The following is a 121896-nucleotide window of genomic DNA, read 5'->3' on the forward strand; positions in this document are numbered from 1 at the left end:
CTTGGGAAAGCCCACCACCCTTCCCAGGCCTGCTGTCCGGCCGGGCATGGGGACCCAGCCTAGGGAGGTCGTAGGTCGGTGATCTGGCCCAGGTCTCCCCTCCTCTCCCCTCCCCAGTCTATTCCCACTCAGCCAGCCGCTGCCGGGCTCTGGAAAGGACTTCCAACCTGGGCTCAACTATCTCCCACAGAGCTGGGACGGCGGCAACACAAATGTCATTTAATTTACATGACAAAGTGGCGCCATTATTGCAAGCTGACAGAATGCCGCTCAGGGCAATTTCCGAAAATTATTTAAACAATGTAATGAGTTAAATGTCAGAGCTAGCTAATTATGTTTATGCTAATTGTTAATTAGCCCTATAATGGAGACAGTCTTAATTAACAATAGTTATGAGTGTGGGAGGTGGGCTCAGTGTGGGTGACACAGGGCGGCCGCAGTCCCACTCTGTGAAGCCTAGACTGTCAGCTGCCTCTGGCCACAGCCCCGCGGTCCCTCAGGCCCAGGGCAGGGCCCTGCCAGCCGGCTCCGGGGTGGGAGCCCAGCCCTCTTCCTGCCACTGCTGGAAGGTCCCCGAAGCCTTGTTCCGCCACCTGCCTCACGGTAAAGCTTTAAAGCGTAGCCCTCGTCCTCCCTTGGTCTGTCCACTGCAAGTGGCCAGGAGGGCCAGGTGGCCAGGCTCCCGCCCCATCCCTTGGAGCCACCACATCCAGACCACTAATGGCAGCAGGGGTCATACAAGGCAGCACGGGGTGCTGGGGTGATAGGGGTCCTGCATGAGCCCCTCCTCTGGGAATGAGAATGAGGTGCACCCACACCTGTGTCCAGGCCCATTGGGGTGGGTGCCGCCCAGCTCCCTTCCTTCTTTCCCTCCAAAGGCCTGAGGCGATGGAGCCGGGCGGGTGCAGGGGCAGGTTGGAAAGGAGGTGCTGCCCAAGGGCACCCCCTTATCGCCAAATCCTATTCTGCTTGGGAAAGGGGGTCTACACACAGTGCTACTCTCTGGGGAGCTCATCCAGGCAGGAACTGGGCTGGGCTCCCTACCAGGCTGGGCTGTCCCAATACACAGCTGGCCCAGGGCCCAGGTCCAGCTCTGCTCCTGGGCCGCCAAGCCTGAGACTGGACCTGAAGCGCACGATAAAGCAGAGGCTGGGGGCCTGTGTCCCCCACCCCCAGCTGCTCAGCTGGGCACCCGCCACAGGGTGCCAGGCTTGGAAAGGAGTGCAGTGGGAGGAGTGAGGGCAGTCGGGAAGGTGGGGGTGTGGGGAGGGTCAGCTAGGTGTGGGGGGACTGTGGGAGGGTGGAGGGGACTGTGGGAGGGGGGAGGGGCGGCGAGAGCAGGGAAGGGGGGAGGAGAGGAGAGGGCAGGGGCGGAGAGGGCGGCGCAGGGGTGGGGGGAGACGCAAGGAAAGGAAGGGAGAGAAGGGGCTGGGGGGGTGGAGAGGGCAGGGCAGGGGCGGGTGAGATGAGGGGAAGGGAGGAGAGCGGGGCGGGGGGGCGCAGAGACGGCAGAGGTGGAGACAATGGGGGGCGCGGAGAGCGAACCCCGGGAGCAGCCCTAGTCCCGGGAGCCGCACGGGTCCCGCGGAGAAGCCTGTAGAGTGAGCGTCGGAAGCAGCGGTTTGAGCTGCCCTCACCAGGGCTGCTCCCCAGCCCCCCACCCCGCCCCAGAGTTGCCCCCTGGGTGTCCTGCAGTGACGTTTTCATTCTGGGGAAACTGCGGGCTTGAACTTCTGCCCCGGCGAGTGTCAGGGACCGCGCGGGCTCAGCGCGCAGGCGGCCGGCCAGCGGCGGCTCAGGGAGGGGCGCACCTCCCGCGGACCCCTCCCCGCGATGGCTGGGCGCACCCCCCCCCCCCCCCGGCGGCCCCGGCGCCTCCACCCGGGGGTCTCCGCTCGGCAACTCCGAAGGGGTCCGAGCCCGGTCTCCTCCCGACGCCCGCGGTGGCCAGTGGGTTGGGGTCATCGCTGGCGCGTGCCGCCCTCCCTCCGCGAAGTCCGTTGGACCTGTCATCTCCCCGGACTCTAGGCTGTGGCCACAGGCTCCCCAGAGAGCAAGACCCCGCCTCCTCCGTGCGCAGAACCCCACCCTCCGCGAGTCTTCCTCTCCCCGCCTCTCCCTCCTCTCCCCTGCCTCTCCTGCTCTCCCCTCCTCTCCCTGCCTCTCCCTCCTCTCCTCTGCCTCTCTCTCCTCTCTCCTCCTCTCCCTGCCTCTCCCTTGCCTCTCCCTCCTCTCCCTGCCTCTCCTCCTCTCCCTGCCTCTCCCTCCTCGCCTCCCTGCATCTCTCTCCTCTCCCTCCTCTCTCTCCTCTCCCTGCCTCTCCCTGCCTCTCCCTCCTCTCCCTCCTCTCCCTGCCTCTCCCTGCCTCTCTCTCCTCTCCCTGCCTCTCCCCCCTCTCTCCTCTCCCTCCTCTCTCTCCTCTCCCTGCCTCTCCCTCTTCTCCCTGCCTCTCTCCTCTCCCTCCTCTCCCTGCCTCTCCCTCCTCTCCCTGCCTCTCCCTCCTCTCCCTCCTCTCCCTCCTCTCCCTGCATCTCCCAGAGCCTGGAGGAGCTCCGGGCCTCCTCCAACCTGGAGCTCCTTCTCCTGGCCCTCCCCCTCCTCCTCCCCTCCCCCTCCTCCTCCCCTCCCCCACCCTGGGGCAGGGCCTCTGTGGGGAAGGGAGTCTCTGCGGAGCCAGAGCCGCTGCAGCCAGGGAGGGGGCCTGGCAAGTCCTAGGAGCCTCCTGGGTCTGGAGCCTCAGCCCAAGTGTCAGATTCCTTCCAAGACCCAAGGCCAGCGTTATCACCTATGTCCCGTGACCGCCACTGCATCAATCTATGCTGAGCCTGGGAATGCCTATGTCCATATGGACCGACATGGCTCAGGCCACAGGCTAGGGACAGCGGGCCTTGAACATAGCTTCCTAGAGCGCCAGGAACTCTGTCCACTGTCAGTAGCAGTATCTGCACCAGATGGGCCAGCCCGCAGGGCAGCAGCCAAGGGTCATTGGCCTCCTCCTGCATGGGGCTGGGGCCCGTCGTGGCTATGGCCTTGGTGAGAGCCAAATCCCAGGTAAGCAGCATCTCCTTGCTCCGTAAATGAACACACTTACTGCAGATGCACATACGCGTGTTTCCTCACATGCCTTGCTTCACATCCCTAACCCCATACACACCCTGCAGCATGCACACCCACACATGCGCGTGTGCGCACACACACACACACATCCCTGCGGCATCGGAGCTTCACTCAGGGTCAGGGAGGTCTCCTGCCTCCAGAACTGGAGCCACACCACGGGAAGAGGTTCCTGGGGGCTCCATGGAGGACAGATTGGACCTCTCCGGCAGGTGCCTCGAGCCTCAGCCCCCAGCCCACTACCTCCAGATACTGGGGGAAGTGGTCACTCAGAGCTGAGTGGCAATAACTTAGGTGTGTAAGGCTGTAGCCTGGACTGCTGCGAGCCAGCATGAGGCAGAGACAGAGAGAGGAGAGAAGAAAGAAAAGTAAAAGCATACTTACCAGGGACGTTTTGCCGTAGAAGAGGAAAAATTTGACCACACACTTTTCTATGAAAAGGAATGGACTTACAGATGATATGACCTTTGTGAGATGAATCAAGAGTTCAAAACAGAAATACAGCAGCCCAGGAAAGAAGATAATGGAAAGAAATGACAAATGAACAGACAAATCTCAGGAAAGAAGAGAAAGATGAAAATACAACTGTCACAGGTGCCCTCCGCCCCTGACCTGTAGATTCAGACCAGGGCACAGGGGAAGGAGCAGGAAGCGACAGGCACTGCCAAGAACAGTCAGGGATCCACACAGGCACTGAGAAAACCACTCGCAATGCAATGGAAGAAAGCAAAGAGATTCTTGGGGGCTGGGGAGTGGGGACTGGCAGCTAGGGAAGGCAGGCTAAGCACCCCCAACATGTGTCCAACCGGCCCCGCTGAGGGCGGGCACAAGACACCACACGATATTTATATATATATATGATTTTGTTTATTCATTTGAGAGAGAAAAGTGAGAGAGAGAGAGCAAGAGCAGAAGGAGAAGCAGGCCCCCTGCTGAGCAGGGAGCCCAACAAGGGACTGGATCCCAGGACCCTGAGATCATGACTTGAGCTGAAGGCAGATGCTTCACCTGCTGAGCCACTCAAGAGCCCTCTGATATATTTTTTAAATGAGAGAAAATGTTACTGAATAGAGAAAAATTTGAAAGGACAGACTGTTTTCCCAGGGGAGAAAATCGACACAGACCAATCAATGCTGAAATGTGAAAACTCAGGTCCTGCAGACATCCAAGCCAAGAAGAAACATAAAGTGATCAAATCGCTTCTATGGGAGAAAAGAGGAGGCTGGATCTGAGGAACTATCCAGTGATGCAAACAATGGAGGAACTAAAAACTCTTCAGGGAAAAAAGTATAACCAGAAGTGACCCCTTCTGCAGATCAAACGCTTTCACACATGCGGTCAGGAGCTCGTGGAGCAAGGGCCCCAGGAGTCCTTCGTGAAGGGACCACTAAAAACCAAACCGGAACCAAGAGGGAAATGGAGAGACCATGGGGTAAGGACTGATGGAAAGCACTGGTGTCATTTCAGTGGAAGAAGAAAATAGTAAAACCAGCACAATGTGATGGTTACGCAAGAGAGCAGATGGTATAAATCACAGCAGCATCGAGCAAGGGAGCAGAAGAGAGGATAAGCGTGAGTAGGTAGGTGGCCGGCCAGCCATCGCCTATGGCCAGGAATGGGGGCAACAGGCTCCAGTGAGTGCAGGCCTGACGTCCCCACCCCCCCACAGCCACACAGGCAGGGAAGGAGAAGAGAAAGCACTCACCCATAGTCATGGCTTCCCAATCACAGCAACTGCACCTTCTGGTAAACAAGGCCCAGAGACACCTTACATTGCTGTCTGGCCTCTATTTCTCCCACAGGGAAGGGTCAGAGATCCAAGGTGCTCCTCCCCTTTCTGTCTGTCCCCAGGGAGTGACTCTCCCCTGCTGGAGTACTCCATAGTCTGTTGAGGGTTGACAGGCCATGGCACACGGCGATGACTGCAGGATGGAAGGATGGGAAGGGGACGGCGGGGGCACCTGCCTCAGACTGAGCCAGAGAGCCAAAGAAGCTGTGCCCTTTGGTCATGGGAAAAGGCTCTGAAATCAGATAGATATGAATGCAAGTCTTAATCCCTCCACTTAAAAGCTCTGCAACCTTGGGGTGCCTGGGTGGCTCAGTCAGTTAAGCGACTGACTCTTGATTTCGGCTCAAGTCTCGATCTCAGAGTCGTGAGTTCAAGCCCTGCATTGGATCCACACTAGCATGCAGTCTGTTTTAAAAAAAAAGCTCTGTGACCTTGAGCAATTTCTTTATCCACCTAAAGACAATGGGGATAGTTTCAAGTGAGACTGATAACACCTCTTTGGCTGGATTGTTTTATGGTGAGGAATAAAATATACAAAGCATCTAACATGCAGTAGACATTTGAGAAACATCATAACAGAGATACAGAAAATGGTGACAATAATGGTGCTGGTGGTGATGGTAGTGGTGATGGTGATGGTGGAGATGGTGGTGGTGGTGATGGTGGTAGTGATAATGGAGGTGATGGTGGTGGTGGTGGTGGTGATGATGGTGATGGAGGTGATGGTGGTAATGATGGTGATGATGATGGCGATGAGGTGGTGGTAATGGTGGTGATGGTGATGATGTTGGTCTTGATGGAGGTGATGGTGGTGTGGAGATGGTGAAGATGATGGTGGTGCTGGTGGTGGTAAGTGCAAAGCCACAGGGATGGTGGGTGAAGCACCAGCAAGGGTGTACCATGGGACACACAATTCCAAGCTATGGGTCAACCTGGCACCCAGTGCCAGACAAACCAAAGTCAAATGTGGGCAGTGGTGTAAAAGAAAATGTGAGGCAATGAACTGCAGATGCCCAGAGCCCAAACCACGACATTGACTTAGCACCATTTATACTGAAACAGTAGTTTGACACTCACGTATACAGCGAATATTTCTTGAGCAACTACTGTGCTGGCACATCCCTGTCACTGCCTAAGCTGTGGAAGCAAGATGTGCCCAAAACTCATGGAGGAAACAAAGCAGCTCTGGTTTCCTGAGCACCACTGTACTTACACACCTGCCCAGTGTTCTACACCTGCTTGTGTTCACACTCGACTGTGTTCACGCCTGCTCTGTATTCACTAGCACCTGTGTTCACACCCACTCTGTGTTCATGCCTGCTGTGTATGCACCCCTGCCCTCTGTTCACCCCCAGCCTGTATTCACCCCTGCCCTCTGTTCACACTGGCCCTGTATTCACCCCCACCTGTGTTCACACTCAACTGTGTTCACACCTGCTGCTTCATCTGGTCCTTGATGGAAATTGCTGTCTCTTAGGAGCCTCTTTCTCCCTGCCCTGAGCTCTGAGGAGGAATCACAGGCAACAATAATACTGTGTCATGTCCCCTGTTGGCCGGCACCCCCTTTTCCAATGAGAAGGTATATGGGGTTGACTGAATGAGCGCAGGTTTCAGAGTGAGGGGCAGGAGGGGATGGACACATGCCATTCAGGCTCCTAAACTTGCCCTCGTGCCCATCAGCTGCAGGGAGCCCACAAAGCTTGAACTATCCCAGGAGCCTAAGCCAAGTAGTCAGTGATGCCCGGAAACTTCTGTCTGTCCCCACCTCAGCCAGTGGAGGCCTGGTCCACACCCAGGCTCACCTGCAATATGGGCACGGGACAGCTTGGTAGAGAAACAGCCCAGGAGATTAGCGGAGCCCAGGTCTACACAGAGGCATACAGAGCTGTCTTTACAAAGGGCATCTGGGGACATCCAGAATGAGGCTGGAACTCTCCAGAGCCCTGGGGCAGAAACTCAGACTGGTGAGACCAACAGGAATGTTGGGGTGAGGCTGGGCTTAGGAAGACCAGGTACCCTGCTCTCTGGTGTCTCTGCTCCCCACCCACCCCCACCTCCCTGCCTCTCAGTCTCACCTCACCCTACCCCATCCCTGCCTCTTTCTGACTCTCCCCTCCCCACCTTATCCCTGCACCTCATCCCTCATCCCATCTCTGTCTCTGTCTCTCCCCACCTTCCTGCCTCTCTCTAGCTCTCCCTTCCCCCCCATCCCTGCCTCTCTCTGTCTCTGTCTCTCCCCACCCCATCCCTCCTTTTCTATCTCTGTCTCTCCCCACCCCATCCCTGCCTCTCTCTACTCTGGCTGTTTCTTCATCTGTTGCCAACCCAGCCAGCAACCACTGTTGGTCAATCACAGAGAATCTGCACCGTAAGAGGACCTCTCCCGTTGGTGTCACTGTGGCACGTCTAGCAAGGACTCAAACTATGACCACCCAAACTCTGGAGCCCTCTCTAGCTTTGCCCTCCTGTCTGTTTGCTTACCAATGATCTGGGCACCCAGGGGTTGCACAGGGCTGTGCCCAGCCATGGAGACGACAGCAGGGTCAGGGCCGGTCCTGCCTCACAGGCTCTCCTTGCTGCTGCATTTTCTTCCCCTGGGTGGCCTACCCCGTCACACCCGAAATCCCTGCAGTCCTGGGATGAGAACCCCACATTGAGATGCTGTGGCCTCCAAACCCTTCTGTGGCCCCAATCTTCAAAGGCAGGTTTGGGGGAGGGTGTGATTTCAGCTCAGATCACCACGGCCCAGAAAGTGAGTGGTCATGGGTCCCCCCTTCCTGGGTGCATAGAGGCATGCTTCCAGAGGTGAGCTTGGGTCCTATGCCCACATCCTGCTCCTGGTCAGGTGGGCTATACATCTGCAGGCAAGTCTGTGGCCTTGGGTGGCAGGTTCCAAATCTGTCAAACACATCAAATGCACCCATCCCGGGGGCCGGTGGGAAGAAGGAGCCCACGGCAGGCGGAGAGCCAGTGGGACCCCTGCCTCCTGACCATCCCACTACCCAGGTGGGAAGCTGGAGCATAGCCTTAGGGCCAGACCCACCTGAGTCCCCCCCCACCCCCCAGCAGAGAGGGAAGCCTGAGACAGGCCTAGAGATCTGTGGAGCTGAGGCCTGCTCACCTCAGCCTGCAAGAGGTGGCAGCAAGCTGTATTTTTCCCTTAATGTGACAGACACTTAAAGTAGAGAAGGGGACTCACGGCCCCTATAAAACAGCGGCCCCATCTCCCAGGTCTTATTTTATTCATGGCAACAGAAATAAAAGTGCTTTTTATGGGGCCTCTGTTTCTTGCTCCCCAACTGCACAAAGATATCGTTTACAAGGAATCTAACCAACCCCCTTATTAAGCTCCAGAGGGGGGGATGCCCACACGGGCCCTGGCTCCACCCCAACCACGGTGTGGGGCTTCCAGGCATAGGCAGAGCAGGTTCTCAGGACCCGATACAACCAAAGGACAGTGACACAAGATCCCAGCAGCCACCTCCCTGGCCAGGGCAGCCCTGGCCACCTCAATCACACCCACCATGCAGAAATGACCTCTGTCCTGTCCTCAGCCCTGACCGAGAGTGTGGGGGTTCACTGGGCCATGCTGGGTGAGGCCATCTCGCTGGCCCCCTGGGGTCATATTTCCAGGTGGGTAGAATAGGGGTACAGTGGGCTCTCCCCACCCGACCAGGACACAGAATGGCCAAGTTCTGCTGTTTGTCAGCTCATCTGCTCTGCACAGTTACTGACCTGGGTGCTGGGGCGCTGGCTCCTGGGACAGATACCGCCCTCCCCCACCAGTGCCTGGTCCTGAGTGTCCTTGCAAGGGGAGGTGCCATCTCCTCTGGTCAGACATGGAGGTGAGGAGGGGTGGGCTAAAGCCCATCCAGGGGTGCGTAGGGGCCACAGGACACCCAGGAGATCCTCTGGACGTGCTGCTGGAAAAGGGGTTCTGAGCTGAGGAAGGACACCTTAAGTGGGCAGTGGGTTGGCAGGACTGGAGCCCAGGAAAGAGATATGCCCTGGACGGGATGTAGGTAGAGACAAGAGAGGGATGTGGGGCCTGGGGCTCTGGGGCAAGAGGACAAAAGCCACACAGCCAGCAGTCAGGGTCCAGAAGCAGGAGGATAGTCCAAAGAGTGTGGTGTCGGTGAGGAAGGGGCCTTGTCCCCCAGACACTGGCCCTTCTAGAACCCAGTCCTGGATCTGGAGCCATGCCAGCATAGACACCCCAAACCCTAGAAGCCCACTGTGCTAGCCCATTGAGTGTGAGGCCGAGTGTGAGCATGTCAAGTATGAGTCTGAGTGTGAGCCCAAGTGTGAGCCCATCAAGTGTACAGGCCCATCTGAGTGGGCATCCTCAGGCCTGGCCTGCAGCAGGGCAACATGTTAGGGCCCAGACACCTTGGCTTTGGTACAGAACCCCCATTCTGGTATGAAGGAAGGAAATGCTAACTCACTGCAGAGAATTGAGGAATCAGAATCGACTCATGGTAGCTTATCCATCAATTGGAGGCTTGGCCCCGACTCTGCTGTCCCATTTTTTGTCCTTTTGTGTAACTGCAACATCAAACGGTGCTGTTCAGCATCAATGCAGACACGAGCTCCTGCAAGCACCCCTTCCCTGTCCCACGCCTCTCACCAGTTCCCGAGACAAGGGCCATGTGCTCTTCAAACGCCCGTGACAGACTCAAGATGGTGGGCTCCTGCCAGGGATGGGGGTTGCCCAGGAGGATCCTGTGGTCCCTGGGCCTCTTGAGCCGAGGTCCTCTGGACTGTCTGGGCGGATCCTCCAGCACCCATGGGTTTTACCACCACATGCCCTGGACCACGCGTCAGCCAGGCTCTCCAGAGAGACCAGCGGGAAGGATCCGTGTTTCATTTTACAGAACTGGCTTGCATGCTGCGGGGTCATCTGGACCAGCTGGGGACCCACAGGGCAGGCTGTGGGCTGGTGTCTCCGCCTGGAGCCCCTTCCCCCTGGGGGCCTCAGTTCTACTCTGTAGACCTTTTACTGCTTAGATGAAGCCCCACTTTGCTGGGGGCCACCTCCTTTACTTCAAGCTCACTGATGGTAGATGTGACCTTCACTCGCCAAAGACCTGCCCAGCAAAACCTAGGCAGGTGTGTGATCGCATTCCAGGGGATTGTGCCTCATGAAGTCCAACTGTGTCATAGACAGAGGCTGCACAGGCCAGGGTCTGGCCCACCTGCTCTGTGCTGGGTAGGATAGCCCAGATGGCCATCCCGGGAGAGAACAGGCCCAATAGGGGGTTCCCTGGGGCCCAGACGCAGGCTGCAAACAACAGCCACCAGTGGTAGCTGCGGGAGGGCCCGGGGCAGGGACCAGGAGAATGCTCAAGGCCACTGGGTGCCCTTCCCAGCAGAGCCCCCAAGCCATCAGCGTACTTTCTCCTTCCTTTCTGGTCAGCAAAGTAGGCTTTGGTGTCCCCCACCATCCACCAGGACTTTCCAAGGTCATCAGTGCCTCTCCTCCCCAGACCCAGGGGTCAACCTGCAGGTGTCACTTATGTCACCTCTCAGCAAACTGTGGCCCAGACAGACACCTAGCCTGAGACACCTTCTTCCCTGGATTTCAGAACCTCCACCTCCTGGTAGTCCTCCAAGCTCAGCAGCTGCCACATTAATCTGGGCTGGAGCATGAAGACAGAGAGGGAGCATGTAGCAAGTATATGGTGAGCATGTATGTCACCGGGGTAGTCAGGACCTTGCCCAGAAGCTGGCAGGACCCACACTTCCTTGGCCCCTCCACCTGCCATGCAGGGTTCATCACTCGCATGGCCATAGCACTCTGATGCCCCATTGCTATCTTAGCCTGTACCCTTCCTGACCTGGACCCCTAAGTCCAGCTGCCTGCTCAGCTGTGGAAAGAAGTACCTGTGACAAAATTGAACTGTCAACATGTGATAAAACCCTCGTCCCCTCCTCCTTGTCTTGACCCCAAGAAAAGGCCTGGGCCAGCATAGGCTCTTCCCTAAGCTCAGACAGGGACCATCCCCTGGGCCAAGCCCTGTAGAGAGCTTTACTTCCTAATGAAAGGGAGACAAGGGGAGAGGCCAGATACACCCTTACTCCCATGCTCCTCCCTGGCAGGCCCGCCTGCTCCCAGGCCACAAGATGCACCAGCCCCTACCACACATGGCCGTCCAGACTGTCTGCCTTCCCAGACATGTCCCCCAGGCTCAGGCTGCTGGCTCCAAGGCCAGTAGATGGACACTGTGGATGGCCCTTGGCCAGAGATCCCACCGCATGTGTACATACGTGACCAGGGTGGTCCCACAGATGGACAGACCAGGACTTGCCAGGGCCCTGGCTCCCCAGCAGGGCAACAAGCCCCCCAATCACAGCCATTAACACCTACTCTGTAGCCAGATTCACACTCTCCTCCTGTGACTGTCTGCTGGGGCTCCAGCCCAATGCCTGTGGGCATCCTGGTCTTGACCTCACCAAAATGTGCTCCTTGCCTTCTAAAGCACTATGGTTAGCCTGACAGAGCTGAGAAGAGGCCACAGGCCCATTTGAAATGAAGGTCATGAACACTTCCAGAAAACCTGTCAGAGCTGAGCTTTTAATTCTGCAACAGCTCAGCAGAGAGATTACATCGTCCCAATTTCCAGATGGGCAAATTGATGATCACAGGTTCCACTCAATGGCCAACTCCACAAGAAGAAACACCTCAAAGACCAGGCAGAAACATCCAAATGGATACAGAACTGTCACCACCCTGTAGGTGGCCAACCATCCTACAGCCAAATGGCTTGGTCTGAGCAAAATATCCAGAGATGGGCACTCCTTCCTTTCCAGGCCTCTACCCAGAAATCCCGCACAGCTTCAAGGCTCTAGGGCTGAGAGACAAGACCTGGAGGAGGGAGTGTGATGGCAGGGGGCTGCTGGACCACCATCTCATGTCTCCCTCATGGTGTCCCCCTCCGCTGCCTCCCTTTGAGTCCCTCAGCTTTCTAGCTGAAGCCTGACTGGCTGAGACCAATCCCAGGATAGCTAATCATCTGTGTACCCAGGCCCAGCGGAGTCCAGAACCGTTTTTTAAGTGGATGAATGAGTGACATGAAAGCAGTGCCTTGAGGATGAACCTCTGACACAGGAAACTTTCCGAGAGCTACACAGTGATGTGCATAGAAGGAATAGGCACTGCTCGTGCAGAGTGGCAGCCCACAGCCAGGCAGTGCTGATGCTTACTACAGCGGTGTCATCATCATCCTCATTACTTTCTAGTGGCTTACCTACTGAAGGACCAAGATAGTAGCCTTCAAATGCAGGCCTGTTACAGGAGGAATGGTGGGGGGGTCGTTTGATGAACCCATGAGGGCACTCTCCCACTGGCCCTGGGAGACCCTGCTAAGCAGGTGCCAGGAGCAGGAAGGGAGGCTGTGGGGAGGCAGAGGGCATGAGGGTGAACAACCACGCATGACACAGGTCGATGCAGAACAGGAGAGGGGATGAGATAGGAGGCAGACATCTGTGAAAGTACTTGATCATGTAACTGCAGCATTGGAGCTATGCAAAAGCTTTACACAATATAAAAAAGTTTATCTAAAAAAAGGAGAAAATCAACCCGCAAAAATTTAAAGCAAACTGGAACTAATGAACTTATCACACAGAAAAAGAATTATTTTAAGTGCCTGTAATGCACAGTATTTTTATGCGTGTGCCCAGTGAAACTTACTCTAAGGACCAAACAAACAAAAAACCCAACTGCATAAAGAAATCTTAAACTGGGATCCCTGGGTGGCGCAGCGGTTTGGCGCCTGCCTTTGGCCCAGGGCGCGATCCTGGAGACCTGGGATCGAATCCCACGTCAGGCTCCCGGTGCATGGAGCCTGCTTCTCCCTCTGCCTGTGTCTCTGCCTCTCTCTCTCTGTCTCTCTCTCTCTCTGTGACTATCATAAATAATAAATTTAAAAAAAAGAAATCTTAAACTGCACTTGGAGATCCTCTTGCCAATAGAAACATTGGCATTACTATTTTGAAATTATTATAGATATATCATAGGATGAAGCATGTAGGTAATTATGTTAAGGTCATTAGGAAACAAGATTTTTAGCAGGGAGAGAAAAAAAGAAATGAAATTGCAAATCAAAGAAATGAAGTTTACAACTGTAGTCTGAGTAAACCATCTGAAAATAAAATTAAGAAAACAATTCCATTTACAATAGCATCAAAAAGAATAAAATACTTAGGAATAAACTTAACCAAAGAGGTTAACACTGCTATACTGAACACCACAAAACATTTGCTGAAATTAAAGAAGACATAAATAAATACTAAGATATCCTTTGTTCATGGAGTCAAAGACCAAATATTGTTTTAAGATGATAATACTCCCCAAATTGGTCTTCAGATTCAATGCAATCCCTCTCAGAATCCAAGCTGGCCTCTTTTTACAAATTGACAAGCTGATTCTAAAATTCTTTTGGAATTACAAGAGACCCAGAATAGCCAAAACAATCCTGAAAAAAAGAATAAAATTTCAAAACCTACTACAAAGCAATGGTGAAGAAGACAATGCTGTCATGGCACAAGGATAGACAGAGGTCGATGGACTAGGACAGAACCCAGAAAAAGAACACATGTTTGTGGGAGGCCTGGGTGGTTCAGCGTTGAGCTTCTGCCTCCGGCTCAGGGTGTGATCCCGGAATCCGGGATCAAGTCCCACATCTGGCTCCTTGCAGGGAGCCTGCTTCTCCCTCTGCCTATGTCTCTGCCTCTCATGAATAAATAAATAAAATCTTAAAAAAAAAAGAGAGAGAACACACATTTATGGTCAACTGATTTTTAACAAGGGTATGAACACCATTCAATGGGTAAAATCTTTTGAACAAATGATGCTGAGAAAACTGAATATCCAGATGCAAAAGAATGTAGCTTGACCCTTCCTCCATACCACATACAAAAATTAACTCAAAATGGATCAAAGACCATTTGATCTTTGATCTAAGACCCAAAACTATAAAACTCTTAGGAAAAAACATAAGGGTAAATTTTCATGGTCTCAGATTTGGCAGTGACTTCTAGTATGATACTGAAAACACCAGCAACAAAAGAAAAAACAAGCAAATTGGACTTCATCAAAGTTAATAACATTTGTGCTTCATTTTTTAAAAGATTTTCTTTATTTATTCATGAGAGACAGAGAGAGAGAGAGAGAGAGAGGCAGAGACACAGGCAGAGGGAGAAGCAGGTTCCATGCAGGGAGCCCGACATGGGATTTGATCCCGGGACTCCAGGATCATGCCTTGAGCCAAAGGAAGGCACTTAACCACTGAGCCACCCAGGTATCTCAACATTTGTGCTTCAAAGGATACTACTAAATAAGTGGAAAGACAACCCAGAGAATGAACGAAAATATTTTCAAATCCTATACTAATAAGGACTTTGTATCTTAAATATACAAAGAATCCTTAAAATTCAATAATAAAAAACCAAATAACTTTATTTAAAAATGGGCAAATGATCCGAATAGACTCTCTAAGGAGCATATACAAATGGCCAGAAAACACATGAAAAGAAGCTCAACAGCATTAATCATCAGGGAAATAAAATTAAAACCCACGATGAGATATTGCACACCCACTAGGATGGTTAGATCAAAAAGCCAGATAACAAATGTTTACAAGGATATGAAGTATTTGAAATCCTTATACAGTACTGGTGGGAATGTAAAATGATGGAGCCATTTTCATAAACAATTTGGCAGTTTCTTAAATGATTAAACATAGTTACTGCATGATCCAGCACTTATTCACTTCTAAATATATACCCAAGAGAAATGAAAACATCTGTCCACACAAAACTGTACACAGATGTTTATCATAGCATTAGTTATAATAGCAAAAGGTAGAAACAACCTAAATGTCTGCCAACAGACAAAGTGTTGTGTATTCACACAATGGAATATTATTGGGCAATAAAAAGGAATGAAGTCCTGAGATGTGCACCACATGGAGTCCCAGAAGGAAAGAAGAAAGGGCAGAAAAAAATATTTGAAGAAATAGTGGCCTCAAACTTCCAAAATCTGATAAAAGGCCTGAGGTGAGATCAAGAGTCTGACAGTGAGCCACCCAGGTGCCCCAGGAATAATATTTTTTTTTAAAGTACTGACAGAAACAAACTGTCAACCCAAAATTCTATATCCAGCAAAAATACTTCAGAATTTAAGGCAAAAAAAAAAACAAAAAACAAAAAACAAAACAAAAAAAAAAAAAAAGAATTTAAGGCAAAATAAAGACACTCTCTGATGAAGGGAAACTAAGAATTTGTCACTTGCAGACCTTCCCTAAAAGAAATGTTAAAAGAGGTTCTCCAGGTAGAATGAAAATGGCACCAGAAGAGAACTTGAAACTTTAGGGACAAAGTAAAAGAAGTAATAAATCTCTATGTGAAACTGGTTTTTCTTCATACTTCTTTAACATACATATGGAGGCTGAAAACAAAAGTTATAGCATTGTCTGGGGATTTTGAATGTATGCAAGTGTAATAACAAGACAACTTCAACTACAAAAGGGAGGACAAATGTGGTTTGAGGACTAAGTTTTCTGCATTCCACTGCAAGTGGCAAAATAGTCAGTTGAAACAGGCTATGACAAGCTCAGCGTCTATATTGTAATCCCCAGAGCAATTGCTAAAAACATAATTATACAAGAAGACATAGAGGAAAAAAAACAACCCACCCAGTGAAGTGGGATACTAAAAGGGAAAGAAGGAAGGAAGGAAGGAAGGAAGGAAGGAAGGAAGGAAGGAAGGAAGAATGAATGAAGAGAAGGCATGAAAGAGAAAGGAGAAGGAGAGGTATGAGATGAACAGGTAAAAACAGTACAGTGTTAGACTTGAATCCAAACACATAAGTAATTATATTAAGTGTCAATGGTCTAAACCACCAATTAAAAGGCAGAGATTGTTACACAGGATTGAGAAAAATCCAACATACTGTCTACACAAATTCACTTTAAATGCAACTATATAGGTAAATTAAAAGTTAAAGGATGCAGAAGGATAAACTGTGGAAATACTATTCAAAAGAGTGGGATGCCTGCATGGCTCAGTGGTTGGGCATCTGCCTTCAGTCCAAGTCATGATCCTGGAGTCCTGGGATCGAGTCCCACATCGGGCTCCTTGTGGGGAGCCTGCTTCACCCTCTGCCTATGTCTCTGTCTCTCTCTCTCGTTTCTCATGAATAAATAAATAAAATCTTTTTTTAAAAAAAAGCACTGTACTCATATACTATATGAGCATATATACGCTAATATCAGATGAAGGAAAATTACTGGGAGTAAATGGAGACATCACATAACCATAAAGTGTGCATTCACCAAACAATAGACCTTCACAAAAACTGATAGGACTGTAAGTTGAAATAACAAATTCATAGGGCAGCCCTGGTGCCTTAGAGGTTTGGCGCCGCCTTCGGCCCAGGGCATGATCCTGGAGACCCAGGATCAAGTCCGATGTCGGGCTCCCTGCATGGAGACTGCTTCTCTCTCTGCCTGTGTCTCTGCCTCTCTTTCTCTCTGTGTCTCTCATGAATAAATAAATAAAATCTTTTAAAAAAAATCATAATGATGGCTATGACCTCAGTCATTCTCCCTCTGTGTCAGCAGAACAAGCCCTAACCAGCACGAGGGTAGAAGTAGCACCACCATCAGTTGGTCTTAAAAGGCATTATCGAACATTCAATCCAACAGGAGCAGAATACACATCCTTCTCAGGTGCCCAAGGAACATTCTCCAGAAAGATCAGATCCTGGGTTATAAAGCCAACCCAACAGATTTAAAAGGATTCAACGTACACAAAGTATGTGCTTGACCACAATGGAATTAAGGTAGTAATCAATATAGAGAACCCTAGAAGCTCAGAAATTAACTGCATTTGTAAATAATCCACAAGTCAAGAAAACACCTCAGGGGAAACTGGAAAACATTTGAACTAAATGAAAGAAAGTTTTCAGTATCAAAATTATTTGTGGGGTGCAGTTAAGGCAGAGCTTAGAGGGAAATTTATAGTAGGAAATGTCTATATGGGAAAAGAAGAATCCAAGCTTCTCCTTAGTAAACTAGAAAAAGAAGAGCAGAAGAAAGCCAGAACAAAGAAGAAAGGAAAAAATAAAGATGAAGGCTAAATCAGTAAATTAAAAACAGAAAATTTTTTGATAAAATCAATGAAGTAAGAGCTAATTCTTTGGAAAAGACTATTACATTAATAAACTCCAGCCAGACTGACAGAGACATAAGAGAAGACACAAATTACCAAGAGCAGGACTAGAGGTTATTACCATGGAACCCACAGACACGAAAAGGAAGAGTTGGGTCTGCTCCACGCACACAGATTCAGATTCAGCATCTCAATGGATGGACCAAGTGCCTGAAATTCACAAACTATTAAAACTCACCCACGAAACACCAACAGCCTGAATACCCTCTATCTACTAAAGCAGTTGATTTCATAGTTCATAACCTTTCAAAGAAGAAAACTAAACCCAGATGGTTTTACTGGTAAATTCTACAAAATAGGGGGTCCCTGGGTGGCTCAGTGGTTTAGCGCCTGCCTTCAGGCCAGGGCTTGATCCTGGAGTCCCGTGATCAAGTCCCACATCAGGCTCCTGCATGGAGCCTGCTTCTCCCTCTGCCTGTGTCTCTGCCTCTCTCTTTCTGTGTGTGTGTGTGTGTGTGTCTCATGAATAAATGAATAAAATCTTTTAAAAATTCTACAAAATAGTTTCAAATTAAAAAAACACAACCCCCCCCAAAACCTCTTCATAATCTCTTCAAGAAAATAGAGGAAATAATACTTTCCCATCTTATGAGTGCAGCATCCCCCAATTCCAACAGGAGACAAGGACAGGACAAGAAGCTACAGAACCATGGACATCTTTGCAAAATCTTCAGACAAATATTAGCAAGTCAAAAAAATATATATTAGCAAGTCGAATCCAGAGACATGTAGAAAGAATGAAAACATCACGACCACATGGGATTCATCCCCAGAATGCAAGAGTGTCTCAGCATAGATCACTGATCACCATGACCACTATAAGAACAGAGCCATGGGACACTCTGTACCTGCAGAGAAAACATTTGATAAACTCATGTGTTCATGATAAAAACTCAGAAAACTAGGATTAGGAAAGAACTTCCTGAACCTGGAGATATTGTAAAAAAAAAAAATTAGTTTCAAGTTATTGATTGCTAGTATGTAGGAATTTGGCCTTTTATAGGTTGTACCCTCTGACCTCTCCAACTGGTCCTGGGAATGCGTGCTGGTCAGTTGGGGTTTCCAGGTGGGTACACGTGTTGTTTGCACAGTTTGGGGTTTGCCTTTCATCTCCTTTTCTCCACTGAAATATTTGTAGGTGAAGGGAGGTGGTGTGTGGAGATGGCCTAAGAACACCCCAGACAGAGAAGTGTGGCTGTGAGGAGAGATGGGGTCACAGCATGTGCGGATGCCTACTAAGCCCCAGTGGCAGGGCTCTTCTCTGCATTCTTGTGTATGTTTGACATATTTTATAATAAAGGGTTTTTATTTTAAGATTTATTTATTATAGACATAGACAGAGAGAGAGGGAGAGAGAGAGAGAGGCAGAGACACAGGAGGAGGGAGAAGCAGGCTCCATGCTGGGAGCCCAACGAGGGACTTGATCCCGGGACTCCAGGATTGTGCCCTCCGCCAAAGGCAGGCGCTAAACCACTGAGCCACCCAGGGATCCCCAATAAAGGGTTTTTAAAAATCTGTTACAAAAAAAAAAATCTGTTACAACACCAACAGTTGGGCAATCCAGGTGGCTCAGTGGTTTAGTGCCGCCTTCAGCCCAGGGCCAGGTCCTGGAGACCTGGGATCGAGTCCCACATCGGGCTCCCTGCTTCTCCCTCTGCCTATGTCTCTGCCTCTCTCTCTGTGTCTCTCATGAATCAATCAATCAATCAATCAATCTATCTATCTTTAAAAAAAAAAAAAGTAAAAACAGTTGAACAAATGGAAAAGAGACAAAAGTGGGTCACAAAAAATTAAAAGCACACACATTGGTATTCACTGAGGTGAACGTGCATCCTCACCAGTAAACTCCAGCGAGAGAGGAGTTGCCCACCTTGTGCGTGGAAGTGCTGGCAGCAGGTGATGTGCTGCTGGGGTCATTTACTCAGGGCCTCACCACTAGCCCAGGGACTCCTAAAGAGAGGATGAAAATCTCAGTAAGAGTCTACACAGCAATGTGTTTAGAGTAACCTGAAGCTGAGTGGTAATTAGCTCTGGAGGAGCGCAACCTCAGGAGGTACCGGTGATGCAACAACGCGAGGGGAGGAGCAGAAACCCAAGTGCACACACAGCACCAACGTGCACGTCTTTAGAAAGCAGAAAACATGGGACAAGGGAACAGGCAAGGTGCACACGGAGGTCTGGCTGTGCAGCGGGATTACAGAGGTTTTGGCTTCCTTGCACTTCTCCATGAGCATGGAAAAGTGCATAAAAAATCATTTTTATCATCAGAAAAGATACAGATTGTCTAAGAACACTGAGATAGCAGGATCCTTCCCATGGCCCTACAGCAGGGCTTGGTCAGGTAAATAGGGAGCTTACGTGGCACCCCCACCCCTGCAGCCTACACCCCGGGGCTCCTGCCCATTTCACCCCCAGTTGGCCTCTGCCTGGTGCTGCCTGGGCTTCTCTGCTAACCATGCCCTGGGTTGTCTGCCTCAGGGGAGGCAGGATCTCTAAAATTCCTGGGGTCCATGAGCCCTCAGACCCTGTGCCCAGCACAGTGGGCAATCTAGACAATGAGCAGTTGGGGATGGCAACAGGGCCACCTGGGCATAGTCTAGGTGCCAAATGATTGGGAATGGAGACTCACGGAGGGGGACAACCCAGCAGAGGTCAGGAAGTTCACAGAGGGTCAAGGTCCCCGGACTTTGTCTGCTGGGCAGAGGCAGAGAGACTTATCTCTAAGCCACAGCCTGACTCTGCTTCCAGGACCCTTCTGGGCACCAAGCCCTACTCACCTCCTGGGGCCACTGCCCCAAAGACTGACCCCTGAGAACCACAGTCCACATTCCACGGTTTTGGTGGAGTGCCCCAGGGAGGGAGGGGGCTGCATTCCCCGGTCTGAGTGCCCAGAGCAAGGCTTCCTGCAGCGCCAGAAGGAGGGACCAGAGCTCACTGCAGACGACTGTTTCTGTCCTGGTTTTACACACAGGACAGCTGTGTTCACTGAAGGTCACTCTCAGGAGCCGCAGAACCCACCTCTGTCAGCCCTCCATTCCACCAACAAATAAATAAAGCAAGCCTTTGGGGAGTAGAGTTGAGCCAGGGCCTTTAGGGGGTGCTGCTGGAGTGGAGAAAGGAGTGTCAGTGAGAAGTTGGCCTCAGGACAAGGAATGGCCAGTGCAGAGGCCCTGGGGCCGCAGTGAGCTTGGCTGAGGGCACAGCAGCAGGCAGGCATCCTGACAGGGGTGTGGTGAGCCCAGGGATAAGGGGGGTGCAGGTGGAGGCCTCTCTGACCAAGGCCACAGGCTCAGATTTTGTTGTCTGGGTATCAGCTAGAAGACATTGGGGAGGGGCACAGGTGAGCCCTGGCACCCATGGCCTAGGCACCGAGAAGTGGGGAACCCTCTGCTCCACGCCCCCACTGCAGAGACAGATGGGAAAGCGGGTGGGGGTCCAGGGACGGGGGTACCTGCCTCCCAGGGGGACATGCAAAGCGCCCCTCTGCTACTCAGAGCTGGGGTCAGAGGCCCACCCTACAGCAGCCCCACTGCCCGTGACCCCAAAGACCCCTGGCTGGGAGGGAGCCCAGCAGCAGGGATGAGGCCAGCACGGAGGGCAGCAGCGCCAGGATCCCGCCGCCGGCCCTCCCAGCACCTGTCCCCAGATTAGATTTCTCCTTTCTCATTACCACCGTAATAGGTCCTTCAGACCTCATTCCAGCCCTAGATATTATCTGACCCGTATAATTAATTAATTATAGCCCAAATATTATAGATTATTAAAAATAGCATAACTAATAGTGTAATATCTCAAGCTGTCGACTTTAATAGTCAACATTGTCTTGGCTGCGCTTATCAGCCCGGGACACCCGGTGAGAATATTGATTCCGGGGTAATTTTAGCCGTCATCTGCCATCCTGACGGGGATTGTCAGGTCCTCACCCACGCCGGGGCTCATTTGAAATCGTTAAACCGCCGCGCGGCTCACACTGGATCTTAATGTTGGCTTTTTCTCCCCTTCAATATGTTTCAGCAACAGAGAGGAAAATAAATAGAGAAGAGGAAGGGGAAAGCGAGAGAGAACGAGGGGGAGGGAGTCCGCTCTCGAGGGGAGGGAGGGGCGGCAGATTGGTGCCTGTCCCCAGGGACCCTGCACTCCCCGCCCCGCCGCCCCGCGCCCCGCGTCTTCCCGAGGTCCTCCGCGGAGCCGGAGCCGCGCAGGGGGAGGGGGGCAGAGCCGTGCAGGGGGAGGCTGGGGAAGGACCCGGAAGGACGGGCCAGCGACCCGCAGCCAGGCTCCCAGACCGACTCAGTGCGCTGCGCCGCCGGCTCCAGGGACCTGACCCGCAGAGAGAGTCCTGGCTCCAGCCCGTGCACCCCGACGACCCCCAGGCCACGCTGGGCACACGCCCCGCACAGGGCCACGTGGACACCCGGGCACACACGCGCAGGCACGTGGACACCTCCGCACGGAGCAGACGTAGGAGAGCCACACGTGTGCATGGACAACAGATATGCACATCCTCGACCTGCGTGTCCTGGGTCAGAGACAGGTCCCCGAGGGGTTCCAGAGGAGCGATCTTGGGGAGGGCGCCCCGGGATGTGGCCGTGCCAAAAGGCGTCAGCAGGGAGCCTGAGCCCGAGAAGGAGAGGACGACCTGGAGCCCCTCCCGCCGGGGCGCTCACCGCGGCCCCATCCCCAGACCCTGGCTCGCTTGGGGTCGGAGAGCAGCTGCCAGCAGGCAGGCCGCAGGGGACCCTCAGCACACACAAACGATCCCCCAAGGGAGGGGCCCCGGTAGTGGGGGGGCAGGTTCCTCGGGTGGGGGTCCCGCGCGTTCACCTCCCACCCCAGCCGCACCCACACCCGGCACACGACCCCTCCGCGGGCGCGCACACCCCACACGCCCCTCCTCCATTCCCCCTGGCCCCTCACGCGCGCGCTCACCCCCACCTCAGTCCCCAGCCCCACAGTCCCCGCCCCCACTCCTCTGCAGCCCCTCAGAGGGCCCAGGACAGCAATGTTCCAGAATCGCTCCTCCAAGGTTTCCCTTGGAGTGTTACTCAAACTTCTAATTATGATGCGCGCGTGTGATAATAATTTAATAATCAGGGAACTGTGCAAGAGGCATTAACCTCAATTAAGTCCATTACCCGGCCTGACGCCCGCCCCCGCACACGCCCTCCAGACCCTGAGTGAGTTCTGCTGTAGAATGTGCGTGCTGTGCAGGAACAGTTTCACTGAATGCATTTATTGAACACCTTCTGTGTACCTGGCGGGAGCCCCTCCTCGCACCCTGCGCCTGCTCCGCGTGCCCCGTCCCCTTTTCCTCCCTGGGTGGAGCAGCTTCCCAGGACACGGTCCACATGTCCATTCTTCCTGACTAGGGAAGGGCCATCCCCTCCATGCCTAACCTAACCATCTGTCCTCATGACCGCTCTCCCTCCCTCAGGGTACCTTCGGTGGAAACTGAAGGACCACTGGGGACAGCCTACTCTCCCTGGTAACTGTGTAACTGCCCACCCTCCCTAATGGCAGACCTGCCTGCCTTTCTCATTTATGCCCCCGTGCCCACCACAGGGTCCACCCTGTCAGAGGTGTGCCATGGAGAGTAGCTGAATGCCTGGTGGATGAAGGAATGAGCCCTCTGTGGGATGTGCAGTGGGGGAAAACACCGGTACCTGAGACTAGGTGCTTGTAGAGATGTCTGGGAAAGAGTCTTGTGACTGTGTAATGGGTAAGCAGTGAAGGGGTCAACTGGTGGACACACAGAGTCTGGTCACAGAAACTGAGGCAGGAGAGCCAGGAAAGAGGGATGTGAACAGGGAAATGGGTGGGTACTGCTAAGGCTGCATCTTCTTAACTCTAGGATGCCATGGGCGGTAAGGTGCCCCACTTATATCAGCCAGGTTTCTGCTACAACACTGATGTGTAACAAACAGCCCCAAAGCTCTCGGGGGTCCATGGCCATTATCACCCATTTCCTGTTTGTGACCCATGATCAGCTGCCATTGGCTGACCCCCACTGGGCTCATCAGGTGGGCTCCAGAACTTTATTCCGAGTCCCAGCTGAGGGAACCAGAGTGTCTGGAATATGTTCTCTTCACAGAGAAGAAGGAAAGCTGTAAGGGCCAGAAATGCAGATGCTTTTAAGGTCTGAGCTCTGAACTGGCTCCTGGTCACTTCTGCCCACTGCAGGTCATGTGGCCAAAGCATACTTTCAATGGCTGGGAAGTCTACTTTCCCCATTAGAAGGCCATGGCTGAGTAAGAGGATGAAGGGAAAGAAAAACTGTGGTTAAATTATCCAATCTATGACATTTCTGATTTAATTAGAGTTTTTCCAGTTGGATGGGGCTGGAGGAGCAGGGGAGTGAGGGACAAGAAGCATCACTGTAAATATCCATATGTCCACAGACACATCCAGACTCCTGAATTAAGCTGTGCACTGAGACACTCTGCACTGCAGGGGGATAATCCCTCTCTTGGACAAGGGACTTCCTAGGTCAACCTCCACCCCATCCCAACCTGTCACCCCCTGGTGGGACCCAGGCAGAGTCACAGGCACACCTTCAGGGACCTGAGTTCACTGTGGTAGGAGAAATCCAAGCGGCCAGGCAGGAAAAGTAGGGACAGGGCGGAGCAAGGATGCCTTCTGATGAAGTCCTGCCTTGGCCTGATCTGCAGGGAGCCCTGGAGCATAAATCCTGACAGCTATCTACCCCTCAAGGAGGGGCGCCCCCTCCCCAGGTGTCTCTGGGAATGAGTCTCCCATCAGCCAGGGACAGTTCCCCTGAGTAGCTTATGGGTGTGAACTTGAGCCCCTCCGCTCTTAGCAGTAGGGGTAGGAATCTGGACAAGGATCTGGATGGCTGTCTGGTAAAGGATCTGGGCAGGGATCTGAGTAGGGTGCTGGGCAGGGTTCCGGGCAGGACACCATCTGCATCCACTACACCAAGGAGAAAAATTGATCAGTGCTAGACTCCCTGTTGGTGGAAGACAGAGCCAAGGTGACCAGGGCCCTGACTCCCCAGCCAGGGACATTTCCCTATTCAGAGAATAGGATGAGTCAGAGAGCTAGAGCAGAAAGTCAGACCAGTCTGCTACTGGGGTGAAAGTAGAGTGGGTGGGCTGAAATTCTTCTCCACCCCCTCAGCACTTTGCCTTCCAATTTTCCTTGTCAGTGTAAACATGTTTTTGCATTTTATATTCTGCTTTTACTTTGATGGGGGACACAGAGCTAAAGTGAGACACACACAATGTCCAGGAGTCCACAGTCTGGAGCCAGAACCATAAGTGAACAGATAAATGTAGCATGGTGTGTTAAAACATGACAGGATGAAGCTCAAGGTTTGGATGGACACTCAGGATGGCACCTACCTTTCTGTGGGAAAATCAGATGCCTCCTGGGTGCTGTTGCCACTAAGGTAAGTAGGAATGATTTGTGTGAACAAATGGCCAAGGGCATGGCTGAAAGAAGCAACTGCAGGTGTAGGCACACAGCAGGTTGACCATCAGGCTCAGGAACTACAGGGTGCAGGTGTAGGGACTGTGCAGGACAGCCTACAGGATCCAGTCAGGAAGTCCTTGATGCTGGTCTGCAGAGCCCAGATGCTGGCCCTGGACCATGGGAACCTTCTGATGTTTCTGGATGTGGAGTGTGATCTGATTTGTGCTTTAGAATGATGAAGAGTACACTGGAGGGCTAGGCTGTGGCAGACGCAGTGCGAAGTGGAGGCAGTCAACAGCAGGAAACTCTGACACTCTGTGCTCAGGGCATCCCCAGATGCCCCGACACCAGGAGTCTTCTGACCATTCACCTCCAAGCAGGGCTTAGAGCATTCCCCTGGGTAAAAAATCCATAGAAAGCCCAGATGACTATGGTGATTACTGAGGGCAAGAATGCCTGCACTTGAAACCTTGGGTACTGACAGGACTGTGGGATCACAGGGATGGAAGGTGGCCATCCTGGGTATGATTGAACCTGGACATCCTTGTTGCCCCTGTAAGAAGGACGAGCAAAGCAGCTGAAAGACCAAAGGCAACAGGGGGCATTCTGAAGAGGGAGAGCCTGCAGCGGCCAGGACCCTTCCAGGCACCCCACCTGGACTGCCTTCCCTTTGGCACCTGGTGGTTGATTATCTGTCGCTTTGCACATTAAGAATGCTGGCATCAGTAGGACACAGCATTCACATCAGAGTTCCACCACATCCTGGCTGGATGACATTGAGCATGAGATCAATCCTCTTCATCCCCCATTCACCATCTGTGAGGTGGTAATCCTCACCTCTGTCCTACCCTCTGGTCAGAAAACCCTTTGGAGCTAGGATGTCCTCCGAGGCCAAGAGAGGAAGCTGGCCGCCTCCTTCCCAGTGCTGACATGGGAGCTGGGTGCCCTACTCTTTGCACATAGCACCCCTGATTCCACAGCCCGACTCTCCGTTTTGATGATTTGGGATTTTGTTTTTAAGTTGAAAGGATTTAAACCTCACCTTTGCATTTGACTGACCCCTTGCCAGAAACCAGGCCCAGCGCTACAGTGCTTATCATCTTTGAACTCTCATCGAAGCTTACAAATAGAAGCATTCAAATCCAGGCAGTGAAAACCTCGTAAAAATCTGGCCTTTTGGTTGGCCATGGTGAATGAACTGGGGCATAGCATACACTGTGCCATGACGCCACACCACACACAATCTGCCGCCGTCTTCCTCCTTTGGGGTGTCCCAGAGTATGAGGAAGACAGCCAAGGACGGGCGCAGATGTCACAGCGGGGTGATAACCAGGGAGAGCGGAGACGCCAGGACGCTGTTGCGCTGTCCGCGGTGCTGACCGCGGGCGCAGGCGCAGCCTGGGTGCGCTGTCCGTGGTGCTGACGTGCTTTGGCGCTCTCCATGGATCCGAGGATGGCCCTGGTGCCGTGGCTGTGCGGTCCGCAGGCGCAGCCAGCCGCCGGTATTTCCTTTCTTCTCTGTTGTTCTGAGTGTGGGATACCTTTGTTTGAGAAATCAAAAGACCTCAGGAGAGTTATATTTTAAGAAGATAAATAAAGAAGTCAATAAGCAGAGAAAGTCCCCCTCTTGTTTTCCAAACTCTGGGTGAGCAAAAGAGTTCACCATGGAGTCCAGCGGGTGGAGAGTCAAAGGGAGCAAAAGGAGAAGCCTTCTGTTCTCCTTCTCCGCCTCTACCTCCTGTATCCTTCCCACAGGTGCACAGGAGGTTGGCCCGTTCAGAGCCAGCACTATACCATCAGCAGGACCCAATATGGACGCAAGGAGTCAGAACTAATTGTAGATGGGGGTGACAGTCCCTTCCCTGCATCTTTGACAGCGATGTTGGGAGGCCCCTGGGCAGTCTGCGGTGGGGTGTGCTTTGTATGAAGCAAACATTATACAAAGTGAGGGTTATCCATCCACATGCCCCGAAGACTCCAGAACATGCTGCCTCTCCACCCCGTCCAGTAAAGCTCTCCAGGTGCAAAAGAAAGGAGGCCCCCTAAACACATAAGTTAGTGGCAGTGGCAGGACACCCTTCCTGCTCTTTTGCACTCCAAAATTCCAAAAAGTTGATGCTGAGGAGAGCATATGGCCATGGATTGAAAGGGCTGGATGCTCAGCATTCCACAATCCCTCTCCCAAACACCTCCCCTTCCTCTTCTGCATAATCACAGCCCTCACCCACTACTCCCCTCCGCCCCCCCCATCACTTCTCAGACTTTTTACAACCAAACCCTCCTTCAGATTTCTACACTTGTTCCATTTGTTTCCTGCTTTTGTGCAGCCCCTCCCCCAGCCTGCCGAAGACCCCATCTGGTCTTGCTGATGTACAGTGAGTGGAGGCTTAGCAATGAAGGGGTGTCTCCTGTCCACTGGGTAGGCAGAGGCATCCCTATCTCAGGCACTGATTTCACCTGTCAGTGCCCACCTGGGGCCCAGCAAGTGAGGCTGGTGGCTTGGAGATAACCCGATATGGCAGATGGGCAAAGATTGCACAAATGAGGGTCTAATTGACAATCAATTGTGATTAGGAGCGAAAGGACGTCTTTATAGCCCTGGATGCTCTGAGTTGAGGTTGGGGGGAGGGGAGAGTTGTTCCCAGGTATCAGAGAGAGTAGAACGGGTGCTGTGTGTCCCCAGGACTTGGGTTGTTTCTTAGAGGTAGGGGAAGGGGAGGGCAGAAGCAGATGCCATGATCTCTCTGACTCTTGTCCTCACGTAGCACCTCCTCTTCACGTGGGAACATGACGCAAGGTCCCCTCTGTAGCGCTGGGGGCTTCCCATCACACCCGTTGCCCTGCCTCTGCTCCCCTGGGTCAGACCCTGCAGTTCATTACTCTGATTGCTGCAATTCCCATTAGACTATTCAGGGCAGGGAAGAGAGGGGAGAGGAGAACCAAGGAAGAAAACCTTGGCACCTCCAAATTCCAGGACAGTCATGGCACTTTTGTCCAAGTCAGCTGAACCCCCACCTTTCAGCAGGGAGCACATCCTACTGTGCTGTGTGAATATGTTTGGTTGTGTATTACAATATGTTATTTCATTATGTTTATTACGTATCATACTTAATATACTGTATTCTACTTACTATGTTTTAGTGATACCATACATTGTGCTACATCTACATTATATAAAACTTCATTTTGTGTGTTTGTGTTGAAGGAAAGATGTACCAAGAGGCCTCACGCTTCTCTTTCTCACCTGCAGGTGTATATAATGGGGGTGTATAATGGGGGTGAGATCACACACCCAGCACCTGCCCACCCAGTGACTGCCATATTTGTACCTCCCGTGGTGACTGGTGGTAGATAGGGACAGGTCCTGTGTGGCATGGAGCGTGAGCACACATGAGGGGCTCTGATGCTCTAGGTCACATTGGAACTCAGCCACCCAGAGACAGATCAGAGGTCTGCACTTGGGACCTGCCCGAGGGCACTTCATGCTATGCCTGGCGTGGGAAAGGGGCAGGTAAGGGCCTTGAGTGCCGTCCTCGTGGAAAGAATAAAGAGGGAACCAAGACCAGAACAGAGCTGGTGGGCGCTGCTGAGGCCCGCTGCAGGGTGGTGAATGCGTTTGTGAATCATGCGCCTGACACGGTGTGCCCAGGTGCTCATGAATGAATCTGAGATTGTATGTGGCGCGTGCTGCTGAATGAGTGTGTATGTATATGTGTGTGTGTGTGCACATCTATATTCAAACTTAGCTGGGGGAGGGGCAGAGAGAGCCCAAGAGTCCCGCCAGGAAGGTGGGGGCGGGAAGGAGATAATTACCTCCCTGTGATGAGAGATTATCCACCCTCCTTCCCCCAGAGGTGATTTATAATTTAAAGATAAAGAATAATCAAGTCCTGGCAAGGAAGGACACAGTGTTGTGGGTCTGATTAGAATCTCGGGATGGACCAGTGTGCGGGGGGGAGGGGACGGGCTGGGAGAGGGGAGGCCTTACCTCCCCCCCTCAGTCCCAGCCTCCCTGAGGCTCAGCATGTCCGAGGTTGGCCCAAATTACAGCCGATTGGTCCCCCATTATTTCTCCCAACTTTTAATTTCTGCTTCCAAAGGATCATTGCCCGCGGTAATTGCAAAGGACCCGTCCTTGTGTGTGGAGCAGGCTCCGGGGACCGCAGTGTCGGGTGGCGCGCACACTGCTCGTGCACACGCCTGCGTGCACACTCACGGCCGTCAGAGACAGTCTCACGCCCTGAAGACCCCCGCACGCGCGCCCCCACCGCCGGCTCCCACCTGGGTCCCACCAGCGGCGGGGACCAGGAAGGGCGCTGCGAGAGCAGCCAGGGGCTTACCCTCGGACCCGGACGCTGGCCGGTCCCTCCGAGGGCGAGGGCCGGGGGCCGGGCGGTGCAAACAGTCGCAGCTGTAGATAAATATGCACAAACAGAGACCGGGACCGAGGGGCTTCTCAAGTCTCCGCGCGCGGGGGTGCAGGAGTTTGCCGCCATGTGTCCCCCTACCTGAAGGGTATCGATCTGTACGTAGGCCGCCTGCTGTCCGTACGCTTCCTCGGTCCCCGATTGGGGGCGGGGGCGGGGGCGGGAGGACCGTCCAGCCTCTCTCATTTTCGATACCACTACTAATGAGCGACCCAGGGGCCTCCGGCCCCGCCCCTCGCGGGGACACAAGGCCGGGCCCCAGTTTGACGACGCGAAGGGGGCGGGAGCGGGAGGGGCCGCAGGGACAGAGCCGCGAGAGGAGGCCCCGAGAGGAGCGACCGGGAGAGGCGCGACCGAGGTGCACGGACCGCGCGGAAGACACCCAGAGTCTGCCCCACGACCTCCCCCACCCCCGCCCCAGCCGCCGAGGGGCCGCCCGAGGGCCGGGACCGCGCGCCTGCAGGCCGAGGAGGGGCCGCCTGGGCGCCGCGTCCCGCGCCGGGATGTCCCGGCCGAGTCTTAGCGCTCGCCCGCCCGTGCGCCCCGGGGCCTCGGCGGCCCCTCCGCCGATTGATCCCGCAATTATTTAAAAGCCAGGGCTGTCTCCTCCCCCTCCGCCCAGGAGGCAGGCGCACCGTTTCTGGACGAGCGGAGGCGCAGCGACGCGCCGCCGACCGCGACAGCCGCTGGCGGCCCGCACTCGGGCTCCCGGCTGAGCGTCTGTCGGTCGGGCCCGGGGCTCCGTCCGTGTGTCCCGCGCGGGGCCCGCCTCCTTCGCCCGGGGCCGTTCGCAACCAATTAGGCGCGCGCGCTAACGAGGGCGGCGGAGCCCCGCGGCCGCCTGCGGGCGCACGTGTGTGCGGCGTGTGGGCGCGTGGGCGCCGCCGGCGGGGCCGCCATAAATGCGCGGGCCGGGCGCGGCGGGCGCCTGAGGCGGCGGCGGAGGCAGCGCCGGGCAGCAGCGGCGGAGCGCGGGGCACGGCGCCGAGAGCCGGCAGGGCCGCGGCCGCCTGCGCCAGATCGTGCGGCGGCGCCAGGGCCGCCGGGGATGGGAGCCCAGTAGCCGCCGGGGCCCGAGCGGCCGGAGCGGCGGGAGGCCGGCATGAGCGCCAGCGGCCCGGCGGCTCCCGGGGACGGCCCCGCGCTGCAGCCGCCGCCGCCCGGGCCCGGCCCGGGGCCCGCACCGCCCGCGCCCGCCGCCGCCGCCGCCGCCGCCGCCCGGGACACCATGGACGGGCGCGCCGAGCTGCCCGCCTTCCCGCGGGCCGGGCCCCCGCCGCTCGCCGCCAGCGACACGGTGCCCGCGGCGCCCGAAGGGGCCGGGGCGGCCCGGCCTGGCCCGCCGCCGCGCCCCACCTCCTTCTCGGTGCTGGACATTCTGGACCCCAACAAGTTCAACAGCAGAAGACGCCGCTGTGTGCTTCTGGGCCCCGTGGCGCCCGCCGCGTGCGCCCCGTGCGCCCCGGCCCCGTGCGCCCCGGCCCCGTGCGCCCCGGCCCCCGCTGCCCCGGGACGCCCGCCGCGCGCAGAGGAGCTGGAGCGCCGCGCCCTCGCCGCCGCGGGAGGAGGAGCTGGAGCCGCCGCCGGAGCTGAGCCGCCGCGTGAGTAGGACGCGGCCCGCTCCGGTCGCGGGAGCCGGGAGCCGGGCCGCATCTATGCGTTCACGCTCCCGGGCCCCTCGGCGAGCCGGGCCGGCGGTGTGCCGAGGCTCGGTGCAAAGTTCGCAGCGCGCGGGGCTCCGTCCGACCCGGACTCCGGGGCCCGTGCCGCGCCTCCCGGGATGGCTCCGCCCGGGCCGGTCCGGGGGCTTCGGGGCTGCAGGGCCGGCCTTGGAAGGCAGTTGGTGCCAGAGGAGGAGGGGACCTGCGAGGCGGCGGGCCCGTGACCTCCCCGCCCCCACCGCGGCCGCCCGAGGCCTCCCTCCCTCTTTCCTCCTTCTCCTTTTTTTTTTTTTTTTTGGACAAATCAGACTAATTGTGACAAAACGCTGGTTATCTCTGGAAAAACAATTAAATCCCTTCGATTACAGTTAAGGGGAAATGTGCTTAGCGGCGGAAAGCGGCCGGTAATGGGGCGGCCCGCGCCCCCGGCCCGGTCGATATCCCATTACGGCAGCATGCATATCTCTTTCAAGCACCTTGCAAACTCCCCCCGAACATCTAAATTATAGGGTCAAAATTCGGATAATTACTCGATTAAAACCTATTACACTTATTAGGGGCCGCTATTGATCGAGAATTGCATTCGACCGGCTCCTGATTGCTTTTGGTGCCCCCTCCTCCGGCCCTTCCTCCCTGCAACTTCCCAGCCCCTCCGCGGAGCAGGAGCAGGGATGGGAGTGCAGGGTGGACAGGGCTGGGGCTGCTGTGCTGGGGCAGAGGGGCCTGGGGTGCCTGGGCTCGCCAGCTCCAGGTGGGGTTGACGTGAAGGAAGAGCAAACCCAGGCTGGCTGAAGGGGAACCCTTCCCGCTTTTGGCCTAGCCAGGGTTCCCGGAGTCTCCACCCAGAGCCTCCACCAGCTTGGGGGCCCATCCCAGCGGAAGGCCCTGTCTTTCACAGGTTCAGGGAGGGAGCCAGGTCAGGCCCTTTTCTTCCTCAGACTACTCCCGACATGGCAAAGCTGGCTGGCCAGGTGTTCTCAGGGCCATCCTAGGGGATAGCCCCTGCTCCTGCTAAGGGGTGCGGGCGGGGGTCAGCCCATCTGCCCTGCCGACTTCCCTGCAACCTCTGCAGGTGTCCTGGATAAGTGCGCTAGCACCCAGTTTGACATTTATTCACGAGGTTCTTGATGCCAACCTGACTCAAGAGTCGGGGCCTTGGAGCCGGACTGGGTAGCACCATGCTGGGCACATGCCCTGGCTTTTCTCCTAGTGGTGCCACCACCTGTGGGGGTACAGTCGTTATAGACGCGCTCCCAGGCCCTGCGTAGGATAGCCTGCCTTCCAAATTTTCCACGCTAGAAATGCAGCCACCTCAGGGGCCTCTGCTTGGACGGTTAGGGCTGCTGCTCAGATTGGGCCTAGCCGGGACAGCCCCCCGACCTAGCACTGCCCAGGCCGGAACCTCCAGGCCAGAGCCTCCGGTAGGACCCAGGTTGGCGGGGCTTTCCACCGAGTGGGGAGGGCTGCGAAGCCGGGACCGGCGGCTGGAGCTGGAAACGGGGGCCAGGGCAGCCAGTTGGGTCTCCCGAAGTCCCCTCCCTGCAGCCGGTCCAGCCCCACCACTGGCCGCTGGCAGCAGGCTCTCAAATGCCCGGTAATTGGCCGGTCCACGCCTTTCCGTAATTGGAGGGTAATATACGCCGAAATAAATTAAATGGCTGTTAACTAGTTTGTACATTACACAAAATGAGTTTAATTAAGTTTGTATCTGCCCCGCGGATCGATCGGAGCTCTCAGCCCGCGGTAAACCCGCGGCCCTGCCGGCCCGGCCCGGGAGACCTGCTGCGGGAGGCTCGGAGCGGCGGGAAGAGGCGGGCCGGGGAGGGAGGCGCGGAGGGACGGGGGACGGGGGACGAGGGACGCGGGACGACCCCGCCCCGGAGGAAGCGGGGAGGGAGCCGATCCCCGAGAGGAGCAGCGGAGCAGCAGGGGGGCCCCCTTCCCGGGGCGCGGGGAGCGCGGGGCCGAGCGCGGGCAGGGCGCCGCGTCCTAACTGTGTGTCCTCCCGGCCCGCTCGCCCGCAGACGCCGGCGACCCCTACAAGGCGGACGAGGCCGAGGCCGGCGGCTACAGCAGCGGCGGCGGCGGCCGCAGCCCGAGCGCGGACAGCGGGGACGAGGCGCCCGACGACGACGACGACGAGGACGGGGCTCCCGACGCGGGGACGGCGCGCGGCGCGGAGGAGGCGCGGGGAGGCGGCGGCGGCCTCGCGGCCCGCGGGTCGGGCTGCCCGGGCGCGGCCGAGGCGGAGGCGCCCCCCAGCGCGGTGGAGGAGGCGGCAGCCCCCGGCCCCCGCGGGAGCTCGCCCGGAGCCCCGGGCCCGCCCGGAGCCTCGGCGGCGGCGGCGGCGGCGGCGGCAGGGGGCGCGGGGACCCCCCCTCAGGGCGCGGCGGCGGCCACCAAGCCCAAGCGGAAGCGCACGGGCTCCGACTCCAAGTCCGGGAAGCCGCGGCGCGCGCGCACCGCCTTCACCTACGAGCAGCTGGTGGCTCTGGAGAACAAGTTCAAGGCGACCCGCTACCTGTCGGTGTGCGAGCGCCTCAACCTGGCGCTGTCGCTAAGCCTCACCGAGACGCAGGTGAAGATCTGGTTCCAGAACCGGCGCACCAAGTGGAAGAAGCAGAACCCGGGCGCCGACACGAGCGCCCCGACCGGCGGCGGCGGGGCTCCGGGACCCGGCGCGGGCCCGGGGGCCGGGCTGCCCGGAGGCCTCAGCCCGCTCAGCCCGTCACCGCCCATGGGCGCGCCGCTCGCCATGCACGGCCCCGCGGGGTACCCGGCGCACGGCCCCGGCGGCCTGGTGTGCGCCGCGCAGCTGCCCTTCCTGTCCAGCCCGGCGGTGCTGTCGCCCTTCGTGCTGGGCTCACAGACCTACGGCGCGCCCGCCTTCTATGCGCCGCACCTCTGAGCGCGGCGGGACCCGGGACCGGGCTCCGGGAGGCCTCCCCTGGGCGCTCCGTAGACAGCCGGTTGCCGCAGGGGAGTTTTACATTTATAAACGACTGTACGCGTCGGGGCCGGCTCGGCCGCTCGGAAGCACTTTGCTGAACTTTACTCAATCAATAAACCGCAGGAGGCTGCACTGCGTCCCCTCAGGCTCCCGCGCTGCCGCGCCCGAGGCGCCCCGGGCTGTCGGACCCCATGTGCCCACCGGCTGGGGGTCGCTTGGCCGGACTGCGCCCTCCGGGGGCGCCTGCCCCACCCCCACCCCCACCCCCACCGCGGCGCCCGGGGCTGGGCCGCTGCGGCTGCTGTCCTAGCGTCCCGGTCCCGCGTCTCCCCTTCCCCGTCCCGACCCGGGCCTTCAGGGACGCCCTTTCCCCCTCCGCGCAGCCTTAGGGAAGCCCGGGGGGACCGAGCCGGCGGGGGACGGGGCTGGGAGCAGCACTGCCCCCCGGGCGCCCACCAGGGCCCCCCGCACCCAGGGCACCGGGCCGGGGCGGGCGGCTCGCGTCGGACTCGGGAGCCCCCAGGCCCGGCAGGGATGACCCCGGGCGGCTCCCCGGGCTGAGCGGCTTGCCCCAGAGCGCCGGAGCTGCCCCCAAGCCAGGCCCCCGGGGCGCCCAGCGCTCTGGCCCTGAGCCCACACCTCTCCGACGACTCGCGGCCGTGCTCCCCACCGGGCTCCCGGCGCCCTGGCAACCGGGAGGGGAGAGGCGGCGGCGCGGGAGCCTGGGCTGAGAGGGCCCCGCGGCAGCCTCTGGGCGCTTGGGTGGAGCAGGATGCCGGCGCTCCGGGGCCCTGCGCCGCGGAGGAAGCTGGCTGCGCCCGGGCGCCTTCCCTAGGCGAGCGGCCCCCCTCCGTGTGCCAGGAGCCATGGAGCCCTCGGAGCTTGTCCCTGCCGGGTAGCGGGCCACTGTCCAGTCCAGGGAGGGCTGAGGCCGAGCTGGGGAGCGAGGCAGGAGTGCACAGAGCCCTCACTGGCTTCACTGTCACTAGCAGGTGCAGGGCCGCTGAGGGGCAGCCCCCACGGCGCCCATCGGGCAGCCGGGTGGGGTGGGGCGTAGCCAGGACCACCCTGCCCACTGCTGCAGCTGGCCTCCTTCCCCTCCGGGGCCACCCCACCTGCCGCCCCCACTCTGCTGTGCACCTACACAGCCCTGGCACCAGGACGCTTTGTGCCAAGTAGCCGTGCCGGGTGGTCAGCCCCCAGAGCAGGGCTTCCCGCTGGCAGAGCTCAGCATGGCCAGTGCGGCAGGGAGGGGAGGGCTCAAATCTGCTGAATCCAACGGAGATGTGGAGATGGTGCGGACACTCTAGGTCTCACCACGGAGGCCAGGCACCCAGGGGATAGACAGCTGACAGAGTAGACCCAGAGCTCCATAAAGTTCCAGAGGGCTCTGGGCCTAACGCTGAATCATGAGCATTAGTGTGCACTTAGCCCTGCTGGCTGGAGGGGCTGCCAGGCAGAAAGCCACAGCCTACACTTCCTGGGAGCTGGGGAGGACAGGTGTCCCCTTCCTGGGAGCTGGGGAGGACAGGTGTCCCCTTCCTGGGAGCTGGAGAGAACAGGCACCCACTTCCTGGGAGCTGGGGAGGACAGGCGTCCCCTTCCTGGGAGCTGGGGAGGACAGGCGCCCACTTCCTGGGAGCTGGAGAGGACAGGCGTCCCCTTCCTGGGAGCTGGGGAGGACAGGCGCCCACTTCCTGGGAGCTGGGGAGGACAGGCGTCCCCTTCCTGGGAGCTGGGGAGGACAGGCGCCCACTTCCTGTGCGCTGGGGAGGACAGGCGTCCCCTTCCTGGGCACTGGGGAGGACAGGCCAGAGAAGGCCAGCCCATCAGCCCAAGCCCATCTTGCTGGGCTCAGGGCCCTGCTGCCTCACAGCCCTCGGAGGGCAAGGAGGAGAGCACTAGGTGGACCCGGTACAGCCTCCCTGGGAGTCGGCTCAGTGCCTCTGTGGTGCTCAGACCTCCAGGCCTGGGCACTCCCGGCCTGAGCTAGAGGCAGAGGTGAGTGCTGGTTCTCCCAGCCTCTCTGCATGGCCCCCCGCCCACCATGGGGTCCCACTGTGGAGTTCGGGCGGGATCCAAGTGCACTCTGGGACGGTCCCTCCTCAGGCTCCTTGGGCCAGTCCTGGCTGCAGGCCGCATCCTCCCATCATCCCAGAACACAGCCTGTCATGTCTGTCTCCTGCCCAGCAAGGCACAGGCCCTGTTGGTATGAGCCCAGACAAATACAGGACTCCCTGGAGGCCTTGCGGGGGGCTCTCCCCTCACCCACTGACCCCAGCTCTTGTCCGGGAACAGCTGAGCCCAGACAGAGGCAGAGCTCTCTGCCCATGATGCCAGTCCCCACACCACTCAGCCCTGCCCTCCTCCCTCCGTGCCCAGCCCCGGCTGGCACTCTGTGGTGCCTTGTTATTAGGATTGGCTTTGGCTGCATGAAAGAGAAAATCCAAATGAAGACACATTGGAGGAGTATTCATGTTCTCTTGCGTGAGGGAAATCCGGCGGCTCGCAGCCCCAGGCAGCTGTGACACCTACAGAGTCCTTGGAAACCCTCATCCATCCCACTGTCTGCTACAGCATCCCTGGGCTGGGTCTCCATCCTCACAGACCCAGATGCAGGGCGACTCTCCGGCCATCACATCCCCATTCCAGGAAGCAAACAGGTGGATAGGAGAAGAGGGGTACACCCCTTTGCCTTTTAAGGCACCTTCCCAGGAGCCCACCTAACACAGTTGCTCACAACTCACTGATCACAGGTTAGTCACATGACCGCTCCTAGCCAAGGGAGGCTGGGAAATGTAGTTTTTAGAGCTGGTGGCGACTTAACTCCTAAGGAGGGGAGAATGGACATGGGGCTGTTGGCATACCTGCCACCCTGGCAGCTTTGCTGGCTTTCCTGCCTACCTGCACCACCTGGGCCTCGCCCTCCAGGGACACTCACCTGGCCGGCAGCCTGCTGCCACGCCCACTGTATCCACTTCCCTGTCTCCATGGCCCCCTGCTCCAGCCACTCGCCACCAAAGCCCAACCCGCAGGGCGCCTGCCCTCCTCACACTCTCTTCCCGCAGGCGGTGTCCACATCCTCCTGCTCCACCCTGTGTGGCCTCGGGCTGCCCCCTTCCAAGCCAGGTCCCCCAAACACGGTCCCCACTCGCTGTCTCCATGGGTCTCTTCACCAGCTCATCCACCTGAGCCATGCCCTGCCCCACTGCTCGCTGTTCTGATGCTGTTCCTTTGCTCCCCTGGCCCCCTCCCCCGCACCTGCACACCAGCCCACCTCACTGCCCATCCCCAGGCCTCACTGCTGTCCTGGCTCCCCCCAGCCACCGCCACCACACTCCCATCCACGCGGCCTCCACCCCCATGGCAGTAGACGGCTCCTCTGTGGCCTCCTTAGCCACACAGTCCTCCCGGGGTCTAGCGGTGCCAACCATGACCAGCCACTGTCTGTGCGCCTCCTGTTCCTCCTCCCTCACCTGCAGTTAATCCCTTGTGACCTCATAAGTCAGCCTGAGGGGTCAGTCCCTCATCCCAAAGTGGCACCCAGGGCCTAATGTGGAGTCCCCAGGTTGCTGCCCTGGGCCACTTGAGGTTCACATGGCTCTGGGAACTGTGACTCAGCTCAGAGGGACCTTCCTAGGCTACTGGGGGGATCAGGTCAGGCTTCCTGAAGGGCGTGGCCTTTACATGGGGAGGGTGAGGCTGGACATATAGCCTGAGGCACCCAGGGGCAGCAGGTGGTAACAGCTGGGGGAGGGAGGGCAGGACTCAAGTAGGTCATTCTCAGGATGTAGGGATGGTCACCTGTAGACACAGTGGCACACAGGTCCATGGGGGACCCCCTCCCCCACAGCAGGTGGTAACTCCAGGATGCATGTCCCACTCCATCCCAGGCAGCCCTATGAAGACCTCTTCAGAGCAGCCAGCTGAGGGTGGTTCTGTTCACCCTCTTGCCTGGACATAAGAGCTGCTGGGAGCTGGACAAAAGACAGCATTTTCTGCTTTCTGGGCAGCTGGACACTGCTGTGTAACCAAGGCAACATGAGCAGTGTGTGTGTCTTTCTTTCCCATGAGGGGCTCCTGAAAAGGCTCCTCACAAGAAATGAAGGCACATACCCTCCCCTTCCTTCTCCATACCCTGTGATGGCTGGAGCCCCAGCAGCCAGCTTGGACCAAGAGGTAGCCTTGGGGATGGAGGCCCTATGGACTGATGCCAGGAAGAGAGGAGGCCCCAGTGGCACCATGGTGGCTTTGCACCAGCTTGGGGCACCCACCTTAGGGCTTTTCATGACAGAAGCATACATAAGTCCTTGTTTACCAGCCACTGCCACCTGGAGTTAGCTAATTCTAACTGTGATACCCCGTTTCTGTAATGGTCCATCCAACTGGGCCTTGCCAATCCTCCCACCTGTTGTTCCTCTACCATTCCCAGCCAGCCCCAGCCAGTCTGCTCTGGACAGGGACAGCGGCTCCCCTCTGTGCCATGCTCCCCCTGCACCCCCATGGCTCTCAGCCCCACATGGGGGATCTGATCCTGCCAGCCCTGCCCCCCGCTGCTCCCCACATCACCCACCCTGACAGGAACTCTCTGCTTGCTGCTCCGCAACCACCATCACTCAGAGTGGCCTTGGGAGGCCCCTCAGCCTGAGGACAACTGCCCGCCTGCTCTTCCCACCTCCATACCCTCCTGTCAGGCCCATGCTCTGCTCCCTGGTGCACCCTGAGCCACACAGGACCCGCTCTACAAGCCCAGGATAACACGGAGATGATGGGCTCCCTTCCTGTAGCACAAAGTCCTTCTGATCTGTCCTTCCTGGCTTGATCCTGGGCCTGTGGTGTGCAGCTTCCAGGAGCCTTGTCCTGTCCCACCCCTTGGGCCAGGGGTCTCTTGGTGGGGTCTGCTCCCACAGGCTGCCTCAGAGCTGGCAGTGGGGGGTGTGGGGCTGCACCTGTGCTGGCAGGCTCTCTCCCCCACTGGCCAGAAGCACACAAACTTGCACTGTCTCTTAGGAAACACTTGTACAGAGGCATGAAAAGATGTGACGCAAATTGGGCCTGAGTAAATTTCACAGAATGCCCTCCCTGCCCCACCCCTTGCACCTCTTGTTGTCTAACTGCCTCAAAGTGAACAGAAAGAGGTCTCTGGTGTAAAAACATAGCCCAAAACTATAGTAATCACAATGGTACAGCAAGCTGACGGGGTGGAAGAGAACCGCTGTCCATGGGTGTGGATGTAAGGGAAGGGCGGTGCTCCCCATCTCAAAAGAAATACTAATTTGTCAAGAAATGGATGACACAGCTTGGCAGCTATTTGAAAGAGGAACTGGGTTTCCTGGGTCATATTTTATATCAAAATCAGTGATAAAGACATCAGTGATTTAAATGTGGAAATGAAACCCAAAAAAGTACCAAAAGAAACATAAGAATTTTAAAAATATACTCTTTAAATGGGGATGGGACACAGAATGCAGAAGGCCTGGGGGGCTGCTAAGACTCAGACACATGAAAAATCCACACGACAAAACACTAGCAAAGTCAGCAGCCAGGAAATATTTGCAACTTGTCACACAGAGCTAGTTCTCTTAATGAACAAAGAGCTCCTACAACTTAAATGAGCCAATAAGCCAACAGGAAAATAAGCAAAGAATACAGACACATGACTCACAGAAAAGGAGCAACAATGAGCGCTTCACCATATGAAAAAAAAAAAAACACTCCTTTTGACAGCTCACTTCTAAGAGATAGGTTGAGTGGAGATGCCAGCTTTTTGGGGCCATCACACCAAAGGAGGCAGGGAGGGAGGGTTCTGGAAGTCAGCATCCTCACATATGGCTCCTAGGAAAGCAAGCAAAGAGGCTCCACAGCACCTACCAAGGTGGCACCTGCACCATTGCTGGACTCCACACTTCGTCCTGGGGACTTGGCCCACAAACACCTGTGGCCATGAAAGAAAACTGTGTGTACAAGCACATCTGCTGGAGGACCGTCCAATAGGAAAGGGCTAGGAAGGGCTGTCCCACCAGCAATTCAGACTGCTCCAAATGCCACAGAACCTGGGAAATACTGACAAAATTAACGTTTTCAAACTCTGGAAATTAACCAAAGACCCAAAGCAATCCAAGGAGGGCTTACGCTAGAAAAATGTCTGAATCTTGGTGGGAAGGGCAAACCTTGTGGCATTTCAAGTTGGCTCTTCCCACTCCCTCTCTCCAGATCTGCAGTGGCCTTTATAACACAGCCTCACAGCCACAGTAGTGATGGAATAAAGACTGGGTGTGGAGCACCCCAAAGACCCACCCTTGGAGACTTGTCACAATTGGAATTATCTGGCTGGTGTCTGGAAAAAAACCATTTGCCAGGCTTGTCTTTTCTTCTGGCTTGACTCAACTGGCTCAGTGTGGGTCTATTGAGAATGATCAGGGATACTGTTTAACAATGCAGCTGCCTACAATGGAAACATCTACTTGGCCAAAGAAGAGGCTAGTGAAAAATCTCATGAAGAGTACTTAGCTCTCCCCTCTGGCTGAACTTGAGGCCTTGAACGAGCAGGAAGTGTGAGCTAAGGCAGAGTTGGCAACTGCTTGGCTGAGTGTTCAAGGTGTGCCCAACGTGCAACAAGCCTTCTTGGATCAAAGCATTTAAAGAAGTCTCTGTCCAATCATTAGCTGATCACTAATCAAACAGATTTTAGTCACCAAACATGACAAAGAATATAGATCTTTACAGAATTAGTCCCGAAAAGATATAGCAGCAACAAATTGTGGGGAGGAGGATCTGATTTCCAGAGTTGCCACATTATATTATCTAAAATATCTAAAATATAATCTATAAAGATGTAATTTGGATGACAAAATGACACAAAGAGTCCGGGAGGAACAGACCTACGTTAGAACAGGGCTTTTGTAGACTCTGGTATAAAGCCAAACTAGACTGTATTCACTTGTTCATTTTGGAATCTTCAGAGCAAACACTAAAGAATTTCCCCAAATACAAAAACTCAGTTAAAGACAAGGGAATTCAGTAAATACATCCATCTAATACACACACACACACACACACGCACACACACACAATGGAGAAAAGAGGAAAAAAGGCGTGTAGAAAAACTGAAAAATGTCAGACATAAATCTTCCCTTATTGGTAATTACATTAAAGGTAAATGGACTATATAATGCACTCTGAGGTAGAGATCAGCAGAACAGATTAAAAGCCATGATCAGCCACATGCTGTCTCCAAGGAACATGTTAGAATCAGACATAACGAAAGTACAAGGATGGAAGAAGATATACCATGCAAACAACAACCACAAGGTTGATACCATACAAGAAAGTCTTTAAGACAAAATCTGGGGCAGCCCGGGTGGCTTAGTGGTTTAGCGCCGCCTTCAGCCCAGGGCCTGATCCTGGAGACCCAGGATCGAGTCCCACATCGGGTTCCCTTCATGGATCCTGCTTCTCCCTCTACCTGTGTCTCTGCCTCAATCTCTCTCTCTCTGTGTCTCTCATTAATAAACAAAAAATCTTTAAAAAAAAAAAGATAAAATCTGTTACTAGAGACAGAGAAGGCCATGTTATAGAAGGGTCAATCTATCAGGAAAAAATAACAGTATAAACACATATGCACTTAACAACAGAGCCCCAAATCACATGAAATAAAACTGACAGATGGAAAGGAGAAACAGAAAATTCAAGAACAATGGTTGGAGACAGCAATACCCCACTTTCAACAATGGACAGAACAACTGGGTTGAAGGTCAAAAGGAAAAAGATGATGTAAACAACACTAGAATCACCTTGCCCTAACACATACCTACAGAACACCCAACAACAGAACACAGTTCTTCAAGTGCACATGGAACATTCTCCAGGATAGCACATATATAAAATAAGTCTTAAATTTCAAAGGACTGAAATAATACACAATGCATTCTTTAGCCACATGGAATGAAATTAAAAATCAAATAACAGAACAAAATTTGGGAAATTAACAAGTATGTGGAAATTAAACTAACTCCTGAAAAATCAGTGAGCAAAAGAAGTTCAAAAGAAGTTAGAAAATACTTGTAGGTAAAGATGAAACACAACATATCCAAAACTTACGCAATGAAGCTAAAGCAGTGCTTAGATGAAAACTTACAGTTGTAAATACCTATATGAAAAAGAAGCTAGACCTCAAATCAATAAGATAATCTTCTATCTTAAGAAACTATAAAGAAAGAAAACTAAACCCAAGGCAATCCAAAGTAAGTAATAAAGATTAGAGTGGAAACTAATAAAATGAAAAACAGAGAAAAATCAACAAAAGTTTGGTTTTGAATAGATCAGTAAAACTGATAAGCTTTTAGCTAGACTGGCCAAGAAAATTTAGAAAGTGAGAGAACATTCAGATTTCTAAGATCAGGAATGAAAGAAGAGACATTGCCAGCAACCTTACAGACATAAAAAGAATTACCAAGGAATACTCTAAACTCTATGTCAACAAATCACAACCAAAAACCTATATGCAATGGACAAATTCCTAAAAATATAGAAACTACTGAAACAGACTCAAGGAAGAACAGGAAATCTAAATAGATCTACAATAAGTAAAGATAACAAATTAGTTAAAAAAAAAAAAAAACTCACAAGGAAAAGTCCAGGACCAAATGACTTCACTGGTGAATACCAGCAAATGTTTAAAGAATTAACACAAATCTTTCATAAACTCTTCTAAAATACAGAAGAGGAAGGAATACTTCCCAACTCAACTATGAGGCCAGTACTACTCTGATACCAAAGCCAGACAAAGACATAAGAAAAGTATACACTATCTCTTATGAATATAGACACAAAATCCTTAATAGAATACTAGCCAATTAGGTCAATGGAATTGAAAAATATTAGCAGCCCAAATGCAATAAAAATAATTATATTTCATGACCAAGTGGGATTTATCCCATGAATGCAAGGGTGGTTTCAAAATATGGACGATTCACATAATACACCATATCAACAGCATAAAGGACAAAAATCACACCATCATTTCATTTTTTTTAAAGATTTTATTTTTTTTTTAATTCATGAAAGACATACAGAGAGAGAGAGGCAGAGACACAGGCAGAGGGAGAGAAGCAGGCTCCATACAAGGGAGCCTGATGTGGGACTCGATCCCAGGACTCCAGGATCATGCCCTGGGCTGAAGGCGGCGCTAAACCGCTGAGCCACCTGGGCTGCCCAGCCACCCAGGCTGCCCTCAAGAAAATTTCTATCAAAATCTCAGCTGCCCTCTTCTGGTAGAAATTAACAAGCCAATCCTAAAATTCATTTGGAAATGCAAAGGACCCAGAATGTCCAAAACAACCTTGAAAAAGAACAAAGCTAGAGGACTTACTTCCAGGGTTCAAAATACACCACAAGGCTCTATTAACCAAGACACTGCAGCACTGGTGTAAGGATATACAGGTCTGTGGGACAGAACTGAGAATCCAGAAATAAACTCTTGCATATACGACCAATGGATGATCAGCAAAGATGTCAAGATAATCAGTGGGGTGGGGGTGGGGGGAGAAGAACTTGTCAACAGATGGCGTTGGGACAAGTGGAATCCACACACAAAAGAATGAGAAGTTGGTCCCCTACCTCACGCCATATACAAAAATTAACTCAAAATGGATCAAAGACCCAAATTTAAGAGCTAAAACTATAAAACTCTTAGAAGAAAATGTAGGACCAGGCCAGGTGCTTAGACAGGACACCAGAAGCACAAGAAACAAATGAAAAGAGAGATACTGGATGTCAACGCAATTAACAACTTAGTGCTTCGAATGGTACTATCAAGAAAGTGGAAAAGACAGAATGGGAGAAAATATTTGCGAACAATATAAGGGTGTAGGATATATGAAAAATTCTTACAATTCAAAACAATCCAATTGAATATGGGAAAGGATCTGAATAGCTATTTCTCAAAAAAAATACACAAATGGCCAATAAGCACATGAAAATATAATTAATATCATTAGTCAAGTTAATAACAAGTTAATGCAAATCAGGATACCACTTCACACCAAGATGGCTACAATTAAATCAGATAATAACATGTGTTGACAAAAATATGGAGAAATTGGAACTCTCACGCACTGCGGTGAGAATGTAAGGAAAATGGTGCAGCTCCTTTGGAACAGTTTGGCAGTTCATCAAAAAGTCAAAACAGTTGTCAAATGAACCAGAAATTCCACTTCTAGGTGTAAACCAAAAAGAAATGGACATGTATGTCTGTACACAAATGTTCACAAAAGCATTATTCATAATAGCCAAACGGTGTGGAGAGAACCCAACTGTCCGTGAGAAACAGATCAGCAGTGTGCTGTGCCCACACACTGGGTGCCATCACTGCACCATTAAAGGGTATGGGGCTCTGACATATTCCACGACATGGAAAACCCAGGAGACATGAAAGACCACATATTGCTGGGATTCCGTTCACCTGGAAAGGGCAAAGCCACAAACAAGAGGGGGGGGGATGGAGGGAGGAGTGGGACAGGCTTTCTTCTGGGGTGATGAAAGTTCTAGAACCAGGTGGTCCAAGGCTGTACAATGTACTTAATCCACTAAGTGGTACACTTTAAAAGTGTGAATCCTAGGGTGTGTGAGTTCTATTTCAATAAAACTATTTTTTAAAAAACAAAAGCAGTGAGGTAGTTGTTGGCATTCTAATAATGCAGATCCATCACCAAAACGCTTTGTGCACTGGAAATGCAAGGTGTAACACTGAACGGCTCACTTCCCTTTGTGTTTGTCTTAAAAACAGTGTTTACATGAAGTGTAAGGTTTCCTAGAGCCCCTGTGAGTGACCACTGCCCGGGGAAAGGGCTGGGAGTGGGGGGTCACACATGGGCCATTGACCCTGAAGCATGTCACAAGTGGATAGGCTTTGCAAGGCACCCCACCGAGACACAGCTGCCTATGTCACCTCCAGGATCTCAGGCAGGCAGGACCCATAACTAGATGGCCATGGCCTGCTACAGCAGGGGACAGTCCATACCTGCGAGGCATTGTAATTTGAATCTGTACTATTTTCTCATATTGAATACACAAAACAATGGTGGCTGTGGCTACAGCCCAGTCCTGTGTCTGTTTTCCCATCCTAGTGCACCAGCCAAGGGAGAAGAGGAGCTGATGGCCAGAGGAGACCACATACATCGTCTGACCCTCTAATTCAGCGCATAGTTAAACTGGTTTGCAAACTTCTCATGCTTCCTCCGGTCCATCTGATTCATGGCTGTGATCACCCTCTGCACAGCTGCCCTGTGGGGAAAGCAAGTGAGACATGATCAGGGAAGTCTGGCCAGGGCTCTGGGTTCCAACTAAAGGTGCCACAGCTTAGAGAGCCTAAGAGCAGTCCTGGCACTAATCCTGTGGGCTCCCTAGACCCCAAATCTCACCAGCACCAGGCCACACCCCAGGATAAAGGCAGAGCCTGCCCTGCAACCTGTCGTGGAGCAGTGTGAGGGCAGATGCAATTAGGAAGCACCAGATCTGGATCCTTCCCAGCTTGTTCTTGCCCAGCCACATGCACAGCGCCTCAGGGCACAGCCATGGGGCAACAGTGCAGGATATGCAGCAAAAAGCACAGATAGGCAGGTCAAGTGAGTCTCACTGCCTGAGTGCCTGGGCTCTGTGCTCAGGAGGAAGCCACTGAGGCCACCAAGCAGTGATGCCCTGCTGCCCCCAGTGCTTGTGTGACTGCTGGGTGCATCCTAGGGGTTCTGCTACCTTACGAAGGGCATGGTCACCTGTGGCCCTCCCACAGGACAAGTTCTAGGCAATAAAGCTGCTGCCACGAAGCCAGCACGAAGGCCCTTCTGAGGATGGAGAGAGGAGGCTGGGCACAGAGGCCCTGTGGCCAGCACTCTGGGCATCAACACCCAGGGTGCCTTCTACCCCTGGCGGATCTGCAGGAAGCCAGCCTTGTGCTTGGAGCCTGGGGAGCCACACTGTCCTCAGGATGCCGACTCACGAGAAGGTGCAATGAGGAGCCACTCCCCACAGCCCCTGGGGACTCCGTGTGGGCACAGAGAAAGCCACCCTCCTGTCCAACCCGACTCAGGCCAAATACCTGGCAATGCTGGCCAGGAGAGGAGAAGAGCCTCCTTCACCCACTACACTGAGCTGAACACCTTCTAGGGGTCTGCTGGAGAAGGCTGCCCCCCTGGGTGGCCTGATGGTACCCAAGAGACCCGCAGGTACTTCCTAAACAAGTGCCCCAAAGCCTCTGGCAACACCTGTGCATGCAAGACTCATCTGGCCAGCCACAGTGGCGGGAAGGCAGTGACAGTGCTGATGGGTGGCCCTCCTACTCTGGCCCTGCCAAGTCCCAGCCACAGCCACCAGGCAGGTCCAGCTGTGCTGCAGAGATGCCCCATCCCTGACCCACCTCCCTCACAGCACTGGCCAAGCTCTCTCTGATGGAGTGGAGACCTGCATGGTGCCTCCCATCACACCAGCCTTGGAGGTGACTCTCCTGCCCACAGACCACAAGAGTCCTTCCAGGTCAGCTGGGCAAGGTAGAGACATGGAGCTGACTCAGTGCCAGCAGTCACCATGGAAGCCTCACCTCATCCCCAGGAAACGATGGTGTGCTGGTCAGTGACCCCCCACCCCCGCCTCTGCCTACCAGAGAAGACACTCATCTATCAGCTTCAGGGTGACCAGCTCCGGGCTCTGCTCCTGACTGGCCCCCTGCCCCCTGCTGACCAGGAGCACCCATCTTGCCTGGGGACCCAGTGGTCACAGGGAGAAAGGCGTAGCAGAGAGGAGTTAAGGTCTCGGGCCCTGGACCTTCACGGTGTTAGAGAGCTCGGCCAGCCCACTGCAGCACCCCCAAATCCTGGCGTGGGGTGGCAGGAATGCTGCATGCAGCCCTTACTTAGCAAACACCTTCTTGGCGATGCGTGCACGGGCAGTGTTGGTCTGCTGCTTCAGGTCGGCAAGGCCGGGATGCTTCCTCCGCTTGCCCTTGCCTCTCCCGCTGGACTGAGACGAGCCAAGGTCCACTCCCGTGGCGGCCTCCACATCTCTCATAAACTCGGGGTCCTGCCAGTCTGCCAAGAGACCCCAAGATTTAAAGAAACTCCTGATCCCTCCTTGCCTTGAGGGCATCTCAGAGTGCCCACTGCTGGCCAGTGACAAAGGGGGCAGGCATCCAAGGCTGAGTCCCCCACCATCCTGTGCCCCATGGGCCCCTGTGCCCACAGAGGCCAGGAAGGTGCTGGGTACACCCACTGACCCTTCTGGCAGGAAGGCAGTGGAGGCTGGTAGCTGGGGGGCAGTGCCACATGCAGGCTACCTCCCGGCAGCACCTGTACTGGGCCCCAGTGGCCCCCAATTACGGCTGCCTGCTGTTTGCGCACAGCAGGGGCAGCCACAACCAAGGGGTCAGGACGGGCCAAGTTTTTTTTATTGGCCCAAAGAGAACTTGACAACAGGCTTCAGCAAGAGGGGGTCACTTCACCCGGAAAAGCTCTGCTTTTCCTGCTGCACACGGTCGGCCATGGTGAGCTCTGGCAAGGTGGCAGGAGACAGCGCTCCAGGTCCCACAGGGCGTGGCCTGGCCAGCCTGGGGCTGTACCTCTGTGGGGACTGAGGAGAGGGTTCATGGCCTAATGTTCTGGGGCTCCCAGCCCTGGGTTCGATGGGCCCTGCTGTGGCCCTGGCTTGGCCTCCTCTGCCCAACCCTGGTGGGGGCCGGACTCCCTCTAACAGGTGGAGTCGAGGTCCAGGAGACAGAGTGCCATCCCGCTCAGGAGTGACAGCACAGCCACCCTCATGCGCCCAGACCCACGGACAGTGACCCCAGCTTGCGGAAGGCTGCTTGGCACCCCACACACCAGTGGCGGCCACCGGCCCACGGGAAGCCTGTGGCCAGGGTCCAAGGGGCCAGGATGCGTGCCCCACACAGATAGACGGTGAGGCCTCCCCAGGTTGATTTTTTGAAGTGAGGGAGTGCAGGGCTGCACGATTCAGTCCCAGGAATGATTAATCCCAGATTAAGGAAAACTGTCTAAACAGTTTATCTCCCATAATAAGAAGGCGCCACAGTTTAGGAGCTCAGTGAATGCAGCAATTGTTTAAACACCACGGAAAAATACCGGCGCCCGGTAGAGATGGAATGAGCATCTCAGTAAAATGAAGGAGCAATTTAAAAGCCTTTGAAGAAAATCAATAGATGGCGGGGCCGCGTGGCCTTCCTGTGCGCTGGCGGGCCTGCAGCTTGGCGCGCATTGTCACCGAGGTTAGCCCAGGGAAAAGAAAATTGCCCCGCGTGCGAGGGAGGCGGGGATCAATACTGTAGTTAGTAAAGAGACGCTATTTCACATCTGACTGGCCAGCGCCGGCCCGCGGCCGCGGCCGATACCTGTTGTTAACAAGTCACTGAGGGCTGCAGAACCAGATACTCTTCAGGGCTGACACAAAAAATACGCACTTAATTTGCTCCTGAGTGTGAGCCACCAGGGAAGGCCTCGCCCCGCGGATTAGCAGGTCACTGGCCCCTCCCTGCCGCCATCCATGGCCCGGGGGCTCGGACGCCCTGTCAGCCTGAAATCTGACATCTGTCAAAGGGAAAAAACCCACTAATGACCACAAACACGGCCTGCCTGGGACCCTCACATGCAGGCCACCTTCCCTTCCTCAGGGCTCTGGGTCTGCAACCTGGCTTCTTGGGGCAGACAGAGCCCCAGGTGGCCAAGGCTTCCAGACCCTAATGCAGGCAGAGACACTGAGACAGACCACGGTCTGGTGGGCATCCACCCTCTTCTGAGCATGCCCACATGCACCCAGAAAGGGACAGTCACTTCCAGGTGACACCACCTGGCCTTCTGTCTTTTGACATCAGGTGGCCAGCATGTGGCATGTGCCCAGCACATGTGCCTGGGATCTCTTTGCTTCTGCCCAGACACACACCCCCCAAAGCCCACTATGCTGCCCAGGGTGGGCCTTATAGGGTGGCAACTGGCAGCATGAGCTCTGGCGTGGCAAGGCACCACAGAAGGTATCTATCTGGCAGGAAGCGAGCTGCTCTTCCGTCTGGAGAGCAGGCTTCAGCCAGTAATTTTTCTTACCTCTGTTCCCCTTATTTCCTTAAAAATGTGATTCAGAAACCAGAACCCAAACCTCCAACAGATAACATGGTGGTTTCTGGCCATGTGTCTGTGTCTCCTGGGGGCAGCTATAGGAAAACATGGCCCACCAAGAAGCCTGTGTCCCCTGCGGTGCTGCTGTGACTTACAGCCATGCTAGAGGTGGCGGGCGGCCACACACAGGGTCCCAGGCCAACCCCACCCAGCGACCCACCTGCCTGCCTCAGGCCCCACACTTACCTGCACGGCCTGCCTGCCTCTGCTGCTGCTGCCTCTGCTCACGGGTCCTATCTTCCTCATGGAGGGGCCGTCCCGCATCATCTCTTGGGATGATCTTCCCATGGAAAGGGCACTGTAACAAAGAAAGAGCAGTTCTGGTGGCCGGATGGGGCTGCCCACTGTCCTGCCGACCACAGCCCTCAGGGTACATCTGTGATAGAGGGTAGGCCTACACTGGTCTGGCCAAAACCACCTCCCTCCACACTGCTCACCCAGGCTCAGTGCAGAGCAGGCCCAGGAGGCACAGTGGACAGCAGGGACACAGTGACCAGGGCAGAGCAGCCCAGGTCCCGGATGTCAGACTCTCAACCCTGGCCATAAGGTGGTGGCTAAGTGACATCTGCCAGCCACAGACAAGCCCTCCCTGGGATAGGAGCCTGGCCAAGGTAGTGGCTGGCTAGAGCCCAGCACTTTACCTGGCCACCCTGTCCTGGCTCAGGTGGGGCCCCAAGGTGACCATCCCCACATGCCTGTGGCCCCCACTGGCCCTGGCCACCTCACCTTTAGCCGGTCCTGCCGCTCGCAGAGCCGGCCGTCAGGCCTCAGGGCACGGCACCGGTGCCGCACAGGCTCAAATGTCCCCGCAAAGGTGATGTAGCGGCTCTGCAGCATCTCTGAGACATCAGCGCTGTCCACTTCTGTGTCTACCTCGCTAGGTTTCCAGAAGCGGTGCTCAGAGTCACACCTGCAACATCAGACTCTCAGAGCTCCCACAGGGATGCTGCTGGACAGGGCGCCAGGCACCCCGGGGAGGAGCAGAGTGCAGAGACTTCTGGACCCTGTCAGAGGTGCTACAAGCCAAGTCTCTAGAGTCTGCTCTTGCCCACAGCCTCCAGTGCTGCCCCCAGTCTAGGAGGACAGGCAGTGCTAGGCCACGGGGGCCGACCTAGGGGCCACACTCCCGACAGATTGAGGGGATGCAACTGTGCCCACTTCCCATCTGCAGCCCCACAGAGAGCATGTAGGCCAGCACAGTGAGGGGATGGGTCCCCAGAAGGTACATACAGAGCCCCAGGCCTGGCCCATGTGGACATCAGAGGCACCAGAGTCTGGGGCAGAGCAGGATGGGTCAGTTAAGAGCTCTCAAGATACCAGGAGGTGAAGCAGGACATCTCTCCAGGGAGCAAAAGAGAGGTTCAGAGAAAGTCCCAAATCCCACTTTGGGGCACAGTTCTAGGGAGCCTGTGCGTGGTAACTGCCCTCATGCTCCTCTTGTGCCTGGTTGTGTGTTCACAGGCAGGGGACAGGCAAGGAGCAGGCTGGGCACCCATGGGAACCAGATGTGACCACACTCACTTGAGGATCTTCCCAGCCACTGGCTGCTCCTGGCCCCAATAGCACAGGTCCACTCCAAAGGGCACAAAAGGTGCCCGGGCCCGCTCTGCCGCCAGCTTCCCAGCCTCCTCTGGTCCCACAGGTGCCCTGGAGAGGCCACAAGAACAGGACACACTGACCATGCATGCCAGAAGCCAGCCACAGCCACCTGCCTCTCCCCCTTGTCCTCTGCTCTCCCTAGACCTGGGCTCCAGGGCAGCCCTACCTGTCCCCAGGGAGCCGTGCAAGGAGCTGGTCTTGGATCTTTAACCTTCACGCCAGGCCTGGGGGTGCTATGACATTTGTCCCTCACACCCCACAGCCTCAAGCCTCTCTTGTGCCCTGGCTGACATGCCAGTGCTCCGAGGACCCCCTGATGCTGCTGGCAGCCCCTGCCATGGGCACAGATGTTGGCAGGTGCTCGCCTGGCCGGTGCACATGCCCAGGGCTGCCTCCACAGAAGCCAAAGGGGCCTTGCAGCCAGGAGGCAGGTCAGTGCTCCAGGCAGAGGCAGGGCATCTGGACGTCACCTGGGGCTTGGAGGTGGGGGCAAGCGTCCACGCAGCTGATGCAGCTGGGCAGCAGCAGAGGTGGGGTCACATGCCTCCTCGTCCCTCCTTGTCCTCTTCCTCGCTGGCAAGCTCCGCACAGCTGGCTCTTTCTCCAGCCCTGGAACACAGATGTGTCGTTTCCGGCCACTGTTCCCAAGACTCCAGGCAGACCCCCAGGGGCACTGCTGTCACAATGGGACTGACTGCATGTGTTTGCAACAAATCTTCCAACAGCCACAGCCATGCTCCATGTGGCACCTGTTGGGCCACGATGCCTGCGTCTCCCGATGACACCTGCATGGCACATGGTCGTCCCCATGTCCTCAGAACAGGGTGAAAGCAGATTCCTCAATTCTGCTAGCCAGACCCTCCCTGACCCCTGCTGGCCCCTCTCTGTGCTGTCACCATATAAGCTAGGGTTCCAGGGCTGCACAGCACACAGATCAGGAGACCAGTGGCACGCCATCCCTGCCCCTCCAAACTAGCTGAGGGCTTGGGGGCCGAGCACGGCTCACAGCTTAAGGACTGACCCACCCAGAAGGAAACAGACTGAGCAATGTGTCTCAGACAGAGGACGAGACGTCACACAGGCATGCTGCACACTCCTGCGGTGACGATGTACCAAACAGGTGAGGCACACTTGAGTGGTGGGCACCCCTGGGAGCTCTCTCACAGCTCAGGTATGGGGCAAAAAGCCCACTGAGTGTCAGGAAATGGACAGAAAAAATGGATGGTCAAGTTATAAGGAAATTTAAGGACATTAAGGATGAAAACAAAGATCCAAAAAGCTTCCAAAGAAAAGGTGGATACCACGGACAACACCGGCATCAGCAGTGATGGTGAACGTGCCATCTCTGGAGCTCGTCCTGAGAAGACTGAAGGACAAGACATTCATGCTTACAGCTTTCCATCCAGCTTGCTAGCATCTGGCCATGCCCATGAGGGGCTGCATGGGCATGAGACCCCTTCTGGCACCACCGGGAGGTCTGCTTTGAAAACACTCTCAGATCAAGTAATCAATCCGTTAGGGAGGGAAGTGAGTTTGGGTGTGGGGCAAGGCATGTAGGCAAGGCATGTAGGCATGAGCACAGGGCTGGGCTGCGGAGGCCAGGAGGGAGGGCAGTGCAGTCGTCCTTACACCATGACAGCAACTGTGTGCAGGAAACATGAGGATGAATCTTTCGAAAATGAGGGACAACCCTCAGAAAGATCAATTTTCTTACAATTTTATTAATATTTAATAAATGGATTTAATAACCTAGCAAATGAAAGGTCAGAAGAAGAAAGAAACAAGTGGCGACAAAGTGCCTAAGACATCTAACAACGTAGTGATCATTCTTCATGTGGATTAAAGTAGTTCAAGGGCAGGTTTATTAGTTCCAAAACTTTTAGTGATTTGCGGGCCACATGAGACCCACTTACAACAAACGACGCTAGAGACGTGCGAGTAGACTTATGCTCCAAGTGGGGACCCAGAGAAAGTGGGGTGGCAGCGTTGCCAGGATGACATTTCAGTAAGAATGGACACACGAGGAGGGACACGGCGCATCTGGTAAGCAGCTCAGGGGCTCACCATGGTGGGCTTTGCGGACCTCACAGATCAAGGCCAAATCAACAGGCGTGTGGGACGCTGCCTCCAAGAAGCCCTTTGAGTGCACACGCACACCTGCCAGGACCACCAGGCAGTAGGACCCGAGGGGACCTCAGTGTCCCCAGACCACATCTCCAGGCCACGGGGTGGTCAGAAGGAGCCCAGAAACTGACACACACCCTCTGACTCACCCTTCCTGAGCACACAGACTCATGGTGTAGATGGTCCCGCTGAACACACGGCTCCACCCAGCACCCCCCCTCAACACGGATCACAAATACTGCATTTAGAGAGAAAACCAGAGGGGACATGGCAGCACTCAGGACCTGAGGAAGGTCTTGGCTGGGCTGGCACTGCCAGGAGGGACTGCATCTGCTTCAGGCAGCAGGGGCAGTCTGACTTAACCTGGAGGTGGCCACCCAGTCCTATGCTGCACCACAGGGCTCAGCGGACCGGCCACTTTCCATGCATGGTGTTCCCGGTGCATGGCCACACACGCAGCTGGTCTCCTGGGAGCTTCCCGAGGCCCATAGGCCCTTTGTAGGAATCATCTGCCTGCCCTTGCTCCACATGCCTGGAAAGCCTCCTGCTGCCCTTTCTCAGGTTCTGGCCGCTGAGCATGGAGGATAGAGCCACTCGGGTGTAACAGGTCCCCCATGGTGGGGACCCTGCACCAGGCTCCATCAGCACCAGGATGCCCTAGCTCCAGCTCCCCAAACCCCCAACACCTCTACTCGGGATGTTGACAAGGTGTATCACTAACTGCCGCAGAGCCTGTCACGGTCAGCCCCATGAGCGTGCACGCGCCACACGCACACGCCTGGTGCGGGGGATGGGGGGGGCGGCTGATAAGTGGGCACTGTGGCATTTAGATGGATACAATCACAGCCTGAAGATCAATATGAGAATTCCTAGGAGTTACAAGAATGAAATATATTTTTCATTGATTTGTTGTTTTAAACCATTAAAAAGATGGGTAAGCGTGTTAAAGCAGAGTAAATACTCAGAGTACTAAAAAAACACTACCATTTTCACATTGTTGTAGAAAATCAATCTCGCTGACATACTTTCAAAGTAAGACCCCAAAAAGCAGGCGGCACTCCTCAAGCCCGGGAGCGTGCATCCTCCTGGAAGAGCCAGAGGCCACACTGAGCTGGCACTGCCTCCCTTGCTGAGCCTGCCATCTGAGGGCATGGGCCTCACGGATGGGACCCTGCCTCAAATTTACTCCACAGTTGCCTTTAGAAAGAATCCTACACTTGCTCAAATCCCCTTTTTTGTTTAAATTGACCAAGTGGCACCCATTTGCCTGGAGCACTAAGGCAGACAGGGTGGGAGCGATGAATCGATAGCGGGAAATGGAGAGGCTGCGGCTTCCGTGCGGAGTTAGGCCGCCGAGCTTGACATTATTGATTTTACCTAGTTCAGCTGGCCTTGTAATTAAAATGTAAATTTGAGAAAGAGATTATGTCCTGACAGAAATGGTAGGATTAAGGGGAAGATAAAAGCCCCTCGGTGAAAATTCAGAGAAAGAAATGAGAAAGAAAAAGCGCCAGCTTCCGCAGCCGTGTGGATTTAGACGAATCTACTGCAGGTTCACCTGCATTTAATTGAAAAAACAGTGGCGGAATATAAACTAGTGTTATGAACTGACTGACTTGCCCCAGCACATTTCTGTGTTTGGAAACCTCCAGATCCCCGGGGCCCACTGGGGCTCACGGCCACATTCAGGGTGGTGGCCAGGGTGGCATGGCTGTCTTGGGGATGCAGTCTCCCCTGGGTCATGACCCCCAGGGACCCAGGCTGTGTCCATCGCTGCCCCGGCCCACCTGTCTGGGAACGCAGATGGACAGCACTCAGCCCCGATCCATGTTAGCCACTAGCACAATCTTCCAGGTGACAGAATGTCATGAGCCTTACAGAGAAAACGGGTGAGCTGGCACCAAGACCAACAGGGCTTCTGGTTCCCTCCACATGCACCAGGCCTTTCGAGGAAGTGGACATCGGGGGCAGGCCACAGTCAGGTGCCCCAGGAGCACAGAAGAGGCGTCCCACCCATGCCGCCCACCTGCTGCTGGAGAAACACCGAGAGCTCGGTGGAGGAACCACACAATCAGGCTTGCAGGCTGCTCTGTGGGGACAATTTCCCTCTGCTCTGTCCTGGCTGGGTGGACAAGGCCCGGAGGGAGGTTCACCCACCGAGTTCAGGCACGTGTCCTGTAAGCACAGCAGGGTCCACACAGCCTATGTCATCCAGTCCCCTCAGCTACTCTTAGTGGGGAGGCCAAAGGATCCATGGCCGCTTATGACCCTGCCAGCAGGAGTGTCCCTGTGGGTGCCTAGCAAGTGCTTCACTGGGTGCTACTTCCCTCGTGCCAAAGTGGATGTGGCACAGACGAAGCACTCCAGAGACTGCAGCTGTGGTCCAAGTGTGACCCCAGGCCAGAGGGCAGCACTCCCTTCTGAAAGGGCTCGATGTCCTCAAAGCGGGATGTGCATAGGACAAGCGCAAGAGTCTGCAACTGCAAAGTCACAGTCAGAGGATGAGCTGAGGGTCAGGGTGGGGCTCCCAGGCAGGGCCTAGAGCCTTGCAGCTTCACCGCTGTTGGACAACCTGCCGGCCACAGGAGGCTCTTAGGCAGGGGCTACCTGCCACCAGGCTCCTCTGCTGCAGAAACTTAGAGAAGTGACCACACTGAGCGGGCTGTTCCCTGGCAAGTCCTGCCCCCAACTGTTCACTGTCCTGGCCTGGGCACGGGAGGGCGGCCACTGCTCCTAACATGTGCCTTAAGCAGTCCCCAGGCACCTCATGGGTGCAGGTGAGGCCTTTGGCCACAGAGAGCCCCTGCTCTGGGTGGGGGGGGTGGCAGTATAAACCAGGGATGGCAGGGCCATTTCAGACGCAGAGCACGGAACAAGAGACAGGAAGGTTGCCTAACAGTCAGAGGAAGACCCAAAAACTAAGGGAAGGCCCACGTGGCTGGAGCAGAGGGTGAGGCATGCACACAGGTCCCTGGCGGCCAGGGAGCAGGTGTGAGTTGCTGCTGCTTCCGCGTCCAGGTGGGTGCCTGGGGAGAGGTCACCTGGCTGGTGGATGGCAAACAGGAGAGGAACCAGGGCTGTGCTGTTAGGTGTCAGGTCTAGATGTGCTACCCTGGGCCACACCTAAGCTGCCAATCATCTGAACAAATTCACATTTCACCTTCAGATCCAGAAATCAAATGGTTTGTTTTGCCACAGAAACCATGGGTCTTGTTTTTATTTGCTTCCTGTGTGTGTGTGCAGGTAGATCCTGTGGGCGCACACCCCTGCTCCCCAGAAGGCCACCATCCTGGGGTGCAGGTATGGAAAAGAAGGAAAGCCCAGACAGGAGAGACCAGTTGCAGGTGGGTCTGCATTTCTGGAGCAGCCCTCCTCTGTCACGAGGTACACAGGTGTCCTGGGCCAGACACAGAGGCTGTGACTTCACAGACAGCAAGCAGGGGTGCCCCAGCTAACAGGGCCTGGGGCCTCGGGAGCCTGAGAACAGGGTGCAGCCACTGCTAGCCACCGTCTCTTTCCTGCCCCATGTGGCCTTGCCACCTTGGGAATCACACCACACCCCCATAGCACTCTCCCCTGGGCATTTGGTGCCTGCCCCACTCCTGGACTCCCTCCTAAGTGCTGAGACCTCTGTGTCCCCCACAGGGCTGCCTCTTGCATGTAGCCAGCTTGGCTGTACCCCCTGGATGGGTGGTGGAGCCGGCCCAACACAGGGGCAGCAGGAGCCCACTGCAGGGCAGGCCTAGGGGAGGAGCCCTGGCCAGAGGTTTGCCTGGGACATGAGATCTGTGGTGTCGGCAGGTGGGGCATCCACCACAGCTGGCTCCCCTGCTCAGTGGACCCCAGAACCCAGACCCAGATGTGAGGTCACACTCTAATGGTCAGCATCCTTAGCAGGATCCTGGCTACCCGAGTTGTACTCACCGTACTCAGGCCGCAGGTGGTCGGGGATGCAGGCCTCATACCCCTCCTTCTCTGGAACCTCTACAAAGTCCCCGTCATCGTCGTCATCGTCATTGTCCTCGTCCCTGTCCCCTGGGGTTGCCACCTGTGGAAACACCCCCAGACCTGTGTATAAGCACAGCACAAAGGCCCAGGAGTTCCCAGTCCTGCCTCTGTGGAGACCTTTCTCCGGGCTGGGGTCCAGCGTCAGGTACGCTGCATCACCTTAGACAAAAGATTGTCTCCAGGCCTGGTCCCACTTGAGCTCATGCCAGGTCCATGGCTATCCCATCAGCCGGCCATCTAGGGTCCACATCCAAACCACATATAAACTTGCCCCACTGCCCAGTGCCCTTGGAAATGCATGAAGATGCATGGCTGTAGAGTCTCATACAGTAGATGTGTTTCCAGAGCCCCAGGAGACTGATATCACCCAGCAAGAGGCCAGCTCCCAGCTCCCATGACAGCACTTGTGGAATATTCTGTCTTTAAGAATGACTTGTTTAAAAAGCCACCAAAGAAACCATTTCCTCTGGTTGAGGCCCCCTTCCCCATCCAGGCTAGTGTGGTGAGGAGCCCTGAGCCACCAGAAAAGAGCTGGGGGCCCCCTCCATGCCCCCCCTACCCAGAGGGCCTGAAGAACCGCATGGGGTTGGCTTCCTTTCTACAAGACCCGGATCTCTGCCCTTGCCCTGCTGGCTGGGCAGCACCTGGCCCGGAAAGTGTGGTAGGGACCCTGCCCATACAGGTCGTCCGCAGAGCAGGAGTGGGGCTTCTGTAGGTGGCCCCACATTCTCAGTGACCCCCACAGCCCTAGGATAGGACTTGGGAGGGGAACAGACCATCAGGACCAGTCCTTCCTGAGAGGGAAGCACCCACCCCACTGCCAACCCGCCTGGAACACTTGGGGGCCAGCTGAGCCAGACCAGGGTGCGGACTGCACCACTGCCACCAACAAATTCAGTCCCTCCAGAAAGGAGAACCCTGTCGGGTGGGTGCCCATGACATGAACCCTCAAAGGCAGGAAGAGACAAACTCTGGATGGAGAACCATGCGGCACATGCCTTCACTTCCAACGGCTCTCCTAGCAGCACACCTCGGGGGCACAGAGGAGACCACACTGTGCCCAGTGGGTCACAGATGCCAGCTGCACCCTCACAGCAGCCAGTCCCCGCAGAGCCAGGCCTGGTAGCGGCCACGGCGACTGGGCATCAGCAGCCACATGGGCCGTACCTGCGGTGCAGGACGCCCGCCTTGAGAGGCATAATCAGATGCAAATGCACTTTGTTTGGGTACAACCCACGGTGGTGCATCTGGGAAGCACGGGAGACATTCATCATCGGAAACTGTAATTTTTTGTTATCAGTCTAACACTGATCAAAAGGGAAGCCTGTCTCCACCACTGACCTGTGAAACGTCCCAATTATACTCTTTGGAAATGACAGGGGCACTTAACTCCCGAGCTGGGCAAATGACGGCGATCAATCACGTTTGAATAACAATGAGCCACGGACCTGAAAATTATTTTTGTATAGAATCTACCCAGGAATTTATGAAAGGTGGAAAGCAGCCCAAGGTTTTAGGGCATTACGGTTCTCGGCTAGTGCAGTGCGTATCAAACACTAAACAGAATTTATGTGTTTTAATTTTCTAAAAGGTAGATGTGGACTGGGTGCTACAATGCATAACACGGAGTGCTGGATTTTAAATATGGAGGTCATTTTCATAAAATATGACGCTCACCGCTCACACCCTTCAATTTTGCCAGGGACTTTTACTAAATTTTCATTTCCTAAAAAATATTCAGCTGCTTAGCTAACTATTAGGAATTATACCCTCTTTCTCCCTAACTACAACTGTTTATTCCCCAGATGAAATATGGAGCCCCGGGCTCCTCTTTGTTCTTAAATTAGCACTGACGAGGCCATACCAGGCAGCACACACCTCCAGGAGGACGCTGTCCTCTGCAAGAGCCTGGGGACTCCCCCGGGGTAAGAGCCGCCCCCCCCCCCCAGGGTCCCCGCAGCTGGGCCTCTGGCCTCTGTGGCAACGCACTGGTGCGCGTGAGTGGTGAGCTCTCTGGCTATGGGGCGGCCCTCCCCACCCACAGCGGGTGGTACAGCGCCAGGTGGACTTTGTTGCCAGTATCAAATCCACCCTCAAAAGCTCCCAAGTTCAACATCTCGTTCCCAGGGCTCCTCAGCTCTCCGAAAGCTCCGCAGCACAAAGTGAACTGGACGTCAAACCCTGAGCCCAATCAGGGCAGCGCAGTGACAGCCAGTGTCCAGAGGCAGAGGAAGCTCTGCTTCCTCTGCTTCCCCAGGACTGCTCTGGTCAGGCAGTCACCACTGCTACGACACCTGTGTGACCTACTAAGAACATGGACACCACCACCAGCCAAACCAGAAAGCCCTGCCTGAGACCTGTGTAAAGCAGTACAGTCTGGGGAGACTGAGGCCTGCAGGAAGAGCTCATGGGAGCCAGTCCTATGTGGGGCAGTGAGGTGGCCACCTCCCCTCAAGGTCAAAGGTCACAGGTCAGAAACAGGCCTGAACCAGGCAAGCAAGGTCCTGGGCAGGGAGTGGGCAGGGGCATATGGATGCTGTGAGAACCTTGGGAAGGAAGAGAATCATGTCCTCAAATTGGGGTCTACTTGTGAACTGTTCTCATGCTGCTGGGAGCAACAAACCACACAGAACAGTCTTGAGAACCCCCCCCCCCACTGCATCTGAGGTGTGCACCCATCTTCTCCAACAGGTGGAGGCCCTGGCCGGTGGTCAGAGCCCCACGGCCCATCGGACACCTCCCTCACTGGGCAGCCCCTCGGGAGAGGTCAGCCAGCCCACAGCTGCAGGGAGGTGCAGGCCGGGGGCTCCAGCCTTCCTTGATCTCATACAAATGGATTCGCACCCACAGTTAAAAGGATTTAGAAAAATGAGCCACTGGGATCATAATTAAACAAGCAATAAAATGGCTAAAATATACAACACAATCAGCTTACAGCAGTGGGGGTATCGGGGTTACTGATTGTTTGAGGGGAAGAGGAAGAGCGACCTGGCTCTGGGAGCAGGTCTGCCCGCCAAACGCACGCCTGAGATGCAGCTGGGACCGTTAAATAAATTTTGTACGATCTAATTAACTCGGTGCGCAATCTCAATTACTTTTCACCCAAGAAATCACTTTTGTTCAGTTTTATGTGTGTCTGTTTCCCTTTTTAAAAAAAAAAAAATGATGTAAGGCCTCGTCAGACAAGTGAGCTCCGAACTGCATTTGTCTTTCAGCGGCTTGATGGCCATGCATTTAAAACCCCATTCTATCTTATAAACTAAAAATTAAACGTGCTCAGCTGTGATGGTCGTCATTGCATCTGCTATTTATATGCTAATGCCCTCCCTGGAAGGCCGTGCAAATTGCCCAGCCAGGCCAATATCTCATGTGCATCTCCAGCGGCTGGGGACGCGCCTTCAGAGGGCAGAGGACGGTGGGGCGCATGCTGACCAGCAAGCAGGAGGGAACAGGGCCCCTGACAACAGCACTCAGGGCCACACAGAGCCTGCTCGGATGCAGACAAGGCTGCAGAGACAAGGTCCCCCACTTAGAATAGAGCTGGTGCAGATGCATCACTGCATTCCAGAGTGACCGTGGCCCCGTTTCTTGTCTGATCCAAATCAGCGGCAGGTTGGGGTTCTTGACAGGCCTTGCCTTGGAAACTGCTCCCACACCGCACCCGGCCTGCCAGCAGTGCAAGCCATAACACCACGGGGCAACGGGACACCTGGGGGTCCATTTCCAGAGCATCCGTCACACAACACAGAAGCCTCAGGCAGTACCTGGAGCCTGTGCTGCGGTCACCCAAGCAGGGAGGCCACCAGCAGGGCATGGCCTATGAGAGTGGGTAGGTGGTGGGACAGTACATCCTTCCCAGTAGACTGAGGCTTTTCCCCTCAGGCGGGTCTCACCTCCCAAGGAGGTGGCCATCCACACAACAGAAGCCACTGTACATGCTGTCCTCCCTCAGCCTAACCTTCTCGGGCAAAAGTGCAGGCAGACATCACCCTCTGAGACTGAGGCTCAGGGCCTCCCCCAGACTCCGTCTTCCCATCTGTGTAATGGGGTAGTGACAGAGTCACCTCGTAGGGATGCTCATAGGATCAAAGGGATGACATGTGAAGGTGTTAAGAGCAAGGGGTGCGCACAGCACAGGGAGGGCCCGGGTGTGGTGGGGGGGAGAAGGGCCCTAGAGCCCCAGGGCACAGGGGAGGGGCTGGCCTGGGCAGTTGGGTGCCTACCTGAGTGCTCTCTGGCCTGGTGAGAAGGGCGGAAGGCATGTGACCCCTCCCCTGGCTCCCAGCCCCTGGCTGCAGCCGCGTGGCCTTCAGTGTGATGGAGGGAGCCATGTCACCAGGAAGGTTGTTTACCGGCCCTGCCGAGCACAAGGTCCCTACTGCTGGCTGATTTAGTTTCCCTGCCTCCCCGGCCTGCCTCCCTCGTTCAACATTTCATTCCCTGGGCTTCCTGCTCTGTCCTTTTCACCTACAGGAAGCCAGCCCTCATGTGGCTCCAGCGGCATGGAAAACTTGTCCCACACAATGGCAGCTGGAGCACCCAGGACCCCTGCCCGCGTCACACGATCTGCCAGGGACGCCTGCCCTGAGCCACGTGGTCCGGCTGCGTTTGGAATAGTGAGGATGTGTCCCCTGGCAGAGCCCTCGGCCGCCACGTCAGACTGCTGATCAGACCAAAGCACCCACACAAGCATTTTACCCACTTAAACACACAACCCAGTCGTTCAAAAAAAACCATACTGCTGATAGTTTATATAAACTGGTGCTCCAGGTTAATGTTTTCAGACATATTGGTTGGTAGGAAATTAATATTTTGTTAATTACACAATACAAAATAATCTCTGTTCTTGGCCACATAATTAAACCGCAGGCAATTTAAAAGTTTATAAAGGATTTTTATCAGTTTAACGAATGTAGCAGCCACAGATTATTACACCTCTCCCGCAGCAGCAGGACTGGAAACTAAATCTACCGAATGATGCTCCACATTGATCTATTTCAGATTTATCCCCAGCTGCTTCCAAACAGAACTGAGACACACTCTATAAAACAAACAGTTAAACATATTTAAACTGGCTGAAATATATCTTAAAGACGGAACCTCCGTGTCAAGAGGAAAACAATACATAGGAGCCAACAACTACACAAAACCCAGAACCAGGATACCTTCTAACTAACCGCCCTGTGGCTGGTTCCTGTCGGGCTGCGGGGAGGACAGCTCCCAGTCCCGGCCAGGAGCCCTGTGCTCATCCTCTCTGACATTTCTGGCAGAAGTTCAAAAATACTTAGGTCCCACGTTACGGATTAGTGTCCCCAGCTCAGCCTGCGGAGCTCACGGTTCCAGCGCCACCCGCTAGGCCTCTGTGAGGTGGGGAGACGCGAAGGCAAACGACTGAAAGCCCCAGACGTTTGATTTGAAAATGAGTGGAGCACACGTCGTTCATAATTTCTAATTACCACAGCGGCTTCTGCGGCCGCCCGGCGCGGGAGCAGATGTGCAGATACGGGCGGCTATTCTGGGAAGCGGCGCTCACCTGAGCGGGGCACTGTCACTCAGCCACTCGGGCCCCAATCGCTTCATCTCCAGGCGCCGCTGCCCGCCAGCACGGATGAGCACAATCTCCAAGGATTTCAGAGCACTGTCTTTTTAAAATCAGTTTGTGGAGAAGCATCTAGGAAGTGTCCACTGGGCTGACGGAAGCTACACTGTCTCCGCACATGCAACTCCAGGCTACAAGGTCCCAGTGACCCAGGGGTCTCTGTGCGCCCCGCTGACCCTGTGTAGGAGGGGCAGGGCCACAGAGCCTGCCCCCACCAGACGCATCCTCTGATGCCCTCGATGCTGGGGGCTCCCCAACAGTCCAGCAGATCAAGGTGCTGACTGGAGCCCCTGGGTCCGCTGGGGGCAGCAGAAGCCACAGTACAGCTGGGCAGCCCCAAACTGGACCCACAAGATCCCCAGGGCATCTGCTAGAGAGGGGACCTGACCCACCCTGGCCACTGCCCACTGGTCGCTGGGGGTACCAGCACTCGGGACACAGCAGCCGTCCTCCCTGGGTCCAACAGGACACCCGCCCTTGCCCTGGGGGCTCAAACCATGAGGCCAGGGTGGGCTGGCCGGCATCAGGCCACCATGAAGGTTCTGCTGCCACCTCTGGGCTCAGTGTCCTGCCAGCCCCAGCAGTGCTACCAATCCCCAGGCCTGGCAGGACAAGACCATCCTGCCCAAGCAGCCCTTACAACCCGGGGCTCTTTCAGCCCCCAAGGGCACCTCCCTCAGCTCCTGCAGACCTGGCCGTGGAGAGGTGGTCTTCATGCAACATGGGCTGGTCCTCAGGGCGCCATGAAGGAGGGACCCAGGGGAGCCACCCGGCCTCCCCACCCTTGCCTGATCTCAGGCCAGCCTCCGCTCTGATGCTGTGATCCTGGCTCTTCTAACATTCGGAAAGAAGTCCTTCCTGACGTGCTGGGCAGAGTGGACCAGATCACTTTCCTCCTGACACCAGACAACAACCTCCCTTCATCATAAAAAAAAAAAAAAAAAAAAAGATCTTGATCAAAATGCACAAAACTAACTTCTTAGTGAAGTCACACACCTGAAATGCTCTTCGAGGAATCTCGCACCCACAGAAACCCACTAGGACATCAGCCAGCAGAGGCGAGGCTGTGAGCAGGCCCTGCTCCTGCCCAGAACTTTCCTGAGACAGCACAGCTTCATGGGAGAAAGGCAAGAGTGCCCTCTGCCGGTCCCCGTGGCCTGCATACCCTGCACCGGGAGGACAGCCGCCGGGGCCGCTGCTCAGAGGCACACCAAGGGCAGGGGTGCTGTGACAGGTGTCCAGGGGCCCCATAGGGGTCCAGTTCACTAGGTGCTGAGAGCCAGGTGTCGGCCCCCATCCATCCTAGGTCTGAGCAGCTCCGAAGCTCTTCTCTTCCTCACCAGGGAATACTGTTCCTCCACCCCAGAATTCCTGTTGTTAACAGCTACATCTGCCCAGAGCCAGGCCAGGAGTTGTGGTCCAGGGGCCTGGCTCCCAGCAGAGAGGTGCACTCTGGAGGCTGTCTTCCTGGTTCTGACACAGCGGCTGCTGTTCCAGCTGTGGCTGCCCCTCCCTGCTGGCAGGCCCCGAGGACACCTGCAGAGGACACGGCTCTCACATCCCTTTTGGACATTAAGGTCCAGATCCTGGCATAGGCTCATGGGAGGGGGCACCATTTTCGAGGCTCAGGGTTGCTGCCCAGTGTCTGGTATCCCAGAAGCTGATGGACTTCCTGGCACCCCATTGACAGGTACGATGTCCCTGCGTCACCAGGTTGCCCGGGGACACAACCCTTGAGAGGACCAGCATCCCCCTCTCAAACCACATGGTGCCTGGAGGTGCCACACAACCAGCAGACACATATCCTTGACTATCCTCCCCAAATGGGGCACCATGTCAAATGTTCGCCCTGCTTCACTGCCCCGGAGCTCCTCTGTGGAGCCCCGCTTGGGACCATGGTATCCACCTGCCCTGGCCAGGGACACGGCCCTCTGCACAAGCCTGAGAACAAGTCTGGATTCTCTGTCTCCTGCACGCACCCTAATATGGTGTGTCCTTGGCCACAGCGCAGGTGGACAGGATGAGACCCTGAAGCCCAGAAAGCCTTTCCCAGCTCACGGGAGGCTCTGCTGGGGGCACTTGGGAAGGTTTAGGCAGCAGAAGCACAGCAGGGCTGGCCTAGTTCTTGGGCCCTGTGATCTCCCTCCTAACTAGAACCTTCTGCCTCCTTCCCCAGCTCTGCCATGCCCTCCTGCCCTGGACCCTGTCCTAGCCCTTCATCCACAGGGAGGCCTGCCTATGCAGTGCTCTCTCACCCTCCCGGTCAGACCATCCATTTCAGGAAAGGAGCTCCCAGCGAGGTAGAACCAGAATATTTCTGAGTGCCAGTGATTTCTTGCTCACTTTGAAAACTGAGCTCAAAAAGTAGGTCTCCTCACTTTCCCTCCCCCAGTCCGCTGGCAGCACTCACCTCCCTCCTGTGCCCCTCCTCAGGCTTAATGTCCAGCTCTCCCGATCTCCTCAGGGCGGTTTCCAGCTCCGCCTTCAGGTCAATGGCAGCTTCTAAGTGTCCACCATGGACCCCTGCACGGGTGAAGAGCTGCCAACGAGGGGGCGCGTCACTTGAGCAGGTTAGGGCGCCCTCCCTCACACCTTGCGTGCCCTTTGACGTGGCCCCAGCACCCCCAGCATGTGTGTCTGGTGGGAACATGCATTACCTGGACCCAGGAGCACACGGCTGGCAGAAACTTGTTTTGGATAAGCTTGAGTGCATCGCGGGCCGAGTGGATGACAGCGTGGTTGTCCTCGTCCTCATGCACCCTCAGGCCGTCTGGAACACAGGGTCAGCAGAGGACGCGGGGCAAGTTGTCCGCCTCACCCATCCTGCCCCAGCCACACTCTGCCCAGGACCCCACACCTCACCCCAGAGACACAGACTCACTACTTTAAAATTTTGATTTTGGTGGAGACCATTTTAGCCAGACTGCACATCTCCCTGCACACAGGCCTGAAGACCCTGCTCATCCCACAGAACCTGTGGAAGCCCTGGACCCCCACCCCCTGGGGCTGCCCCTTACCACTCTCAGGACGGAGGCTCAGTCCCAAGGGGCTCTTTTCACATCCCGCCACCCCAGCCCATCTTTGGCTGGGCACCCCCCCCTCTGCACACTGTCTGTTCCCCTAGACCCAGCCAGACAGTTCCCCTGGGGCTGCTGGACCCAAGACGCCTGAAAGGTCTTCACACAACTAGGTAGCCTGACTGCTCTTCCTGTCGACATCCCTAGCAGGCTCCCAAACCACCCAGAGCCCACACAGGGTGCAAGCCACGTGGGGCCCTTTGTATCTCTCCTATGTCATCACGAACATGGTGAGAAGCCGCTCTCCAACCACATTCTCCTGCAAGCCACAGAGGCTGGCCTGAGCCCGACAGTCACCCTCTGAGCCCGACAGGCCTGGGAATGGGCAGCACAGCCTCCCCAAGGGCTCCTCAGCTCCTCAAAGTGTCAGCCTTGCCTGTCACAGGGAGGACCTCAGGGTGGGACCACAGGATCCGAGCCTCATGTCACCCCTCACCCCAACCCCGGAGTCTCTGCTCTGCTCACGGTCCCAAGAACTCCGGCTTCTGCCAGCGTCCCTAGGGCCCATGGCTGACGGTAGAAAGCCCAGGCCAGCACGCAGGAGCTTGGGTTACCTGAGGAGAGCTCCACATCCAGTGTGTACTTGTGGGACCCCAGGCCATGGCGCCGCACAAACCCTTCTCCGTCACTGTCGCTGTCACTGTCACCATCACTGTCCCCCTCCTCCTCCTTGGCCCCCGTGGCAGTCTGGGGTGGCCCCTCCCCACTGACGGCTCCCGGAAGGTGGGCACAGGCGATCAGGGTCTTGCTGCAGCAGGGCTGCTCCTCGTCCTCATGATTCACAGCACCGGCCTGGCAGCGGGCACTCTCCTCAGACACAGGGAAGTCCACCAGAGGTGACGCTGTCCCCAGGCCTGTGGCAAAGTCAAATGGCACCAGCAGCCTGAAGCAGGTCTCCACCTCCGTGAGGCAGCTCCGGATCTCCTCGGACATTTCTGCAGACACAGGTACTGCCTCTTGGGTCACCAGCAAAACAATACCACCTGCCCCCAGCGCAGGGCCCTGATCAAAGGGAAGGCACATGCCAGCGGCAGGTGGGCTGGGTCCTTGTGTGCTGCCTGGCCGTTGTGCCTCCGCTTTCCTCCCCCGACAGAGGCCACTCCCTCGGATGAAGAAGCCACAAACACAGCTGCACAAGGCCGCCCCGTGGGATGTCCTTGGTCACACACACAGGTCTGGACTTCTGCCATGAAGCTTACTGGTGCCCCCAAGGATACCAAGTGGATGCGCCACCGTGGACAGAGAGAGGCCAGGGGAGAGCTATGAGGACACAGCATTTCCCAGCACTCCACTGAGAGCTCATCTCTACCATGGCACTCTGGTTGGCCGCTTCTCAGCAGAGACCTCCCTGGGGCCCACCAGCACCATCCTCAGGGGGCAGAGGCCTGCTGCCTGTCCCTCACGGAAGGGTCAGGTTTTGAAGTGGGGGCGCTGGCAAGAGCAAACAGGGGCTGTGAGATGAACAGGCACATGTCCCTGCTGCCAGCCTATAGACCTTTGCGGACGCTCCCATGCAGCGCCGCCAGGGGGCGTGGGAGAATAGTGGCTGTCCAGGGGTTCCGGGGGACAGGGCTGGGGCTGCCCACCTGCCACCCCCATGGCAGGGTGGTCCCTCACACGCACTCACCCTCCATCTCCCTGACGGCCCGCTCAGACCTTTCCTTGTAGATTCTATCCAAGCGTTTCTGCTTCTCCTCCTCCCGCTTCCTTTCTGCCAGAGTCCTTGCGCTCACATCCTGAAAATCCACCTGGGAAATTGAAGTAGACATGAGACCTGACCACACAGAACACAGAGAGAATAAGGCAAACCAGGCCTGAGAGAAGACATGCCCATGAGCCAGGCCCTGTGTGTCCCTGGCTCCAAGGCTTCCAAACACAAGGAGACACGTGGACAGCAATGATCGATCCCCCACAGGAGCACAGTCAGCAGCACTTCAGAGAGCGGTATGCTGCTTGCCCCACCCCGGGGGGCCTGGAAACACCCCGGGAGGGGACTGCAGAGGTGCAGAGCCAGGCGGCATGTCAGGCTGCACCGACTGGCCCAATGCCCCGGGCAAGGCCTGAGCTGCCAGGATAGGGGGACAGAGGCAGCAGCAGCCAGGACCACCAGAGCCCACAGCAAACCCTGACGGGATTCAACTCCTGGCCACAGGACACTTCCCCCCATTTGGGCTTTCTGTGGAAGTCAGGACCAGAGACCCAGCTCCCTCCACATGTCTTCCTTGAAGAGCTGCTGCCCCACTCCCGGAAGCCCTCCACACCCCTAGCTGGTAGCCAAGTGGCCAGGCAAGTGTGTCCACCAATGCAGCACAGAGTGCAGCCTGCCCACCTGTTTGCTGTGTCTTAAGAAGTGGTAGCCCAAGGCGAGCTTCTTGTAGGCCGCCCCGTACTTCTCATTCCACTCGTGGACAGCCCGGGTGGCAGCCTGCCTCAGCTTCTGGGCCACCTCCTTGGGGGGCGGCAGGGGCTGCTCATGGTCAGTGCCCAGTGTGAGATCCAGAAACTCCTGGAAGTTTGAAACAACCAGCATCCTGAACTGGTGAGACCGGGCAAAGAGCTCGTCTATGGCCTGGAATGCAGAGAGGCGGATCTGGGCATGCTCCTGGCTCAGCTGGGTTGTGAGCAGGTGGTAGGTGTGGCTGAGATGCTCCTCGGAAGACCTGGGGACACCCGTCAGCCTTGCATTACACGCTTTGTGTGCGGACAGCATGCAAAGCAGCAGGGACGCCCCCACTCTTCTAACCTTTGTCCAGAACAGGCTGGACAAACTGCAGCCCTCGGCCCCTGCCTGTTTCTGTATGACCACAAGCCAAGAATGGCTTTTACAGGTTTAATGGCTGAAACAAACCAAAAGAATACTTCATGACATGTAAAATCAGGAGATCCAGTGTCAGCACCCAGTTGGGACACAATCATGGCTGCTCCTTCACTTTGTTCATCAGTACTGTCCACAGCTGAGTGGACACAGCAGAGGCTTATGGCCCCTAAAGCCTAGAGTGGTCACCAGCTGGCCCATCAGACAAAGGCAGGACAGACTTCATGCCAAGCAGAGACCCCGGCCCCCAGCCTCCCCTGCAGGTGCAGCAAAGGAAAGGTCAGTGGAGCTTCTGGGACCTGCCCTAGGAGCCACCACACACCCTGCCTCCTCCTGTAGTCCTCTCAGCTCTCTTCCCTGCAAGAGAAGCCACTGCTGTTTGGGGGTGTTCTGGGTGTACCATGACAGCTGATCTGTGCTGAATTTTTTTTTTTTTCAAAAGCTAACGACGTCATTAAACTGACTTCAATTTTCCTGTTTTGTAAATGCAGGATAAGGACAATCAGCGATTGTGCACCTGTGCTCTCAACAGAGCCATCCTTAGAAGTGTTCTTGCCGCACCAGCCTGCCCCCAACCCCAGAACGGGGGGCCCACAGCGGGATGGCCTGCCAGGGCAGGGTCCCCAGGGCCCTGGGGAAACATCCTGTGCTTTCCCTCCCCACACACAGGGGCCATGGCGGAGGCAGGCAAGGCAGGGCTGGGACGGACCAGGCGGGAGGCCGGACCCCAGGGGAAGCCCCACAATCTCCTGGGGGCGTCTCAGACTTGCTGAGCCAGGGATCGGCATGAATTGCTGGACCTGAAGACATACTTGCAAATTTTCTTCAGTTCCTTCATCTTCTCAGGATTCAGCTGGGGTTCTCCCGAAGTCGTGAGCTCTTCTACCAGCTTGGACAGTTTCTGATCCATACTAGAAATGCGCGTGGCAGAGACGCGAGGTGACCACCTAGTGCTTCACAATTTGTGACATTGAACTCCGCTGCACCCTGGGCTCTTCAGGGGGTGACCTGGACAGTGAAATACAATTCAAGGTGGTATTCTGGGCACAGCCAACAAGACCTTTTTGGTGGTAAATTAGAAGAAGCGCAACCACAAAGTATTCATTCTGGAGCGCTACGATCCCAGGAACGGGAGAGGTGTGTGGTAGAAAAGGACAACAACCATCTAAATAAAACTTAAATGAGTTTTGCCCAAATGTGACTGCGGTATCTTCCCTTCACAACGCCGTTCATTCACACTCACACAGCAGCCTCTGCACACCACAGAGCCTCAGGGCTAGACTTCTGTAACTGCACAGAAAAACCCAGATCACGTCCAAACTCCAGTGCTAAGCACCCAGAGAGCTGCAGGAAGGAACTGGTAGGGTGACGGCAAGGAGAGAATGTGGGGCAGGAGGACAAGGCCCAGGGAGCTCGGGCACTCGGCCCGGACGGAGCCTGGGGCAGCAGGGGTGCCGGGCTAGCTTGCAGAGCTGTTTTATTCGGTATAAGGAGGTGCCAGGCCCAGCAAGGCGTACACAGCCTCTCCAGCCAACACCAATTCATGCACACTCGGCAGAGGCAGGTAGCTGCTCCCCTGAGCCCCTCCCAGCACCCCCTACCATGGACCATGGATCCCTCTGGTTGGACTCTGCCCAAGTTCCTCCGGCCAGGGCACCAGGGCTATGCCAGACAGAAGAGGGCGCTGCATCCCCGGGAAGAGGGGATGGTGTGGGGTGAAGAAGGGGAAGAGGAGGAGGAAGGAGGAGAGACAGTGTCCTGAGGAGGAGGAGAAGGAAGGAAGGAAGGAAGGAAGGAAGGAAGGAAGGAAGGAAGGAAGGAAGGAAGGAAGGAAGGAGAAAGAAGGAGGAGGAGGAGAAGGAAGGCGGAGGGGGAAGGAGGAGGAGGAAGGCAGGAGGAGAAGGAAGGAAGGCAAGAGGAGGAGGAGGAAGGAGAAAGACGAAGGAAGAGAGACTGTGTCCCGAGAAGGAAGAATGCGGAGGAGGAGGGCGACGACGACGACGGAGGAGGGACAGTGTCCCGGGGAGGAGGGAGATGAGGAAGAGGAAGGAGGAGGAAAGAGGCTCAGTGTCCCGGGGCGGAGGGAGAGGAGGAGGGAGGAGGAAAGAGAAAGGAGAGACAGTGTCCCGGGAGGAAGCGGGGGACGAGGAGAGACCCCGGGCGGAGGGCCGCGTCCTGGGGAGAGGAGGGAGACGTCCGGGTACGAGGCCTGCCTCCAAGGCCCGGGGCGAGCCGCAGACCCCGCCTGGCATCGCGAACTCCGCGACACCTACCGCGCATCAAGCCGCTCGCCTCGCCCCGCCCCTTCCGGAGGAGACCCCGCCCCTGTCACGTGCCCCAGCTCGTCGCCGTCATTGGCTCGCCCTGCCGCGGGCGGTGCGGGGACGAAGGTCAGCCCGGCGGTGCCCGCACCTACGCACGACGTCACAGCTGTCACCTTAGCCCGCCCTTTCCGGCGGAGGCCCCGCCCGCCCCCTGTCACGTGGCCCCGAGCTCGGCAACCAATGGCTCTCCCTGTCCCTGGGGCGTGGTGACGCAGGCGCGCTCCCGGCGGGTCGGGAGGGCCGAGGCGGGCGAGAAAAAAGGAGGCGGGCGGGCGCAGCAAGTCCTTAAAGGGGCCGCGTGCCCGGGTGGGGTGCGGGTCCAGGCGCGGTGGGCCCGAGGATTACCTGCTCGCTCTCCACGCCGCGATCGCCCAGGAAGGTGCGATCCCCGGGCCCTGCCACCGCGACCGGCAGGCCGAGATGGCCCGGGTGAGGCCCGAGGAGCGGGAGGGGGCCCTCCAGGGCCGGCGTGCCGCCGGGGCTTCTCCTGGTGCTGGGGCGGTGGGGGGGGGCGTCAGCTCCGGGGGCTGTCGCCAGGCTTCATCTTCCCTGGGACGCCCCTCGCCCCTTCCCGACCCGCCGGGGTTCCTCCGCCTGGACTCATGTCCACCTGGTCGCTCGCTCTTCCTGCAGCCCGTGCCCAGCCCGGTGCTCAGCCCCGTGCCGTGCAGCGGCAGGTGCACATCCTTGGGCCCCCGGACACCTCCACCCGTGGGGTCAGGGCCAAGCCTGTCCTCTGGGGCCGGGGACCAGCGGCGCAGAGGAGAGCCCTGGGGGTGAGCCCCTCACCTCTCACGCCTGGCGCACCCGAGGGTCCCCTGGCCTCACCCAACCCCTGCTTGGAGCCTGGGCAAGGAGCGCCCTTCACCCAGCATGGCCCTCACCCCCAGGGACTGAGGCCTCTGGCGCAGGATGGGATGAAAGCACCACAGACCTAGGTGCACTGGAAGGACCCCATGGACATGAGTGCTCTCAGTCTTGTTCTTAATGGCAAAAGGTTGTCACAGCCCAAGTGTCCATCAGGAGATGGTGGATGAACCCCAAAAGCAACCAGACAAAAGGCCCAAATAGTGTGATTCCACTGACACAGAACGTTCAGAGAAGGCAGATGCGTGATCTGTGGCCACCAGTGAGGAGTGGCTGCGGAGGAGCCTGTTGGCACACTAAAGTGCTGGTGGTGGTGGTGCATAGTAAGTGGCTTGTATGGTACATGAACTGCCCTTCAGTAAAGCAGCCCTTCCTGTGCACCTGATCCCAGGCCTGTGGTGTGCACCCAGTGACCACTGGCAGCCCCCTCCATCTCCCATGCAGGGATTACCTAGTCCACTAGGCTGCTACAACACTGCAGCTTTTGTCCCAACAAGACCCTTCTCCACACCTTCTTCTCCCGCAGCTGCTGTGCTACTGGTGCTCTTTTGCAGCAGGACTCCTAGAGTGAGCTGTGCATTTGCCCTGCACCTCCTCTTCCTGTGACACCTGCGTCCACCCAGGGGTCCCAGTCTGTCTCCCATCTACCGCCCTCGTCTCAGTGGATGGGACGTCTGTCCTTCCACTTATGCCAATGACCTGGGGGCCCTCTCAGCTGCCTGTCTCCCAGCTTCTGCCCTCACACCCCTAAAGTCCATTCACCTCACAGCAGCCAGGATGGAACCATGCTGCCCACAAGCCCGCCTCTCCAGCACCATGGCTTGGCTCCTGCAGCCGGGCTTCTGCAGGGAAGGCGGCTCCCAGCCCACCCTTGCTACAGGCCCCTCCCTCTCTCTCCTTAGGCTCCTCCACTGCACCTGCAATGCTCAAAGTGCTCAGGCTTCCTGTCACACAAGGTCCGTAAGCGTTATTATTTTTCTCTTTGCCCCAGAACATATGCTCCATGAGAACAAGGATCTTTATTTTGTTTCGTGATGTCAGGCACCATTCAATATTGAATGGTGAATAAATAGAGTTAGCCCAGATGAACGTGTTCGGACCTAGAGGATATTGTAGACGAACCAGGTGGGACTTTCAGAGACGAGGAAACCCAGCAGGACGAAGCACTTCACGTGCCCATCCAAGGCACGTCATGACCCATGTGTGGAAAGGCAGTGACAAAAAGCAGTGGAAGCAGAAGGGCTTCATGTAAACAGTTAAAGAGATAAGGGAGAAGCAGTTTTCTTGGTCACAACATCACAAGCTCAAAGCCAATGGCATGAAATCTTTAACATAATAAAAGGGAGAAAAACCTGTCAACCTGGATTATATATGCAGTGAAATATCGTTCCCAACCTGAGTTAGGTTGAAATAGAACACTTTCAGACAAAGGAAAGCTGAGTGCATTCATTGCTGACACATGTCTGCAATGGAAGCATTGTTATAGTAAGTTCTTCAGAGGAGGCAGACGCTAGCAGGTGCAAACTTAGATCTATAAAAGCAGTGAAGAGTGCTGTAATGGGCAAATGTGGGTGAGTATAAGATCTATTTTGTTCCAGATTTCTTTTATAAATCATTGACTACTCACTGAAAGCATAACAACGTATTGAATATGGAACGTCTGTAGAGGAAAATACATGGCAACGGCAGGGTGCAGGGTCAGAGAGGCAGTGAATGTCCCAGATTCCTATGTTTACATGAAGTGGTATAATATTTAAGGGCACTTGTGGCAAGTCAAAGAGGTACATTGAACTAGGGCAACTACAGAGGTAGAGCTAAAAAATCAACAGAGATAAAACAACAATTCTTAGTCTATAGGCAGCAGATAAAGACAAAAGATAACAGAACAGACTGGATGAACAGAAAACAAATAGAAAGACCACAGATTTAAATCCAGTAATAATCATTACAGTACAGGTCAGTGGTTTAGGGGCACCTGGGTGGCTCAGTTGGTGAAGCATCTGCCTTGGGCTCAGCATGATCTCAGAGTAGGGATTGAGTACTGCGCCTGCTTGCAGTGCTCTCTCAAATAAATAAAATCTTGAAAAAAATGTCAATGGTTTAGACACCTCAATTGAAAGGCAGTCATTGTCCAATTGGATTAAAAAGACCCAAGTGTATGCTGTCTACAATAGAAACATACTTCAGGTTTAAGACTTGGGTTGGAAGCAAAAGGATCAAGAAAGAGGTAACATATGAACACTAAGCAGATGAGGGTCAGAGTGGCTGGGCCCACGTCAGAGATGTTACCAAGGAGTGTGCTTGTGCCTCAGAACAGAGATTTTCAAGTGCATGAAGCAAAAGCTCATAGGCGTAAAGGGGACATAGACAAAGTCACCTGTAAACTTCAAGAACTAAAAAGGAGGAGATCAGTCGGTAGAAGAGACTAGCTGCCCATCATGAACTGGACCTGGCTTGCACCTGCAGGCCGTGCCCTGACAGCAGGCAGATGTGCTTTTGAAGTGCACATGGAACACTCACCAAGGCAGACCTAAAACAAGTCTGTAACTTAAAACGATTGAAACCAAATGGAGTAGATTTTCCAACAGAATTAAATTAGAATTTAATAACAGAAAAATATCTGGAAAGTCTCCAAGTATAGCTAATAGGCTTCTGTAATCTGTGGGTCAAAGGAAAAAAAAACCACAATGGAAATTATAAAATATTTCGAACAGCATGAAAATGAAAACAACATTAAAATGTATGGAATGTTTATATTAGAAAGGAAAAGCCCCAAAGCAATAATCTAATCTTCCCTTTAAGAAGCTAGAAAAAGAACAATTAAACCCAAAAATGAGCAGGAGGAAGAAAACAATAAAGTACAGAAATCAATTACACAGAAGACAGGCAAACAATAGGGAAAAATCAATCAAGGACCAAAAGTTGGTTCTTTGAAATGATCCATGAAATTGATAAGCCTCTAGGTAGGTATCAAGGGAAAAGAAGAAACAAATCACCAATATCAGGAATGAGAGGGAACATCACTACAGATCCTACAGACATTAAAAAACTAATAGAGTACATTGTGGACAACCTGCCCAACAAAGTGCCAGCAAGTCCAATCCAGCATGCTATACACAAGACCAACACCATGCGCTCAGGAGGCCTGTTCAACCGCTCAAGAATAATCATGCAATTGTCAATGTCACCCTTATCAGAACAAAGAGGAGCCTTATGGTAATTTCATTAGATGAAAAAATTAGCATTTGACAAAATTCAACGTGCCCTCATGATGGTAACTCAGGAACGAGGAGTGAACTCCCTCAACCTGATAACTGCACCTAAGATAACCTATAGCCGACAGGGTCCTTCATGGTGAGAGAGGATACTTCCTCCCCAAGGTTGGAACCAGACCAGGGCTCCATTCATACTGTGCTGGAGGCTTTACCCCCACAATAAGGGGAGAAAATGGAACGAGAGGCATGGAGATTAGAGAGGGACAGGCAAATGGTCTTTATTTGCAGATGTTACAACCGTGTACACAGAAAATGCTTTATAACACAGCAAAAAGCTACCAGAACAAATGAGCTCAGAAAGGTCACATAATACAAGATCAATATAGAGGATCAATCACATGTCTATGTCACCACACTGAACAAAGCAGGGAAACGATGAGATGACTTAGGATAAACAAAATGCACCCAGAACCCTGATGCAGGTGAGGTCTGGATATAGAGGACACCGTATTCACTGGCTGGTGGCCTCAATGTAGCTGCAATTTTTAAGTCCCTGTGGCGGACTTAATTGTCGCCCTCACCCAAACTCACGTGGAAGCCCTGACCCCCCATGTGGACTCTATTTGGAGGTGACCAAGGTCACATGAAGTCATGAGATGGGTCCTCATCCAACACGACTGGCATCCTCATAGTAGGCAGGGTCAAGGCCATGGGAGTGCACAGCAAGAAGGCAAGAAGGCGAGAAGGCTGTCCACGAGCCAGAAAGAGGCGGGCAACCGGATCCGACGTTGGGCTTCCAGAACTGGGAGAAAAGGCTTTTCTTTTGTTCAAGCACCCAGTGTGTGGGGTTGTTATGGCAACCTGAAAAGACGATCCCCAGGTTGATCTAGATTCAATGCAATTCCAATTAAAATCTCAGCAGACTTTTTTGGGGGTACTTTTACAAGCTGATTCCAAAACTTATGTGGAAATGCAAGCAGTCAAAACAATTTTGAAAAAGTAGAAAATATGTAGAACAAAAGGGATTCATTTGTACTGTACTTTACAGCTGCAGTGACCAAGATACTAGGGTGCTGGCTGAGGACAATCCTAGGGCTGTTATGCAGAGGAGAGCTTCCAGAATGGACCCAGAGGAATACAGCCAGGGGAGTAGCATTATTTGACAGAGACAAAAAAACCTTCAACAAATGATTTGGAACAACAGGATGAACACGTGGGAGGAAGTGGTCCTCAGCCTCTTCCTCACACCGCACACAGAAATTCAGTGCAGTGGGTTACAAACCTAAACAAAAGCTAAAACCAAATCTTCTAGAAGACAGAGTATCACTGGGACCTTGGAATGGGTAAATATTTCTCAGAACACAAAAAGTCATGAACCGTTAAGAGTGAATTTTACTAAAATTAAAACCTTTGCTGGTCAAGTAACAGGCAATAAAGTGCAAATACACGTATCAAAGGATCTATGTCCCAAATATGTACTGCATTCCTACAAATAAAAGTCATCCAAACAAAAAATGGGCAGAAGACTTGAAGAGACACACGACTAACCAATCAGCACATGGGAAGGGGCTCAGCGTCCTTAGCCATCAAGGAAATGCCAGGTAAGCCCATGGGGAGGTGCCAGGGCATACCCACCTGAGCAGCCAGCATGAAGAATGATTCCACCAAATGCTGGCAAGATGTGAACCGACTGGAGCAGTCACACACTGCTGACGGGCATGTACACCGTCCCCAGCATTGTGGGAGAAACCTTGGCAATTGAAAGTTAAATAAATGTGCAGCAGCCGTGTGACTCAGTTACTCCAGACTCCGTTACTTCCACACATTTACTGCAGAGAATGGAAAATAATGTCCACAAACAACTATTCCAGCAACATTCATAGCAGCTTGATTTGTAGTAACTAGAAACTGGACACAAACCAAACGTCCACAGAGAGAATGGACACACTGTGGTGCATGTCAAGTGGATTACTCCTCAGAGACACAGGAGGACCACTGACACACGTGGCCATGTGGATGCCCCTCAGGCATCTGCTGAACCAAGTTAGGCACTGGGAAGCACATGGTCTGTTTCAATACACAGGAAGCCAAAACTAATCTGTGCAGATCAAAGTCCCAGTGACGATCATAGGTACAGCCTCCTGGGGCCTGGGGGTGCTATATACCTGGGCGTGGTGCCTACACCTGGTACACGTTTACCGAAGCTCATCACACCGTTTCGTGAGAGCCGGTGTTACAATAGGTGCAATTGCTACGTCAGTGAAAACACACAGGGAGCTAAAACAGCCAACAAGATGTCTCGAATCTAAGGCACCCAGGGCCAAGTGCCGAGGAGGCACAGCAGGTGGAGATACGGCTGAGGCGAGTAGGCATGGGCATACAGGTGCCTGGCCACACAACCGTCTACTTAAAATACCCAGTAGCTCCGCTCAGAACATGTGAGCCTGTGCGTGGCGGCTTCATCTGCGAACAGCCCAGACATCCATCCCCAGTGTGGCTGTAACCAATCACTAAGTTCCGGTCACCCTGTGGCTGCCCCAGAGGTGAGCGGCTTTCACCATGACGTGGCCACCACAGTGGACCAGGAGGGACCTGAGGGCAGGAGTGTTGTGGGCTACATGCATGTGCACACAGGCAGGGTATCCTCATGGCTTTGTGAAGCAGGAAAAGGGGAAGTGGCACAGGTGGTGGTCAGAGTGAGGCCAGGGGGGCAGGGGCGCACAGTGGAGGGCATGGTGGGAAGAAGCCCCTGCCTCCCTGCACCTAACCTGTGCTCTGAGCAGGGGCTCTGTGTGGAAGAGGCTGCTACCCTCAGCCACTTGCACATGTACCAGGCACTCAGTAGCATCACGAGGCCAATATGCACTGGCGAGTCAGGGGAGAGCCCACTCAGCAGGCCCAGCCACCCTCGCATCCCCTGAAGCAGAGTACTGCTGGAGCAGGGCTCTGGGATGAGGCACACATGGGTGCAACTGTTATCACAGCAGAGCTGCAGGGGCTGCTCCGGGGAGCCCTAGGACCCACCCTGCCAGGGGCTCCTGGGGCAGGACTAAAGGGGTCTGGGGTGAGCAGACACAGAGAGGGTGTTAGAATGCACAGCAGCTTCCACCTCACACAGACATAAGAAATAGAAAACCCTTTTATTAACAGGTTTTACATTTACAGTTTATTAGCTAATCAACATCAACATGCAAAAATAAGCGCTAAATACAAACCTCTACGGTATGGTTTTGTGTAAACTACAATGGTTCATTGGATTTGAAAAGTCATCGGTGGTTACTTGGACTGAACTACTAGTTTCTGTAACGAACAGCATTCGCTCTACAGTTACGGAGCCGTCGGCAAGGCCTCTGCAGAACTCGGTCCAGTGGATTTCCACGTGAATACATTCTCAAGCAGGAAATAAGGCGGCACGAATGACGTGACATTGAACCTAGCACACCCTAAGCCCGCCTGGCGGCGGCACAGGTGCAACCCCATGGGCCCAGCTGAGGACGGCCACCAGGGCGGGCGGAGGCGGGGTCGGGGGCGCGGGAAATCACCAACTCCTGTTTCCCAAGCGGCCGAAGCTCCCTCGGCGGCGGGAAGGTCTCTCTGAAAGGGGAAGGCGTCCAGTAGCTCACGCGCTTCGGAGTCCTAGCAGCGGCATGGCTGTCCCCTAGCACGGGCGTACGGACCCGACCCTCCCTTCCTTGGAGTACCCATCGTCGCTCACTGATCTTTGGTCGCAAGAAACAGAAACGCAGGCAGGCAGGGGCACGCGGGGCGGCCCAGCCTACATGATGTACACCTTCTCGGCTTGGGAGAAGTGGAACACTTCTTTGGTCCTCGGGCAAACGACTTTGTCATCTTGGCGGATGGACAGCAGAGACTGAACACAATGTGGGGGGAGGGGGCATGAGGGCACGCAGCCACCCACCCACCGCTGTGGGGGGTGGGGGGCTCGGCTTCCCTCGTGCACACCACCTCCTGGTCCCCACCACCTCCACTCTCCAGGGGCAGCACAGGTCTGAGTCCTCCGTACCCGGGGCCAAGACCTGCCCCTCAGGCCCAAACCTGGAGCCCACACCCCATGCCCAGCAACCGTGCCCCACACCCCACACCCCGCAGATACCTGGTGCACACTTAGGACTGCCAGGCATCCCCTCATGCCTCCCCCCACATTCCCAGACCACACCTCTTGCCCCTGTCCCACCCTGGCCTTCCCCCATGTGGCCCCTGTGGCTCCTCACATTGTAGCCGTAGACGTAGCCGTTGGGCAGCATCATGGGCGGGTTGTTCTCATTCATCACGTCACCCGAGATCTTGCAGACCAGGCGGGAGTTGGCACAGTGGGCCATGGGCAGGGGCTGTGCCAGCTTGTTCAGGGAGCGGCTGCAGACGGGGCAGTCGGGGCTCTTGGAGCTGCCGTCCTCCTTGTAGCACTGTCTGCATTCAGGTCAAGGAAGGGTTGTGCGGTGGTGGAAGGCACCCCTGCTGCCCTGTGCCCCTCAGGGCAGGTCCCATCATGCAGATGGCCACTAAAGCAGACAGCCCAGGGTCCGCAGGGGCCCAGGTGTCACACTCAGGGGGGACCCTTGGGAGCTGTGGTCAGAACCCCACAGCTCTGATGGCAGGGGAGCTGCTGTGGTGCCACCACATGCATCTGGAAATAAGAGGAGACACTCGGCCGGAGGCAGCTGGGGCACAGACCAACAGAAGTTGGAGCAAATTCTCAGGAATCACCCTGGGAAACTGTTCCCAATGGCGCCCAGTCCCAGCTGCCAGAAAGGAAGCCAACATTGGCCTTGTGGTCATCATGCAATGTGCCCAGCAGTGTGTGGGGAGTGAAGCCTCAGTGTGCAGGGTGCAAAGGTCTCTACAGCCCTGTGAACCACCCCGGCTACCCCAGATGGGGCCTCAGGTCGGAAAGGGCACATGGGAGCCCCTGGCCGCCAGAAGGATACGGTGTCTTTATCGCCGAGAGGCCAGCCTGCAGTGTGAGGGTGAACACAGAGTTGTTCCCCAGCTGGTGCAGCCGGTAGTTGTCATATCGGAACTGTTGGATGAGCATCCGCCACCGGGCCGGGTCCAGCAGGTCCTGGAAGAGACAGGGCAGAAGCATGTTGGGGACACTGAGGGGGACGGTTCACGGAAGCACACTGCCGTCCCCACCAAAAGCAAACAACAAACTGTTTCCATGCAGGTGAAAGGCAACAGAAACCACAGCCCCCCGAACTGACGGGCGCCCACTGGAGAACAATGCGAGGTGCCCACAGCCTGGACTCCCAAGTCTGCTTAACGGACCGCTGATGTATCCTGCACAGACACAGACGCTAAAGGGCGGGGGTCCGGTGGCCTCCTGGCAAGAGGGGGACTCAGTGGGCAGAAGGATGGCTCAGCACGGGTCAAAGCACCGAGGCTTTGGGGGAACAGTCTCACTCCAGAAAGTAACTTGCTGGGCCAGAACCACCCCTGCCTGGAGGCTGGAGAACCTCGGGACAGGACTTGAGCCTGGTCATTGTGTGTCCCAAAGCTTCCCAGATGCAAAGTCAACACAGGCTGGAGGGGAGGAGGTGCGGGGTCAGGGGAGCACCACAGGGCTTAGGGCAGACATCACGCTTAACTCCAACATTACAAAAACAGGTCTTTAGTGTTATTTTTGTCAAAGCAAAGCCACAAAGGACTCAGCGCACATTCCAGGGCTCCACACACCCCATCCCCCTGCGACCCTTGGCCTTGGGACTCCGATGCGGCCACCTCTCCCTGACCAGAGCACTTCGTCCTGCTTGTCATGTGACCCAGGCAGACACACCTGTGACTTCCTGCCACAAGGGGCTGAGGGCAAGGGCTCTGTCCCCTCAGCATGGCATGGCACTGCATCGGCACATTCCTGCAGCGTCCCGGGCTCCCTTCCTGGGCCCTCCCCTGTGTGTGCACCCTGGCTGTCCATGTCCATAGTGAAGAGGCTGTGTGGCTGTAGGCGGTGCCTACGCCAACAGCCTTGATGGCTGCCATGGCTTCTCTTCCACGCTGCCACAGTGCCTCCCAGGGGGTCAGCTGTCCAGTCCTTAGGCAGTGGAGAGCAGCATGCCATCATGAGGCATATCTGGTGAGGACTGGCCCATGCTCTACAGATGCACCCTGAGTGGGCATCTCACTCTCTAGGGCAGGCCCTTTTCTGCACTTCTCACAAACCTTCTCCAGAGCACAGAGGAGAAACTGTAGACGCTGTCAGTTAAACCAAGTTCACGTTCATTCCTGCAGAATCTCCATGACCCGAGGATTTATTACAGGACATCCCTGATACCAAAGAACTATGTGAGTCCCATTGGGGTGGAGAAGCTTCCAGATGCCTCGCAGAAGGCCTGTGGCCAAGTGTTCCAGCCATCGGGAGCTCAGCTGGGCCGCCTGGCAGGTGCTGATGCCCACAAAACCACAGGGGGCAGGTGGGCCTTGGGCAGAGCCCACCATCAAGGCTCAGGGAACAAGCCCAGTTCAGCCCACAGAGAAGGCGGTTTCCTTCACTCCTCCTCCAGGACAGCCACATCATGGGTGAGCATCTCCCACTATGGATGGGGTCAGGTGTGGACCTACAGGCACATGGGGTCGCAAGGGTGGGGTCTTCGGGAACTAGTTTCCTTGTAAAAACAGAGGAGGAAGAGGGCTTCTTCTAACCCTGCCAAGGCCCTGATCTCGGGCTTCCTGACTCCAAACAGTGGAAAGCAGCCTCTGAGTCTGGGATTGTCATAGCACCCCAGACACACGAAAACAGAAAACCAAGGGTGGACCTGTAGGTGTGGCCACAGCCGGGAGAGCGTGGGGGTGTGGCTAAACAGAGCCCATGCAGCGGGAGGAGCCCCAGCCTGCAGAGCAGGGCTGGCATCGTGCAGGAGTCATGGGGAAGGCAGCATTAATGCACAAGCACACCAGAAACAGGACTGACACTGTCCCTAGGCCAAGTAATAAAGGCGTGCCTGGCTTCTCTGGACACATTTACAGTAAAACATGGGAACAGAAAAATGACGTAGGGATGGAGCTGCTCATCTAAACAAAGCAGGACTTGACGATTTGGAAACTTCCCGTCTGTGTTGCAAACCACGAGAAAGCCGCCCCAGAAAGAACACCATGGGTGTGGCCGAGTGAGGCTTTCTAAGGACAACAGTGTGGACATGACCAAGGGCTGATGGCCAAGGACCCCCAAGCGGGAGGAGCCAGAAGGAATGAGGGAAGGCTATCCCAATTCCTAGGTTCTCCAGGAACTGGAGCTCTTCAGCTCAGAACACAGGACATCTTTCAAGACAAGGGAAGGACCCCAAAGGCAGATGAGAGATTGTGAGGGCTGCCCTAGGTTTCCAAAGGTTTCCAGCCTGTCACCTGGTTTCAAGAAGCCAGAGGCCCTGCCCGGCAAAGCCGAGTGGGCTGGCCAGTGATGCTGCATGATGACGCCCCGCCCAGATCCTTGCACGGACCCACAAGGCCAAGGGGAGCAGGGGAGAACAAGCCCTGGAAGAGATGGCAGAGGTCAGGAAGGACACTGGCAGTGGGAGAGAAAGGTGAGGGCAACAGGTGAGGCACTCAAGGCTGCAGCCTCTTGTGCATTGTTCTGATCCAAACTTCTTACTGGCAAAGCGGAAATGCCAGGGCCAAAGCCCAGTACAGTGTGTGTCACACCTCAAGCAGGAGCACAACCACAGACCAGGTCCTCCCCAGCCCCGAGGGCCCACAGGCACAGGTTACCTTGTACGGGGAGATGTGTGTGTCTGGTGGGAAGGCCAGCATGCCCATGACCTGGCGGACCTCGTCCAGCTGGCTCCCCTCAGCCTGACTGAAGTGCTTTCTTGCATGTCTAGAAAACATTTTGGGTCGTTTGAGTTTGCTTTTTTACCTTTAAGAATTTGTGCTCAGCATATGCCAAAGCCTCAGTGCCAAATGAGCCCCACCTCTGTGACCTGGGCCAGGGTCTGTCAGGACCTCAGCTCAGCAGGACCCCCTTCCTCAAAGGAACAGAGACGGGGACTTGGCTCAAGGCACCCAGCACAGAATCCCATTCAGAAAACATCCAGAGGCATTGACCCAACTGAAAAGGGCACCTGTCCAAGCCTTTACAAGTGACCCTGGTGTACATCAACCCACACCCCATGGCACGAATTATCAAAACGCCCCCCCTTCCCCGCACAGCCCCAGAGAACCCAGAGACAGTCCAGCTCTCCCAGTTCTGCAATGACTCCCCATCCAATTTCCAGAGACAGAGCCAACCCCCTGAGTGTACTGGATAGAATGGAGCCTGGGTGCCAGGCGTCAGCACCCTGCTCCTCACAGGCAGGGCCCAGCCAATTTAGGGCAGACCTGCTGGACACTCCATGCTTCATCCCCCAGAGCCTATGAGGCCTGTCCCATCAAAGTCAAGAAGGCAGTCTGCTCCCTGGTAAGAACCGTGAGCCCCTCTCTACGTACCTCACGGCGTCTAGTCTCTTGTTCTGCCGGATGAGTTCAATGAACTCCTGAATCCTTAGGCTGAACTCCAGGCAGCTCTGGGGGTAAAGACAAGACAAGGCTTGGGGAGAGTCACCAGAGCCATGCCCATAGGCTGACCCCACCAGACCAGCTGGACACTGCACACCCCGCCAAGGAAGCTTAGAGCCACCAGGGAGATGGGTCTGATAATAAAACTGTCATCTCAGCCCACAGTCAACTTTCCTGGCTGTGATGCACGCGGGCTCAGCCTTCCAAGCACAGCAGAAGCAGTGCTGCACCCGGGGGCCGATGGCCCTGAGTGAAACCCATGGGCTAGGCTTGGGAATGGCGGGACAGGCAGGCACGGGCATGGGTGGGCAGCCAGGCTTCACCCGAGGGTAAGCAGCAGCCACGCATCACCATGAGGATGCTGCAGGCTGTCAGCAGTTCAGGGGGGCGTGGGACACGACTTCCCAGGTGAAGCAAGTGACCCCATGAAGACAAGTCTCCTTCCCTTCATGAGGACAAAGCAGCTCTCTGGATTGTTTCACTGTCATGAAGTCGTAAAAGCACGTGGGCACGCACTCAGACCCTTCCTTTAACTGTATTTGGCAACTTCAGCCAGAAGGACCTTGCCTCCGTTGGCCTCAGAATTCCATGAGGCATCCCACCTCCACCTGCTCTGGGAGATGGAGGCTAGCCCCGACCTGGGGCCTGACACCCAGTGGGAGGAGGCGGGAAGGTGGTTCCTCACAGAGTGTGAGCAGGAGCAACAGGAGTGGAGCAGGTGAGGGAACCCAGGTCCCTGAGCCGGGACTGGGTGAGGACTCTTGGGGTGAGGGTGAGGTGGGGACCGTCCGTAGTGGGACACCTGGGGGGAATATTCGGGGCAGAGGAAGAGCCTGACAGTTCAAAGACCCTGGCAAGAGTGGGTAGGACAGGAGGCACACAGAGCTGGAGAGTTGGTCACAGCAGAAAGTGGAAGCCCCAGGATCTGAGGAGGGCGCTGGAGTATGACAAGTCTGGGATAGCAGCTGCTAGGAGATGGTGCCAGGCGGGGAGGTGCTGCTATGCCAGGTAGCCCCGTGTCTGATAGGCATCCGTCCAACAACTTCACACGGGGTTCTGAGGAGACGCTAACAGAGTGCCACCAGTGGGGTCATTTGTATGGATGCTAACTCTGCTATCCTAGCAACGTCTAATCTGAGTTCAAACTCTTGTGGCTGGGGATGGGAAGGCAGGCAAAGTGAACTCTTGTAACTTAAGACAAAAAATTGGATCTTACAAAGATGGTAATTTAAACCATAATGTCTCCAACATGGTTTCAGAAAACACTCAGTGTTTCCAATCAGAAACAGAATATGTAGAATTAATAGAACAAGAGAAAAATCTCTGCGTTTTCCACTCATTTGCCATCCTGCCTTCCACAGTATCTGAGTCACAAGATGACGTGGACAGATATTCTACACGGCAAGTCCATCGGTCAGACCCCAAACATCTAACTCTTACACTCGTGTGCCAATAGTGGAATTTCCTACCCGAGCCTCCGTGCGTGCACACTGGCATTCCCATGAAGCACTGCAGCCAGACTGCGAGACCGTGCCCTCTACCAAGCCCCTGCCCTGTTCCATGGACATGAGGGTGGCGCGCTGGCTGATGTGACCTACCTTGGAGCCTACCAGGCTGTCAGAGGTGAAGGTGCAGAGAGCCCCCCAGCTGGTGCCCAAAACGTCCACACCACAGGTCCTCAGAGCAAGGCATGTTTTCCTGGCCTGGCCCCTCCTCCCCTGCCCTTTGCACCAAAGCAGCAGTCTGTCCTGACACCCAAGTGGATGGAGGAGATGCCATGTGCTGAGTGGCAGGCATGCCACAGACCAGCAGACAGAAAGGAGGCCCCAGCCCCAGTGATGAGTTCCCTTTCAAGGCCAGACCAAGAGGCCACGAGGCAGAGACCAGTGGGGAGATGCCCTGCCTCCCCAGGGCAGCTGATGATTGCCGCTTCTGCACTCAGGGGACACCAGGAGGGAGCCGCCAGGTGGACATTCTAGATGGACAAGGTCATAGTAAACGACATGCTACAGCTTTACACAACTGACATGTTTAAACATGTTCTAATATCTTAACAGCTCTGTTCTAGCAGGTCACCTTCCAAACAGTTCACTAACAAGCAAGTACGTATGTACTAAACTTAGGTACTTAGACTCAAACATAAAATACCATGACTCCAGGTGATCATGCCAAGCACTGAGGGCTGAATACATTCTTCATGTGCTACCTGCAAAAGGCCTGGCGCTTGCACATTTGTGACCCATCCAGCTTTCCTGACACGCAGCACATACACTGTTGCTTCAACTGTCCATAAGCTCTGGAGATGGGACTTGACGCAACAGATATTCACTCAGCACACCTGTGGTCTTAGAAATATTTTCTAACCACAGGACACATGGGTCTCAAAGTTTCTTTTCTTGCCTAGAATCTCATGACTGCTGTGAATGATCCATTGTTGTCAAGCTCCTGTCCCCGCCCCCCCCGGCCTGCATGTGTGAGCTCCCATGTGTACACACACATATGCACGCTGTATGGCCACTCTGGTGCCCTACCCTGCTCAGCTGATATTTTGTAACAAGCACGTTTTTGTGTCATTAGCTTGTCTCTCCAGTTAAATGGCCAGGTAACAGGAATCTGCTATCCATGGATTCGGCCGCCTGCCCACCCCACTCCCACAGCAGCTGCGAGGCCCCGCCTGGACCCGGCCTGTGTGGCTGTGCCCTCGCCAAGCAGCAGTGTTGTCTGGAGGTACCAGGGCTTGCAGAAACTACCTGTCGGGATGGAAAGCCTACTTTCCTTGTGACGGGGTTCCCACTGTGCGGCACAGCTATGGGGGCTGCAGCAGGAGAGCAGGGTGAGTGTTACATACCAATTCTGGCTTTCCTTTTATGGTTTCCATACCAAGATCCTCACTCTCTTTAGGGGAGCCACTGGCCACTCTACTTTTCCGTCCCGTCTTCACGTCGTGCTCGCTTTGGCGGCCCTGAGTGGCAGAGAGCGTCACCCTTGGCTGGTGACTATGTGCACATGACAAGCTCAACCGGGGAGAGGTTAAAGGTGCTCGGTTTAGAAAACAGAAAACAAACAGTTTTTCTAACGGAGGCAGGGGAAGGTTAATTGAAGTTAAACATTTCTGCAAGCCCCATGGTGACAACACCTATCAGTAAGCATGTTTAGATTCTATAATTTATGATTAAGTGTCAATCCGTGAAGCTGCTTGTGGGTCTCAAGAACAGCTGTATTGGAGAGTATCCCAGCCTAGAACTCTGCCCGATGGACAAGGCTTCTGGAGGGGGCCTTCCTCTATCAGTGACCAAGGGACTAGGGGCAGGACAGACCCAGCAGCAGCTAACAAGCTGAGCACACGCAGGCAGTCGGCACCTCGCTCCTTCAGAACCTCATGCTCAGAACACATGGCCAAACCATAATGCAGAAGGGGGTGCACTTTTCAGGGATTTTACCTAAAACCCAAACACTGCAACCAAAACAAAAATCCTGAACCCACACCAAACCCAACAACCCCACCCTCTGACCCCGAAGCACAGAACTCCAAACTCACAGGTACAGGCGCGTGGGTTCCGGGCAGGTGCCGGCCCCGCCCCTGCCCCGCCCCGCCCTGCGAGCCTGCACACCTTCATCTTGCGCAGACGGGACTTGTTGTCGTGGCACCAGGCCAGGCAGGTGGCAGTCTCGCGCCTCTCCAGGGACTCCTCCACTTCTTTGGCCGTCAGGAACATCTCGATGTTCACCAAGTCCTTAGGGGAAGGAAGCAGTGTGCGCTCAGAGCACTGGACGCCCGGACCCTCCCGGGCTCCCCTCTCCCTGCACCCCTGGATGCCCCCCTCCAGCATACCCCACCTGGGCAGTTCCTCCAGCTGCTCCTCCAGGTTGAGGGGCCCTGGGACAAGGGGCAGGCCCACAGCGGGCGGATGTCTGCACACTGGCCAGGGCCTGCACTGCACTAAGTAGGATACAGTATCCCCAGCACAGGTGGAAGACTATCCCAAACCAAAGCCCCAACCCAGACCCTTAGGGGCCCCAAGCAGAGGCCTGAATCCATTTTACCCTTCACGATAAACCTGGGAACCCCAGCAACCCATACCCTCACTGTTTTGTTCCCTCCAAAGATGTACGTGAATGAGATTTGTGAGAAGGAGCAGCAAGGGTGGATGGGTAGGGCTGTCTCTGCCTCCCTGTTTACTCTCTCCCTTTCTCTGCTGCCTATGGAGTCACATTTGCTGAGCTCTGGAGGATCCAAGCAGAGCAGGGACCCAGGGTCACAACATCCACAGGGTGCTCAGGGCCTTAAATCCCCAACAAAAGGTCAGAGCACAACCTCCTTGCCACGGAGGCGGGGAAGAGAGGACCATGCTTGTATGCCGCCAGAGGAGGGGGAGCAATTTGAAGAAAACAAATTTCAAAGGATAAATTTCTCTCCCATCTGGAATGACTACAGCAAACATGGTTACTAAAGCTCAGTTTCTCAGAGAAAGGAGGGGTAACATCCAACACAAAAAATTCCCTTGAATTCTCTTCAGGTATGTTCCAGTGACTCTCAGGCCTCACGCCGAGCACCTCAGCACGGGGAAGCACAGCACATGGCAGCTTTCTTGCCACAATGCCTCCACCAAAGGTCTGCCTGGGGCCAACTGAGTTAGGGGCCGGCTCACTACAGGGCTTGCATGTCTATGCAGCCACAGCCGTGTCCTGCTTCTCCCAGAAGCAGTGTCTGGAGAAGGAACACAGTCCTTCTGGTGAGTACAGCATAAGACACGAAGTTTCAAGTATAAAAGTAACCATGGTGAAAGCCAGAAACTTTTGTTTACATGGCAAGAAGTACATTATGGCTAACAATGCCACAGTTAAAACTAGACATTCATAGTGAACAAGAAAAAAATACTAATCAGAGTGCCATTATGTGGCAACCAAAGGCTAGCAGAGTTACTGCTCGGTGTCTTGCCATGGATAAGTAATAGCTGGTTAAGGGCAGGAGAGCCCCTGAACAGAAGGCAAGGGCTGTGAGGTGTCCGGTCGGCACACTGTACCACAGCTCAACAATGGGCAGTCTGGGGTGGGTCACACAAGGGCTCCCAGACAGATCCCCAACCTCACATGGCCAGAGACCCCACGAGGCTCTGCTGGCCCCACATCCTGACTGCCAGCCTGTTGGGGCAGCCAGGTCAGACAGGGGCAGGACTGACCCTGCATTCCTTGGCCCTTCCCACCCCCATACTTTACCCTTCTGACACGGGACCTGACAGGGAGTGCTGGGCACCGCAGCCAGCACCCTGGCCCTACATCATCTCAGAGGTCAGCTGCTCTTGTGAACCATCTCTCTGGCATTTTCACTTTTCTAGAACCTTCCCACAGGAAAATGCTAGGTCTCCTATATGAGGGTCATCTTTCTCTCCTTATTTCCCATCTCTAGTTTTCAGTTTTGCTCTTCTGCCTGTGCCTCAGGGTCCTTGGTCTGTAAGGCCTCAGGGTCTGGCCTCTGACATCTTTCTCCTGCTGATGTTTCTCGGATATTCATAGACCTTGGGGTGTTAAACCAGATGACCGGAGGTGGGACAACATGGCTCACACACACCACAGCTGGAAATGATGCCAGACTACCAGGTGTCCGCCCCACGTGAGATTCCAGCACTGTGATTTCTAATTCAGAAGGGCCAGAGATGCCAGCAAGGATATGCTTGTCCACCAAGACCAAGGCTCCGAGTGGTGGGGCACACAACCCCCATCTGGGCTGACCCCATGGACTCTCTCTTCATGGCATCTTTTGACAAACAGAAGTTTTAAATGTTAATGAACCTGATATATCAGCCTCTTCATTGGTGACAGCACCCCATCCTGTCAGAAGCCCTCACCCCACCCCCAAGGGCGTGAGGTTCCTCTTCTGCTTGCTTCTAGAAGCAACCTTAATTTCTATACATACTTGTGAAGCTGGAGGTTCCACATGGAAATCTCACAGTGCCCCCTTTACAAGATATCTGAGGTGTGACCACCCCCATTACCTTGAATCACACAGGACAGCCTCCTGAGTTACCTATGCCCCCCATACTCTGTTCTTCACAGAGCAACCAGAGTGAGCCTATTGAACTCAACCTCTCCCCTCCCTACCCCGCACCCATCTCAGTCAAGGGGAAGCCCCACTCTATGAGTTCTGCAGGTGCTCAGACCCCCATCTTAGTATAGGGCAGCTCCCAGGTCTGTCCTGGGAGCTTCCTCTCATCTCTGCAAACCCACCCCAACCAACTTTCTGAAAATCACTAGCCCTCCTGCCCCTCTACCCTATGCACCCCTGTAAACAATCCTGTTTGACCTCATGCCTCTCTCCCCCTCAAAGCACACATTCCTCCAAGCTAGGAACATTTGGCCACAGCCTCACAGTAGCAGGGAAAAAAGGGATGGGGTATCTGTGAGCACCCAAATGACTACTGCAGATGAACAGGCTGTGCCAAGCATACACAAGGTCAAGAGAGCTGGTCAATCAGGTACAAGCTGGTCGTGCTAGATAGGGAAGGAAGACAGGGTGAGGGATCTCTGGGTACAGGGTGGAGACCAGGGTTGGGGAGGCAGACACTACCCAACAGCAGAGAGGCAGCTCCCAGCTAAACCAGCCTGAAGACTAGAGAAAGGTGCACATGGGTCTGTGAAGCCCTGGTACAGGGAATGAGAGCACTGGGTGACCTCTACCCCATGCCAGGATGCCTTTGCCACTGCCAAGCAGCCTTCTTTCTGAAGCTCCAAGCTGCCTGGCTTGCACGTGCACTGAAGGTCAGAGCATTGTCCATTCCTACACCTGTATCATAGGTACCACTAAAGACAGACAGATGGAAAACGCACCCCACCCTGGAAAAAAGATCTCACACCAGTAAAAACAATCACAGGAACACACCTGGTATATAAATATAGAATGGGAAAAGTTCCCTTCTGCGTTCTTCCTCATAATAACATGTTGCCAAATGAGAAGCACCCTGAGTCGTCACCTTAGTTCAACCACTGGATCTGGATCACCTTTGCAAGAAGGGTTTAGCCCTTTCTACCCAATCCCAAGAGCTGCTCTCCAAAGTGCTAGCTTGCACAGCTCGCAGCGAACTGGCACATTCCAGGATGGCCCAGCCCTGGGGAGGTGACAAGAGGCCCCGAGTGCATGCCCACCTCGATGCCGCTCTGGCGGGCTAGCTTCACGGCTGTGTTGTAGTAGCCACAGCGCAGCAGGTGCTCCACCATCATGCGGTCCATGCGCTTCCTCTTCCACATGCTGGCTGCTGCGGGCTGGTCACTGCTATGCTCTTTGAGGTGCTCAATCCTGCGCTTGCACAGCTTGGCACTCTCATCCTCCGCCTGGATGGACTCCACCGCCTGAGACACATAGCAGAGACTGCTCAGGATAGGACAGTGACCAGGCTGCCCCGACCTGGAACACTCACCAACAGGAGGCAAGGAAAAATCAGGCGAAAAGGAGGGGATGTCCCCGCACTCGGTGACAGAAGCAAATGGGAGAGCTGTCCTCCCACCCCACCCCCACCCCAGCGCCACCCAGGTTTGGCTACACCTGTTGTTACCTCACACCTACCGCTCTGTGCACTTGCACCTTCTCTTCAGAGATGGTACTTCTTTATGTAGTCTGGGGCTATGCTACCATATACGTATGATTTTAAATTTGTCATGGCTTCCTAGTTAATTAAACGATGTTATTATTTTTTGACTTTCCATCTTTTATATTCCTTTCTCCCTCAAAGTCAAGTTTGTTCAAAATGAACATGGCTCTGTAGAAATGTTGTGTCAGCACTGTCCCGGATAGCAGCTGGCTCTCCACTACTTGACGTGTGGCCAGCACCACAAGGAGCCGGATTCGTAATTTCCTTCACTGAGGTGTGGGTGTCATGCCTGGCTGGAGGGGCCAATGCACAGCACACACCCAGCACTCTGGCCGGCCCGCATCCTCAAGCAAATGCCACTCCCCTCTACCTTCCACTTGCTGCCAGGGTACCTGCTGCTCTTTTGGAACTGGTTTTCTTACTCCAGCGTTTTCAAGATTTTTCTCTCTTTTCAGTTTAGTGATGTGAAATCCTAGGTAGATTTATTTATCCTATCTAGGACTCTGAACTGGTGACTTCCATCAGTTCTGAAAATCTGGGCACTCTTGCTCCTGTGCCATCCCCCTTGACTGAGGTCACAGAGCTCTGGTCTCTGAGGCTTCCCACTCTCTTAGGTATCTCTGTCTTTTTAGCACTCTCTGCTGTATTTTTTTTTTTTAATACAATTCATTCATTCATTCATTCATTCATTCATTTATGATAGTCACAGAGAGAGAGAGAGAGAGAGAGAGGCAGAGACACAGGCAGAGGGAGAAGCAGGCTCCATGCACCGGGAGCCCGACGCGGGACTGGATCCCGGGTCTCCAGGATCGCGCCCTGGGCCAAAGGCAGGCGCTAAACCGCTGCGCCACCCAGGGATCCCTCTCTGCTGTATTCTAGATAATCTCTTCACACCTACCTTCCAGCTCACAAATTCTCTCTTTAGCTCTGATTATTAAATGCTAAAAAGTTTGTTATAAGGCAACATCTGAGTTTTTCATTTTCAGTTATTTATACTTTGAGTTTTATTTGGTTTATTTTAAACTCTCAATCCTACTTCATGCTTTCTGTTCCCTGTAAATATTCTCAGCTATTTAATCTTTAGATGCAGTAGAGGGTGGTATCTGAACTCTGTGTGGTGTGTGTTGTTTCTGCTACACCTCAGCTGTGGCATCCTTTGAACCTGGTGACCCTACGTCACCAACGTGATGCTCTGATGGTGTCCTCCACCTGAGACGTACGTTTCTTGTGCCTGGTGCCTGGAGGCACCACCAGCCAGGGCCACGGACACTATGTTGAAGAGGAAGGGTCTTGGCTTGCCCTTATCTGACAGGCAGTTCTACCGGGCCCCACTGCCCACCCTAGCCTCCCCACCTTGGCTGGCCCCAGTCATGGGGCCCAGTGCAGCCCCACGGGCAGCCAGGTGGGGGCAGGGGCAGGAGGGGGGGCTTCTCTCCTCCGGGCCCCTGACCTTGGGTTCTGATGATAAGCTTTGTGTTTCACAAGCCCTTTGATACATTCAGTAAGATGTTTTAAAATACCTTGTGGCATTCTTTGGGTTGTTCAGAGGCACAGTACTGCACTCTACCTACCTCTCCCAGAAATGAAAAACTCTCCATGAAGTTCTGAGGTGAAATTCTAAAAATAACAACTCATTTGCCTCCCATCTGCATGTGGAACCCCCTGAAGCCAGACCTGCAGGAACAGGAAGCCAGCCTGCCAGCCTCAGAGAGGCTGCAGAGCACAGCCAGCCAGGAGGGGTCGCCTTTCCCCACACACTCAGGGTTGCCCCCAGCTCCTGCAGAAGACACCCTCTCTTCGGGATGGCCTGGGCACACAGTAAGGCTGGGCCTGTGAAGCCATGTGACAGCCCGTGTGGAGGCAGGCAGGCAGAACGGTCCAGAAGCAATACTGGCCTTCCTCTTGAGGACGCTGAGCTTCTCCACCACACCGTCCAGGAGGCTGACTACGGAGTCCACGGCTGGGCAGCTGCTCAAGGTCTTCTCCAGCTCGGCTACCACCATGGTGACGTGGCTTGTCTCGCGGTCAATGTTCTTCTGAGCAGCCCGAAAGCGTTTATTCAGGGTCTCGTAGGGCACCTGGAGAAGAAAGGTCACTGGTGTGTGGGATGACCAGACCCCTTCACAGCATCTGTCAAGCAGAAGTCCTTGGCTCCCAGCACTCAAAAGCCTGACTAAGGCCCATAGAAGGCCTGTGTGATGGAGGGTCCTTCGTGTTCCTGAAGAGGACGCTAACAGAAAGGTGCAAACTGTCCCCAAATCCAGAGCTGATACAGCTCCATTCTTTCCAAAGGGCACACTGACAGAATAATCCCAAAGTTCATCCGGAATAACGGTTAAGGAAATGACCAAAATCAGAGTAGTCCCAGGGGCGCTGAGGACGCACAAATGAGTCAGAGCATCAGCACCAGCAGGAAGCTACAAGGGCGTACTTAACTCCTCTCAAACCATGCTCCTTTGCCCCCAGTCACAAAAACCACCTTTCCCTACAGAACACGTCACAGATAAAAGACCCATGAAGGGATGACATGTCGCTGTGGCCCTTCTGTCCTTCCAGAGACAATGGTTGCTGACACTCCTCCCAGCCCTGCTCCTCAAATGCTGCTCACACAGCATGGCCACCCTGGTGACCAGCAGGTCACTGTGGAAGTCTTGCTTTGCTACAAACCACACTAGGCCAACACTTCCCTTAGAGTGGTACCCAGTGATGGGGAAGGACCCACTCCCAAGGGGCACTGCCAGCGACAAGTGCCAGGCACCACGTGCAGCAAGGAGGAGCATGGGATTCCCAGGAGCAGAGACACCAACGGGACAGCACAAACCAGAAGAGCCCGGCCCCGGCCAAGGAGGGGCCACTGCAGCAGGTCTCGTCTCCAAGACCTGGCCAGGCCAGTACTGAACTTGCACCAGCTGCCACTCCCTCTTCAAGCTCCCCGGGGTACAGGTGGCAGCGGGTAAACAATCCTGTCCACACCTTGGGTCTTACCAGCTCATGAGGCAGAATGCCATAAGACAAGCCATGTACTGCCACGTGGGCAGGGCTCATCCCCAGCAGCTGAGTCTAACAGCCTTTCATGGTAGCCATGGTCTAGCATAAGCAAGACAGGAGAGTCTCTGAGACAAGAGGAAGCAAAAGGGCTGTCCTTTACATGGAGTGGCACCCACAACACCAATACAATGTCACCTGCATCTGAGGTCTATCACCTAACCAGGCCTGTCCTGGCTTCACAGGCCCTCAAGAGTCTTCCACTCTTGGTGCGAGGATCAGAATGAAACTTCGAGGAGATGACCAGACAAAGACACCCACCCCATCCTCCCTGTCCAAAGGAACAGGCACCCTGCCCAGTTTTGGGAAAGAGCCTCAGTTTTGGTAAACATATCTCATAACACAGCACAGCATGCAGACCTAGGTGTGTGCATTTAGGAGACTCCTCCTGGACAAGAGGGGAGAAGCTATCAGTAGAGGCCGGGCATTGGTGGGATGCTGATGTGTGCATCCTCCCTTTCAGAATCTTGGGTTATTTTCAGAGCTCCCACCTAATTCAGGGGCCCTGCAAACTGTCTGCAAGGATGGGCGTGTGTTTCCAATCTGACCTGGCTGACACTTTCATACAACACAATAAAAAGAATTACTAAGAAGTGAACTGAAACAAATTCCATGATGCATGATAACAAAAGCTTCAAAGTCTTATTCTCAGATTCAGATGTTAAAATTACATTCAATAAACACCGTAACATAATTAAATGCCACATAGAGCATTCAGCAGGAGACAGTACGGTACATCTCTGGCTCTCCACAGCTGAAAAGCCAGGTGAGAAGCACATGAGCACCATGACACATGCTGGACACAGCCATGTTCCTAAGGACCAGCAGGTCTCTGGTGTGGTCAACAGCACGAGACTCACCAGAGTGGCAGGTCTCAGCGTCCTGCCTTCCGCAGATGACATCTAGCCTGAGGCCCATCCCATAGAGCCAAAGGGGATGTAAAAGGAGACTCCAAAGCAAGAACTACAGGCTTAGGATCTCCATTTTTAACTTTTACCCAAAAAGGAAGCAGGAAATGCTCTAGCATTCACCTCCAATCCATGGTAGATATTGTAAGGTTACAAAATCAATTATTTTATCTCTCTTTTTTTAAAAAAAGATTTTATTTATTTATTCATGAGACACACAGAGAGAGGCAGAGACCTAGGCAGAGGGAGAAGCAGGCTCCATGCAGGAAGCCCAACGTGGGACTGAAGGCAAACGCTCAACCGCTGAGCCACGCAGGCTTCCCAATTACTTTATCTTTTGATGAAAGAAGTGAACTCAGGATTTCCTCCTCTTCTGAGATGCACTGCTAGGGGCCATGAGCCCCACCAAGCTCTTCCACCATGTGGCCTGCATCTTCCCCCACACCTGAGTCAGTCCCCCAGCCTACAGTGCTGAGTCTGACCTCCAAATGGCTGTCAAGCGCTTTCTGTGGCCACTCTTGCCACAGAGGACTCACTACCTGCCCTCAGTGCTCCAGCTCCACACCTGGTCACAGGCTCCACAGGACTGAGCTCTCAGAACCTCACCTACTGCCTGCACCTGCACCTGTCCCATGCCCCCCACTGGTCTGGTCCACAGCACCTCCCCTCCCTGCCAGCACCCCCCAGAGTCTATGTCCTGGGAGCACTGAGCAGCCTCCTCTGCCATCTTCGGACCATCATGGGGCACCAGGCAGCTGCCCCGGGAAAGCTCTTCAGCCTCTGACTACAGGGCACCAGCCTGGGGTCTCGGCCTCCCTGCCTTTTCCCCAACTGACCCTGCTGCTCAGTCACCAACAGCTCCTTCACAGCTTCCTTCCAAATGAAGGAAAGGAATTTCAGAAATACTGAAGACTCTGAACCATGGTTAGTACCCACAACCCTTTTCTAGAAGGAAAATCACGGAGTCCTCAGTGAGACACACATAACAAGACCAATGAGAGGAAATAACAAGACGCAACAAAGAGCGGTAAGGAAAGAAACCAGTAAAAATATAATCAAACTATAGGAAAAAACCAATCCACAGCCTGAGAAGCATGGATAAGGTGATTCTACGTCTAAAAGATTTTGAGGGCAGCCTGGGTGGCTCAGCGGTTTAGCACCGCCTTCAGCTCAGGGTGTGATCCTGGAGACCCGGGATCGAGTCCCACGTCGGGCTCCCTGCATGGAGCCTGCTTCTCCCTCTGCCTGTGTCTCTGCCTCTCTCTCTCTCTCTCTCTCTCTCTGTGTGTGTATCTATCATGAATAAATAAATAAAATCTTTAAAAAAAATAAAAGATTTTGAAAGAATTCCAAAATAAGAGGCAAATATTAGAATTATACTCTTATATGCACAGACAACAAAACTAAAAGTAGACCAATGGGATTACATCAAACTTAGACTTGAGCGAAGCAAATGAAGCAACTAACAGAGATGGCTGCCCAGGAAGGGGAGAGCACCATGGCAGAGTGGCAGGTGGAAGGCTCCACCTCCAAAGCAAAGACACAGATGGACTGACCCCAACTCACAGTGGGCAGACGACCTGAGCAGCCACTTCTCCCAAGAAGATACATGGTGGCTGACCCGCGGGGGGCGGGAGGGGGGGGGGCGAGGAGGGCAGTGCTGAGCAGCACCAAGCATCAGGGAAATGCAGGTCAGTACCACCAGCAGACCCCACCTCACCCCCACATGGGATAGCTGCTCTCCAAGGAGCAGACACCAGTGAGTCTTGGTAAGGATACAGGAAAACTGAACCCCTGACCACTGTGGGGGGTGGGTACAGCTGCCGTGGAAAATAGCATGGCCAGTCCTCAAAAACAAAGCATAGGATGACCACATGGCCCAGCCATTCCATGCCTGGGTACGTTCCCAGAACTGACGGCAGGGTCCCAATGGTCATGACAGCATTGTGCACAGCAGCTGAGACGTGGAAACACCCATGTGTTCATGGACAGATGGATGGACAGATGGGAGGATGGATGGAGGGACAGAGTGAATGAATGGTCAGATTCATGGACAGACTTTAGATGGACAGATGGATGGATAGATGGATGAAAGGATGGACAGATGTATGGATGAGTGGATGGACGGATGGATGGACAGACGGATGGACAGATTACCAAAATGTGGTGTATACACCCAGTGGAACATTATTCAGCCTTACAGAGAAGGAAATCCTACCATATGCTGCAACATGGATGAACCTGTAGGACGCTATGACAAGTGAATAGCCAATCACAAAAAGACTAACCTGTATGATTCTCTCATATGGGATACTGAGAGAAGCCAAACTATCAGAAACAGAACACAGAAGAGCAGTAGCCAGGGTTTGGGGAAGAGGAGAGTGGTTTAATGGTGCAAGACTGAATGTGTCCCTCCCCTCCATAATTTATATATAGGATGGTATATGGAGATAGGACCTTGGGAAGTGAGTGGGTTACCAGGGTGCAGCCCTCATGACTGGGGTCAGCACCCTTTAAAAAAGATTGTTCAGGGATCCCTGGGTGGCGCAGCGGTTTGGCGCCTGCCTTTGGCCCAGGGCACGATCCTGGAGGCCCGGGATCGAATCCCACATCGGGCTCCCGGTGCATGGAGCCTGCTTCTCCCTCTGCCTGTGTCTCTGCCTCTCTTTCTTTCTCTCTGTGTGACTATCATAAATAAATAAAAAAAAAAATTAAAAAAAAAAAAAAAAGATTGTTCACTATTTTCACCATGTGTGACACAGGAGAAGATGGCCTTCAGCAGGCCAGAAAAGGCCCCACCAGAAGCAGACCACACTGGCACTGTGATCATGGACTCCCAGCCTCCAGGACTTGGAGAATAACTTTCTCTTGTTTATAAGCACTCAGTTTACTGCACTCTGAATTAAGACAAATGGGTACACACTTTCAGTGGTGCGAGGTGAGAAGTCCTAGCGACCTTATATGCATATAGCTAACACTGCTGCACACTTAAAAATGATTAAGAGGGCTAGTTTCACGTTATGTTTTACAATAAAAAAAAATATTCCTATGACGCTGATAATACATAGCAATGGTATCTGACTTCAACACTTACCATGAAGCTGTAGTGAACGAGACAGTGTGGTCCCGGTGCAGTATTGCACCAGGATCAGTGGAGTGCGGAGAACCAGAAATGGACCCCCATGCGAGGTGTTACATCCAACCAAATTGCTGAGCAATCCAGGGCAGAGAGGACCAACTCTCCAACAATGGCACAGAACTGGATGGCCATGGGGGGGGAGGGGGGACCTCAACCCGACCTCATGTGGTCTGCAAACATACTTAAATGACTATGGACCCGAAAATGTAAAAGCTAACGCTTGAGAACTTCAAGACGGGAACACAGGAGAAAATCTTCACAACCTTAAGATAGGCAAAGATTTCTCGAAGGGATACAGAATGCACTAACTATAAAAGAAAAATTAATCAAATCTTAATCAAAACTAGAACTTCTACTCTTTGAAAGATAATTTAAGAATAAAGACAATTTGGGATCCCTGGGTGGCGCAGCGGTTTGGCGCCTGCCTTTGGCCCAGGGCGCGATCCTGGGGACCCGGGATCGAATCCCACATCGGGCTCCCGGTGCATGGAGCCTGCTTCTCCCTCTGCCTGTGTCTCTGCGCCTCTCTCTCTCTCTGTGACTATCATAAATAAATAAAAATTAAAAAAAAAAAAGAATAAAGACAATTTAAGGCAAACCACAGACTAGGAGAAAACATTCACTGTGTGTAAATCTGACAAAGGATTTTTATCTAGAACATATTTAGAACCCTTACAACTAGAGACCATGACAACAATCCCTTTTTTAAAATGGGCAACAGGGGATGGTCCTGGGATTGAGCCCGTCTATCAGGTTCTCTGCTCAGCAGGGAATCTGCTTCTCCCTCCCCCGACCCCTCCCCCTGCTTGTGTGTGCACACACTCTGTCAAATAAATAATAAAATCTTTTAAAAAATAAAATGGTGCTTGTGTTCACTCTCTCTCTCAAATACATAAATAAATCTTTTTTTAACCCCCCCAATAATAAAATAAAATAGACAAAAAGTTTTAACAAAGTCACAAAAAGAAGATATACAGAGAACTAGTAATAAAGACACTTAACATCATTAGTCAGAAATATGCAAATTAAAGCCACAGCAGACATGTGAAGGTTAATTTTATGTGTGGTCAACCTGCCTGGGCCACAAAGTGCCCAGACCCTGGGTAAGACACTGCTCTGGGCCCGTCTGGAGAACAACACTGTGAATGGTGGGCTGAGTCAAGCAGGCTTTCTGACCACAGCAGCCCTCCTGGGGATCCAGCTTGCCCACTGCAGACCTTCTCAGGCTCTGTAATACCATAAGCCAATTCTTTATGGCCAGGCTTCAACCCCTCTCCCACTCCATTTCTCTCTTCCTTACTGGATTGTTCTTCTCAGAAGGGCCTGAAAATGGGATGCTACTGTGTGCTAGGAAGACTTCATACCACCCGCCAACCAGGCTAAGGACACTTGGATGTTACTGCTGGCAGGGGTGTGGGGGATCCTCAGGAACAGGGTCTGGCTGTTTCTTATGACAGAAAACATACACATGCCACATCACTCAGCAATTCCAATCCCAAGAGAAACGACTATGTAATACCCACAAACAGACTCATACATAAATGTGCAGTCGTCTTATTCCTAAACCCGAGACTGGAACCATCTCAAACATACATCCATGGGGGTGGTAAAGTGGTGGCCACTGCTGGGAGGAAGGGCATACTGGAGCTCAGACACAGGCTGGGGAGGAGTGAGACATGTACAGCCCTGCAGTCCCTGGAGGTGACACTCTCACACCAGTAGACCAACAGGAGGAGCGGTTCTCCACCAGGGACACTACTCCCCAGGGGGCCTGGGGGACAACGTCTGACCTGTCACAACTGGGGTATGGCTGCGAGCTTGCCAAACCACCCAAGGAAATTAAGTGGGACAAAGGAAACCTTATCAGTCTACCAAAGAGGAGATGAGAGAGACAATAAGGTAAGACAGGGAGGGTGAGACCACAGTACTGGTACTCACTGTAACTCTGGGCAGCTAGGGGAAGACAACCAGAGCAAGGCATCTTCTGTTTAAAACATCTACCAGAGTAAGCAGACAGACAAGAGATATACACGAGGACAAAGCCACAGAGCAACACTGTCCAGCAGAAGTGTGAGTTGCATATACACACACTTTTAGGTTTTCTAGTAGCCACAATAAGAAAATGGGATGAAATTGATTTTAGTGTATTTTATTTAAATCCAATACACTCGGGGATCCCTGGGTGGCTCAGCGGTTTCGCGCCTGCCTTTGGCCCAGGGCGCGATCCTGGAGTCCCGGGATCGAGTCCCGCGTCGGGCTCCCGGCATGGAGCCTGCTTCTCCCTCTGCCTGTGTCTCTGCCTCTCTCTCTCTCTCTCTCTCTGTGTCTATCATAAATAAATAAAAATAAATATAAAAAAAATCCAATACACTCCCAAGTATTTCATTTGTTAGATACTTTACATTATTTTTTCTCTTTGTGCTAAATCTTTAAAAACTAGTGTGCACTTTATTTTAAACTTAGAACACATATTTGGACCAGCAGTCTTTTTTTTTTAAAGATTTTATTTATTCATGAGAGACACAGAGAAAGAGACACAGGCAGGGGGAGAAGCAGGCTCCCTGTGGGGGGCCTGATGTGAGACTCGATCCCAGGACCCCAGGATCACGACCTGAGCCAAAGGCAGAGGCTCAGCTGCTGAGCCCCTGGATGAGCAACATTTCAAACACTCAACAACCACATGGGGCTTAGTACTACTGGTACTGGATAGTGTAGCTGCAGAAAACCTACGCTGGGCTCTGGGGGCAACTTGGGCCTCATACACGGCTGGCAGGGAGTGTGTGAAGGATGGAGGGGAATTTGACAGCAGTCATCAAAACTGTGCCTAACCTCTGACCTGGCTATTTGAATTATGTGGATTTATCCTAAAAGCTAACTCCACATGTATGCAGAGTTGTAGGTCATGGATACCTGCCCAAGGCCGGCCAGCACTGTGCATGAGCACTTTTTTTCTTCTTATGTAGGCTCCCCTATGAGCATGGACTTAAACTCACAACCCTGAGATCAGGAGTCAGACCCTTAATCAATTGAGCCACCCAGGCGTCCCTGCATGAGTGCTCTTTGTCTGTTAAGTTGAATTGTACAAAACTGCTGTTAGGCCATCATCGTTTTGCCAGGTTTTAATTGAGATATAACTGAGATACCATAATATTCATCCTCTTAAAGTGTACAAGTTAGTAGTTTTCAATATACTCACAAGGTTGTACAACTACCACCAGAGAATATTTCCAGAATGTTTCATCAACTCAAAGAGAAATCCTGTACCTATGAAGTCCTCCCCACAGCCAGGCAACCAATCACTAATAATCTACTTCCTACCTATACGAATCTGCCCATTGTAGACATTTCATACAAATGGAGTCACACATTCTATGGTGTTTCGTCTGGCATTCTAAACTTAACATAGTGTTTTCATGGTTCAGCCACAATGTAATGTGTATTTCATTCCTTTTTTTTTTTTTTTTTTTAAGATTTTCTATTTGTTTGACAGCATGAACACTCAGGAGTGGCAGGTGGAGGGAGAGGGAGAAGCAGGCTCCCTGGAGCAGGAAGCCTGATGCAGGATTAGATCCCAGTTGTGGATTTCGATTAGAATTTCATTAATGACTAATAATGTTGAGTATTTTCTCATATGCTTATTAGCCATTTATATATCTTCTCTGGAAAAGTCTATTCAAATCATTTGCTCATTTTTAAATAGGGCTGTCTTCACATTGTTGAAGTAGATTAGTAGATTCTGGATATTACTAGATTCTTATCAGATTAAATTCTGGATATTACTAGATTCTTATCAGATGTGACATGCAAATATTTCTCTCCATTGTGTCCTTGGAAGCACAAGCTTTTCACTTCTGAAATCCAACCTACAATTTTGTTTCCTGCTTTAGGTGTTATACCTAAGAATCTTAGCTCTTACATTTAACTGATTCATTTTGACTTAATGCTTGTATACGGTGTGAAGGAAGGACTTAACTTCATTCTTTTGCATGTGGATATCCAGTTGTCTTGGAACTATGTGTTGAAAAGCCTCTCCCTCCTTATGTAACTGTCCTGGTACCCTTATTGAGAATTATGTATGGATTCATGTCTGGACTCTCAGTTCTAGCCCACTGATCTTTAGCCTTTCAACCAGTAATCAAGAAGTATAGTTTGTAATAAGTTTTGAAACCAGGAAATAGGTCTCCTACAACTTTGTTCTTTTTTAAGATTGTTACTGTTTGAATGTTTGGGTCCCCCAAAAATTCATGTTGAAGCCCTAATCCCCATTGTGATGGTATCTGGAGTTGGGGCATTTGAAACACTAATTAGCTTTAGATGATATCACAAGTGTAGGGACTCCATAATGGGATCAATGTTCTCATAAGAGGAAAAGACGAGCAAGAAGGCAGCCATCTGCAAACCAAAGAGGGTCTCCAGGAACCAAATCTGTTAGCACCCTGGTCTTGGCCCTCTTGGACTCCAGAACCGCAAGAAATAATGGTCTGTTGTCTAAGTCACTCTGGTCTATGGTATTTTGTTATAGCAGCCTGAGTGGTCTCAGATGGTTATTTTGGCTATTCTGGATCCCTTGCATTTCATGTGAATTTTAGGACTGGCTTTCTTTCTTTTCTTTCTTTCTTTCTTTTTTTTTTCTTTTAGTTCTTTCTCTCTCTCTCTCTCTCTCTTTCTTTCTTTTTAAGATTTTATTTATTCATAGAGACCCAGAGAGAGAATGAGAGGCAGAGACACAGGCAGAGGGAGAAGCAGGCTCCATGCAGAGAGCCCAACGTGGGACTTGATCCAGGGTCTCCAGGATCACGCCCTGGGCTGCAGGCGGCGCTAAACCGCTGCACCACCAGGGCTGCCCTTTATTTCTTTTTTAAATATTTTATTTATTTATTCATGAGAGACACACAGAGAGGCAGAGACACAGGCTGAGGGAGAAGCAGGCTCCTCACAGAGAGCCCGACATGGGACTTGATCCTGGATCCTGGGATCATGCCCTGAGTCTAAGGCAGACGCTCAACTGCTGAGCCACCCAGGCATCCCTCTGCTTCTTAATTTCTGCAAAAGAGCCAGCTAGTATTTTGATACAGATTGGGTTGAATCTGTAGATCAATTTATTGCTATCTTAACAAAAAGTCGATTATTCCTAAATATTTTATTATTTTTCATGCTATTATAAATAAAATTTTTTCTTCATTCCTTCTCGATTGTTCATATCTAGGGTATAAAACTACAACTTATTTTTATTTATTATTTTTTAAAATTTTACTTAAGTTCAATTTGCCAACAATATAACACCCAGCGCTCATCTCATCATGTGCCCTTCTTAATGCCCGTCACCCACCTCCCCTCCTGCAACCCTTTGTTTGTTTCCCAGAGCTAGGAGTCTCTCATGATTTGTCTTCTAAAACTTATTTTTATTTATTTTTAAGATTTTATTTATTTATTCATGAGAGACACAGAGAGAGAGAGGAAGAGACACAGGCAGAGGGAGAAGCAGGCTCCATGCAGGGAGCCTGATGTGGGACTCGATCCCGGGTCTCCAGGATCATGCCCTGGGCCGAAGGCAGCACTAAACTGCTGAGCCACCCAGGCTGCCCTAAAATTTATTTTTATATACTTATCTTGTATCCTGCAACATGGCTGAACTAATTTATTAGTTCTAGTTCTAATAAGTTCTGTTTGTGTGTGTGTATATTCCTTAGGACTTTTCATACATAAGATCACATCTGAAAATAGAGTTTTATTTCTTCCTTTCCAATCTGAATGTCTGTTACTTCTTTTTCTTGCCTAACTGCCCTGATTACAATCTCCAAGAAAATGCTGAACTAGAAGTGGCCAGAATGGACATCCTTGCCTCTTTCTTTCAGGGGAAAAGTTAGTCTTTTACCACTAAGCATGATGTTAACTGTGGTTTTTGCATAGGTGTTCTTTATCAGGTTGAGGAAGTTCTCTCCTTTTCCAAGTTGTTGAATGTTTCTATCATGAAAAAGTGTTGGATTCTGTCAAGTGTTGTTTTTTTTTCCTGTGTCTATTAAGATGATCATGTAGCTTTTGTCCTTTATACTATTGTGGTATAAATATAAACATTGCTTAAAAATGTGGTATACGTATAAACATTGCTTTTTGCATGTTGAACTGACCTTGCATTCCTGGGGTAAATCCCATTTAGTCATGGTACATAATCCTTTTCATATGTTGTCAGGTACAGTTTGCTAGCACATTATTGAGGATTTTAACACCTATATTCATTCATATGGAATACTGGTCTGGATTTTCTTGGATAACTGTCTGGTTTTGTTATAAGGGTAATACCTCAAAGAATGAGTTGGGAAATGTTCCTCTCTCTTCTATTTTTTGGAAGAGTCTGTTAAGGATCAGTGCTAATTCTTCTTTAAACATTTACTAGAATTCACCAGTGAAGCAGCTCGATCCTGGGCTTTTCTTTATGGAAAGCTTTTTTTTTTTTTTTTCCTAATCTCTTTACATGTATAAGCCTATTCAGCCATTGTCTTTTAACCCACAAAATAACAATTTTACATGGTTTAATCCAATAAATTTTCCCTTTGTGCTCCTTGTCCAACACTCAGCAAGGAAGAGAGGTCTTGGATCTTTCTCATCAATGTGAAGTAGCTCTTTTATTTTTATTCATATTTGGTGGCTTTTTAAAATTGTTATTCGCTTTCAAATTCTGGTTCTATTTTATCTGGGTACACCAAAGTTTTAAACTGGTATTAATCAAATCTACTCAATTTTTCCTCGGTAATTTGTTATATCGTAGCTTTTAAGATCACAAGATTTCTCTGGTAGTTAGCTGATGTTAAATTCTATTTCCTTCAGTACATCTTTCCCTTCAATGACTCATAAAAAGTAATCCTTCCTGTTTTCATAATTGAAACCCAATCTGGCAAACACCATAAGTTAAGATTTGTATAAAACATCTGTACTTTCACCCAGCTCTATAGCAATCCTCCTACACTGTGTCATTTGCTTTAGTATGTGTTTCTTCAAACCTTCTCCAATGTTTGCTGTGGGTTTTCTGACAGTATTTGCTGACAAAGAAATGCATTTTAGTTTGTCATCATAATGTTTTCAGCCATTTTTACCAGCACAGGAAGGAAGTATTTCCCCAACTTCATGGGGCTTTTTTTTTTTTTTCCATGGGGCTTTTTATCTTTCACAAAGAGGAAACCTCCAGAAGAGGTTTCTAACTATTTATCACAAGGCTAGTAACATCTTCTAATATGTCAGATTGAGCCCTGAGTGGCAGTAGACATCTATGTCCTGGAGAGTTCTGCCTCATGTTCCTGTGTGTGACATGGGACAGTCTCCCAAATCACAGTGCCTTCCTGTTTCCTGGGCTTATCTCTCAAGCACAGCACATACCCTGAGGGAAGCTCATGCAGTTTCAAATAGGCTTCTTGAAAAAATAACATTTCTGGTCAGCTTCTAGGGGGCTGTGAAGAGAAAGACCTTTCACTTGACAATGTGGCTGACAGAGCTTGAGGCGGGAAGAGCACTGCTCTCTTCCCTCGGTGCAGGACTGTCTCAACTGCCATCCACTGGATACTTGCAAAAATCTTTCCATGCTACTGGTCTGTTTTAGAAAAGGAGGTATGAGTAAAGCAATACGAGCTGCAAATCTGAGTCAGCCGGCACACATACAACGCAGCGTAGTACCAGCAACATAAATGAGCATGGTGGGAGCACCAGGGCAATGCCTCCATGTAGTCAAGTGCCCTCATGCCTTGGGACGGGCTCACTGCCCAAATACAACACACCAACCGCAAACAGGCACCAGTACCGACCTGTGTACGTAACACTAGCAAAGCAGGCTTCTTTACTGTTTGGCTATGATGTATGGCTGGAGGCAGGACTTCTGTCTCTTGCGTCAGGCAGGGCCCCACCCTTCTTGCTGCTTCCCTGATTACAAATAAGAAATATGTGATCAATGGGACACCTGGGTGGCTCAGCGGTTGAGCATCTGCCTTTGGCTCAGGGCATGATCCCACAGTCCCACATCGGGCTCCCTGCATAGAGCCTGCTTCTCCCTCTGCCTATGTCTCTGCCTCTCTGTGTCTCTCATGAATAAATAAATAAAATCTTTAAAAAAAAAAAGTATGTTATCAAGCACAAAAAAAGTCAGATGGTATCTCCCATCATCAGTATGTTCAGATAGACACAACCCTCTCTGCTGACACTGGTCCCCCTTTACACCTTTTACTAAGAAACCATGTTGTGTCTCCTTCAGTGTTTGTCACACTATCCTGTAAAGCTTACCTTGGTATTTTATTTCTGTTGCTGTTAGGTTATCGTGAATGGGTATGTTCCCTCGAGGTGCTTTAACTGGTTATTGCTGACAGAAAAGTGATGATCTTTGTGTATTTTTCATGTCCCCAGTTACTGTGCTGAACTTTCTCATTAATTGTAGTAGTTTTCCAATTTGTGTTCTCTGGGTACAAAAACAAACTGTCTCATCCATTCGAAGTTACATTTACTTCTGTTTCTATTTTTACTTCTTTGGACAGAATTGCCAAAATAATATTTATTTTTCTTTTTTTATTATTTTTTTAAAAGATTTTTATTTTTTCATGAGAGACACGGCGGGGGGGGGGGGGGGGCGGAGACATAGGCAGAGGGAGAAGCAGACTCCATGCAGGGAGCCCAATGTAGGACTCGATCCTGGGACTCCAGGATCACACCTTGGGCCAAAGGCAGGTGCTAAACCGCTGAGCCACCCAGGGATCCCCCACCAAAATAATTAATAGTTCATTTGTTCACTGAAGAATTATCTCCTCTCTGCCCTCCACAAAGCTTACAATTCCCAGAGTCAGAAACAAAGAAGCAAAATACGATGACAGTAATAGCTAAGGAGAAAAATAGAGCAGGAGATGGTAGGGTTCCCAGTTTAAATAAGGTGATCTTGCTGAGACGGTGATACCTGAGCAAAGATCCCAAAGGTGAGGGGTTAAGATAGATGAACACCTGGAGGAAGAGGATTCCAGGCTGCAGGCAAAGTAGGCAAAGTAAACAAGTTCAAAGGATCTGAGGGCTTGCCATGCCAGCACACCTTCCGGCAGCAAGGAAGCCACCAAGGTTAAGTGCCCAAGGGGAGTGGAGGTGGAGGAAGAAGAGGAAGAGATGGCAGGGGTCAAGTCACAGGGCTCTTGTTCTATACCCCAAGTAAAACAGGAAGCTACAAGGACAGGATGGCATTGTCTGGTACAGTGACATGGCGGCTGTGCTGGGCAGAACTGAGACTAGACGAGCCTACTTTAACCCAAAAAGAGATGGGCTTTGGGCGTGGTGGCAGGAAGAAAGAAGGTTAGATGCAAATTCTGAGCACATGCTGGAGCTAGAGGGGAAGCATGTATGGATGCAAGCTGTGAGGACAGAGGAGTCAAGGCTTTAACCTGATACAAGGAAAATGGTGAGGAGATTTGAGGAGAGGGCAGGTAAGTTAAGAAGTTCAGATCTACATATGCAGAGCTACCTCACAGAGATGCAAGCAAGGTTACTGGATCTGGGCTCTGCGGTTGGGGAGCTCACCATTTGGGAGTCACTGGTATGCACAGAGGGTGCTCAAAGCACGAGACCACACAAGATCACCAATACACTGAGTGGTCACACTGAGGAGGAACCTGGCCTGGCCTGACTCTGTGTCAGGGAGGAGGGGCCATCAGTGGGTGCTCACCGCAAGACACCATAAGGATTACTGGAGACCTGGCCAAAGCACTGTCAGGGAGAGAAGAAGCAGAACACGGCCCCCTGTCCTGAGGAGCACGGAGTCTAAGGTGGGCCTCTGACAGAAAAGCAAACAAACAGACCAGAGGCAGTTCCTCCGACTCTGATTAAAGCTGTAAAGAAAATAAAAGAGAGGAAGGGACAGAGCACAGCAGGAATAACAAACCCCAATCTTACTCAGGGCCAGGGTAGCAATAAGCCCACCACCAGGCTGTTTAAGGTCCCTTTGAAGCTAGATATAGCCAACCACAAGCTCTGACCTCTGAGCTGAAGCATAAATGCTGAATAGCACTTCTGGGAGGCCTCGTGGAGGGAGCTGGCACCTTCCCCCTTCCCCTCCCTCGTTCATGTGCCCGCAATAGGACTGGAGCCCCACAGGCAACGTGGATCAACAAGGAAATCACAGATCACAGGAAGAACGCAGGAAACAGGCATCAGGAACACCTCCAGGGTTTTTTAACAACCCTGAACAAGTGGCAAGATGACACTATTTTCACCTGGGATGGGGCTGGCTGGTGCCAGGAACACCTAGGTCTGGGGCAGGAAGGCCAAGGTCAGGAGCTGCTGGGTTTCACATGCAGTATCTCCCATTCCCTGCCCAGAGGTATGAAGACACCCAGCAGCTGGCCAACAATGGAGGGCCTGGCTGGAGGCAGCAGTTGGATACCAGAACACAGACACCTCTCCAGGGCTGGCTGCCGCCATGAAACACAGCGACCCCCAGGCTAGAGGATGCAAAGTGGCAGTAAAGGGGTCTGAAGAAGACCAGCCCTAAGAGGAAGACAGAGAATGTCAGCAGGGGGGCAAGTGAAAGAGGCGACTGCCCAGCAACTGGCCACTTTGCAGTGTCAAGGTGACTGTGACCTTGACAAACACATTTTCATGGAACGTTAGGGCAAAACTTTAAACTTGGACCAGGAGAGATACATGGGAGGAGGGCCCAGGGAAAGGTGGCAGCAACTGGAGGCATAGGGCAATCAGAGCCATGTGTACACTGATAAAACCCAGCAAGAAGGGAAACTGAGGCAGGAGGGAAGACATGCAAGTGCTGGAGGCACACGCAAGGTGAGACAGCTCCCCCAGAAGCTGTGGGCAGACACGAGGGCGGTAGCTGTCCTGAGTAACACGTGGGTGAGGTGTGGTGCTGTGTGGGCTGGGAGGCGCAGGCAGGACATGGGGGCCGTGCAGCACTTGGGGTTCGTAGTCAGGAGGTGACGGTCAGCAGACTGTCAGCACAGGTGGGTGTTGTTCTCATTAACCACATTCAGCAGAATAGTATGGGTGTTAAACTATTTAATAATGTTTAGTTTCCATCAGTTGTTATTGAAACAGTGAATCTTTTTTTCAGAAAGCTTTCCAACTAATGGTCCCCAATTCTAAACAACACACACCTGGAGAAACCTGACAGGTGCCCTGGCAGACATACCAGCATCAAGCAGTCCTCCTCATTTCAACAATCCCATAGAGAATTCAGAGACACAGGAGGAGCACGGAGCAGCCACATTGAGGGGGGCACATGCCGTGCACACCAGCCAGACTCCTTCCTTCTTCTGGTGCTCAGGCCTCATGCCAGCTCGATCCCTGATTCGGCTGACACACACCCATGGTCCATGGCAGGGTCCCAGCCTCAGGGTTCCATGGTCACAACCTCTGTGCGGCTCTGGAACACCCTGAGCCCTATCGCTCCAACGGAAGCAGGGTCTGCCCAGACTTACACATCGCCCACAGACCTTTACCCCCAAATGCAAGGGCCCTGGTCACCCACGGAAGACTATCACACCCCCCACAGGCTCCCAGCCCTCCCACTGTCCCATGCGTGCCTGACTGTGCTCATTCAAGGATTGAAAACACTTTCGTCCACTTAATGCGCCTCCCTCCTGCCAGGCCTAGGGGTGCCAGGAGTGGCCAGCCTGCAGAGGTTCTTCAGGAGCAGCAAGGCCTTCAGGGCATGGTGCCTCAGCTCTGGGTGCCTGGTGGTGTGGTTCTGTGACGGAGAAGCACCCACAAGTCCCACCTTCAGACCTAATGCTAAACATCTGAGGCACAGCTGCCCCTCCCCACTGCGGCTGGGGTCTGAAATGCCTCTAGCTTCCCCTGCTGCTACAGAGAGCAGGGCATTGGGAAGCTCTCCCTTTCCTGGCCTGAAGCTTGTTTAAAAGAACACAAACACAAGCAGCCCACCCTGACATGGACCCGCACCTGTCCCTGAAGGCCCACACCACCCCAGTGTCTCGTCTGTGGTCAATGACTTGAGCAGGGGATCCCTGGGTGGCCCAGCGGTTTAGCACCTGCCTTTGGCCCAGGAGGCGATCCTGGAGACCTAGGATCGAATCCCACGTCAGGCTCCCGGTGCATGGAGCCTGCTTCTCCCTCTGCCTGTGTCTCTGCCTCTCTCTCTCTCTCCCTCTCTCTCTCTGTGTGACTATCATAAATAAATAAAAATTAAAAAAAAAAAATGACCTGAGCAGTCACGTGGGAGACAAGAAGGTCAAGAGGACACAAAGGGTAAGAAGGCATTTCAACCACGCTCTCGCTCTGGCAGGGCTCGGAGACTCTTTTGGGTTAAGAGCAGACAGCGCTCTAGAGCCTGAGAAGAGGAAGAGAATCATGCTTAGGTGCCTGCCCCTGCATCCTTGAAGAAATACAACTACCTCTGAGAGACGGAATGGCTCACTCTCTGTAAACAATAAAACCTAAAGTAAAAAGAAGTTACCCAGCTTCCTGCCACCCTCTTAGACTCAGGATATTTGTCTCTTAAGACCAAGTGCTTATGTTTACGGCTGTTCCTCAAACTTGAGAACACATGATGACCTAAATCCAGCCATGACCAAGTGGAAAAGTGCACTGAAAGTTATAACTTAAGGCATATAATTGGCACCCAGACTTTCTACAACAGGCACAGACCCAGGCTTTGAAACTGCAGACCAGGATTTGGTCAACAAGACTGTCACCAAATTAAAAGCAGAACATTTCAACAATCCTACACAGAATTCAGAGACACAGCAGAATATGGGGTCTGCCCACAGACCCAGCTAAGAGCAATGCCCCTGCTCCCCAGCCCATCATGTGTGAGGAAGAGGGCAGCTGGGATGGGGTCTGAGCTTGGTCAGGCTAAGGCCCACCTGGCCGGGAGGACCAACAGGCCCAGGGAGGCCCCAGGTGAGCACAGAGATAGGCACAGGGGAGTCTAAGGGGAGGAGTCAGAGTCCAAAGCCAGGTCTCCCAGGGACCAATGCCAGACCGTTCCTTTCTCCTGGGCTGGGAAGACCCCCACCTGATTTGGGTAGCAGTAAAGGTCTCTAAAATACGATTTTACTTCAGCTCTCTGAAGGGGAAAAAACAGAAGTCAATACACCAAAATATTAACAGGATAATTAGCAGAATAATTTGGAAAGTAGACAGAAGTTACTTTTATTAAAAAAAGACACCACAGTTCAAGGTCACAGGTGAAGACTCATAGCCAGGCCCAGGACACAAAGGTGTGTCCCAAGAGCCCTCCTCTCCCCGCTATTGTAAGAACATAAAAACAAGTTCCACAAAGCAAAATCCAGTCCAGTGGTTCTCACTAGGGTGATTTTGTCCCCCGGGGGACATCTGGCAATGTCTGGTGACATCCAGGGGTGTGCTACTGGTATCTGGTGGGCAGAAGCCAGGGGTGCTACTAAATATCCTATAATACGCAGCCCCCGCTACAAAGAATCACCCAGCCTGAAGGACCACAGGGATTGAGAGGCCTGTGCTGGCCCACCTGGCCCCAGAATGGAGGGCTCAGTGAGTAGGTGCCCAGCTCAGCCCCTGTGGGCAGCAGTGTCTCACAGCTGTGCCATCCTCTTCCCACCATGTCAGGAGGTAAGACCAAGACCAGGGCCCACCAGGTACCCAGAGCCCCCCAGAAGCTCTGGGGCTATGAGGAACCTGCCCGATGTGCCAATCCTCTCAAGAACAAGGAATCTCCATCGTGACAAGAAGGCAATGAGGACTGGGCTCATTACCCTGCAGGCGAGTGCGCTTGATACACCTCCTAGCACTCCAGCCCCTTGGCCCCCACTCCCTTCTCCCTGATATCCGTATAGTGGCCCTGCTACCAAGGCATCTGTATCTGGACCTCACTCTAGACTATGCCCAGCATGGCTCATCTAAGTGTTCTGGAGATCTCGGTATTAATTTACACTCCTGAGTCAAGGATCCCTAGTTTCTCAGTGAAACTTCCTCATTATCCATGAGGAATCACTCCTGAAAACATCTAGAAGAAAATGTTAGCTCTCAACAGTGACACATGTATCAATGGATTACAGATGATCTAGATAATCTGTGAGGGAAAGTGGCGGAAGTAGCTACTCTGATTTCAAACATTTGTTTAAATCATTCTAAAGCAGAAGTAAAACTGTCTAACCTGGCAAGCTCACCTGACCTGACACTAGTATTTCTTTACCTGCCTAAGTATCTACAGGATGACTTTTAATCAGAGGCTATTTGATAACTCTGGAAATCAATCACATTCAGGATTATGAAATCACAGAAGAGAATTTGGGAGGGGGAATCCCTTTCTGTCTGACGTTGCCACTACCAGAAATGATAAACTGCCACTGTTCCGTCAGTTCCAGCGACAGGTCTGGTGGTGGGCTAAGACAACAGGTTAGAAATTAACGGCTCTTCCACGAAAGCCTCCTACTTATTTATTTAATTTTTTGTTGGGGGGAGGAGGCATAAACATCAATCCAAAGGATGTTTCATTGGGGGCCTCAGCTGGCATGATGTCATGGTTTCTCTGAGCCACAGGGTCTTCAATGAGTTGAATAAAAAGGGCCAACCACCTACTCCTGAAAGGGCCCAGAGGAGAGGCATCTGGTACCTGTCAGCAGGGGTGCCCTATCCTCCCTGGTCAGACAAGGCACAGAACACAGCACTGCTCGACCCGCTGGTCAGTGAAAAGCAGCAGCCTCACTTCTGCTTCCCGGTGACCACTGTATTGGCATCTTGTAAAGAGGACCAGCACTGCTCCAGGCAGCATGGACTCCCTCAGCTCACCCAAGGTGGCACGGGTGCTACAATCCCCACTGGACAGGAGTCAGCAATCTCAGAGCAGGTAAGCACCCTGCGGGAGGTATCCCAAGAAGCCATGAACACAGCGGGGTGGTCTTCAGACCCTGGCAGACGAGCCAAGTGCTCACAGCAGCCCCACCCCACCTCACCCACCACCACCTGTCAGCAGTAAGCTGGATAGGGATGCCGGGGTCTTCCAGGAGAAGAAGGAAGTCATGGTTCTCTTGGGAATGCTACGACCTTGATCTCCTAAGGACCTCGCTTCCAGGTGCTTTGTTCTCATCACCATCAAATCCTCTGCTAACCAGGTGGGGAGCAAGTGCGTCCCCTACTACTAGACACACATACTTCATGCTCATGCTAACTCAAGGCTTGGCCAAGGGGCCACCCAAGGTCACGCAGCCGGTAACCCAGTGGCAAGGGCTGTATTTCAGGTTTGGTATTGCTCCACGAGACGGGTTCCCAATGAGGTCGTTAGGTCCCTCCTCACAGGTTCCCTAATTAGGGCCTAGCAGCCAGCTCATCCACACCTGCTGACGTGAGCTTCCGGGGGACAGCTGGACACAGCCCCGAATCTCGTCGGCACGCTTGCTAGGCGCCGCGACCCCGCTCCCTGGAAACCCGGCCTCCACCCAGCCCCCGTCACCAGTCTGGCTACCGCCAGACATGTCACTCACGCGGGACACTTCGTGCCTTTTTTTTTTTTCTTTTTTAAGGTTTAAGGGGCCACAATCGGGCTCCGCAGGGCGAAGCGGGGCGCCAGACGCGCTCCACGCCCTGCCACGAAGTCCTCGAAGGCCGGGCAGGCCATGGACGGCCCCCCCGCCACACCCGCCCGGCCCGCAGGCCCCCGGCCCCCTGAGCCCCGCCGCCGCCGGGGAGCCCCGCAGGACGGCCTCACAGCCCCCTGGACCCGGGGATGCCGGCCCGCAGACCCCCAGACCCTGGGCAAGCCGGCTCTGCAGCCCCTCAGACTCTGGGGAGCACGGCCTGCCGAACCCTGGAGCCCGCGGAACTCGGGAGCCCGCCCCGCAGACACCCCAAGACCCTCTAGACCCCGGGAGGCCGCCCCGCAGACCCCCCCAGACCCCGCCCGGTGCCCCAGGCCCCACCCTGCCCCCCCTCCCTCCCCTTGTTCCCCCCGCGGTCCGCGGGCACTGGCCAAGCGCGGCCGCCCCCCCGGCCCGCAGACCCCACCTTGAGGGTCGGGTACTCCTGCACCTTCAGGGTCATGGAGAGCTGAGCAGCTGACTCCTGCACCGCCATCTTGAATCGGCCAAAACATTAGTGGGTGGGGGAAGCGCCGCGCGCGGCACGCCGGGTAGTGACGTCGCGCCCTCCGGCGGGGGCGGGGCGGAGGCGGGCCGGGCCGGGCCTGGCCGGCGCGTCTGCTCCAATCGCGTCTGCCCACCAGGCAGTGGCTGCGGAAGAAGGCGGGGCCGCGGTGTGCGCGCGGAGAGGCGTCCGGCCCGACCAATCACCTCTGGCCTGCCGCTCGTTCAGCCAATCAGCGGGAAGCCCGGCTGGGCGGTTTCCTCCTTGAACTCGCTGCGGGGAAGGACGGGCTCTGCGGCCGGGAGGCTCGCCCGGGTCCCTACGTCTGAGCGCGGGCGGTTCAGAGCAACCCCAGGGCTGGGGGCTGGGGGGTGGGGTGGGTAGTAGCCAAGGACTGACGAGGGACGCCGCTGTGGGGGCGGACAGGTTCCCCGAGGCGGCCTCTCCGGACAGTGGCCTTGATGGCGGTGGCCCAGGGGGGGAGGTGACCCACGTGGTGGTGGCCTCTGGAGGCAGTGACCCTCGTGGTGGTGGCCCTTGGTGGTCCAAGACATCTACAGATGGCCACCATAAATGTCAGCCAACTACTTTCCATTGGGCTGCATCACCGCAGAGTAGCAGCTGCTGGAGTACTAATAGAACCTTAGGCTTCCTATCAGGGGAGGAAAGGCAGAGTTTTTCTAACTGGTTTTCAGGCAAGAATCTCCCAAAGTAGAAGAAGGGCCATGTGCTCTCCGCACCAGTGGCTCATGGCCCTGGCATCCAGCACGAACTCTAGTTCCTTTTCAGTCATTTCACATTTTATCCTTTCAAAATGACTGATACTTTCATTACCCCTTTTAAATAGAAATGGAATTAGGTTTCATTAATCAGGTTTTCAAATTAAACCATTTCTCGTATTTCACACTCATTCTTGAAACAATTTTCTTCAAACTTCAATTCTTCAAACTTAAGCTTAGTGTTGGAAAAAAAAAAAAAAAAAAACCAAACCTAACACCACACAAAGGAGGCTGTTATTGGAGCGGGAGCCACCATGACCCTCTGGCCCGTCCAACTGCCCCCCATATCATACTGGGGTGAGAAGCAGCTTCCTGTCCCAGATCAATCAAGTTCCTGGTACCTAGTTGCATCAACGTGAGTGAATTCATCAGGATAATCAGAAGGTGCTTATGGCTCCATACTACTCAAGTCTTCTCCCCATTGGTGGATAGATGCAACATGTCAATGCAGATTTCTGAAGTGTGTGAAAGTGAGAAGGAGGAAGATAGGTTCCTGTGTATGGTATATGCATCTCAGGAGACATCAGGAATGAAATTGGTATAAAACTAGGGGTGCCTGCGTGGCTCAATCCATTAAGTGTGGGACTCTTGATTTTGACTCAGGTCATGATCTCAGGATTGTGAGATTGAGCCCTTCTTGGGGCTTGGAGCTCTGTACTCAGCAGGGAATCTGCTTGGGATTCTCTTCCTCCCTCTGCCCCTCCCCCCACTTGTACGCAAGTGAACACACACTCCCTCTCAAATATTTTTAAATTTTTATTTTTTAAAGATTTTATTTATTCATGAGAGACACGGAGAGAGAGGCAGAGACACAGGCAGAGGGAGAAGCAGGCTCCATGCAGGGAATCCTATGTGGGACATGATCCCAGGACCCCAGGATCACGTCCTGGGCTGAAGGCAAATGCTCAATCACTGAGCCACCCAGGCATCCCAATAAATATTTTTTTTAAAAACAAATTGGTGTAAGATTAGAAAAATGCGCCATTCTATGAGAGAATATATTTGCAAATGTCTTATCAGATAAAGGACTAGTATCCAAAATCTATAAAGAATTTACCAAACTCAACACCCAAAGGACAAATAATCCAGATAAGAAATGGGCAGAAGACCTGAACAGACATTTCTCCAAAGAAGACATACAAGTGGTCAACAGACCATGAAAAAAAAATGCTCAACATCACTCGGCATCAGGGAAATGCAAACCAAAACCACAATAAGATAGATACCACCTCACACCAGTCAGAATGGCTAAAATGAGCAAGTCAGGAAAGGATAGATGTTGGCAAGGATGCAGAGAAAAGGGAACCCTCTTGCCCTGCTGGTGAGAATGCAAGCTGATCCAGCTGCTCTGGAAAACAGGTTTCTCAAGAAGTTAAAAGTAGAGCTGCCCTATGACCCAGCAATTGCACTACTGGGTATTTACCACAAAGTTACAAATGTAGTGATCCGAAGGGGCACCTGCACCCCAAAGTTTATAGCAACAATATTCACAATAGCCAAACTATGAAAAGAGCCAGATGTCCATCAACAGATGAATGGATAAAGAAGATGTGGTATATATATACAAGGGACTCTTACTCGGCCATCAAAAGCAATGAAATCTTACCATTTGCAAGACATGGGTGGAACAAGAGGATATTATGCTAAGCGAAATAAATCAATCAGGAAAAGACAATTATATGATCTCACTCATGTGGCATCTGAGAAACAGAGTATAGGGGAAGGGAAGGAAAAATAAAACATGAAGAAATCAGAGAGGGAGACCAACCACAAGAGACTCTTTTTTTAAAGATTTTATTTATTTATTTGAGTGTGTGTGCGCGCACAAGTGGAGGAGTGACAGGGAGAGGGAGAAGCAGATGACCCTCTGAGCAGGGAGCCCCACGTGGGGCTCAATCCCAGGACCCTGGGATCATGATCTGAGTCGAAGGCAGATGCTTCATGGACTGACCTACCCAGGTGTCCACTATAAGAGACTCTTAACCACAAGAAACAAACTGAGGGTCACTGGAGGAGAGGGGAGTGGGGGGACAGGGTACTGGGTGATGGACATGAAAGAGGGCACATGATGTCACGAGCACTGGGTGTTATATAAGACTGATGAATCACTGAACTCCATCTCTGAAACTAATAATACACTATATGTTAAATAAATGAATTTAAATAAAATATCTTAGAGAACACTAAACAGTAGAGAGCTTACCTGGAAATAAAAAGACAGTAATAATAAGAATGAGAATGAGAATGAGAATGAGAAGAAGAAGAAGAAGAAGAGAAGAAGAAGAAGAAGAAGAAGAAGAAGAAGAAGAAGAAGAAGAAGAAGAAGAAGAAGAAAAAGAAGAAGAAGAAGAAGAAGAAGGAGAAGAAAAGAAGAAGGAAGAAGACGGAAGAAGGAAGAAGAAGAAGAAGAAAGAAGGAGAAGAAGAAGAAGAAGAAGAAGAAGAAGAAGAAGAAGAAGACGACCATTCTACAATTTTTTAAACTCTTAGCGAGGATAAAAAGGGAAACTACAAATTGTGATTGATCACAGATCTAATCACAGATCATCAGGGTAGTGGTGCTCTTGTCTAGTTTTAGGAAGTTGTTTTTGCATTTCAAGGAGAAACACTGAGCTTGAAATTAGCATGTACAGCTTTGGAAAACTATATTATTTAACTTAGGTTGTCTTGTTTTCAAATTTCAGGAATTTAAAAATAAAATACTATGTAACCAAAGGTGGTTTAGAATGGAGTCTGCAGGCAGGCAGGGGAGCTCCAGGCCCTACCATTCCCCGTCACCTGCAGATGCAACGGAGGAGATGCACTTGCACCTGGATGTTACCTTAGTAACCACTTTACTGTCCCAGCAGGAGGAAGGAAAGTTTCTTCCTCCACCAGCAATAGTCCAGCCAACGAGACACTGCCACAGGTCAGCCAATGAGAGATAGTCACAGCCCAGTCAATGAGAGACTGCCACAGCCCAGCCAATGAAAAGCCATTACACTTTGAACTCTCAATGTACTCAATGGACTTTGTTTACAGCAGCCACCCCGCCCCCTTTCCTCTATAAATAGGCCTCCTCTGCCTAGTTCTCCTGACTCATCTGGAATTTTGCCCTGCCCTGCAGTCCTCTGCTATTCACGGGTTAACCCAGTTTTGCTGGGAAAATAGCTAGGAAAAATAGTTCTATTTTTAAGGTTAATACATTGCATTCTAAATTGTCAATGAAATAAATCCTCATCTTTATGCTCTTTCCCAACAGGAAACGCTATTTGAGCATTCTGAGAGACATTAAGTCTTCTCTGGAGTAACAGAATCTGCCAACTTTCTTTAAAAAATTGAGATATGTTGGACAAACAACATTGTGGGTAAGGCATACGGTGTATTGATTTAATACCTTTACATTGCAGCATAACTGCCATCACTGAGTTGGGAATACCGCCACGGGTCACCTAACTGTCATTTTCATTTCTTCTAGCGTTGGGAGCAATCCAGATTCAATCATAATACACTCTTGTTGTTTGTAGTGACTGTAATGTGTATTAGGTCTCTGGGACTGACTCACTAGTCCCAAGCATGTACCCTTAAAAGGGATCCCTCCCATTCCCTCACCCTGTCACTCCTAGGAACCATCACTTTATGCTCTGCTTCTATGATTTCAGCTCTTAGTTCCACGTATGAGAGATATGAATCATGAAGTATCTGTCTTTGTCTATTTCACTCAGCATAATATCCTAAGGTCCACCCATTGTTGCAAATGGCAGAATTTCATTTCCTCTCTTCTCATGACTCAACATATGTGCTTTATTCATTCATCCATTGATGGACATAGGTTATTTCATATCTTGACTATTGTGAATAATGCTTTCCTAAACATGGGAGTGAATATGTCTCTTTGATATCCTGTTTTCATTTCCTTTGGATGTATACCCATGAGTGGGATTGCTGAATCATATAGTTGCTCTATTTTTAACTTTTTGAAGAGCCTCCATACTGTTCTTAACGGTGGCTGAGCTACTTTACAGTCCGACCAACAGTGCATAAGGGCTCCCTTTTTTTCACATCCTCACCAACACTCGTCTTTTTGATACTAGCTATTCTTACAGGTGTGAGACAATATCTCATCATGCTTTTGATTTGTATTTCCTTGGTGATTGGTGATATTGAGCACCTGCTCATGAACCTATTGGTTATTTGGATATTTTCTCTGGAAAAATTAAGTTTTGGTCTATTTACTTTCTCTGCTCATTTTTAAGCTGGATTGTTTGGGAGTCTTTGTTATTGTTGAGTTCTTCGTAGATTTTGGATATTAACCTCAAATATGTGGTTTACAAAAATTTTCTTCCATTTTGTAGATTGCCTTTTCATTTTATTGATGCCTTATTTTGCTGTGCAGAAGCTTTTAAGTTTGGTGATAGTCCCGCCTGTCGGTTTATTTTCTTTTGTTGTTTGTGTTTTTGGTGTCATAAAATAAATCATTGCCAAGACCAATATTGAGCAGTTTTTTTTCCCAGTTTCCTTTTAGGAATTTTAGGGTTGCAGGTCTTATGGTAAAGATCAAGGCATTTTGAGTTAATTTTTGTGAGTGGTATGAGAAGGGGGTCCAGTTTCGTTCTTCTGCATGTGGTTATCCTGTATTCTCAGCATCACTTGTTGAAGAGATTACCCTTTCCTTACTGGATGTTCTTGTCTCCTTTATCAAATACCTGTTGACTGTATATGTGAGGTTTCTTTCTGGTTTCTCTATTCTATTCCTTTGGTTTATATGTCTATTTTTAGGTCAGTACTACACTGTTTTAACTACAATAGCTTTGTAGTATAGTTTCAAATCACAGCCAACTTTTTATAGAAGGATTTCTACTCAACTAGAAAACTCTCCATAAAAGGATCTTTAAGCCTCAGTTGTGAAGCATGGCTCCCCAAAATGCATTGGCCATAATAGCTGGCAGAAAACAGAGTAAAGTGTGTGTATAAGAAAATTCTAAACTTCTATTCAAGGGATCCCTGGGTGGCGCAGCGGTTTGGCGCCTGCCTTTGGCCCAGGGCGTGATCCTGGAGACCCGGGATTGAATCCCACGTCGGGCTCCCGGTGCATGGAGCCTGCTTCTCCCTCTGCCTGTGTCTCTGCCTCTCTCTCTTCCTCTGTGTGTGTGACTATCATAAATAATTTAAAAAAATAATTAAAAAAAACATTTAAACTTCTATTCAAGGTCCCTAATTTCTAATAGAAATGTACCAACTGAATGCTCTTGTAGTAATAGGAAATTCTTCTTTGGTTCATTTCCTAGACAGTTACACACAGAAAAACACCACTGCCCAATAGGAAATTTAAATAATTTATATATTTCGTCTGTTTTCCTAAAAGGCCCAAAGAAAAAAATGAGTGATATTTCTTCTGTTTTGGATTTTCTCTGATCTAAGAATTCAAACTGGTGTCGCTCTAGTAAAGAAACAAGTACTTATATCAATTTCATCTCTTGCAGTGGTAGGAGCTACAAAATACTGAAAGTCAAGCATTAAAATTCAGATGCACTCTGTCTACCTTTTGTCTTAAAACTATGATTATGTTTCATGTGAACTATGTGACTAAAATGTTATTAAATTGTTGTGTTTTTTTGTTTATTTGAGAGAGAGGACTAGCAGGTAGGGCAGAGGTAGAAGCAGACTCCATGCTGAGCATAGAGCCGAATGCAGCTCCCTCCCATGACCTGGGCCAAAACCAAGAGTTAGATATTTAACCAGCGCCACCAAGGCACCATTAAAGTTCTTGTATTCTTAAGAGTGCTTTAGCAATCACTTTTAGATCAAACAACTGTGTACATTAATAAAAGGAAACAACTACAACTGGACTCAAGACGCCAGAGGTGACAACTCTTATGCCTGCCTCTCCACCTCAATCATAGGATAACCATCAGTTACAGGCCTCACAGAAGAACCCTCACCAGGAAAGACTCACCAGCTACAGACCCTCCTGTAAGAAGCCCAGCACCCCTACAGTTCATCTGGTGAGAACCCTCATCACCCTGAACCCCTACTAGTCTCCAGGGGACCTTCCTTCAAACAGCCCCTCCCAACCTCCTTCTTCTCCAAGAAATAATTTCTTCTCCTTTGTGTCTTGGACTTGCCTATTGTTTTGTTGTAGCACACTTGTCTCTGATTACAATCTGTTATTCCCAAATAAACCCATTTTGCTGGTAAAATAACTGGATGTTTTATTACTAATGTTAACATAACTATCAAAATTGTCCACTCTAAGTGCATGTCAATTGTGAATAGAACATAGCAAAAGGAGACATTGGCTATTTATAAATATTAATGTCAAGTTAAATATGTTCCAAGTCCAACCTAGGATAGACAACTTATGCTTCCTAGTACTTCATGGGTTTCACTATCTGCTATTTTTGTGGGGGTGACACAGAAAAATCACAGTGAGACCACTTTAGACTGCATGTGTAGCAGATCATAATTTACCCTTGCATATTTTCATGTGTTTGGAGTATCTATGTGTGAGGGGAAGTTATTTTCTGTATTGGGGGAAAAAGCAGTATTACTGCACATGATCTCTCGACTCCCAGCTTCCTGTTATCTACTCCTCTTGCTGCATATGCATCTGTCCATGAAGTTTACTTTTATTTTTTAAAAAGATTTGTTTATTGGAGAGACAGAAACAGAAAGCATGAGCAGGGTGAGGGGCAGAGGGAGCCTGATGCGAGACTCAATCCCAGGACCCTGAGATCATGACCTGAGTGAAGGCAGACAAGTAGCCCACTGAGCCGCCCAGAAACCCCTACATGGTTAACTTTTAATACGTATATTTTTACACTATGTGAATTCTTTTTTTATTTGCATTCCTGATGTTTAATGGTGTTGAGTATCTCTTTTTTTAATAAATTAATTTTTATTGGTGTTCAATTTACCAACATACAGAATAATACCCAGTGCTCATCCCATCAAGTGTCCCCCTCAGTGCCCGTCACCCACTCACCCCCACGCCCCACCCTCCTCCCCTTCCACCACCCCTAGTTCGTTTCCCAGAGTTAGCAGTCTTTACGTTCTGCCTCCCTTTCTGATATTTCCCACACATTTCTTCTCCTTTCCCTTATATTCCCTTTCACTATTATTTATATTCCCCAAATGAATGAGAACATACACTGTCCTTCTCCGATTGACTTACTTCACTCAGCATAATACCCTCCAGTTCCATCCACGTTGAAGCAAATGGTGGGTATTTGTCATTTCTGATGGCTGAGGAATATTCCATTGTATACATAAACCACATCTTCTTTATCCATTCATCTTTTGATGGACACCGAGGCTCCTTCCACAGTTTGGCTATTGTGGCCATTGCTGCTAGAAACATCGGGGTGCAGGTGTCCCAGCGTTTCATTGCATCTGAATCTTTGGGGTAAATCCCCCACAATGCAATTGCTGGGTCATAGGGCAGGTCTATTTTTAACTCTTTGAGGAACTTCCACACAGTTTTCCAGAGTGGCTGCACCAGTTCACATTCT

General features: G+C 53.0%; 3 protein-coding genes and 1 long non-coding RNA gene across 11 annotated transcripts; 2 read left to right on the forward strand and 2 right to left on the reverse strand.

Moving 5' to 3' along the window:
* The first annotated feature begins 30094 nt into the window (after positions 1-30094).
* On the forward strand, positions 30095-33725 carry NKX1-1 (NK1 homeobox 1). The gene is made up of 2 exons (XM_025438322.2): positions 30095-30593; positions 32678-33725. Exons 1-2 carry the CDS (start codon positions 30095-30097, stop codon positions 33559-33561), a joined length of 1383 nt encoding a protein of 460 aa, XP_025294107.1. The 3' UTR covers positions 33562-33725.
* A 9839-nt stretch (positions 33726-43564) lies between these two features.
* Positions 43565-70405, reverse strand: UVSSA (UV stimulated scaffold protein A). 6 transcript variants are annotated; one of them, XM_025437232.3, is made up of 15 exons: positions 70269-70405; positions 68808-69003; positions 67510-67840; positions 66808-66928; positions 65735-66115; positions 64761-64873; positions 64514-64642; positions 56421-56544; positions 50843-50981; positions 50295-50420; positions 49500-49683; positions 48960-49071; positions 48065-48191; positions 46508-46682; positions 43565-44886 (listed from the first exon to the last, which is right to left on the reverse strand). In XM_025437232.3, the coding sequence occupies exons 2-14, from the start codon at positions 68903-68905 to the stop codon at positions 46508-46510; spliced, it is 2160 nt and encodes a 719-aa protein (XP_025293017.1). In that variant the 5' UTR covers positions 68906-69003; positions 70269-70405; the 3' UTR covers positions 43565-44886. The 6 variants fall into 6 exon arrangements, with proteins under 6 accessions (XP_025293017.1, XP_035570116.1, XP_048964545.1 ...); XM_035714223.2 differs by lacking the exon at positions 70269-70405 and adding an exon at positions 69597-70262; XM_049108588.1 differs by lacking the exon at positions 70269-70405 and adding an exon at positions 70151-70172.
* Positions 70406-77522: 7117 nt separating this feature from the next.
* Positions 77523-113707, reverse strand: MAEA (macrophage erythroblast attacher, E3 ubiquitin ligase). Of its 2 annotated transcripts, XM_025436819.3 has the most exons (10): positions 113551-113707; positions 92385-92567; positions 90047-90250; positions 86518-86640; positions 85755-85868; positions 82838-82914; positions 82121-82229; positions 79348-79481; positions 78634-78829; positions 77523-78272 (listed from the first exon to the last, which is right to left on the reverse strand). In XM_025436819.3, exons 1-10 carry the CDS (start codon positions 113617-113619, stop codon positions 78177-78179), a joined length of 1305 nt encoding a protein of 434 aa, XP_025292604.1. In that variant the 5' UTR covers positions 113620-113707; the 3' UTR covers positions 77523-78176. The 2 variants fall into 2 exon arrangements, with proteins under 2 accessions (XP_025292604.1, XP_025292605.1); XM_025436820.3 differs by lacking the exon at positions 85755-85868.
* LOC112653052 (uncharacterized) lies at positions 111922-120884 on the forward strand. 2 transcript variants are annotated; one of them, XR_003131899.3, is made up of 3 exons: positions 111922-112396; positions 117648-117753; positions 120289-120884. It is a non-coding gene; the product is annotated as an uncharacterized LOC112653052 (long non-coding RNA). The 2 variants fall into 2 exon arrangements; XR_003131898.3 differs by lacking the exon at positions 111922-112396 and adding an exon at positions 116824-117314.
* The last annotated feature ends 1012 nt before the right edge of the window (positions 120885-121896 follow it).

This window comes from Canis lupus, chromosome 3 (assembly GCF_003254725.2).
Source record: "Canis lupus dingo isolate Sandy chromosome 3, ASM325472v2, whole genome shotgun sequence".
In the NCBI taxonomy this organism is placed as follows: domain Eukaryota; kingdom Metazoa; phylum Chordata; class Mammalia; order Carnivora; family Canidae; genus Canis; species Canis lupus.

What these genes read in the sequence shown, in the direction of transcription:
- NKX1-1 (XM_025438322.2), top strand. Translation starts at nt 30,095, where the DNA reads ATGAGCGCCAGCGGCCCGGCGGCTCCCGGGGACGGCCCCGCGCTGCAG. An exon ending in CGCCGGAGCTGAGCCGCCGC is followed by an intron (nt 30,594 to 32,677) that starts GTGAGTAGGACG and finishes GCTCGCCCGCAG; the next exon opens with ACGCCGGCGACCCCTACAAG.
- MAEA (XM_025436819.3), bottom strand. Translation starts at nt 113,619, where the DNA reads ATGGCGGTGCAGGAGTCAGCTGCTCAGCTCTCCATGACCCTGAAGGTG. An exon ending in AGGAGTACCCGACCCTCAAG is followed by an intron (nt 92,568 to 113,550) that starts GTGGGGTCTGCG and finishes TTTCTTCTCCAG; the next exon opens with GTGCCCTACGAGACCCTGAA. An exon ending in CCCGCCAGAGCGGCATCGAG is followed by an intron (nt 86,641 to 90,046) that starts GTGGGCATGCAC and finishes CCTTCCCCTAAG; the next exon opens with GACTTGGTGAACATCGAGAT.
- UVSSA (XM_025437232.3), bottom strand. Translation starts at nt 68,905, where the DNA reads ATGGATCAGAAACTGTCCAAGCTGGTAGAAGAGCTCACGACTTCGGGA. An exon ending in GAACTGAAGAAAATTTGCAA is followed by an intron (nt 67,841 to 68,807) that starts GTATGTCTTCAG and finishes GGGTGTCCCCAG; the next exon opens with GTCTTCCGAGGAGCATCTCA. An exon ending in GGCCGTCAGGGAGATGGAGG is followed by an intron (nt 66,116 to 66,807) that starts GTGAGTGCGTGT and finishes CTGTGTCTGCAG; the next exon opens with AAATGTCCGAGGAGATCCGG.